This window comes from Puma concolor, chromosome E1, assembly GCF_028749965.1.
Source record: "Puma concolor isolate L17-30 chromosome E1, mPumCon1.1.hap2, whole genome shotgun sequence".
Classification (NCBI taxonomy): Eukaryota; Metazoa; Chordata; class Mammalia; order Carnivora; family Felidae; genus Puma; species Puma concolor.
Window position 1 is genome coordinate 36,741,120 of NC_141680.1, and position 136,623 is coordinate 36,877,742.

Here is a 136,623-nt window from a genome sequence, read left to right on the forward strand (position 1 = left end):
TCAAAATTAGTATTATCGATAGGGGCCTGACCTGGCATTATGTACCTTGAGCTACCCAATATCTGTATGTATTCTTGCCAAAAATATTTCACCTAAACCCAATCATTAGCAAAGAGATACACTCAGAATGTGGGGCATTCTACAAGACAAGCGGCTTTGATTCTGAAAAACCCAGTGTCATAAAAATAAGCAAAAAGGAAGGGGACTTTAAAAAAAAAAAAGGAGAAGAAGAACGAGGAGACATAACAGCGAAAGGAAAGCATAAAACTTTATTGGAGTCTGTGTTCTCGACCCCCCCCCCCCCCCCACCCCCCGGCCTCCAAAGAGAGTTACAACGTTTTGGAGACATTCGGGAACATTTGAAAATGGACCACACAGTATTGCACGAACATACACTTTCTTAGGTTGGTGATATTGCTGTGGCTATATTGGACAATGTTCTTTTTCTTAGGAGATACAAGCTAAAATGTTTGATGTCTACACCCTTCTTTCAAATGGTGCAGCAAAGAAAAAGAAAGAAAGAAAGAAAGAGCTAGCTAGCTATTCAAAGGTAAAGTAAATGTGGCCAAAATGTAGCAATCGCAAACTCTACAGGGTGAGCACAAAGTCTGGAAACATGGCTATTTTATTTTTTTACAGGTTGAAGATGTCCTTGATGACATTATGAATCCTTCCTCTTTCCAGACTGTACAGGCACCCTGCAACGAAGGCTATGTAGTTTACACTGAACTATCCTTTTAACTTTCCTGTAGGTTTGAAATCTTTTAAAATGGAATGTACAGTGGGGGAAGGAATCTCGGCTCTAGACTAAGCCTCGAGCCCCCAAATCAGGATTCTACTCTCCAGGGAAGGAACCTAGAAAAAGGAGCTGACGAAGGTCAAGGCGGGCTCCCTCCCTGGGCTTGTTGGGCTGTTTAAATAAAACCAGGCAATCGTTTGTGCAGGTAAAAGGCCAGGGGAAAATTACCAGGCTCTGGGTCTTTCCTGAATTCTTTTCCCCTCCCCTTTCCCTGCTTAGCTCCCTGCGACCTTCACACCTTCACTCTCGTGAGAGAAGGGGAGGGGAGGGGAGCCGGGGACGCAGGAGGGTCTGTGTGGCTCTGGGACCCCAGACATAACCCGGTTGCCGAAAGAGAAAGGGTAAGGCTTGCTCTGATCTTTCCCACTGTCCTCAGAGTCCAGCAGGTGGCTGTACTGGATATGGGCACGGGTCCAGCCGCACAGGTCGGGCCCTCTAAGTCCTGCCCTATGTTGGAGGGGCTAGAAGCCTGAGAGCTAGATTTCTCAGAATCTTCTGCCAGCCAGGATTTCCTTTGGAGCCCACTAGTGAGAGGCACTTGCAGAAACCATTACTCCTTCTCTGGCAGCGGAAGGCAAACTCAGTGCCAGTTTGCAAACCAGCAATGTCCTCTCACGCGCCTCATGGTAGCCATACCCCCTGGGGATACCAAGGAAGGGCACTGACTGGAGCTGGGATGGCACCTGCCAGTGGAGAGCGTCAGTCCGGCCCCCAGAGCCCACCTGGCACTGTCCTGGGATCACAGAAACATCTGGTCATCCCCCTTGCCCAGGGGAGGGGGCTCTCTGCAGCCAGGCCTCTTGGAGTCGGGGCAGGAGGGTCAGCAACAGAGAGTCTAGTACAGCCAGACCCTCCCAGGAACACCGAAGACCCCTGGAAAACCAAGAAGCCTGGATGTGACTGCCTCAGTTTACCAACTTCAATCTTTACCATCCACCGGTACGAACCCCCCAGCCCCCACAGGCCCCTCCTCATGGGTCTTTTGCGTTTTTCCTGGGGCTGTGGATCTGTACTCAGGGCTCCCGGGGACTCCTGACACCCCCCCCCCCCCAACACACCCGTGATCCAGCAGCAACAGGCCCTGTACCAGCAAGGCCTTCACCTCCGGGCTTGATCCAAACACGTCCCATAGGCTCAGCTGGGATGCAAAACGCTGCCAGTGCTGGGAAACCGGAAGGGTGAGAGGGACAGGGACCGCAGGGTGGGTGGCTGGCTAGTCTGGGCACACGTCTGGGGGTGTGGTGAAGGGCAAGGGAGGGTCCCGTCCGCACAGGGGTCTCTGCAACGGACTCACGCACACCTAGAGCTGGGGTGGGGGTGGGGGTGCCTGCAGCCCTCGTCCAGGGTTCTCACCACTGCCCCACACTGCCCACCGCTTCTGCCCATCAGGGCTCGGCTGGGCCAAGGCCAACCTCCAGCTGCCAGCCCCAGAGGAACAGATGTGCGTATGTGTGTCTATGTGTGAGTACAGAAGAGACAGTGATTCCAAAAGACCCAGGAGAAGGAAGTGATGTGCCACAGCCCCCCAACCCTTACCTGGTGAGTGATCCCCACGTCTGTACGTAGCCCCATGGCCAAAACTTCCTCTAGCCTGGGAGAAAAACCATCAAGGTGTCTTGGAGAGGAGACCTGGCCGCACCCCCATTCTTCAAACCCTATGCTGGGATGTGTGTATGGGGGCTCGTGAGGCCATGCAGGACGGGGAGGGAGGGGGCAAGGCAAGGCAGGAAATTAAGTTGTGCTGGTAGGGATGGCTCTGGGGGTGCAGGCAAAGCCGGGGTGAACAGCCCTGTGCTCTCAGATGCTCACAGCTCCAGCTCGCCCAAGGGAACGCGCTTCCGGGTGCCGTGGCCAAACAGCGTCACCTCTTTCATCCAGTTGTCGGGCTCCAGGGTCTGGATCCGAGCCTCCCGGGTGTTGCCCCCGGCCCCCTGGGGCACAAATCGCCCGTGGGCCCCTGACGACATCAGCAACCTTTAGTGGCAGCTTAATGCTGTGTGTGCTCGCCAGACGTTAACTCGGTGGCTCTCAAAATGCGGTCCCTGGACAATTAGCCTCTAATATGCTGGAAACGTAAATTCTTGGGCCCTACCCCAACCCACCCTGCTCCACCAAACTCTGGATGCGGGGCTCAGCAATCCGAGTTTTAATTCTGATACACACTAACGAGTGAGCACTACAGTGCCACAGCCACGATTTCAAGCATCTCAAAATACATATTCATTAGCTCTACAAAGTATTATTTTTTGCTGCACTTCACATATAAAGAAACAGAGGCTTTGAGAGGTTAATAAGTGGCCCGAGATCACACAGCCGTGACATTCTGCTCCTGAGTCATCCCTTCTATGGTTCTCGGGGGACTCACCGGGCCCAACGCCAAGGTACTGACCGCACTGCCAGTAAGTCCAATTGTGGGTACTAAGCGCCCCCTGTGGGGAAGGAGGGAATAGCCCGCTCAGCGAGAAGAAGGTGGGCCCGCATCTGCTCAGGTAAGGGGCACCTGGCTAGAATGTCCCCTGTCTCAGGCCTCGAGAGCACCCGGCAGCAACCTCCCACCCCACAATTCTCCACTCCCGGCTTAGGCTGCCCATCCCCCAACTTCAGCCAGCAGCCCAAGACTCACATTGCGGGCGAAGTTGGAGACCTCATACTGGCGGAAGCCTGCCTCCCGGAGCAACGCCCGTCCCTCCTGATACATCTCAGCAGCCACCTCGGGGTCAGGGGCGGGAAGGGTGCCCCGCTGCACCTGGGTGAAGAGTGCGGTGCCCCGCTCCAGGGTCAGCTGGTAGAGGGAGATGTGGTCGTCACAGTAGCCCAGCAGTTCCTGCAGCTGCCGGAGCCACGGCCCCGACTTCTGTGCCGGAAGCCCCAACATCAGGTCCACAGATACACGTCCGGGAAAGAGACGTCGGGCCTCTGCCAGTGTCTGAAGCGCATCGCTGGCCGAGTGTGTCCGCCCCAGCAGCTGGAGCTCCTTGTCATCTAGGGACTGAGGAGAGAGGGCCAGGTATAACACGGAGGCCAGCTCAGAGGCAGACGGGAACAGGTGACCGACCTTACTGTGGACAGATACACGGGACACAGCAGGGAGCCGCAAGCCAAGGGTACCACGGGCTCCGCCTCACTATGGTTCGCTATGTGCAAAGCATTTTTAAGTACTATCTAATGCATCCTTCTAATCCTCCAACATTAGCTCCATTCTACAGATAAGAAAACGGAGGTTCAGATGTGTTACATAACTTGCTCAAGGCCATACAATGGCAAAGTCAGACCTGGAATTTAGGACTGTCTGACTCCAAAGGCAAGAGTGTTTTTGTTTATTTATCTATTTATATTATTTTAAAAGTTTTTTTTATAAATGTATTTTATTTTGAAAGAGAGAGATCCAGAGGGTGGGCGGGGGAGGAGCAGAGAGAGAGGCAGAGGGAGAATCCTAAGCGGGCTCCGTGCTGTCAGCGCAGAGCCCCGTGTGGGGTTCAATCTCACGAACCCAACATGACATCATGACCTGAGCCGAAATCAAGAGTTGGGACGCTTAACCGACGGAGCCGCCCAGGTGCCCCCGAGAGTATTTTTAAATTTTACTTTTATTTAATTTTTTAATTTTTTTTTAACGTTTATTTATTTTTGAGACAGAGAGAGACAGAGCATGAACAGGGGAGGCGCAGAGAGAGAGGGAGACACAGAATCTGAAACAGGCTCCAGGCTCCGAGCTGTCAGCACAGAGCCCGACGCGGGGCTCGAACTCACGGACCGTGAGATCATGACCTGAGCCGAAGTCGGACGCTTAACCGACCAAGCCACCCAGGCGCCCCTTAAATTTTACTTTTAAAGATACTTCAAACTTACAGACCGTTTGAAAGCCAAGTACAATAAACACCTTCATTTAGATTCACCGAAAAACATTTCACCACATCTGCTTTGTCTCTAAATATACGTGTATGTGATTACAATGCTGAGCCACTTGACGGTAAGTTATAGACCAGCACCGACCAAAAGAATTTTCTGGGATGACAGAAGTGTTCTCTGTGTGCACTGTCCAATGCTGTAGACACTAACCACATGTGGCTACTTAATTTCAAGTTAGTTACATTTAAATAATCACATTCCAAGTGTTTACTGACATGTGGTCAGTGGCTACTGTATTATTGGTCACTGCAGATATAGAACGTTTTAGGAGAATATGGTAGCCGCTGACCACATGCTAGAGGGCACTTGCGATGTGGTTGCTTAAATGTAATTAACTTAAACGTTATCCCTCAGTATCCCTAAATACTTAAGTGTGCATTTCCTAAGAACAAGGACATTCTCTTACATAACCACAATCCAATTACAGAGTCCAGGAAATGTAACATTGACACAATGCCATTATCTAATACACAGTCAGAGTCAAACTTGTCCCCATAATATCTATTGGAGTAATTTCTTCTCCCCAGCCAAATCCAGGATCCAACTGGGTCACACATTACATTCAGCCCTCGTTGTCTCTTTCGTCTCTTAGGCTAGCTACACCGCCTTTGTCTTTCGGGCCGTGACGTTTCTGATGGATACCGACTGGTTGTTTTTAAAATGTCTCTTAATAAATTCTAGAGACCTGTCGTACGACACTGTGCATATAGTTACCAACACGGATCTGTCCACTAAAAAATATGTTAAGAGGGTAAACGGATCTCAGGGTATCTGTTCTTACCACACACACATTGTTTTTTAAGTTTATTTAGTTATTTCAGTAATCTCTACACTCAAGGTGGGGCCTGAACTCACAACCCCGAGACCAAGAGTTGCACGCTCCACCGACTGAGGCAGCCAGGCACCCCCAAAAAGTCTTTAAAAAAGTTTTTTTTTATGTTTATTCATTTTTGAAAGACAGAGAGAGCGCACAAGCAGGGGTGGGGCAGCGAGAGAAGGGGACACAGAATCTGAAGCAGGCTCCAGGCTCTGAGCTGTCAGCACAGAGCCCAGACACGGGACTCGAAGTCACAAACCGTGAGATCATGACCTGAGCCGAAGTCAGATGCTCAACTGACTGAGCCACCCAGGCGCCCCCCCCCCCCCCCAACCAAAAGTCTTTTAATTTAGATTTTCGTGATGGTTCCTCACAAGTAGATTTAAGATATACATCTGGGGCCAGAATATCTCAGAAATGATGTGTCTCTTTTGGTATATCCCATCGGGACAAAGCCCGAACCCCAAACTGTATGGTTAAGTGGCAGATGTATTAGAAGGATGGACAATACTGGATATGGAAGTACCAGGAGTCAACCGGAAAAGAATATGTTTCTCCCCTACCTAAAAACCTTCAACAAGTCCCTTATCACCACCAGGCAAAACCCCAAACTCCCTTGTGTGATGCTCAAGGCTTTGGGGCCCTATCTTGCAGCCTTGCCTCCAGCCTCTCCAATGGCAAGTGACTCACAGCTCTCCAGAACATACAAGGCTCTCCCATTCCTGTGTCTTTTCCTCTCACACCCTCTCTCCTGTGGAACTCCTCCTCCTCAAAGATCACCTCCTCCAGGAAGGTTTCCAGGATTTCATCAGACTGAGACACCCTTCAGGCTGTACTCTGAAAGCTTTTTGCTGAGACTCCCTTTACTGGCAGCCTTTACCATGGTGCAGTGATCTGATGACCCTTCTGCCTCCTCCTAGGTCTCCAATCATGTAACAAAAAATTTTTCTGAGCGTCTGCTATGTGCCACGCACTATGGTGGGTGCTTGGAATACTGTGATTAAAAAAAAAAAAAAAAAAGGTAGGCATGATCCCTGCCTCATGGAGCTTGTGGTCTAGCACAGCAGCAGACATGTCTCCTGGGCCCTGGCACCCAGAGAAGCCCAGTTAATGAATGTGACCAGAGGAGGGACCGCACGGAGGGTCCGGGTGCCCTGGGATGCGGTGGGTAAGATGGGTTACCTGGAGACCAATGGACAACCTGTTGATCCCTGCTGCCCCAAAAGCTGCCAGCCTAGAGCCTGGGGCCGAAGTGGGGTTGGCCTCCAATGTGACTTCGGAGTCTGCAGGCAGGTGGGCTGCCTGGTCCACCGCCTCCAGGACAGCAGCCACAGTGTTGGGACTGGCCAGACTGGGGGTGCCCCCACCAAAGAACACAGAGTCCACCCTGGGGAGAGAAGATGGAGGAGATGAGACTTGGGGGGAGCCCTCCGGGACGTCTGCACCGGTCCTAGCCGCTCGCCCAATTTCCAAGACCCCGCCTACAGCCCCAGCACCCACCGCCGCACGCCGCTGAGCCCCAGCAGCGTCTGCGCCTCAGTCACCAGACAGCTCCGCATGGCAGCCTCCTCCACGCCGCGGGGGACGTACTTGTTGAAATTGCAGTAGCTGCAGCGCTTCTCGCAGTACGGCCACTGGGGGCAGGGGTGGAAGGGTCGGACGAGGTGTGACCCCAGCGGCTCCAGCCACTTGCAGGGTTCCGTCGCACGCATCCCCACCCCAAGGTCGTCAACAGCGGCTCAGCCATCTAAGCCACACAACTCCCCAAGGAAGGTGGGATGGGGAATATTATGCCCCCTTCGTTAGGAGAAAACGGGCTCAGCGGGAAATCACTCGGTCAAGGTCACCGAACTGGTGAGCGCACCAAGAGACTTCAGGTCTCCGGACCGGGACATTTCCTTGCCAGGGCACCGCGTCCCGTCCCAGGCCTCGCCTGGGGGCGGGGAGGGACAGCAGGTGGCTTCACGGCGTGACCAGCCGCCACGTGGACCCAGCCCCGCCGCCGCCGCGCCCCGCGAGCCCCGCCCCCGCCCCACTCACGTGCACGTAAAGCGCCGCGCGCGAGCTCGGGGGCGCAGGACTCGGGGATCCCTTGGCGCCCTCCGCGTGGCGGCGCCTCTGGGCCATTTTGGTCGCCGCCGCCCAGCCGCGGGCCCGGGCCCCGGGGAGTGCCATGGCGCCCGCTACGGCGGGGAGCGGCCTGGTGCGCGCAGAGATCGGCAGACACGCTCCCGGGACGCACGGGAGTGCGCAGAGCCGCGCCAGCCGGGTCGCCCGGGCCGCCCCGGCAGGAGGAAGAGGGACTGCGTGACCGCGCGCCGCGTCCCCGGACGGGCTGGGAGGGCCCCGGGCCTCGCCTCTGCGGCGCCACCTGCTGGGCCCGGACGCGCTCACCGCGCCCGCCCGTCTGTCCTTTCCCGGAGAGGGTTGTGGGCTGAGTCGCTTCGCCTGCCTTTTGGCCCCCTGTCCGAGGGCGAGTTCCCCGCCCCATGCAGGAGCTCTTGGTCCGTTCAGTCCTTCACATTGTATGTGCCTGACTCAAAGCTGGGGACTGGGGACATCTAGATACATAAGATCAGGTCGCAGTACAGGTGCGACAGGAGAGAGACAAACCAACAAGAGACACAGCAGGCAATAGATACTAACTCAAAACCTGCTGGATATCAGGGCAGTGTCCTCTGTGCTGTGTGGCTGGTCTGTTGCAGGGGCCGTGGAGTCAGTGGGGAAGGAGAGGGCACCTTGGGCTGGATGTTGAAGGAGCAGAGATTCCCAAGGACAATTAGCTTGGCCAGCAGAGTAAGGTGTCATCTCCTGGATCAGGCCCGCCTGGGCACCTGCTGGGAGGAAAGTCAGACGGTGTCCTTGGGAGGGACGGGGTGCAGGTGAAGGGCTGGGAAAGCAGGCATCTGAAGAACTCTTTGATAAAGTGGAAAGATCACGGGCTTTGGAGCCAGATATCTGGGTTCTAATTCCAGCTGTGTGGCCTTGGGTAAGACTCTGAACTTCTCCGAGTTTGTTTCACCGTTTGTGAAATGGGGCAAGTGCCTATTTGGGAGGGTTGGTGGGGAAATTCCAAGAGAAAATACATATGAAAGCACCTAGCCTAGGGCTGGGCACCCAGAGCACGCTAAACTTAAGTTCTTTTTCTGAAAAGTAAAGAGGACACCTCTGCTGCAGGGAGGTAGGTATTCAAAACAGCAGGAAAGTTTCCGCCTCTGTGAACTGGAAAGTGATGTGCCTTTTGGAACACAGCTGTTTTTATTTCTTGGGTCAAGCTACAGCGGCTTGAACTGGCCCAGCCCCTCAAGGAAGCCCCAGCTTCATCTTTTTTTTTTTGAAATCAAAATTGGGTTGGTTTTGGGGGGGGGGGGGCGGGGAACACAGGATGTGGGATGATCCCTAAAGTGTATGGAGTTTCTTTTTAAGGTGATGAAAATGTTTAAAACTGACTTTGGAAAACTCATGTAGCATTTGTGTGTCAACTATATACTTCAATTAAAAAAAATCGACTTCATGGGGCGCCTGGGTGGCTCAGTCGGTTAAGCGTCCGACTTCAGCTCAGGTCACGATCTCGCAGTCCTTGAGTTCGAGCCCCGCGTCAGGCTCTGGGCTGACAGCTCAGAGCCTGGAGCCTGCTTCCGATTCTGTGTCTCCCTCTCTCTCTCTGCCCCTCCCCCATTCATGCTCTGTCTCTCTCTGTCCCCAAAATCAATAAACGTTAAAAAAAATAAAAATAAAAAAATCGACTTCAGGGATGACCGCACGTATCTGTGAATATACTGTAAACCATCGATAGGATACTTTAAGTGGGTGAATTGGATGGTATGTGAAATTAATTATATACTAGTAAATCTGTTATCATTTTAATTTTTTTAAGTATTTTTATTTATTTCAAGGGAGAGAAAGCGCATGCATGCAAGTGGTGAAGGGGCAGAGAGAGGGAGAGAGAGAGAATCCCAAGCAGGCTCTGTACCACCAGTGCAAAGTCTGATATGGGGCTCAAACTCACAAACCGCAAGATCATGACCTGAGCGGAAGTCGGATGTGTAACTGACTGAGCCACCCAGGCGCCCCAAGCTGTTACTGTTTAAAAAAAAAAAAAAAATTTAACATTTATTTTTTGAGGGACAGAGACAGAGCATGAGTGGGAGAGGGGCAGAGAGAGAGAGAGGCAGTCACAGATTCTGAAGCAGGCTCCCGGCTCCACGGTGTTGGCACAGAACCCGACGTAGGGCTTGAACTCACGAACTTCGAGTTCGTGACCTGAGCCAAAGCCGGATGCTTAACCGACTGAGCCACCCAGGCGCCCCAAGCTGTTATTGTTTTAAAAAGGATACTTCTTGCTGGACTAATCTGACAACAAAGTGAAAAAAGCAATGATCTGGGTTCATGTCTCAGAGGGATCAAGTGAGGATTAAATGAAATAGATAATGCACACCAAAGTCGGCACCTTCGTGACAAGGAACTGGAGGGTCTGAAAGTGTCCCTCCCTTCTCCATCCCATAGCAGCTGTCAAGAGAGCACACCAGCAAGAGACCAACCAAAGAAAACAGAAGCTCTTTATGCCAAATCACAAAGACAGACAGGGGAATGTGGGAGGAGGGCAGCAAGGGCCTGGGAGGATCCCCCCCCCCGCCCCGGCTCTTATTCACAGGTTTAGATGTTGTTCCATCTGCTGTCGAAGTTTGAATTTCTGGATCTAGAGGAAAAAGAACAGAGTGAGAGCCAGGCTCAGGGCCTCTGCCAACCATGGTTCCCAACTGGCTTGGTTTGCCTGGGACTGAGGTGTTTCTTAGGGTAAAGTGGGGAAAGTTTGTGGCAAGCCAGACACTTTTGCCCATCACGGAGGGAGGCATAGGTCGAGCCACCTGGCCTTCTGTTCCTAGGACCCCAGGCCACCCTGCCCCTCTCTGGTCTCCTTTACTCACTTTTCCTGAGACAGTGAGGGGGTAGTTTGTGACAAACACGACGTATCGGGGAATCTTGAAGTGGGAGATCTGCAGACCAGAGGGAGATAAAGCGTGAGGATGGCGGGGGAGGGGGGGGGAGGGGGGAGGAGGAGGGGGCAGTGGGCTGCCTGGCTGGCTGGCAGGGAGAGGGGGTTGAAGCACAAAGCAACATCAGCGTGGGGCGGGGTGAGGTTCCCACCTTCCCTTTGCAGAAGGCCTTGATCTCCTCCGCTGTGGTCTTCTCCCCCTTTTTCAGGCGAATGCAGGCACAGATTTCCTCCCCCATCCGGTCGTCCTTCACCCCCACCACCTTGCAGCGCCAGAGACAGATGTCAGACATTGCCATGCCCATTCCTGTTTCCTGCTCCTGGGGGGCTCACCTGGGCTCGCCTGGGCTGGGTGCCTCACCTGCACTTCCTGCACCTGCGGGTGTGTGTGAAAGAAGTCTTCAAGCTCGGCGGGGTAGATGTTCTCACCGCCCCGGATGATCATATCCTTGGAGCGGCCCACGATCTTGCAGAAGCCCTGATTGTCCATCACGGCGATGTCTCTGTGAGGAAAGCCCAGGGATGACCTCTCACCTCTGCCTCTTCTGACCGGCTTAGCCATCAAACATTTATTGAGCACCTATTGTGTGCCTCCGACTGCCCTAGACTCTGGGGGATATGGCATAAATAAGACGTTCTGGATATATGATTTTCGTGGCTAACTTTTTTTTTCTTTTTTTTTTAATCATTCGGGGGTCAGTTTAAACACGCCCACCTTAAAGAGGTTTTCTCTGACCCCCCAATCTAAGAGAAGCTCCTGTCCCCACCACTGCTGCTTTCTTTTCTCTGACCCTGTTTTACTGTCTTCCTGGCGTTTATCCATGTCTGAACAGATCTCTTTTGTATCTGTCTTCCTCCCCAAGACGTGTGGAAATTCAGGGCAGGACCCTGTTCATCTTGCCTTCCCTTGGACCACCAGTGTCCAGAACAGTGCTGGCACATCAGAGGTGCACGATAAGAATTTGTTCACTCGAGGGGCGCCCGGGGGCTCAGTCGGGTCCGATTTCAGCTCAGGTCATGATCTCGCGGGTCAGGAGTTTAAGCCCCACTTCGGGCTCTCCGCTGTCAGCGTGGAGCCCGCTTCGGATCCCCTGTTCCCTTCTCTCTCTGCCCCTCCCCAAGCTTGTGCTCTCTCTCTCTCTCTCTCTCTCAAAAATAAATAAACGCTAAAAGAAGAAAAAAAGCTTTGAGAAAAAATTGTTTTTCTCAATTGACAGATGAGTCTTGGCTCAGGTTTTACAGACACCCGTATAGCGCCCTGTCCTAGGCGCTCTCACCCATGCTGTGTTTGATCTTTTTGGGTGCTCTGTGCAGGGAGCACTATCATCCTCATCTGACACATTTTGGAAATGAAGTCTCCAACATGTGAAGGAGCCCTCTTGACAAACAAGTTCTCTTTGTGTTAGTTTGGTGTTTCCAGCTAAGACTCAGGCCCTACCTCCACCCCCCCCCCACCCCCCCAGCCTCTCCTCGGCCCCCAGCTGCCTCCTCACCCTGTGTGATACCACTTGTCCTGTCCAATCGCTTCCTCGGTCTTCTGGGGCTCGCCCCAGTAGCCCAGCATGACGCAGTACCCTCGGATGCACAGCTCCCCGGACGTGTTCAGCTCGGCCAGCGTCCCCGTCTTCATGTCCACAATCTGGGCCTGGGACCGGGCAACTTCAGTCTGGGGCCTCCTGCCTGCCCTCTAGCCTCAGGAATGGGGGGGGGGGGGCGCCTCGGGATGGGGGGAGGGGGGAGCTTCGCCTTTCCAGCCCCTGGCTCTGCCCAGCCCAATCAGTGAGAGCTGCTCTGGGTCAGCCTTCAAGGTGCAAGGGGCCCTCAAAGGGACAGGCTGCCTGGGAAACTAAGTGTTTATGCCAAGCAAAAAGACGGGCTCTGTAGAAGGCAGGGGCGGGGGGTATGGGAGAGAAAAAAACTGTGTAGGAAAAATCTCTGTGCTCTGGCTCCTCTTTGAGGCCATCCTGGCTGCCCCTGAAACAGACAGTGGGGCTTGGCAAAAACACACCTCAGACAGGAAGGGAGGCTGCGGGAGTTCAGCTGGCGGCTGCTCAAGGCCACTGTTCCAGCTCTTTCCTCTCAGGCCTTAGCCTCAGGCTCAGAAAAAGCCCTAGGCCAGGCCTGGGGAGGACCTTGCTGCTGGGGGCTCGGGGTGCTCTGGGCACCTTGAGTGAGCTGTGTGGCTGTCTGATAGAAAGAAATGGGGGTGCCCGGGTGGCTCAGTCAGTTAAGTGTCCGACTTCAGCTCAGGTCATGATCTCACAGCTCGTGGGTTCGAGCCCCGTGTCAGGCTCTGTGCTGACAGCTCAGAGCCCGGAGCCTGCTTCGGATTCTGTGTCTCCCTCCTTCTCTGCCCCTCCCCTGCTCATGCTCTGTTTCCCTCTCTCAAAAATAAAGATGAGGGGCGCCTGGGTGGCGCAGTCGGTTAAGCGTCCGACTTCAGCCAGGTCACGATCTCGCGGTCCGTGAGTTTGAGCCCCGCGTCAGGCTCTGGGCTGATGGCTCAGAGCCTGGAGCCTGTTTCCGATTCTGTGTCTCCCTCTCTCTCTGCCCCTCCCCCATTCATGCTCTGTCTCTCTCTGTCCCAAAAATAAATAAACGTTGAAAAAAAAATTTTTTTTTAAATAAATAAATAAAGATGAAAAAACATTTAAGAAAAGAAAAGAAAGCAAGCAATAAATGTCCCCAAGGAATGCGCCCCAGTGGAGTGATAGGAGGTGGGGTCCAAAGGTCTCCATCTGGGGCTAACCTCTGTGTGAGGCATAATTCTGCCCACACTTTCTGCCTTCTGTTCCACAGTGTCCTCGGCGAAGTTCATGAAGGTCACGGGGCTGTTCTCTGTTGTTCCGTAAGCCACCTAGAGGGGTGGGGGAAGGCGTTTGGAGGGAGCACTGGAGATGCAGTGTGAAGGGTGAGCTACCCTGGGGGAATGTGAAGGAACCCAGGAGAAAGTGGAGGGCAGTGGGGTGATGGGAAAAGAGGCACCCCGGCAGAGGGGACGAGCTCAACTAGCAGGGGCCCCAGGTCTGAAATAAAATTGAGATCAAGGAACATTCTTTTCTAGCCAGGGCTCTCTGTTTCTTGCTTCCTGGAGCAGCCATGTGCCTGAGCCCATGGTTCCCTGCGTTCCCGACGCCCCAGCCTTCTCTCCTTCCTCCCCAGGCCGTCTCAGCACCCCCTCCCTGATTTCAGGCCGCAACATCCCCTCTCCCTCCCTTCCAAACTGAAGGTCCCATAAACTTGATGAGAAAGCCAGCCTGCCTTGGCCCCGCTGGAAACTGCACAGACACAACCCACCCACCCTCCTGAAACCCCGAGATCAATGCCTGGCCTTGTGGTGGGTGACCCCAAAGCTTTGGAGGGTTTCCTGTAAGTGTATTTCCATCACAATTAAAATATAGCCAGAGCAGGGTTTAAAAGCCAGTCTCACACACACACACACACACACACACACACACACCCACTCCCACCCAACACTTCCAGTGGTTGGAACATCCTGAGCAACAGAAAACCAGAAGCCAACCTTGGAGGAACCTAAATACCATCAGGGAATGTTCTGAGCCAACTATGACCCCCGTCTAAGGCAACGGGTGAAAGGGGCTTAGGAGAGGGGCTAGGTACCCTGTAATCTAGGCTCCTGATCAACACAGACAACAGACCTTTGTCCATCCTCCACCCCACCCCCACCCCACTCCCCACTTCCTCTGTGGTAGCTGGCACACCGCTGGGGCCCCTCCCCTCCCCCTCTCAAACCCAGACAACAGCCTCTACCAGGCAGCCCAGGGCCCCTACCCTGCCTACCTACCCTCCCCTTTCCGCAGGAATCCAGACACCATGGCTGGCAAATGGACACACAGAGACCTGGTCAGCTGGGGGACGGCTGCCCACAGGACCTAAGCTGTCCAGAGCTGATCGCTGGTAGCCAGGACCTGACCCCCCTCCACCCCCCCACCTCACCATAGTCCTGGGGCCACTGCCCAGGTGTGGCCTCTGCCAAGTACACCTTGGCGCCACTCTGGCCGCCACCCTGAGAGACCCCTCAGGGGCAGGTCTTGACCGCTGGTGGTGGGGATGAAGAGATGGAGATATTTTAGGGAAATGAAGGAGGGGGTCGGGGAGAGATGGTGTGATTGTGCTCGTTCAGTTGTCCCCGCTCCGCGTCTGTGGTCTTCAGGTGTGTCTGCGAGTTCTACGGGTCACCACCCCCCCCCCTCCCGCCCCCCACTCCCCGCCCCTGTTCCCACATTTCTGGTTAGCCTTCAGCAGTGGAAAAACGGGATGGGAGTGCAGGGGACAGAAACTCAAGCCCGGGGCTGGGCGAGAGGGGCCTGAGACCACACCCCAAGGGTGGGGAAGGAGGGCCCGTTGCCTTGGGGTTGGCCGGCCGGAAGGGGGAGCCCGACGCCAGCGCGGCTCCCACGCTCGGCCGGCGCCGCACAAGAGTGCTATTAAAGCGCCGCCGGCCGGCCGACCGCGGCGAGACTCGCGTCCGGCTGTCCGGCCCCGCTTCCTCCCTCCCCGGGGCCAGGGCTCCGCGCCGAGCGTGTATTGGGGGGGGGGGGGGTGGGGGGGGCGGCTGTCAGGAACAAACTTGAGCAAACAAATACGTTCGGGAACGCCTCCACTCTCCGGTGTGAACTTGGGGCTCTGGATGCACTCGTATCCCCCAACCCCCCCCAAAGGATGGGGAAAGGAGATGCGGGGCGGGGGGGGGGGGGGGGCGGGAAGGGTCGGGAGAGAGGCAGGGAGAGAGCAGGGAGAAAGGGGCCAGGGGCCAGGACGAGGCTCTGGGGTCACGGTCCCAGCCCCCCCCCACCTCGCACGGTCGCCAGCTGGGGGCAGGGCCCCGCCCCTCCCCGTCGAGGGCGGGGGCGCATCCCTGGGCGGGAGGGAGTTAAGCCCGGTGGCCTGGATGCTCCACGTAGAAGCTGGCTCCGGCTGCAGGCTGCGGTCAGGGCCACCGTATAAATAGGGCGGGAGACCGGAGTGCCCAGGACTTGCCGCTGCCCGCGCCCCGCCGCTGCTGCCCCCCGGCCCCCCGGCCCCCCGGCGTCCGGCCATGGCCCGTCCATTGCTCTTGCTCAGCCTCGGCCTCCTGGCCGGCCTGCTGCCGGCGCTGGCCGCCTGCCCCCAGAACTGCCATTGCCACGGAGACCTGCAGCACGTCATCTGTGACAAGGTGGGGCTGCAGAAGATCCCCAAGGTGTCAGAGAAGACCAAGCTGCTCAACCTACAACGCAACAACTTCCCGGTGCTGGCCGCCAACTCGTTCCGGGCCATGCCCAACCTCGTGTCGCTGCACCTGCAGCACTGCCAGATCCGCGAGGTGGCCGCCGGCGCCTTCCGAGGCCTCAAGCAGCTCATCTACCTGTACCTGTCCCACAACGACATCCGTGTGCTGCGCGCCGGCGCCTTCGACGACCTGACGGAGCTCACCTACCTCTACCTGGACCACAACAAGGTGACCGAGCTGCCCCGGGGGCTGCTCTCCCCGCTGGTCAACCTTTTCATCCTGCAGCTCAACAACAACAAGATCCGCGAGCTGCGCGCTGGCGCCTTCCAGGGCGCCAAGGACCTGCGCTGGCTCTACCTGTCGGAAAATGCGCTCACTTCGCTGCAGCCCGGCGCTCTGGACGACGTGGAGAACCTCGCCAAGTTCTACCTGGACAGGAACCAGCTGTCCGGCTACCCCTCAGCCGCCCTCAGCAAGCTGCGGGTGGTGGAGGAGCTGAAGCTGTCCCACAACCCCCTGAAAAGCATTCCCGACAATGCCTTCCAGTCTTTCGGCAGATACCTGGAGACCCTCTGGCTGGACAACACCAACCTGGAGAAGGTGAGCTGCCAGCTGCGGAGCTCTGCCCGGGCTCCTTTTCTGCCTCGAGGCCCAGGGATCCAGGGCCACAGCCGGGCACCGTCCCTTCTCCCCTAAAATTGCTTCTGTCTCTCTGGCTGTCTCCAAGGTGAGGAGCTTTGCCACCTCCGTCCCTCATCTTGTCACATCCTCACCCCTGTCCCTAGTCTCAGCCACCGCCCTCCTAGGATTCCTACTTACGGACAGAGTTGGGGCTGCCCTGGCCCCTCGGTTGGCCCCTGGGAGGCACATCCAGTGCTCCCCAACCCCCTGCTGTGGGCAGGAGCCACCTCTTCCTGTCGGGCCCTTCCATCCCTCCTCTGCTGTTTTTTTTCCTGTCTCCAGCAGGCCTACCACCCCATAAAGGAAGGTTTGTTTATTGAGAAGGTTTCCAGAGGAGCTGGGCAAATCAGGCCCACAAAGAGACCCTGTTCTTGGTGGGGGGGGCGGGGGGGGGCGGGGGGAGTGCATGTGTGCAAAAGTGGGGTGGGGGGCTGGGGGGGGTGAAGGGAAAGCAAGTAGCTGAGGAAGAAGACCTCCTCCATGCCCCCCAGAGGCCCTGGCGAATGTTCCCCTCCCCACCCCGCCCCACCTCCCAGTTCACACACAGACACACTCCGCTGCGTTCTCAGGTTCATTTCAACGGAGGGGGCCCAGGAACTAGGGGTTTCCCCAGGTCGCAGGGATGGCCCCATGCGCTCTGCCAAGGGACAAAGGCAAGAGCCCCGTGACAGTGTCAGCCTTTGGCACAGGACTCCGGGTGTCTCCGTACAGGGAAGACTGGCTGGGCCGCACTGTCCCCCAGACCGCTGACTGCCCTTTGCCCACCGCAGTCACCAGACCCGTCTCCTGGCTGCATCCTTGCTCAGCCCGTCCTCCCCCGTGATACCCAGGTGGGGTTGCCTTGGGTGGCGGTGGAATCTCTCCGTGGGACTGGAAAATCACTCTGGTACAGGGGCTTCGGCCAGGAGGTTTGGGCGAGGACCAAGGCAAGGTGTAGAAGACCGTCATCAGAACAGTCTGGTTACCAGGGACCTTCGCACCCCTCCCTGAGCCACAGAGATGAGGGCAGAATCATACCTGGATGGCAGCCAACTTTGTCTGGGTGGATGCGGCCCGCCCTTCTTCAGCCCCGGCCCCTGCAGACATGAAGTCGGATTTCCCTGTGGGCCACCGGTGCCAGAGTGGCCTTTTAGTGGGTCGCGGAGCAGGGCAGTAGGGGCTGATCTGGGGCGGGGGCGGGGGGAGGGGGCGGTGCGGCCAGGCAGGACTGTGATGCCTGGGCCAAGATGCGGGCACCAATAGAATGTTTCCTCTGGAGCCGTCCAGCCTGGCCAAAGGCTCCACCAAGGAGGCTCCACAAATAGCATCTGGCAAGCAGTGAGGGAGCAGTGAGGACAGAGCTGGGGGAAGTCCCAGGACCCTGGGGCTGCGGGGAGCCTGGGCCCACTGCCCATCCCACCAAACACTGACCAGCTTCACCGTGTGCCAACGCAGGCCGCTGGAGCCAAACTCTGGCTGCCTCCCCAGGCCCAGTGTTTGTGCAGGGAGTGTGATGCCAGGGGGAAGAGGAGCTGGGTGTGGTCCTGCAGCTACTGTTTACTCTCTAGTGTGACCCTGGGCAAGAGACTTGCCCTCCCCTCCCCCCCAGCACGCCCAAACCCGCCCCTCCACCTGCATTTTGGAAATAACACCACCTATCTCAATCGGTGGCTGTATGGCTTAGGTCATCTGAGACAATTTAGCCTCAGGAGCCACCGCTGTGGGACCTTAGAGCTGGGAGAGGCTGGACACCGGGGCTGGGGTCCTCACTCATGTCCACCTCACTCCCCAGTTCTCGGACGGTGCTTTCCTGGGTGTGACCACGCTGAAACACATCCACCTGGAGAACAACCGCCTGAACCAGCTGCCCTCCAACTTCCCCTTTGACAGCCTAGAGACCCTCACCCTCACCAACAACCCCTGGAAGTGCACCTGCCAGCTCCGGGGTCTTCGGAGGTGAGAACACCCCCATGCTACCCGCTGTGACCTGCCCTCATGGGATGGAGTGGAGGCACACTGGCCCTGCAGTACGACGTCTGGGGCACATGTCCTAGATCTGCTGCCTAACAGGTGTGGGCCCTAGGAGTTTGTAAAATGAAGATGACAGTTCCAGGCTATCCTAGAGATAAGTTGATCTTGGCCCCCTGGCGCATTGTCCCCTCCCCCCGCGCCCCTCCCCCCCCGCCCCCTGCCATCTCTCCCCCAATCCCAGCGACTCTCTGTCTCTCTAGGTGGCTGGAAGCCAAGGCTTCCCGCCCTGATGCCACTTGCGCCTCACCCGCCAAGTTCAAAGGCCAGCATATCCGTGACACCGATGCCTTCCGCGGCTGCAAGTTCCCCACTAAGAGGTCCAAGAAAGCCGGCCGCCATTGAACAGGTGAGGCACGGGTGGGCAGCTCCCCTATTCCCCTCTCCGGAGATTCTAGCAAGTGAGGAGGGGGTCCCAGGGTACTCTGTGCCCACAGAGGGGCATGCATACTCTCCATTTGTGCAGGGAGGGGAGGGGAGGACTGGGGCTCCCCTCGAAGGGGGAAAATGACGCTGCCTGGGACTCCCACCATTCTCTGCAAGCCTTGTCAAGGCTATCGGGCTTCTGACGCTGAACCTTGCCTCACTGCAGGTCCTGACTCAGCCGGTCCTGGTGACCGGCCTCTGCCTCCAGCTGGAGAAACTACTGACCTTCCCATCTCTGACCCCCACCTCTCCCCACAGCCTCTGCTGATGCACAGAGCTGTTCACACCTAGACACGTCCTGGCAGGGGGACTCGGGCACTCCAGCACGAACCCAGCTCCCCCTGACGGTGAGAGCTCCATCACGCCTGGCCCCACCGCCACGGCTCCTCTCAGAGAAGCTATTGCCAAGACCCCAAGTCCTTCAGAACCAGAACCCGAATCCTCCTTCCCTTTGCTCCCCTGGCCTTACCCTTTGGAAACGAATACCAGATCTTTGCCCTTCTCCTTTCGTCCAGAAAGGGTCTTGAGCCCATACTCCAACTCCGCCAGCCCCCTGCCTGCCAGGACACTCTAGCGGGATACTGGTGCTTTGCCGCATTACCCTCCCATGCTGCCCTTCTCTTCCAGATTTCCATAAATATAAATTTATGTATGGGTAATATTTACTCCCCTGTCACCTGTTTCTATGACTCGCCAGCTGCTGATGAGGTCAGACTGCCCTTTCTCACATCTGCTTTCTGGAAGGAGGGCCAACCGAGAGGGTCTTCCTTGGAGATCTGGCCCGAGCTCATCCCTACAGACACCAGTCTGTTCCCACCCCGGGCCTGGCGTGTCCCCTGCCCGCAGCCCCAGCCCAGCTGCCACTCACCACCAGCTCCTTCATGTTTAGCTTGTCGATGATGGCTCGGATCAGCTCTGGGGGTGCGGGGGACCCAGCAATCACACCTGAATCAGAGAGAAGACTGACACAGCCCCCTGCTTCTCCAGGCCCTGTGGACCCCCTTCACCTACGGCTCCTTCTAGAGCAGAACATTCCCCTCTTGCCCTTGACCCTGGACTTGTTCCTACACCTGGCACTTGGCCTTGGGCTGGTGTCCAAGGACGCTGGGGATTTGCCTCCCTCCCACCCGCTTTTCTGCAATGTCTTGTTGCCTCCTAAATAAGAGATTGGGCGCATATCCAGCTCATCAGGTCAATCCTGGCTCGGCTACCCTTGGCCCTACCCCACCTCCACACATGGACGAGATGTCGTAACTGGAGAAGTCTGGCTGGTTCAGAATGTCCACGAACATTGTGGGGGTGCCGTACAGGATGGTGCCTCTGTATAAGGTGGGGGGAGTCTCAGAATCAGGCTTGGAAGTGGAAGGGAGCTCCCTCTTCTTACCCCCCCCCACCCTGAACCCCCCCAGGAAGGGCCAAGGCTGTATATGTGGGAAACAGGAAGGAGAAGCTCTTTGGAGGCAGGAACTCGTCCTCCCCTGGGAGTCCCCCACTACCCCTGTCTCCATTTCTCTGGGCTGAAGCGGGCACACATCTCAGAAAGGGATCAGAGCCCCGGAGTGAGGAATCGGAGGGTCTCATCGGCCCCTGGGGGGCTCCCCACTGATGCCCACCTCTCTTTGCTGATGGCCTCCAGCGCCTTCTTGCCATCAAAGGTCGGACAGGGTAGGATGAGGGTAGCACCATACATTAGGCTCACCATCGTGCCCCCCACAGAACCCAGGCAGTGGTACAGGGGGCTGGGCAGGATGATCCGTAAGTCCTCTGACGTCTGGAAATGGAGGCAGGAAGCTGGTTCTACCCTGGAGCCAGAAGTGCCCCCCCCAACCCCCACCCCCAGCCAGTTTCACTAGCCAGCAGGGGGAGCCCAGCAACCCCCACCCCCTGCAGGGCCTGGGCTAGCCCCCTCACCTTTAGGTGCAGCCTCAGCCGATCCCCTATCATGTTGGAGTTGTTGACAATGTTGTAGTGGGAGAGTGTGGCCCCCTTGGGGCTGCCTGTCGTCCCCTGATAAGACAAGCAGGTGATGCTTGGCCCCTGCTCCCCATGTCCTTCCCACCCTGGGCCACCATATGGGAGAGCGCCGGACCGGGAGTCAGGAGACCGGGACCAGTGTCCCTGATCCATTCATTCATTGAACGTGTGTTCACAAAGGTCTACCATGTGCCCGCACGGTGCCGGGTGTGAGGATCCAGAAATGTGGAAGATAAGGTCTCTGTTCTTAAGCCACTCATCAAGTGGCTCAGAGAACTCTGTGGCCCAGCGGCGGATTCCCTCTCTGGGCCTCAGTTTCCTCATCTACTAAATGAGGAGGCACATCGGTCAGCTCTGGCCTGATGTGGCCCAGTGCACCTGCCTCCGTGCTGAGGAAGAGAGGGCCGGGGGGGGGGGGGGGGCAGGTGACAAGGATGCCAGTTGGCGATGTTTCCCGGGGCCGAGAGGACAGCTAGGGCCGGCCCCAGAAGAGTGTCCGCGCCCTGGGCCTCTTCTGTCATCTCCTCATTCTTGGGCAAGGGTCACAGGGGCGGGCAGGGGTTAGCAGGCCAGCCGGGGCTTGGGGCCTGGAGAGCACTGCCCTACCGAGGTGAACTGGATGTTGATGGGGTCGTGGCAGGACAGGAACTGCTGGGTGTACCGCAGCCGGGCCAGATGCTGCTCTGTGCTTCCAGCTGCCACCACCTCATCAAGGAGCAGGGTCCCCGGCAGAGGGTCGTCCACCGAGATGACTGTGGTCAGGTCTGGGAGCCTGCGGGGAGGGAGGGTAGTGAGAATCTGGGAGCCTGCGGGGAGGGAGGGCTGAGGGGAGGCCCAGGGAGACACCAGCCTCATCCCTGGGGGGTGGGAGGGGATCAGGGGGCCAGGGGGCCACACCACACGCCCCCTTCCCAGTGTGGGAAAGCCCCACCTCTGACTCTTCAAGGCCCCCGGCTGGGCCTTCTCCAACTCTGGGCAGATCTGCTTCAGGATGTTGTAGTATTGCTGGGTCTTGAACTGCTTGGGGAATGTGATGGCTTTGCAGCCTACCTGTGGAGGGGGAGCCCCCCGCCCCCCTGGTCAGCAGGGAGCTCCAGGCGGGGGCTCCGGGCTAGTTCTCACTAACAGTGAGTCTTTCTCACACACACACGCCACCACTCCGACACACGCAGGTGCCACACACACGCCGGCTCACACGCATATTGCCTCCAACACACCTGTGCTGACCCCGGGACTCACACGCCGGCCTTGGGTCCGAATGACCACCCTCTCCTCCCCCCGCTACAGACCTGAGGACGGACAGACTCTGGGTGTTGCACACCTCTCTGACCGCCCCCGCCCCCCCCCCATCATCCCCCTGGCTGGCTGGCCAGCCCCCTCCCCCAGGAGCGGGTTCTACCTTCTTGAGGGCATACTCCAACTCCATAGCCTGGTAGGCTGGGTTCACAGACACCTAGTGGAGACAGCGAGGGTATGTCAGCGAGTGTTTCGGCCAGACCTTGTCCCTCCCGCTGCCTCTCCACTCTCAGGAGGCACAGAAACACCATGCCGTCAGAGGCAGTGCCCTACCCGTCCAGGCCTCCTTGGGGGGCTTCGAAAGAAGGCACTACGCGGTCTGAAACCAGTCAGGCACCGGTTCGGTTTGGGGGCCAAGGAGCTGGGGGACTCCCCCTGAATTCTGCACGCCCTACATACCCAGTTGTTCCCCGCTCACCAGAATGATGCCTGCCTGAGCGGTGGCCAGCTGCATGAGCACCCACGCATAGGAGTTGGGTCCCCACATGCCCAGCCGGTCGCCCTTGCGGAGGCCGATACTCAGGAGCCCAGAAGCAGCTTTGTCCACCTGGTGTAAATAAAGCACAAGGGGTGAGACGTGGGCGAGCCAGAAGGGGCCCTGACTCCCACCTCAGCCCTTGGCCCGGGGGTTGTCACCGGAACCACCTGGGAGCAAGGGACAGGCAGATTCCCAGGCCTCAGTGGGCCTGGATGGGGCCTGGGAATGTGCATTGTGAACAAGCAGCCCAGGAGTGAGTGATGCAGGTGACCTCGGGCCCCTTCTGCCTCAGCCCTGTCCCCTTCTCGCCATCCCTTGGGGTTCTCAGTCAGCCCCTCACCCTGCCCCATAGCCAGGTGCTGCCCTGAGGGCTCCACCCAGCCAGTGCAGCCTGGGGGGCTAGCACCTGCTGACTTCGAGGGTTCAAGATCAGGACCCACCTCCTCCTTGAGCTGGGCAAAGGTCAGCCTGATGTTCTCCTGCGGGACGACCAAGGCCTCCCGGTCGGGGACCCTCTGTGCTATGGCTTCCAGGCACTGTCCCACAGTCTTGTTGATAAGACGCTGTCTTGTGAGGCCCTGGATGTAGCTGAGGCCTCCGACGGGCAGGGGGACGGTGCGATCTGCCCCTGCGGAGCTGTGGGGAGAGAGGCGATGGACTCCGCTGTGCCAGGCCAGGCCACTCTGGCACCAGGGGCTGGCACACCCGGCCGGGAGGTAGGCTGCTCACAGCGTGCACAAGTGCCCGCCCCTGCCCCATCCCCAGGAACCACGACCCGATAGAAAGGCTCAGTTATTCTGCAACTCTAAAGCTGTACTCAAAAAAACTCTGAGTGCCTGGGTGGCTCAGTTGGTTAAATGTGGGGGTGTAACAGGTCTCAGACCCTGTTCCCATCAGAGAGGGTGTGGTGTGGGGTCTGAGGGCCAATGTTGGCCAATTCGGTGCTGCAGCTGCTATGCTAAAAGGACCACGTGTCCCTTTTGTTGATTGACTGCTTGGGTCTTGCAGGGGAGAGTCTGGGGCAAGAACAAGGTATGCAGGATAGAGGGGAGCCACACTGGATTTCCCCACAAATGGGAGAGGAAGTCGCTGCCACCTTGCAGGAGGGTGGGTCACGAAGCAGGCGGACTGGGAAGCTGAGGGGACCCGCCGCAGCTCTGTGGGGAGCAAGGGAGCACTAGGCTGGGATCGGGGGTCTGAGGGCTCCTCCCGAGTATGCTGCTGGCTGGGTGGGCAACCGACACAGTCACCTTTGGTGTCCCATGTCACCTCCACGGAGCATCTCTGCTTTCAGCTACTGGGACAGTTCCTTGGGATCCTGTCTGCTCAGGGACTTCAGTTCTCTCCCGTTCTGCAGCTGGACAGAGCTGGGAGGCATCTGTACCTTCTCAGAGGTCCTGGTGGGTAAAGCCCTTGTTGCCTTGGCTGTGACTTGAATAAAACACTCTATGCCAGCTTCTCTTCCTGCCTCTTTCTCCTGGCCTCCTGCCCCCTAGCATTACAAACAATTGCAGGCCTTGTTCTCAGGGGCATCAGGAAAAGACGCAGGTTTCTCCTCTCTAGGCCTCAGCTTCCCCACCTAGGAGTAGTCTGAGGACTGGATCGGTGGTTATTCTCAAGTGAAAGGGGATACTATGTAAATGACCCAGTTAATCTTCTCAAAGGATTGTGGCCAGCCACGTAAGCCAGGTGGTTCCTGCAGGTGTACTGGGGGCAGAAAACAGCCCAGACAGCAGGGCTGTAAAATCCTATGAGGCCCCACACCCTACTATCCCTAGGTTGACCAACCTAAAATACTGTTGAGCGGGCTCCCAGTGGCCACTATGACACCCCTCAAAAGGGATTACACGCCCCAAATCCCTACGTCACAGGCAAGCAGCGGAGGGCATGCATTTTTGCCCACTGGGAAACAAGTATGCTTTCTTCCTTTGGGTTTGCCAAAAGTGACAGTTGCAAGAACAAGCATGTGGAGAACTTGCTTAAGAAGAAAACGAACACAGGGTTACTAAGTAGGAAGAGAGAGACAGAGACAGGAAGGCACAGTAACAAACTTCATCTTGAGGTTCTGAATCCCTAGGCCCGGCCACAGGTGATGTCTGCCTTCCTCTGGACTTTCCACTGTCAAAGGGCAATAAATTCCCTCTTTAAATTTAAGCCAGTTTCCGGGGCGGGGGGGGGGGGGGTGTGGGGGAGGGAGGGGAACACCAAATTCCATTTGCAACAAGGAGGAAGCTGGAGGACATCATGCTAAGTGAAATAAGCCACACTCAGAAAGACAAACATTGCCCGATCTCACTTATTCGTGGACTCTAATAAATCAGCAAACAAACCAAAATAAACTTAAGCCAGTCTGAGTTGCGTTTCTGTTGCTTATAACGGATACATCCTAATATACCTACAGTTTTCAGGTTCAGTGGATAACCAGTGCCCTTGAAGGCCTGGCAGGCAGCCTCCCACAGCCCAGCATCGGGTTCAGGAGGCAGCCAAGGGAAAATCTCAGGCACTTTAAAGGTTTTGTTGTCAACAAAACATAACAGGTTTCCTCTTATCCTCAAACTTGACCACTGTCCTTGGTTTGGAACCCGGGTTTCTACTCATTCAACCATAGACTTCAGACCAGAGAGTGGCCTCCTGGAAATCCTAGTTGGCAGATCAACAGGTTGGTTTATGTGCAAAAAATTCCCCCCAAAACTAGGGCTCCTGGATGGCTCAGCCAGTTAAGTGGCCGACTTCAGCTCAGGTCATGATCTCACGGTCTGTGAGTTCAAGCCCCGCATCAGACTCAGTGCTGACAGCTCAGAGCTTGGAGCCTGCTTCAGATTCTGTGTCTCCCTCTCTCTCTGCCCCTCCCTCACTTGCACTCTGTCTCTCTCTCTCTCAAAAGTAAATCAACATTAAAAAATTTTAAAAAACCCAAAAAAAACCCAGAAAAACCCATTTCAATTGGCACATATGTTATATCCTTTATCTTCACAGCAGTGCTGATAGGTACAAAGGCCCCCAATAGGTCCTTGTCCTTAAGAAACCACCCTCGGGGAGTTTAGTTGGCCATGGCCATGTGGAATAGAAACCACATTCCCAAGTTTCCCTTGCAGGTGGTCTGGCCCAAAGGTGAAGGTGTGGATTTAAAGAGAGGTACTAGGTGCAACTTCCCTTAAAGGAAAGGGGCATCTTCCCTTTTCCTTTCCCACTGGCTGGAGTGCCATCTGCGACAGGAAGGGAATGGCAGAGACAAAGAGGCTGGAGCCTTGACGGGGGGCGTACTGTGCCGCCGAGCCTCCACAAGGTGGCTGTCACACAGGACGCAGAAAAAGAAACTCCCATCTCCTCAAAGCCACAGTGAGAGTGGGTTTCTCTGACATATGCTAAGCAAATCCTAAAACGTACAGGTGGGAAGCATGAACTGCTATCCTATAGGTAAAGAGAGTGAAATGCACAGAACCCAAGTAGCTGAGTCTGCAGCCGGTAAGCCAGTGAAACCGCGCCCGGAACACACATCGGGGAGGAAGGAGTGGGTGGGCAATTCTGTTCTTTAGGCTTTGCATGTGTCCCCCCACACTGTCTAATCTCCATTTTGGTTTTTTCCACCACTGTTTACTCATTGAACTCAGGAACCTGGGACCGGAGCAGGGCAGAACAGAGGTGGAAACAGGTGCTCCTCCAGAGGACTTAAGAATTCTAGAAACTCGTATGAATGCAGTTTGCTCATAAAGGTAAGAACCACCCATCCTTTCGAAACTCCAAGCGCAAACAATTGATTCTACTCTCCTCCTTCCTCGAACACACCCCAAGGGCCTTGGGCAAAAAGGGGCAGCCACTTCTTTTTTTTTTATTGTTTTTTCTTTAAGTAGGCTCCACACCCCAGCAGAGCCCAACCCAGGGCTTGAATTCACAAACCTGAGATCAAGACCTGAGCTGAGATCAGGAGTAGGACACTTAACTAACTGAACCCCCAGGCACTCCGTCTTTTTCTGTTCTTCTTCTTCTTTTTTTTAATGTTTATTTATTCTTGAGAGAGAGACAGAGCATGAGTGGGGAGGGCAGAGAGAGACAGACAGACAGACAGAATCTGAAGCAGGCTCCAGGCTCTGAGCCATCAGCACAGAGCCTGAAGCAGGGCTCAAACTCAAGAGCCATGAAATCATGACCTGAGCCGAAGTTGGACGCTTAACCGACTGAGCCACCCAGGCCCCCCTTTCTTTTTCTGTTCTTTTTTTTTTTTTAATGTTTATTTATTTCTGAGAGAGAGAGACGGAGCGTGGGCAGGGGAGGGGCAAAGAAAGACCGAGACACAGAATCCAAAGCAGGCTCCAGGCTCTGCACTGTCAGCACAGAGCCCGACGCGGGGCTCGAACCCACAGACTGTGAGATCATGATCTGAGACGAAGTCAGACGCTTAACCAACTGAGCCACCCAGGTGCCTCTGTTATTAATATTTTTAACGTTTGGGTGGGAAGCTTAATGAGTCAGAGGAGGAGAGCCAGCAGTTCCTGTGGCTTCCAACTCAAAGAACTAAAGTCGAATGGTCTCCCCACCATCTGCAGTTACCCATGGCTAAGCAAGGGATCCCCCCTGACATATTGTCAGAAGGTCAGTAGTAGTGTCTCATATTTACATCCTTTTACATCATTTACATCATTTTACCATGTCTCATCATCACAAGAATGGTAAGTACAATACAGGGAGATATTTTGAGAGAGACCATCCACGTAATATTTATTACAGTATATTGTTATAATTGTTTTTATTATTATTGTTGTTAATCTCATACATGCCTAACTTATAAATTAAACCTTACCATAGGTATGTCCCCATAGGAAAAAAACTTTGTATGTATATTATGGTGCTAGCTGTGGTTTTAGGTGTCCACTGCGGGTCTTGGAACATATCCCCCATGGATAAGGAGAAACTACCGTAAATATTTAGTGAGGCCTTCAGCTACTTGGGTTGGGCGTCCTAAAACACATAAATTAGGCAGGTGGGAGCCGTGAAAAACCGGAGACAAAGCCCCACCTAAAGGTGTCCTTGGAGAGTTGCACTTGAGAATTCAGGTGAGAAGTCAGGAAATGAGGATTTTTCTTTTATTCTCTTGACCTTTTATTGTTGGCAACGAATGTGTTCACTGTTTTATCCCCAAGTGCCTCACAGTGCCTGGAATGTAAGAGGTGTTCAACGGAATGACCAAATGAGTGAATTATAAATAATGCTCCTAACAACCCAACGGAAAAAAAAAATGAGTGAAGGACTTGAATGGACGTTTTTCCAAAGAAGATATTTGGCCCACAAGCATGTGAAATGCGAACGAAAAGTGACATACCCTAGGGAGGCGAGACTCAAACAACGCAAAGTAACACGTGATGGCCAGCATGCGGAGACACTGGAGGCCTTGTGCACAGCTGGTGGGAATGTAAAATGGTGCAGCCAAGGTGCAAACCAGCTGGGTGCTTCTCCAAAAAGTTAAACACAGAATTAGCAGATGACCCAGCAATTCCAGTCCTAGGTATCTACCTGGAAGAATTAAAAATGGGGACTCAAACAAACACTTGTACCTAAATGTTCCCAGCAGCACTATTCACAATCGCCAAGGATGCAAACAACCCATTGGTTCCAGCAACGGGATGAATGGATACACGGAACGTGGACTGTCTACACAATGGAATATTATTTGGCCATAAAAAGGAAACGTATTGATATCCGCTACAACGTGGGTGAACGGTGAAAATATTATAGTAAGCAAAAAAGGCCGGATACAGAAAGCCACATATTGTATAAGTCCGTACATATGACGTTGAGGAGGAGGAAAGGCAAATCTACAGAGACAGGAAGTAGATTCAGTGGTTGCTTAGGGCTGAGGGGAAGGAAGGGTCCAGAGTTGATAGCGAAGGGAATGGGGTTTCTCTTTGAGGTGAGGGAAATGTTCTAAAATTGACTGTGGTTGGGGTACACATATTCATGACTCTACTAAAAACTGTGGAACTGTATACTTTAAAAAGCAACGTAGAGGGGCGCCTGGGTGGCTCAGTCGGTTAAGCGTCCGACTTCGGCTCAGGTCATGATCTCACGGTCTGTGAGTTCGAGCCCTGCGTCGGGCTCTGTGCTGACAGCTCAGAGCCTGGAGCCTGCTTCAGATTCTGTGTCTCCCTCTCTCTCTGACCCTCCCCCGTTCATGCTCTGTCTCTCTCTGTCTCAAAAATAAATAAACATTAAAAAAAAAATTTTTTAAATAAAAAGCAACGTAGACACTTCCACTCATAAATACATATTCAGCAGAATTCATGCGTGTGCTCACCAAACGACAGGTCCGAGGATGTTTGCGTTATCTCCAATATGAAAACTACCTAAATACCCACCAGCCGTGGAACAGATACATAAATGGTGATTTCTTATTTGCGATGTTATATAGAAATGACAGCAAATGAACTATTACTATACCCAGTAATGTGGGTGAAACGCATTTTAAAAAGTTAAAGAAGCCAGATAGAAAAAGGTATATACTGTCTGATTCCATTTACCTTTTTTTATATTTTGTAAATATAAATTTTACATTTTATATTTTATATTATATTTTATATTCTTTATATTTATATTATATATATAAATATATAATATTTAATATAGATTTATATGTATTTAATATATTAAATTAAATATATTTAATATATAATATTTATATTGTATTATATTTATATTATATATTTTATATTATATAAATATATTTTATATTTACTTTGTGGGCAGGGAGAGAGAATGAGTGGGGGAGGGGCAGAGAGAGAGGGAGAGAAAGAATCCCACGCAGGCTCTGCACTGGCAGCACGGAGCCCCACTGGGAACTTGAACTCACCAACTGTGAGATTGCGACCTGAGCTGAAATCAAGAGTCGGTGGCTTAACTCACTGAACCACCCACATGCCCTGGATTCCACGTATAGGCACAAAACAGGCAAAGCTAATCTAAGCTGCTGGAAATCAGGAGAGCGGCCAAATGGGTGTTGGTTATATGGGTGTGTAGAGTTCATAGAAAATTCGCTAAAGGGAGCGCTTCAAACATGTGTACTTTTCTGAATCTGTGGTATACTTCAATACAAAGTTTGAAAGAAAGCTCTCCTAGGGCTAAAGCTGGTAGTATTGTTATCCTCGTGCTTCATAAACTAAATTTAGTGGCAGACTATGGCATCTCTTTACCATTTTGTCATAAAAATAAAAGCAGCACGTGCAAAACCCATCCATACATTAACAGAAAATGCTGGGCAAGTCAAGCTGACACATGATCTCTGTTCTAGAAATTACTCCAGCAAAGAGAGAATCTCTGTTTTGAACGCGGCGGGATCTTCCGCCCTGAGAACCCCAGTAGATGGTAAAGCAGTTTAGGTGTCCTCTGTGCCGTTCTTGATACACTGGGGCTCCTGGGCCAACCACCCCGTGACCCACACGGCCGCATGTTCTCCAGGTTCAAGAGCACAGAGCAGCTCGTGACACATTGCTTGCTGTTCAGAAGGTCGCTTACTGGATGCAAAGGCTGTGGAATACTGCTCCAGCGGGAAGCCAGAACCACCGGATAGCTATCTGCTTTACAATGTAATATCCAGGGACGTCTGTAGAGACGTTTAGTGACAAGTCGGGAGTGTGAGGGTCCTGATTCACGGAAGAGGTGGGCGCTGTCTGTGAGGAAGGGCGGAGGTGGGTGAATCTCCTGCAGGGGGGTGACCGGAAGGCAGGAAGAGAACGTTCAGCATCTCCCCTGCAAGGCCGTCATGTGGGTTTTCTCGGGGGGGGGAAATCGTCCCAAGTGCTTTTGTCCCTGTCTTACAAATGGAGAAATCGAGGGAGAAGTTAAGCGACTTGTCCAAATGTTGCAGTAAAAGTTGATGAAAACGGCCTCATCATTTGATCGCAAACCGCTTTCCGCAAAAACAGACCAAGCGGCGGCGACCCACGAAACGCAATGGGCCACAGACTTGGGGAAGAAGTCGACGAGTGGCGGGCGGGCATAGGGAAAGATGTCCGCTATGTTGCCCAAGTCAGGGCAAAACAACCGTGAGGCACTTGTTTCCCAAGAGATCAGCAAAGGTGGGAAATACTGATGTCACAAAGTCTGCGACTTATTTTCAAGTGGTGCCAAGAACTGTGAGGTGTGTGCGTGTGCGTGGGTGTGGTGTGGTGCATGCGTGCGTGATGTGTGTGTGTGTGGTGTGGTGTGGCACATGCATGTATGTGCAAAGAGAGACAGGGCATGTATGGAGGGAGAGACGTACTCCCGACACTTTAGCAGCTGGTATTTCAAATTCGGTCTTTTCGGCCATTCGTCTGGGTTATGGTAGCACCGGACCCAAAAAGCTGTTCTCCCAAAAATCATATATACGTGTATGTATGTATGTATGTATATATGTATGTGTGTATATATGTATGTATATATGTACCTATCTTGAAAGTGATTCAGTCTGTCTGATTCTGTAATAAATGAAAAGTCATTACAGGGGAAAATGTAACAAACCAGTAATCCTCTGCCCAAAGCAAAGAGTGCTGTCTTTCTAGAGGAGTCTAAGTCTAATTTCAAAATTCCCCACAAGGTGTTCTTGCCAAAGAGTCCCCACAGGCAACACTGGAAAGCATTTTCAGCTCAATGAGAGTTCAGGGTACCCCTGGATACCCAGTCTGTGGCATCCTCGGCTTTGTGCAACCAATATGTGAGCTTATCCCGGGACAGGGAGAAGGACTCAGCAGAGAGCCCACGGATTACAACACTGCCCTCAATATTGCCAAAATAAAGCTCCCCAATTAGAGAAGATTAATAACATGGCTATTAATCTCAACATAAAAACAAGAATGACTGATGACACAGACTGTTGGCAAGGATGTGAAGAAATGGGCCTAAGTGTAAATTGGTACAAGATTTTAACAGGGCAGTGAAGACAGCAGCCATGATGCTGCTTATGCGTCAGGACCCCCCCCCCCCCCCCCCCCGCCCCACCTCCCAGAGCCGGAATTTCCTGGAAACTCAAGAGGGAGGCTGATTGCAAATTAAGAAACATTTATATGTTGGCGTGCCCGGGTGGCTCGGTTGGTTAAATGTCTGACTCCTGATTTTGGTTCAGGTCATGATCCCATGGTTGGTGAGATCGAGCCCCATGATGGGCTCTGTGCTGACAGCTCGGAGCCTGCTTGGGATTCTGTCTCCCTCTCCCTCTGCCCCTAACCCCGCCCACCCCCCAATAAATAAATAAACTTAAGAAAAAAAGAAGCATTTGTATGTCAGTATTTCTGGCAAACAGCATAAGAAATCTCACAAGGACCTGAATATTCAAGGCCCCAGAAATTCCTATGTAGCAAATTCTTTTCTTATGTTAATAGTCAATTTGCATTCAATTTGGTTTTTATAAAGGCATCCAAAATTGTATAAACTTCAGGACCCCCAAATCTGAATCCCTTCTGATTTAGTACTATCTGTTAACATTTGAATATGCATGCCCTTCGGCCAGCCTTTCTACTTTTAGGAATATATCCTAAAAAACAAGCAACAACAACAACGACAAACTAGCAAATGCCTAAAAGTATGATTATTTGCTGCTTAGCAAAGAATTGAGAAAAACACTTTATTTCTATAAGTAAGGGATTAGATCAGCACATCATGGGGCATCTGTATAATGGAAACCTATGCCATTAAAAAAAAAAATGAAGACATTCTATATTTAATGATACGGAAAATGTCTACTACATTTTAGGTGAAAAAGCACATTTCAGAATAATGTGAACAGACATTTACTGATGTGTCCTCATGCTGGTTCTCTTCTAAATAGTCCATTATGCTTGATCTCTTATAATCTTCTTAACTGCTCCCAGAGGCAAGATTCATACCTACTTTCACATGGGAATGAAGCCCAAAGAAATGCCAATGAGTAACCAGGCTGGGATTCAAACCCAGGACTTCCAAGGCCTCCATACAATACAAAGTGAATTTATGGCTAAAAGTGGGCTTCCCCATGGGTGTTACATGAACATCAGTCTTGCACCATCTATAACAAGGATTATTCTTTTTTATTAATGAAGAAGAAAGAGGTTGGTTTTCTTAGGGTTCCAAATCCGGTGGGTGGCAACTTTGGATCCCTTTCTATGTGTATTGCTCTTTAAACTGCAGCCTCTCCACAGCCTCCTCTGGGGGCCCCTATGGGGTCTGGAGCAGCAAACCTGAGGCTGACGGGGCCCTAGGAATGCCACCAGCCCATTGAGAAATATCTCCACTCGGCCCCTACCTCCCAGACCTTTAGCACACACTGGTCTTTTTCTGGGATTTACTTGTGGAAACTGATTTACCTTCACTGCCTCTGATCTCATTGTCCCGTTCTCATGTTCTGGCTCACCTCTCCTAGCACCAACCACAGTGGCTTTGCCCCATAACTGCATAGCCAGTTCCCCCATTACACCAAGATGGTAAGCCTTGTGCCCCAGTGCTGGCCCTGCCCGGTCCGGCCTGGCCTTCCAGCAGGACCTAGACTGAAAAGAGGGGGCTGGCTGGTTTGGGGAGGTCCCGTGGCATTCTGGACATTCCAGGGCTGGCGGCTAAAGTCAGGGCTGGAGGCCACCATGGGCGCGAAGCATCCCACAGTCCTGACAGGGGCAGAACTGAGCCTGGAAGGAGTCAAGGGAGGCAGGGACCGTCATGACACCTGAGAAAACAGGTCTGTACTGTCTGCTTGGATTAGAAACTCTTTTGACTCTTGCTACACATTACCTGCTGGGAGGAGACAGGGGCCAGAGGCTTGCAGGTGGATCCTGCCCTTGCTGGGGGTTGAAATTACTTAGGCCAAAGCTCTTCATCCTTTCAGAAGCCACCAGGCAGTGAGGGTGGCTGGATGCGAGGGCCCCCCGGGAACTGCAGGAATACACCCCATGCTGAGGCAGGCCACTGCTCCCCTGGGCAAGGTGCCATGCCAGCCACCAGCAAGAAGGCTTTAGAAACGAAATTGAAAGCAACAGACTGTTTTGGTTCCAAGTCATGGACTGGCCTCTGCCCTTCCCCCGCCACAGGCATTTGATCCCAGGCTGGTTGGTCCCCGGGCCCTAAGAAAAACATAAATCATCAACAAAGCTAAAAGACAAGTAACTGCCTGGGTTTACAAATTTCATTCTACACGTAAGAGACCAAGGATTCGTATTTCGCTTGTATTTAAAACAAACTCACGCATCAATAAGGACAAGGAACCCAACGTAAGAAATGGGCAAAGATTATGAATAGAGATTCACAGAAGACATTTCAAAAGAGTCCGATCTCCCTGCTAATCAGGGAAAGGTCCATTCAGACCACAGTGAGATATGCTTGGGCCCTTTCTGGAGGGGCAAGCATTTCAATGTTCATTAGGCAATACAAAGCATTTGCAAGAATGCGTGCACACGGGACTCGGGGTTTCTTCTGGTGGTCACAGCAGCAAAGCCTCTCCAGGGCTATTTCCAGAAAAGCTGGAAATGCCCACCCTTTAATAGAGCAATTGCACTGCTAGAGGCACAGTCATAAAATGGAAAAAGAATAATCCAAATCTATAGCGCCCGTGTAAATAGATCTTAGAAACCTACTGTTGAGAGAAAAAAAGAATGGCACTCTGGTGCAGCTTGTGCTGAAATTATAAAAGCCTAAGCACTGTTTATGAAAACAAAAAATAGGGAAACTGAAAGCACTGATTACCGGCTTGATACGATTCAAAGTGCTTTCCACGGGATACAATATACTGTTTATGGATTCAGAGACATATTAAAAGCAAAAAACTCACTCCAACACGACATGCATTCGAACTATAGCTCTCAATGATGGACGGGTTGGAGGACGGCTACGAAAGGGACTTGAACTTGATCCATAACGTTTTATTTCTTTCATTTATAAATTTCTTTACCAGGCATAGCTCTATGTTCATCTGGAGTGGTAGGTACACAGGAGTTTCTTTTTTAGCTTGTGATCGTGGTTAATTTTTTTTTTTTCTATATGAAATATTTAAGAAGGAGAATACCAGAGGTTGATAAACTCCCCAGAAGGGAGGGGCACCTAAAACGTTCAAAAGACGGAGCAACTTCCTGGCGTGGAAGGCGTGAGACGCACCGGCCCTGTCACGTGAAGGGCCAGGGCAAGACCACCGTTAATGAAAGAGAAAGAGCCCCAGTCTGTGCATGAAGTTCACGTGCCGTACTCACGGGCAAGCCTCAGTCCTCAGTCAACACACTCACTCTTGTGGGAGGCACAGTTGTAGCTAAAAGTGCCAGCATGCCTCCTAGTTCGTGGCAGAGAAGAGGCAGATTCTCCTCTTCTCCTATCCCGCTTGGATACGACCCCAAGATTCATGCCCCTGGACGACACACTGATCCCACCATGGGGCTGTGTCCCGTCCTCCCCCTAAGTTGTACAAAGACACCAGGCTGCTGGTTGACCTGTGAGTGGCACTCGATACGGGAGTAGAGACAGCAGATGCCTGGGCAGGAGGGGACCACGTGGAGCCTGTAATAGCTGTTTCACCCTGAAATAAAGCTCTAGTTGTCATGTATCTGCGTAGATGGGCGACACGTTTACGACAGCGACAACATACAGCTTTGTTCAAGAAAAGGACGGTGCTGCTGTGACAAAATCCAAACAAGACCACGACTGAATGGTCGTTTTCTTAATTGATAGCACAGAATGACTGATGTGAAAAAAGGGTCTCGGCAAGAAAGAAAAAAAAAGGAATTTTTACTTAAGTCTCTTAGGAAAAAAAAAAAAAAACCTCAGACTAAATCAGTCTTACATGTAAAACATAAAACTTAAAAAACATGGAAGAAGGGGCGCCTGGGTGGCGCAGTCGGTTAAGCGTCCGACTTCAGCCAGGTCACGATCTCGCGGTCCGTGAGTTCGAGCCCCGCGTCGGGCTCTGGGCTGATGGCTCAGAGCCTGGAGCCTGTTTCCGATTCTGTGTCTCCCTCTCTCTCTGCCCCTCCCCCGTTCATGCTCTGTCTCTCTCTGTCCCAAAAAATAAACGTTGAAAAAAAAAAAAATTAAAAAAAAAAACAAAACATGGAAGAAAATCTTCAGGATCTAGGGCTAGGCAAAAAGTTTATAGGCTCGATACCACAAGCATGACCCATCAAATTGATAACTGGGCCCCATCAAAATTAAATTTTGGTTAAGAAGATGGAACGATGAGGGGGCGTCTGGGTGGCTCAAGCATCCGACTCTTGATTTTGGCTCAGGTCATGATCTCACGGTTTGTGCGATCGAGCCCCACGTTAGGCTCTCCGCTGACAGTGCGGAGCCTGCTTGGGATACTCTCTCTCTCCCTCTCTCTCTGCCCCTCTCATGCACCCTCTCATTCTCTCTGTCTCAAAATGAATAAATAAACATAAAAAAAAGAACATAAAAAGATGAGGGGCGCCTGGGTGGCTCAGTCGGTTGAGCGTCCGACTTCGGCTCAGGTCATGATCTCACAGTTCGTGGGTTCGAGCCCCGCATCAGGCTCTGTGTTGACAGCTTGCTCAGAACCTGGAGCCTGCTTCGGATTCTGTGTCTCCTTCTCTCTCTGCCCCTCCCCCGCTCACGCTTTGTCTCACTCTGTTTCTCAAAAATAAACAAATGTAAAAAAAAAAAAAAAAGATAAAAAGATGAGCTCCAGGGTGGGAGAAAATATTCAAGAAACACGTATCTGACAAAGAACAAGTATCTAGAATACATAAGGCATACTGAAAACTCAATGGTTAAAAATAATCCAACTACAAAATGGGCAAAAGACACAGACATTTTGCCAAAGAGGACATACAAATGGCAAATAAAGCACATGGAAAGATATTCGACATCATTGGCCATTAGGGAAATTCATATTAGAGCTGCCATATCATGACACACCTATCAGAATGGCAAAAATAAACAATAGTGACCATAGCAAATGCTGGCGAGGATGCTGATCATTCACACATGGTTGGTGGCATCATTAAATGGTAATGGGCATCCTGGAAAACAGACAGTTTCTTTAAAACCAAACATGCAACTACCATACGAGCCAGCAATTACACATTAGGAGCAATTATCCCAGGTAAAGAATTCTACTCCCAGAGAAACAAAGGTTTATGTTCACCCAAAAATCTGTACACAAATGCTTATAGCAGCCTTATTTGAAAAAACTGGAAACAATCCAAATGTCTTTCAGTGGTGAGTGGGTAAGCCAACTGTAACATTCATATCAAGGAATGTTCTTCTTTTTTAATGTTTTATTGCTTTTTGAAAGAGAGAGAGAGGGGCGCCTGGGTGGCGCAGTCGGTTAAGCGTCCGACTTCAGCCAGGTCACCATCTCGCGGTCCGTGAGTTCGAGCCCCGCGTCGGGCTCTGGGCTGATGGCTCAGAGCCTGGAGCCTGTTTCCGATTCTGTGTCTCCCTCTCTCTCTGCCCCTCCCCCGTTCATGCTCTGTCTCTCTCTGTCCCAAAAATAAATAAGAAACGTTTGGAAAAAAAAAAATTAAAAAAAAAAAAAAAAAAAAAGAAAGAGAGAGCGACCACGCGGGCGTGCAAGTCGGGGGCGGTGCAAAGAGAGAGAGGGACTGAGGATCTCAAGCGGGCTCCGGGCTGAGAGCAGAGAGCCCGATGTGGGGCTCAAACTCACGAACCTGTGCAATCACGATCTGAACCAAAGTCAGATGCTCAACCCACTGAGCCAACCGGGCGCCCCTTAAGGACTACTCTTTAGCAATACAAAGAAAGGAACTATTGGTACGCAAAGAAACCTGGATGAATCTCCAGAGAATTATGTGGAGTGAAAAAATCAGTATCAAAAGGTAGCATATGGTATGACTCTATCTACATAATACCTTGAAATTACACAATCACGTAAATTGAGAACCAATACCAGATTGCTAGAGATTAAGCAGGGGCTGGAAGTGGAAGAGAATTGGGTGTGGCTATGAAAAGATCCTTGTGCAGATGGAAATGTTCTGTATCTTGACTATATCAATGTCAGTATCCTGGCTGTGATACTGTGCTAGCTTTGCAAAAGGTTACAATTAGGGGAAACTGACTAAAGGGTATATGGGATCTGTGTGCACTATTTATTTTTTCTTTTTTTTTTTTTTAATGTTTATTTATTATTGAGAGACAGAGATGGAGACAGAGCATGAGCATGGGAAGGGCAGAGAGAGAGGGAGACACAGAATCCGAAGCAGGCTCCAGGCTCTGAGCTGTCAGCACAGAGCCCGATGCGGGCTCGAACTCACGCACCGCGAGATCATGACCTGAGCCGAAGTCAGACGCTTAACCGACTGAGCCACCCCGGTACCCCCATTTGCACTATTTCTTACAACTGCATGTGAATGTATAATTATCTCAAAATAAAAAGGTTAACTTAGATTACATAATATTGGGGACCACAAGGTATAACCAATTCAGTGGGTCCAGAAGCCACAGTGTCCCCACCACTCCCTGCTGGGACGGCCCCTTGACACATCTGAGGCCCCATTTCTCAGTTTGCCTTTCTGTTGTCACACGCAAGAGGTAAAATATAGGGCAGATGAGATCATGTCTGTTTCCCTAGGGTTATCAAGGAAAGCTAACTATTTAAGCTGTTTAATGCATAATACACACATTTTCAAGATTTTTTGTCAAGGTTAACAGGTCCCTCCTCCCAAAAGCACCCCTTGGTTTTTGAGCAAAAGAAGGCAGACACAGGAGCATATACTCTAAGATTCAAGAATAGGCCAAATTAACCTATGGAGATTAGAAATCAGAACAGTGGTAGCCTCTGGTGAGGGAAGGAGATTGACTGGAAATGAGCAGAGAGAAAGTTCTAGAGCTATGCTGTCTATACGGTAACTGCTAGTCGCATGTGGCTGTGGAACACTTAAAATGTGGCTAGTCTGAATGAAGGTGTTCTGTAAGTGTTAAGTATACATCAGATTGAGGGGCACCTGAGTGGCTCAGGTCATGACCTCACAGTTCATGGGTTTGAGCCCCGCATCGGGCTCTGTGCTGACAGCTCAGAGCCTGGAGCCTGCTTCAGAGTCTGTGTCCCCTCTCTCTCTCTCTGCCGCTCCCCTGCTCGTGCTCTGTCTCTCAAAAAATAAATAAACATTAAAAAAAATGTTTAATATACAACAGATTTGAAAGACTTTCTTTTTAAAAAAAGGTAAAACATTTTATGAGAAAGTTTTAAAAGGTTGGTTACCTGCTGAAATGACATTTTGGCTATACTAAGTTACAGAAAATACACCATTAAAATTATTAAAATTATATTTCTCATTATCTTGTTGATATGGCTACTAGAAAATTTAAAAGTCCACATGGGGCTCATATATCGATTGAAGAGCACTGTTTTACAGTGATAGGCAAGTCCTGTATCTTGGGGGGTTGAGTATATACACACATTTGTTAAAGTGCGTCAAACTGTACAAAGTTTGTGCATTGTAATTATACCACAAAGCTGCCTGATTTTTCCACCACCCAATATAACCTTCCCGAAGGGGTCTACAGCTTACAAAGGACACAGACTACAAAGAACTCCAGAGTGGCAGGGGCGCCTGGGTGGCTCAGTCGGCTGAACGTCCAACTTCGGCTCAGGTCACAATCTCACAGCTCGGGAGTTCGAGCCCCGCGTCGGGCTCTGTGCTGACAGCTCAGAGCCTGGAGCCTGCTTCGGATTCTGTGTCTCCCTCTCTCTGCCCCTTTCCTGCTCGTGCTCTGTCTCTCAAAAAATGAATAAACGTTAAAAAAAAAATTAAAAAAGAAAAAAAAAGAACTCCAGAGTGGTGTGAGCTACAATAAAGATGTGAGCAAGAGGGGCACCTGGGTGGCTCAGTCGGTTGAGCATCCGACTTTGGCTCAGGTCATGATCTCGCGGCTCATGAGTTTGAGCCCCGCGTCGGGCTCTGTGCTGACAGCTCAGAGCCTGGAGCCTGTTTCAGATTCTGTGTCTCCCTCTCTCTGACCCTCCCCCGTTCATGCTCTGTGTCTCTCTGTCTCAAAAATAAATAAACGTTAAAAAAAAAAGATGTGAGCAAGATACCCTGCATTGGTGGAAGCTTCCATTTTTAGTATCTTGACTAAAACCACTGGCACGTGCGTGTTTACACGTATATAGAAACAGGCAGGAAGTTATTATTTGACTCTAGCAAACCCAAGAAGATGTTTCTGAAAGCCTGAAATTCTCGGCTTCATGCTGTAAGTCTGTGAAGCTTACGTACTGTATGTGAGGCATTCGTACTGTAAGTCTTCCCCTGGGTCACTTGTACAGAGCGGGGGCTGATTCAGAACACTTGCTCCTTGATGGGGTCGCCGAGGTACAGACGAGGCGAGCTTACGACCTTAGATATCTAACAAAACCCTCAATGTTTTCTGTTCACTTGGAGGACCAGAGAGAGTCACAGAGTGTCAGGAGGTTAGGAGGAATTCACTAGGGTTCCCACTTCACCCACAGCCCTCTTGAATTAGGGGACTGGGCTCAAAGCCGAGCCTCCTTAGGAATCACGGAATGTCTCCAGAAATGTAGAGTGCTTCTTGTCCAAGTGGCCTATTTTACAAACAAGGTGCAGGGAGATAGAGTGGCTTGTCCAACACGATACTGAGTTGGAAGTGACAGGGCTGGGACCTGCTCTCCTGTCATCGAACTCCCAAACTGAGAAACACACACACGCCAGCAAGGTCCACAAAACCGGATTTGTGAGCTGGAGACACAACTCGTTTATTTATGTAGGGAGAGGCACCTGGCAGAATTATTGGTAGCCGTCATTTATTAGGACACTCCCCTAGCAAGGCCTACTCAAGACATGAAATTACATCCTGTACTGTACTTTGGTTTGCTCAACATATGACACCTCCCCTGCCCCTCCCCCTCACACACACACACACACACACACACACACACACACACAGAAAGTGTGAGCATGGGCCTGTTATATACCCCGAGCAGCCCAGCTTGGTTTAGGCAGTCGCCCTACCAGAACTGTCTCCCTCGTAACTCTTCAGACAGTTACTAAACTGTGGAACTGTGGGCCTTGAGATCATTATAGGAATGCACTAACCCACTGTTACCAAGCACATTACTTGTATAAGAGCTCATCAGTGCAATGGGTTGAAGATGTCTTTAGCATCAGGCTGTGAGTTAAGAATTTTCTCTTCTTTTTTTTTTAAGTTTTTAAATTTATTTTGAGAGAAAGAGAAAGAGAGGGAGGGGGCGGGGGCAGAGGGAGAGAGGGAGAGAGAGAATCCCAAGCAGGCTTCTCACACTCAGCACAGAGCTCAACTCGGGGCTCAAACCCATGGACCTCAAGATCGTGACCTGAGCCGAAATCAAGAGTTGGAGGCTCAGCCAACTGAGCCACCCAGGTGCCCCAAGAATTTTCTTCACGTGACCTTCTTTAACTCTCAGACAACATTATTTACACATGAGAAAGATCAAGTTCAACTTCATCCCAAAGCAACCAGCTAAAATGGTTCATTTGAACCCAGATATGCCTGGCTTCAAAGTTTCTGCCTATAGAAATGTGGGGGGTGTTAGGAGAGCTTCATACCCAGGATTCAAAAGAGTTCAAGCACAGGCAAGATTTCACGTGAGTATATAGGCTTCATGCTTCGAACTACAGCCCTATCGCCGGAGGGATCAATTTCAAACTTCAGCCTCACCAGCAAGGCTTCCTCGGTCCCGTTCCCACCAATCAGATTGTTTCTTGCTTTGATCGGCATCTTCCAGGGAACAGCACCCTTTCTGCCTTGAATCAGGGGGGTCTATGGTCTTCCCCTGTAGATCCCTTTTAGGCAAAAAGAACTCAGTGAAAACAAGTTCATCTCTATACTCTCTCTGTACCTTCCACAGTAGATAGCACCTCCCTCTACTGCATGCCAGGCCCAAAAGGGTAACCAAAGCTGATGTGTACCACTCACTGGTTACAACGTCCAAGTTCGTAGTTTATTTTCTATTGTTACATTTAGAATGGAGGATCCCCAGTGGAATGTGTAGGGAAATCATTACTAGATCACTTCTTAATCATCTTTGGGGAACTATGGGAAGAGTCTAATTTTTTCAACCATTATGGTTTCCAACCAAAACACTTCCTGACTTAATACAACCGCCTCATATAGGGATGGCATTTTATAGTTGCTGTTACTGGTCCCACCTGATAACAGCCATCCCCCTAGAGGGTAGTCCATGAAGCTCACGTACCCCTCTGCCCTACTACCAGCATCAAGTCACTGGGGCCCCGACTCTGAACATCGTTCCCAATTCTGAAAGGCGTAAGTCAATGTTCTTTCCGCTTTTCTCAGCTCCGAGTGCCCCCAGATGCAACCGCCCCACAGGCAGCCCCAGGCCAGCTTTAGAGGTCTGTCTGGAGGAAACCTGCTCATCTCAGGTTCATCAAGGAACCTTCCCTCCAAGGCTCCCTGAAGCCCCAGACTAGCCCATCCATTTTCCTCGGGGTGGGGGGGGGGGAAGGGGATGTGTGGACAAGGGGAGGGAGCTGGTGGTTCAGGAGATCTGGAGAGCAATGGACTGCTTCCTCTTTCCTTCTGGGGAAAAAGGCTCTGAACAACCCCGATTTTGATGGACAGGGAGCGTCTGGCAGATCCAAGGGCTGGACTTGTGGCTGGGCAGAGACTACCATCTTGGCAACTGGCAGAAGGAAGAACCAGGTGCAAGAAAGAGGTCACTGATCCCCCCGACCCTGCCACTTTTAAGTCAGTTGGAATTCCTACCCAGACATCATTGGAAGGTCTCAGGGACCAGACCGGTAGCATTAACGACAAACTCACCAGGCTCAGAGGTTAGGTAATGCACTCAAGGTCACGCAGTGAGTAGGTGAAGGAGCCAGGACTGTAACCCAAGGCAGTCTGGCTTCAAAGTTCTTGCTCTTTCCTGACAGGCAAAGCTGGGGATCTGATAAGTAATAGGCCTGGGTGGGTAGTGGTTGGACAGCAGAAAAGCAGGTTTTATGTGTAACTAGGAAGAGCAGAGAATAGAACTCCAGGAGCTTTCCACATATCATTACACCGGAACACTGAGTAGTGATCACCTGACTTAGCTTTTTCCCCACTAAACTGCACATTCCTGGGAGTCCGGGGTTTTTTTGGCTTCTGTATCCACAGCACCCACCAGGTGCTTGACATGACATGACGTATGTACTCAGCAATATCTATTGAATGCTTGAGACTCCTGAGGGTTTCTTTAGGGGAAAGTGGGAGTGAACTTAGGCCAAATCATCATAGTCAACAGAAAACGAGGCGGGGAAGGGATGGGAAGGACTTAGACCAAATGCTCAGGAAACCTTCTCTCTCTGGACAAAGGGATCTCCTCCAGGTGCAGGGTCAGAATTTCTCTGAGGCCTGGTGCCCCTACCCTGAGATGGTAGGCCTGGACCAGGTAAGGGTCCTGCTTTGTTTATACATAAAAACATCAAAGGTCAGCAATGTTGCCATGTGAGCATAAGTGGCCTGATTTAGCATCATGAAACATGTACACTTTGGGGGGTAACTTTCCATAGGGTCCTCACATCCTAAGAGGGCACCCAGGAGTCCAGAGGTGGGGCTTGGAGGCTAGGGGTGTCGATGACAGAATTTGCCTAGGGAGGCACGGTGAGAAAACCCAGCTGTTTTCCTCACAATCCCATCTACGGAGCAGCCTTGAGCCACCGGGTTTTCCCGGAAAACTAGGCATAGCCATTTAAGAGCATGGCGTGCTTTCTAGTTGTCGGAACCAGCAAGTGCGAGAGGTTTTGATCTTGAAGTTTCAGCCCAAAGAGGAATTTGCCTCTCCTTCCAATCCCCTCCGCCCCCATCCGATTTTTGTGAAGCAAACAGTTCTCTCAGAGGAGAAGTCCCACTGTTCTCTTCCCTCTTCTTCCCCAAACTTAGTTCTTGGCCCTTCTGGGAGGCAGGGCAGGCTCGGTGGCGCCCAGGCCTCCCGCTTCTGGGTGCTGAAGACAACCACCACCGATAACATCAGTTGGAGCCCAGCTCTGCTTAAGCAGCCAACGCGCGCTCAAACTTCGATCTTACGGGAAAATGGCACGAATTCCTACACGGCTTTGGAGGCAGTGGAGCCACTAGGAGTGGGAACCTGCCAGCCCCCATCCCACCTTTGCACGGAGGACATGAGCAGACAGGCCCAGGAGGCGGTAAGGTGCAAAACCGGTGTTTGTCAGCACCGCAGGAGGAGTGGGGACGCGGCTGGGCATAGCGGTCCCAAAGGCCCCCCCCCAAGTTTATCCCTAAAGGGGGTCCAGCTCGGAGACAGCGTTCTGAAGACAGAACCCTGCCCCTGCCCCTCCTTCTCAGGCTAGATCGCCAAAGGCCCACACGCCTGGCCCTCTGTGCTCACGAACCGGAAACAACCTAGAGTCCTGGACCAGAACTCAGAGTCAGTGCAGGGTCGCTGGCAGCCACCAGCCGCAGCCCGGGTCTGCGCGGGCCAGGCCAGCATTTCCTGTTGCCTAGGCGCTGAGCGCGGGCTACCTGCTCCCCAGCGGGTGCCATCCAGAGGTGCGGCAGCCCAGCCGCGGGCCTGCCAGCCGGGGTGGGCTCGGCCCCCCAGAAAAGCTCTGCAGGAACCCCCAATCTCCCTCCCTCCCGGGGGCCCGTGCCGCCCCCTTCTCCTCCAGCCCCCCCTTCCCCCCCTCCCCCCAGGGGCCGAGTACCTGAGGGGGCGGGCGCCCTGCAGTCTCGCTTCCTGCCATGCCCGGGCGAGGACGGCCCGGGTCCCCGGCACCCCCGGGCTCCCGGCGCACAGCCTCCCGAGGCGCAGCCCCCAGGGGTAGATGGCCATGGCTCTCTGCGCCCGCGTCCCGGCCCCAGGAAACTTTTAAAGTGAGCCGAGGCGGGGCGAGCGTGGAGCGGGCGGGGAGGCGGGGAGGGTCGCCTCTGCCTATGGGGCGCGGAGGACTCGGTCCCGCCGGGGCGGGGGGCGGGGCGAGGCGTGGAGGAAGCTGCGGCGCGCGGGGCCACCTTCCCCTCGGACCCGCGGCCCTCCCCGCCCACCTCGAAGACGTGCCCGGGTTTCCCTGCGGATCCCAAGGCCCCGGCCACAGCCCGAGGCCAGGCTCCCCTGCCGACCACCGGGGGCCTAAGTTTGGAGGCTCAAGAGCTTGTTGATTTTGTAGAGGGGGAGCCCGCGGGGCGCGAGTGTGGGCCGGGCGGCGAGGCCCAGACGCGTCCGTGCCCCCACCCCGCCCCAGCCCGGTTTAGAGAGCGGGTCATAGGCTGCCAGCTCCCCTCCGGGGTGCGAGCCAGAGGCGCCTCCGAGAAGCGCCCCGAGGCGTGCCAGCTGGAGCAGAGGGCTCGCGGGGGTGGGTTGCTGGGGGGCGGGGGGGGGAGGGAAGTGGCCCGGACAAAGGGTGCCGTGGGCGATCCCCCTCTCGGTCGACTCCAGGTGGAAGCCAGAAGTCAGCTTCAGAACGGCGGACACCAGTTGGTACCCCCTTCTCCCACGGGCAGCCTCCCACCCTGGGCCTCTGCCTCGACTCCCCCCGCCCCGGGCTCGCAGTGCACCGTGTAAGGTGGCGTCAGGGATTGAAACCTGGGCTTCTCACCACCATCTGCCAACCCCAGCTTGGGCCCAGGGCCCCATTCCGTGCCCTGTCCGATGCGTGAATGGAAAGCAGCAGTGGACAGAGGTTCAGCCCACTGCACCTGTTCCATCTCCGGTCCTGGCTGGGAAAGGCTGCACCGGGCACCCGAGTGGCACAAGTGCCAGGTCCACACTGTCTCGACCCTTTCTCCAGAGGAGGAGGACAGCAATGGGGGAAAGGCCCTGGCAGGGTGACCTCCCCGCTCCTGCCCCAGAGGAAGCAGTGAAAATCTGGGCCAAGCAGAAAGGTTAGTGAGGGGTGGGGCCTGGCCTGAGAAGACCTTTGCCCTTATCTGGGGACTTGGCCTCCGACTGAGGTCCTGAGGAGTCTATGCTGCATCCGTCCTCATGATGGGCGTGGCCTCAGATCCTCCCGAAACCCTGGCTCCTGGGGGACGGTCTCCACACTTCAGAGTGTGTGGGGATGGGGCAGGAAGACAGGCGAGCAGAGAAATTACGACCAGTTGAGCTGGCAAGGACACACCTTTCTAATGACGCTAACTCTTCGACTCCGACAGCCTGGCCCAGGGACGGAGTGCTGATAGCCCAAGTCCAGGGTATCAGCTCTGCCGGTAACTGGCTGTGTGGTCCTGGTAGTTACCTTGCTAGTTTGAGGGTAGCCCTGGGGCAAGAGAAGGATGGGTTCCTCTTCGAACTTTGCTCCAGCCTCAGCTCCCCATCCGCAGGCTTTCCTGACTTCCCGGACACGAGTGCCATGGAATAACAGTCACCGATTTCAGGATACCTTCCTCAAGCCGTACTCTTTTTTTTTTTTTTTTTTTTTTTTTAATTTTTTTTTTCAACATTTATTTATTTTTGTTTTGGGACAGAGAGAGAGACAGAGCATGAATGGGGGAGGGGCAGAGAGAGAGGGAGACACAGAATCGGAAACAGGCTCCAGGCTCTGAGCCATCAGCCCAGAGCCTGACGCGGGGCTCGAACTCACGGACCGCGAGATCGTGACCTGGCTGAAGTCGGACGCTTAACCGACTGCGCCACCCAGGCGCCCCTCAAGCCGTACTCTTAAGAGACATTATCTCCCTTCACAATCACCCCGCAAGGAACAGGCATGCCTTGGAATATGTCTCTGGTGTTATGGATGAAGAAACTGAAAGACGCCTGGCTGGCTCAGTTACTAACGCACGTGACTCTTGATCTTGGGGTTGTAAGTTCGAGCCCCACACTGGGAGCAGAGATTGCTTACAAATAAAATCTTTACAAAAATAGAAGAAAGAGGGGCGCCTGGGTGGCGCAGTCGGTTAAGCGTCCGACTTCAGCCAGGTCACGATCTCGCGGTCCGTGAGTTCGAGCCCCGCGTCGGGCTCTGGGCTGATGGCTCAGAGCCTGGAGCCTGTTTCCGATTCTGTGTCTCCCTCTCTCTCTACCCCTCCCCCATTCATGCTATGTCTCTCTCTGTCCCAAAAATAAATAAACGTTGGAAAAAAAAAATTCAAAAATAGAAGAAAGAAAAAGAAACCGAGCCCCAGGGAGGTTCCGCTACTTGCCCAAGGTCAAGGTGAGCACAGTGAGTGCAGGCCAGGGCTCAGCCTGTACTCACTTGGTGGCTTTGGACAAGTCACAGGGCCTCTCCGGGCCTCAAGTCGTTATGTTTAAAATTGAGGTAATAGGGGCACCTGGGTGGCTCAGTCAGTTAAACGTCTGACTCTTGATTTCGGCTCAGGTCATGATCCCAGGGTGGTGAGGTTGAGCTCTGCGTTGAGCCCCAAGTTGGGCTCCCAGTTGAGTCCCGCATCCGGCTCTGGCTCCACGCTGACAGTGCACAGCCTGCTTGGGATTCTCTCTCTCTCCCTCTCTCTCTGGCCCTCCCCTGCTTGCACTCTTGTGCATGCGCTCTCTTTCAACATAAATAATATAATAAAATGGGGACGGGGCACTTGAGTGGCTTAGTCGGTTAAGCGTCCGACTTTAGCTCAGTGATTCGTGAGTGATTCATGATCTCATGATCTCATGATCTCATGATTCATGAGTTCAAGCCCCATATCGGGCTCTGCACCGTCAGCACGGAGTCTGCCTGGGATTCTCTCTCTCCCTATCTCTGCCCACCCCCCACCCCCGACTTGTTCTCCCTCTCTCTCTTTCTCTCTAAACTTAAAAAAAAAACCTGGAGATAACACCAGCCTCATGCAGAGGGTTGGGGAATAAGGATTGGGTGTGGTGGCACAGACCTAGCACTTGACCCTTTTTCAGTGATTGTTACTTTCTCTCTCTATCCTCTCCTGCCTCCTGTTGTCTACACTCTGAGACTTTCCTCTGTGTTCAGTGTTGCAAACCTTTTTTTAGCAGGAGGAATTGTTTTTCATCTCTGCAAAGCCTTGAAAGATGTGGTAGGCACTGGTTCTATAAAAGGGGAGAACGGTTGGGAGGAAAGAAAATGCTAGTGCCTAATGAGGGAGCCCCTGAGTCTGTTGACCAGAATTCTTGGGTCTCTTTGAGGGAGTGGTGAGCAGGGCATATTGCCATCCAGTCCCTGCAACCAACTCAGTTCCTCACGGCTTCCCAAGGGGCTTTCTGCCCGAGCCCAGCATGCCTGCTGAGTGCTGCACCTGACTTGGATGGTTTATGGTGCCTTGGTTTTGCTCAGGCCCCTGGCGACCCTGAGAAAGCCCTTAGTCCGTCCCCTTTGCCAAAATCCTTCCCTTTGTGCTTCAAAACTGGGCTCAAAATGTAAACGTCACTGGGGCGCCCGGGTGGCTCAGACGGCTGAGCGTCCGACTCTTGATTTCGGCTCAGGTCATGATCTTGCGGTTCGTGAGTTCAAGCCCCACGTGGGGGCTCGGTGCTGACAGCTCGGAGCCTGGAGCCTGCTTCGGATTCTGTGTCTCCTTCTCTCTCTGACCCTCTGTCTTGGTCTCTGTCTCTCTCCCAAAAAATAAACATAAAAAAATAAAGTTGCACAGGCAACCAGTCTGTGTTCGAAAATAACAATACAACTGTATTAGGAGGATTTGGGGAGGAGTCACGGCAGTGAGTACAAATCCTCCCCTGTCAAACAGAAGATCAAGAAATGGCTGTATAAGTATAATATTTCGGGGCAAATAACAGAAGATAAAACGCACGTAGTTAAAATAGTTCAGATCTGAGAAGACATTTCTTTTATTTATTAAAAAATTTTTTTTCACGTTTATTTTTGAGAGACAGAGAGACAGTGTGAGCTGGGGAGGGGCAGAGAGAGAGGGAGACACAAAATCCGAAGCAGACTCCAGGCTCCGAGCTGTCAGCACAGAGCCCGACGCGGGGCTTGAATTCACAGCCCGCGAGATCATGACCTGAGCCGAAGCTGGCCGCTTAACTGGCTGAGCCACCCAGACGCCCCTGAACAGACATTTGTCCAAAGAAGGCATACAATGGCCAATAAGCACATGAAAACGATACTCGGTACAAAAATACAGGCATAAAGGTGGTCAACATCAGTAGTCATTGGGGAAACGCGAATCAAAACCACAAGCTACCACCTCACACCCGTGAGGGTGGCTATGACAAAAAGTAAATAAAATAAAACAGAAAACTCTAAGTGTTGGTGAGGAGGCGGAGAAATTGGAAGCCACGTGTGCTGCAGTGGGAATGTAAAATGGAAAGGAAGCCATTGTATTCCAAAATGGAAGCCATTGTGGAAAACAGCATGGCAGCTCCTCAAAGAGTTAAAAGCAATCACCCCATGATCTAGTGACGCCACTTCCAGGTTTGTGCCCAAAAGAAGTGCAGGTAGGAACCTGGACAGACATTTGTACACACAGGTTCATAGCAACATTCTTCACAATCGTCAAAAGGCAGAAACAACCCAAATGCCCATTGGCGGGTGGTTGAGTGGATAAACAACGTTGTGGTACGTCCATACAACGGAATATTATTCAGGCTTCTAAAGGAGGGAAACTCTCACCCGTGCTGCCTTGAGGACATTGTGCTGAGTAAAAGAAGCCAAACGCAGAAGAACAGACACTGACCTGAGGTACCTAAGGTGGTCAAAGTCCTCAGGAATTAGAACGGTAGTTGCCAGGGGCAGGGGATTGGGGGAGTGAGGAATTAGCGTTCAATGGGTATAGAGTTTTAGTTCGGGAAGATGGAAAAGTTCTGGAGATGGATGGTGGGGATGGTTGCACGACAGCGTGATTGTACCTAATGCCACTGGACCGTCCACTTCAAAATGGTAAACTGGTGTATTTTATTTATGTCGATTTTGCTACTAATAAAACAAAGTTCTCTTTGGAGCATGGGACTAGAAGGAGGGGTGGGACAGAGAACCGATGCTTATTTGCTCAAAAGCCTTTTTCTCATTTTATTTTCCTAAAACATCTTTCTAGGTTTTATTTTCAAGTAATCTCTACGCCCAACGTGGGGCTCGAACTTACAGCCCCGAGATCAACATGCTCTACCAACTGAGCCAGCCAGGCGCCTCCTACATGTTTTCTCTTTAATATATATATATTTTTTACTAGCAGGCCAAGGAAGGCTTCTTGATGAGTGCCATTGATCATGTCCAGGGACTAGCATGTCTGGTGAGGTTTTTCACTGGACAGCAATGAGAGCAAAGGGGTTGCTCCGGCTCGTCGTCAGCGTCAGAGTCAGATCTGGGAAGAAATCCAGCTCTACTGCCTTTCTTCTCAATGACCTTGGACAAAATTTCTTTCCTCTGGGGTAATTTTTCATCGCTCTCTGTTGTAATCGCCTGCTTCCAAGGAGTATATGAAAGACGTCCCCTTTAAAGAATCTTCTTCGCAGCATGTCTGGTTAGGAATGCAGTGCTCATGAAGGAGAGGTGGGAAGTCGAGACGCTGGCGACGCCGGTGGAGAAAAAGGGAGACAAGGGTGAGGAAGAGCGCTCATGAAAGACGAGACGACGGTCCCCTGGGACACCATAATGCTGACACTCTGCCCATCAGACCTGGTAGCCAGCACCGAAGATAAAAGAACAAGGCTGATAACAATGGTTCTAGGAGTGGCTGTGTCTGACATTCAAACTGAGAGTGAAATTTGGGAACTTGTTCCAAACTGCTCTGAAGAGTAAACTTATTTTGGTCACAACTAATAGTTGATAGCGGACACAGGCAGATATGACCTTAAAACATCCCCTGTTTTCTTGCCCACAGCTCAAAATTGGAAAAACCAAACAAGCCGCAATCCTCGCAGCCGCCAAAGGTTGTGAAAGCCTTGCTTTCGTAAAGAGTTTAGGGCGAAAATCTTTTTTGGGTGATGTAATTGTTAACTTTTCCTGGGTCAAAGTCAGGAGGAAGGTCAGCTGGGAAGTCTTGGGTAAAGACCCAGTGTTATTAGATCAAATCAAAGTTATCTTCCTTTACTCACTCATTGGCTCTGCAGACATTCATTGAGTCCTTTTTTGGTCCCAGGCACAGCCTTGGGTCCTCAGGCTGGAGATATGAATGAGGCAGGACATCTGCCTTCAGAGAACTCACTGTCTAGCAAAGAACACTCACCCTGAGACAGACGCTGGCATGCGATGTGGCCAGTGCTGTGGGAGAGGGGGCACAGGGGACAGGCACCTACCCTGGGCATGTCGCAGAAGGTCTCCTAGATATCCGAGCTGAGTCCTCAAAAAACGAGTGTGTGCTTGTTTCCTATTAGTGCTGGAATTAATTACACAAATGTAGTGGCTTCAGAACAACAGAACCATATTCTCTTACATTTCTGGAGGCCAGAAGTCTGAGGTGAGTCTTATGGGACTAAAATCAAGGTAATTGGGGGGCTGGTTCCATGATAGGAAAAGATAGGGTTCAGGAGGCAGAGAGGGAAAGGGGAAAGGTTAGGACCTGAGGTCCCTGTGTTGAGGGAGCCTAGGGACAAGCTGAAGGCAAAGTACAGGCTAACCTCAGTAATAAATGGCATTTTCCTAACACAGCTAGCCCCTCAAGGTCCTGGAAACCTTGCTTCCAAAATTCCCTAGAGACTTGAGCTGGCCCTGAGCCCCTCCCAATCTGAGGGTATATAATCACCCGTCACAACCCCAGTGCAACTCTATCTGTCCACAGGCCCTGTCCCTGTGCTTTAATAAAATCACCTTTTTGCGCCAAGACCTTTCCTAGAATTCTTTCTTGGCTATCGGCTCCAAACCCCACCATCACCCCGAAACCCCATCACCTGGGCTGGGGAAAAACACATATTTTGGAACAATGCCAGGAGTGTCTGACCACAGCAAACCCCCCTCGGGCATAAGGTTCCTCTTAAGGATGTAACACTTGGGGCGCTTGGGTGTAACACTTGTGCGCTCAGTTGGTTAAGCATCTGACTTCAGCTCAGGTCATGATCTCGCAGTTTGTGAGTTCGAGCCCCACGACAGGCTCTGTGCTGATAGCTCGGAGCCTGGAGCCTGCTTTGGATTCTGTGTCTCCCTCTCCCCCTCACATTCTGTCTCTTTCTCTCAAAAATAAATAAACATTAAAAAAAAAAAAAAGAATGTAACAGAAACCACCTACTCCCCTCAGATTTTCCTCGGGAATTTGAAAGAAGACCTAACGATATGGTAGTAGACTGACCATAAAACACAGGACCCACAAGAAATGATATGGCCATAGATCACCCCTCGTACAATGGAATCGAGCCAATCAGGAATGGACAACCCAGCACCCAGAGCTATCAAGCCAGTAAGGGCAGAACCTGAGAAGGAACGAGGGGGAAGGGAAGGGAGGGTGATGATCAGAACCTTATAAAGCAAAGGCTCGTGCCTGGAGACGGGGGCATTCACTTCTGCAGGTCCCCTCTCTGTAAAGAGAGCTTTCATACTATTCTTCCTTTCTAATCTTCTACTCTAAGATTATAGAGTATAATTTTGTGTCTGCCTTTTCATTCTTCGAAGAGGCGAGAGAAGGAATTCTGGGTGTTGAGGTAAAAAAGTCTTGCAACGGTTCTTGCTAGAGGCTCCAGGGGAGAATTGTTCCTTGTCTCTTCCAGCTTCTGGTGGCTCCAGGCCGTCCTTGCTTGTGGCCGTGTCACTCTCATCTCTGCCCCCTCCTCCTGTATGTCCAATCCCTCTCTGCCTCTCTTATAAGGACCCTTGTGATTACATCGAGGACCCACCCGGATGATTCCAGATAATCTCTCCATCTGAAGGTCCTTAACTTGATCACATTTGAAAAGTCCCTCTTGCCATGGAAAGTAACATATTCCCAGGTTCTGGGGATTAGGATGTGGACATCACCTCGGACCATCATGCAGCCACCACAGGCAGGTTGGGAGGAGAAACTGTGGACAGCCAATGGGATGTTCTAGGGGGAATACATATGAAAGGAATAGGGAGGAAATGTATGTGAAGACAGAGAGCATGTGCGCTTTGGAAGTTGCTAGTGGTTTTGTTAGGGGAGCAAAGAGTGCTTTTTTGGGAGGAGTGAGAGATAAGGTAAAGTCTTATGGGAGAGACAGTCAGGGCATATATTACAATGATTTTGGATTTTATTCCCAGGGAGCCCGTAGCTAGAGTGTGGCATGTGATAGGTATTCAATATACTTCTGCTGATTTGGGTCAAATGAATGACTCAGACAAGTAATATTCATAGAATGCCTCCTGTATATTTGTTGGAGGTGGAAATATACAAAGGATCTCCAGGGATACCTGGCTGGTGCAGCCAGTAGAGCATGTGATGCTTGATCTCAAGGCTGGTTGGGAGCTCAAGCCCCACATTGGGCTTACTTCAAAAAAATAAAATAGGGGCGCCTGGGTGGCTCGGTCGGTTAAGCGTCCGACTTCGGCTCAGGTCACGATCTCATGGTCCGTGAGTTCGAGCCCCGCGTCGGGCTCTGGGCTGACGGCTCAGAGCCTGGAGCCTGTTTCCGATTCTGTGTCTCCCTCTCTCTCTGCCCCTCCCCCTTTCATGCTCGGTCTCTCTGTCTCGAAAATAAATAAACGTTAAAAAAAATTTTTTTTTAATTAGAAAAAAAAATCAAATCAAATAAAAAGGATCCCCTTTGGTGGGATTCAAACCCTATGATCAAGAAGTGAGGCCTTTCAGGCCTTCATCGTTGTGTCAGGATGCTTCCAGAGCTGGTACGATGACCCGAGCTAACCCTTCTTGCCACTTTGCTATTTTCGGTGTGCAGGTAGGGTCTTCCCTTACGGTTTCAAGATGGCAGTTCCAGGCATCACACAAGAAAGAACCAGCAAATAGGCATGGCATCCTTTGATGAGCAAGGAAGGCCTCTCCCTAGGGCCACCCACCACGCTCCCCTGGGGTTCCATTGCCATCATCGTTATTCCTATGAACAACGCCAGTGCAAAGCAAGCCACAGTACTGTGGGCACGGGGTAGCCATTGAACATCTGCAGAAACGGCTCACTTTTGGTAATCAGGGGAGTGTTTCTGGAGGAGGTGGCATCTAGATTGGGCCTTGAAGGATGAAAGGATGGTGACCCTTCCAGGAAAGGGCATTCCAAGCAGAATGGTGTGGCACAGAGGAGAAGGTGGGAACACATGAGATATTTCAGCAGATTTACAGGGATCGTTTTTAAAACATTTTTTTAATGTTTATTTTTTTTTTAACATTTATTTTTGAGACAGAGAGAGACAGAGCATGAACGGGGGAGGGGCAGAGAGAGAGAGAGACAGAATTGGAAGCAGCCTCCAGGCTCTGAGCCATCAGCCCAGAGCCCGACGTGGGGCTCGAACTCACGGACCGTGAGATCATGACCTGAGCGGAGTTCGGACGCTTAACCGACTGAGCCACCCAGGCGCCCCAGTTTCTACATTAATATATTACAAAAGTAATACCTGCGCCTTGTGGCAAATACTCAACCCACATTAAAAGGATAGATATTCTTTCAAACCTTTCCTAGGCTCATACAAACATGTAGACATATACATAAGTGTTTCTCCAATGCCCTCCCTTTATATATATTTTTTTCCAAAAAATGAGACCATGTTGGACATTTGATGAAATGTGAATTAAGTCCATGGATTATATAGTAGTATTGATCTGTGTTAATTCGTTGACTTTTATAATTGTCCTGTAGTTATATAAGAGATTTCCTCATATTTGGGAGACAACACACTGATGTGTTTACAAATAAAGAGGCATCATGTCTGCAGCATACTTCTATTTTGCAATTTTATTTTATTTTATTTTTTTATTTTTTGAGAGAGAGTACGAGTCGGGGGAGAGGAGGCAGAGGGAGAGAGAGAATCTAAAGCAGGTTCCACGCCAAGCGCAGAGCCCGATGTGGGGCTTGATCTCGTGAACCACGAGATCATGACCTGAGCTGAAATCGAGAGTCAGATGCTTAACCAACGGAGCCACCCAGGCGCCCCTCCAGCATACTCTTAAATAGATTAGAAATATGCATATGTTTCTGTAGCAAAATGTTGACAGTTGGCAAATCTGGGTAGAAAGTATCCAAGAATTCTTTCTTCTATCCTTGCAACTTTTCTGGAAGTCTGAAATAATGTGAAAGTCAATTTTTTTTTTTTTTTTTTTTTGAGGGGAGAGAAAGAGGCAGAGGGAGAAGGAGAGAGGGAATCTCAAGCAGGCTCCAAGCCTAGAGCAAAGCCTGACACGGGCTCGATCTCATGACCCTGAGATCATGACCTGACCGCGAGATGGTGACCTGAGCTGAAGTCGGACGCTTAACCGACTGAGCCCCCCAGACGCCCCTTGATGGCTTTGACTTTAAATGTGATCTCAGTTATATATTAAGGACCTATATGCATTTGTATTTGTTTCCAGATTCTCTATGCTGTTCCACTGGTACCTGCCCATGACCATGTTATACTCTTTTGAGCTTTACTACGAGGTCTACCGTCTGGTTGGCAGGATCCTTGTGGCTATTTTTTTTTTTTTTTTATTCCACGAAGTGTGCTTGGCAATTCTTGTACGTCCATCCCTCCAGATGAATTTGATCTACAGTGAACATGGCGTACCTCTCTATTTGCGGAAGTGTTTAAAGCAAGTCTATGTAAAGAAATAAACCATAGAGAGAGATCACTTGCATTAAAAAGTACTTTGGGGGCTCCCATCCTCAAGGGCTATTTGAGTCTCTTTTTTTCAAAGAAGAAACTTGTGGGGACAAGCTGCTGTCAAAGTGCTCGCTCTTCCGCCCTGCTTTGCCTGTTTGAACCTGACCCATTCTTCCGAGCCACCTCCTCTGTGGTGCCTTTTCTGCTGTCTTCCCTTCCTCCAGGCTCCTGTCCCCCTCTGTGCTGGGCATGACCCACCTTCCTCCGAATACATTCACTTACTTGCTGTGACTGTCCTTCGATGGCTAAGTAGCTGACTTGTCTGAGCTTCAATTACTGTCTTTGGAAAGCCGAAAGAGTATCTGCCGTTGTGACTTAAAAGAAATAATGTATGAAAATCATGGTCATAGTCACACAGAATGCCCCCAAATACTTTAGTCTGATGTTATCACGCTCTAACACGTACCCGCACAGCTCTGCACCTCTCCACAGATTTTATCCATATGTATTAGGGCCCTTATCCTTTCTACCTTCTAGAATAATTATTTGCGTAGACTGTAGGCTCCTTGGGGATAGGGATGATAGGGTGGAGTGAAAAGAAACAGGATTTGGGATCAAAAGATTCGGGTCTGCCCCTAAGTGACTGAGGACCAGTTGCTTCTCCCCGAGTTTCTTCCTTAAGAAGAGAGAGAGAACAACAAAACGTGCCCTATCATCTCTTCGTGTACTTGATCAGAATGAGATAATGGATGCTCAACGGCTTTAGAGATTGCCGAGTGCTAATGTATTCTTATCCAATTGTCCTGCCTGGCTCCCAGAAGCCCAGCACGGCGCCTTGTTGGGGGTAGGAGGCGTGTGCGCAAGGATTTGCACACGGACTTCACCTGGTCGTCACAGTTGCCCTCTGAGATAAGCTTTAGTATCCCCACTTCCAAGATGAGCAAACAGAGGTGTGAAGCGGGTGAAACGCTTCACTCGTTCATTCATTCATTCAGCCACCTTTGAATGAGCAACTGTGGTGCATCTGACACCCAGACACTGGGGATACAAAGACCATATCCCTCGCTCACGGTCCAGAGTGGAGGACAGACACCTAAAGATAACACAAGGCAGATTATGAATTAAGGCAAATATTTATCAGGTACTCACTGAGTGCCAGTCACTGTGGCAAGCTCTTGGTGTGTTTGGCTCATTCAGTCCTCCCCGCCGCTACCAGTCGGTATCATTATTATGCACATTTCTCATCTATCCATAAATAAGACACGGCGATCGCTTACGGTTTCATGAACAGCAACGGGCAGAGCCAGAGGCCCCACTGTAGCCAAACTCTGCCACTCCTGATAATAAGGCAGCACACAGGACATTGCCAGAGTCCCAAGGAGGGACCCCTAACTCAGTCTGCGGTTCATGGTGGACAGGGAGGTTTCCCGGAGGTCTAGAAATTAGCCAGGCAGAGGTGCGTTGGGAAGCAAGGCCATCCCAGGAGAGGGAAAGGTGTGGAGGCAGCCTAATGGCAGTCTACACAGCACCCCGGGCAGGAAGGGACTGGGGTTTGCGAGGAGACTGCAGAAGCGGGCAAGGACCGGTCTAGAAAAGAGAGGGTCCATATCCTAGAGGTAGCCAAGGTTGGAAGGGTTTTAGGCAGAGGAAAGACTTGGCTAGATTTTTAGCAAGATCTGGGCAGCTGGGTAGCGGTGGAGGGGAGAGAGACTCAAGAGAAATCCAGGCACGAGCTAACGGCGGCCTAGACAAGGACTGGGGCAGGGAAGAGGAGAGAAGAGAGATTCCGAGGCTCGAATTTTCCCAGTGTTAATGATTTGGGGATTAAGTTAAAGAGGGCAGGGAGCAATTTTGAAGGACATGAGGTTTCAGCTCCTAATCCAGGGGAACGGGGGTGACTTGGTGAGGTCAGTTTGGGATGCAACCCAGGTCTTCTGGCACCCAGGCCCGTGCCCTTTCGCCTCCTGGCGTTGCCAGCGACAGTGGCCTACCAAGGGCCCCGGGATGGGGGGTGGGGGGTGGGGGGGGGAAGCGGCGGCTTCCCCCGGCAGCGAACTCAAGGCTTTGAACCCCACCCTTCCGGACGTGGAGGCGACTGCAGTGCGCTCTCCTAAGCGCCAGAGGGCGGTCTCGCGCACACTCGGGCCGCTCTGGCCCCGCCCGTCTCAGTGGCCGCGGAAGGTGACGTGGACACGGAAGTGGTCGTCGTCGCGGCGGCACCGGTGGGAGCGGGGCGCGGGGCTCAGAGTGCAGCGGGCGGTCGGGCGGACGGCGGCGTTTCGCACCTGCGGCGGCGGCGGACGCAGGCGTTGTCGGTTGGGTGCGAGTCCGCTGAACCGACGAGCGGCTTCTCGGCGCCTCTCCTGCCCGTCCGAGCCCCGGAGCCGGCACCGCTCAGCCGGCGTCACCATGACCAAGGCCGGTAGCAAGGGCGGGAACCTCCGCGACAAGCTGGACGGCAACGAGCTGGACCTGAGCCTCAGCGACCTGAATGAGGTCCCCATCAAGGAGCTGGTCAGTACAGTCCCGCGGGGCACAGGTGCCCACCCGAGACCGGCGCTGGCCCCTGCGCGGGTCGCCTCCTTTCCCACGCCTCAGTTTCCAGGTCTTAAAACCAGGTGGGAGGATTGGGACTCGGTCCTCGGGCGTCCACCTCTGCCCCCAGTTTTCTTCCTTGGATGTACACGTGTCACTTTGGCGCAGTTCCAGAAGATGAGAAGGAGCTGCTTGTTCGGCCCTGAGCTTTTTACGGGTCGGGAGTGAATCTCCCCTCGTCTGGGGGCTTTCGCAGCGCTCAGCTCCGTGCTTGACTCAAAGTAGGCGCCCACGGTGTGGTTGCTGGCTGCATTGGGAGAATGAATGAACAAATGAATGAATGACTCGGCCGAGAAGTAGGCCTCTGGGTAGACCTGGGTGTGGCCCAGAACCGTGCATTTATTTCTAGGAAGCCGGCCATCCCAGCCGGCTGTCCCAGCCCTGAGGCGTCCTTCCTTGAATTCTGCGAAGTGTCACTGCGGGGCCGGCGAGGGCTCTTCCCAAATTCCAGCTTAAACTGGCTGGAATCCGGGCGCTGCCGCCCACCCCACCACCCCGCTCCTCCCAGGCTCCCACTCAGGAAACTGAGGCCCGAGGTCCCAGAAGGTTACACGGCTGGATTGTTGCCAGGGTAGAGTTAGATCTTAGTCCCCGCTTTTCCTGCCGGGTTTCCTACCTGCACCCCCCACCCTAGCATTACTTGGGATGACCTACGTTTTCCCCACTGCCTTTAACGAATTGCACTTGGCTCTGTAGTGCGGAAGTTAGAACAGATTTCCAGTTTCATTGCTTAATCTCTTGAGTGCCCTTGGCAAGCTAGTTAATCTTTATGCCTAGACCTTCTCATTTATCAAATGGTGATAATAGTCCCATCTTCTAGGGTTATGAGGATTAAGACTGTAATGTAAAATACTCGCCAGGTAGCAAGTGCTGATGCACGCTGCTCTTACTACGTTATATTTCAGTGCCGATTTTTTTTTTTTTTCAACGTTTATTTATTTTTGGGACAGAGAGAGACAGAGCATGAACGGGGGAGGGGCAGAGAGAGAGGGAGACACAGAATCGGAAACAGGCTCCAGGCTCTGAGCCATCAGCCCAGAGCCCGACGCGGGGCTCGAACTCACGGACCGCGAGATCGTGACCTGGCTGAAGTCGGACGCTTAACCGACTGTGCCACCCAGGCGCCCCTCAGTGCCGATTTTTAAAGGCCTTTCCTAGTTGTGGGAATTTTCTCTGGAAATTGCCTCGTTAGCAGATGTCACTGAATCATTCCATGTGCTGGTCTGACATTTTGTTCTTGTTCCTTTTCCTAGGTTGCCCTCCCAAAGGCCACCATACTGGATCTGTCCTGCAATAAACTGACTAGTCTACCGGTAAGATCGGCAAGCAAGCACAGTTCCTTCTAGAGCCTGATGCTGCTTCTCCTTCTTGTTTGTTGTTTTTTTTTTTTTTTTTTCCATTTCTTTAATGTTTATTTATTTTTGAGAGCGAGAGAGGGAGAGAGACAGTGCAAGTGGGGGAGGGGCAGAGAGAGAGGGAGACACAGAATCCGAAGCAGGCTCCAGGCTCTGAGCTGTCAGCACAGAGCCTGATGCAGGGCTCGAACTCGCGAACCGTGAGATCGTGACCTGAGCCGAAGTCAGATGCTCAACTGACTGAGCCACCCAGGCACCCCTCTCCTTCTTGTTTAGAGCAGTTAGGTCATAAGGCGCAATTTCAGGACAGGCCCTGCAGACAGGCTGTGACTGAATCAGAGCATGCTGGGGGGTGGGTGAGGTGGGGTGGATTGTCTCAGCAAGAAGGGAAGCAAGGCTTCATTCTTCAGAACAGTGGGAAAGTCGGGCCACGAAACACTAAAGGCAGCGGAGTGCTGGCTGAATCACTTATTGGGCTCATCTTTTTTTCTGCCTTATTTTATTCCTTTGAAGAACAGTTTACCTCTCTATTGGGTAGAGGAGATTAGAAGCCATTCCGGAAGTTGCTGTGCAGCGCAGGGAGAAAGCTGTTTATGAACAGCCTCCTTTTGATGGGGAACAGGAAAAAAGTGTGGTTTTGGGGGACTACCATATTATTATTCTCCCAGCCCTTGAATTACTCGAGACACTTTTTTTGTTCAACACAGCCAGTCTGTGGTCAGATCCTTTTGATTTTTCTTGCACAACTTCTCCCAGTTCTCCTCTTTCATATGCTTCGAGATTTCTTCAGTTCGCCATCCTTTATACCCGTCTAGGCCCTGGAGTGGTTCAGCCCTTCAGCCTCTCCGGAGTGATAGCCATTCTCCTCCAGAGCAGTGCTCCTTCCTCGTTGCCTTTTCCATCCATCACTCTGGCCGTGTCACTCCCTGACATACCCCACTGGGCTCCGGCTCAGGGACCGAGTCTCAGAAGTTGGCAGGTTATTCATTGGATCATTAGTCTGTTCCCCTCTTCAGTATTCTCCCGGGCCTCGCTCATTATCTGCAGCGTCTTCCTGCGGCTCATCAGGAACCGTTTTTTCACACTGAAAAAGCAGCTGAGGTCCCGCTGCCCCTAGGAAGTATTCCATGTCTAATGACAGGATGGTGGCTGTTCCATGTAGCCTGATGCTGCTGCACACTTTGTCGGGAGTCACTCAAGCAGCCCCTGGTGCTCTTTTCGGTCTGAACTCAGTTGTTTGTGCCTTCCTCGGCAGTGCAGAATCACTGGCGGTTTCAGGTCCCCGGAGAGCATGAGTAGTGTTTCTTAGCCGAGGCCGGAGCTTGATTTCAGGTGGGTACTGTGCTAGGTGCCGTGAAGAACAAAGAGTGACACTGAGCGCTTAAGGGGCGCATCATCTTTCCAGGAAGGCGGATGGTTCCGTTGTGTTTCGACAGCTCCTGTGAAAGGAGAACACAGGGTGCTGTGGGGGCACAGGAGGGACCCCCCTCATGGCTCCAGTCGCAGCGAGAACAGAGCATGAGGGAACACACTTATTTCGTGCCCACTTTGTGCTACGTCCTTTTCCACGTACTTCTCACTGCTTGGCACCAGAGGGGCTGAGTGTTAGCCGCACTTCATCCAGGGTGGAACAGCCGGTGGCAGGTAGGGTCAGGGTTTACACGTCGGTGCCTCTGGCTCTTGGGCTTCTGCAGTGGCTACACCAGAGTGTGCGCCCGAGGCTTAGGCGCTGTCTTTTTGGGTCCTAGTCGGATTTCTGTGGCCTCACACACCTGGTGAAGCTGGACCTGAGTAAGAACAGACTGCAGCAGCTGCCGGCAGACTTTGGCCGTCTGGTCAACCTCCAGCACCTGGATCTCCTCAACAACAAGCTGGTGACCCTGCCCGTCAGCTTTGCTCAGCTCAAGGTAACGGTTCACGAAGCAGCGTTCCACGGTCGGGTGAGGCACGGGGCTCGGGGGCCGATGGAGCATGGCTGTGAGGAAGGCTGGCGGAAATGCCACCTTGTTGGTGCTGCCTCGCACGGCTTTCCCTGCAGCTGGAACACACAGGGGCTTTCTTCCTGCTCATTTTGCTCACCTTGAGGGACTCTCTTGTGAACTTGGGCTTAGCCAGCCTCTCTGTTCTATCCCTTCAGAGCCTGAAGTGGCTGGACCTGAAGGATAACCCCCTGGATCCTGTCCTGGCCAAAGTGGCAGGGGATTGCTTGGATGAGAAGCAGTGTAAGCAGTGTGCCAACAAGGTAAGCACGAAGCTCCCCCGGGTCGCCTCTGCCATTCCCCGGGGACTAGCCTCTGCCTCCTCTTGTTTTTCCCTCCCAGGGCACCTGTAGCTGTGTGTTGATTCGAGCACTAAGGTCCCAGTGAAATACATCTGCTATGAGCCTGTCAGGCAGAGGGACCTTTGTTTCTATGTTGACTTTACAAGTAGCAGAACAAGACTGTCTTCTCTACTGCAAAACTTCCATTCTTAAGAAACCAGGACCTTGGGTCGCCTGGGTGGCTCAGTCAGTTAAGCATCCGGCTCTTGATTTTGGCTCAGGTTATGATTTCTTGGTTTGTGAGATCGAGCCCCATGTGTCAGCGCAGCGCCTGCTTGGGATTCTCTCAATCCCTCTCTGCTCCTCCCCCACTCGCTCACGCACTTGCTCTCTTGTGCATTCTCTTTCTCTCTCTCTCTCTCTCTCTCTCTCTCTCTGTCTCTCTCAAAATAAATAAACATTTAAGAAACCAGGACCTTGCCTGATCCCACATTACACTATTGACAGTTGTTCAAATGGGACAAGAAGGGTAGGGGCTGTGGCCTTTCTAAGTCACGGCGGTTATAGGAATTTTGATAACGGTGTCAACATTTGGGTGCTGTACCGATAGGCAGACACGTCCTGGGCGGATCTGATTGATTTCAGTCAAGTCATCTGATAGAGGAGCGAGGAACCAAATGCGGCACGGAAGCAGACACAGCCAGCAACCCTGAGGGGGCCTTGTGCTGCTTCTTAAGAACGACACCACGCATCTCTCACACTCCAGCCACAGTCCCTCTTCCCTCCAGCTTTAGAACAGATTGCTGCTGCTTCAGCTGAGCACCAGATGACTTACTTGGCCATGTTGAGGAGGCTTGATGAACAGAATAGACTTTAAACGCTTTAGATTTAAATCCTAGAATTGATGTCAGTGAGATGTGGGCACGAGGTGGGGGGGGCGCGGGTCTCTAGGTGAGGCTCAAGAATAATGGCCTTGTCTTGTCATTAGCTCAGGGCTTCTGAGAGAGTCTCATCATCTCTGTCATCCACTGGCACAGGAGATCCAAGTACAAGGTCAGTGCAGCCAGGTAGCCACGGCAACAGCTTGCCCTTAGCTGAGAACAGTACAAGTGATCGGGGAACTCCTGGCGCTTTAGGAGTGATGTGCGTTCTGAGGAAGAACAATAGCTGTAAGGGATGACTCTCCCTTCGTCCTGCATGCTTTGTATTTCACCTCATGCTCCTCATAACCCCGGGAAGTAGATACGACTTCCGTTTCTCTGACCCGAGACATGCCCAGTACGCACACGTTTCATTTCTCCCTTTATTCATTCAACTAGTAATATGTGAAACCTCATGAAATTGCTGATACTCCACGAGGATAACTTCTGTTGAGCACAGAGGTCTTTAGTGTTAGCACCTACCTTCCAGACATAGCTCCAGGTAGCACACTGCATCGTGACTATGGTAACTAGAGCCACGCTCCCTGGCACTGCTGCCCAGAGCGGTCTCTGGCACACCTTTAGGCGTTGTAGTAGCGTGGCTTGGGCCGGCCAGAACGAGGTCAGTTGTCCCCGGGAGATAGCGTAGATCTCACCAGCCCTGACCTTGTGGCTGCATGGGTCAGCTGTAGTCACTGATAAGCCTGGGGCGTAGTACAGCACCTTTTAAAAATAATTTGTTAGCTGGAAAGCATTCATCAAGTGCTTATCAGAAAACGTGGACTGGGACCGGTGGACAAAATCCACCCTCGGGGCTCACGGTCTGCACCAGAGGAGTCGCTCCTTTTTCTGAACTGGCTGTTTTCAGCTAACTCCTGATGTATTAGGGCCCGGGGAGAAAGGGAGGTCTCTTAAACCTCTCAGCTCTTTATTTAGCCACCTGTACACCCCTTAAAACTGCCTGAATGGTTGGTGCTTACTTAGTATTCGGAATTCGGAGTGAGACAGGGACTTTGAACTTGGGCTGCCTCTCACCATCAGGCTTGACCTTCCTGCAGATCCTGCACTCCTTGTTGAGTGGCCATTTTTTTTTAGTAAGACTGACTCCCTTCTGAGAGGTTGCGGCAGGTTCAAGGCCTGGGTTGCTCAGGACAGGGTTCCTTGTGGCTTCAAAGCAGGCTCTTGCAGGGAGCCTGAGAGGTTGAGTCACTTGCTAAGGTCACAGGGTCCGTAAGTGGTAGCGTTAGGATTGTGCCGGGCTCTAAGCTTTCACTCTGTCCTCTACAGACAAGGGATAGCTTCTAAAAACACAGCCTGAAAAAATAAAGTCTTTTACCTCCTCCCCTAACCATGCCCGTAGTGAGAATCTCTGGGGCTGTTTTTGTCAGGGGCTGTCCACGACTGACTGGACGAGGATTTGAGGGGCTCTGGGAGCCACGGCTTTGAGCGGTGTGTGGGCCAAATGGCTCTTGGCTTCCTGCTAGAGGCTTCCTTAGTTTGTGTGCTGACTTGAGTGGGACAAGCTCTGGCCCAGGAGCTCAGAAGACCAGTCCTCTGAGCTGTGCTACCTTCCAGCCACGCGAGGCGGACAGATCACCCCCCGTCAGCCTTGGCTTTCTTCCTTTTGAGGTGGGGATCCAGTCAGTCATCCATCAAACACATACTGAGTGTCTAGCCCGCAGATGGGATGGTAGTCGCCACCCTTAGGGAAACTAGCGTTACAACTGACGTAGGTAAGAGGCCTCCCGAGGACTGGGAAGAGCGGAACTTTGTAAGGTGGCCCAGGGAGGGAGGTCAGGAAGTCAGAAGGTCTCGGCGGAAGTGCCGTCCTGCCCACCACCAAGAGTTGCCTGGGGCACACGTGAGATCGTGCGTGTGACAGGGACTGTAAAGAGCAGGACTCCTTCCACGCTCCAGTTGGCAGTGGGTTTCACAAACGTGTTTGCTCACAACTTTAGTGGCCTGGGCTCAGCTGGCCCTTCTCCAGCTAAGGCTGGCGTAGTAAGGTAGGAGACAAACACAGGATGGCCTCCGTTAGCTCCGCGCTGCCGCGGGGCTGTGCTCACCTAAAAGGAGCCGTCGTGCTTTTGAGCCTCCTGAGCAGACGTGTGTGCCGTGGAGCCCCCGGCTTGGGCTAGTTCAGATCTCCGCTCCCCCTTTGCAGGTGTTACAGCACATGAAGGCCGTGCAGGCTGACCAGGAGCGAGAGAGGCAGCGGCGGCTGGAAGTAGAACGAGGTAGGTGCCGTCCCTCCGCCAGCCATCTTCCCGTCCTCGCCCGGCCGCTGGCTCCCACGGGTCAGGAGCCGGGGTCCGTGGAAGCATCGTGAGGAGGAGTATGGTGGTGTATGGTGTCATCTGTGTCTAGTCCTGGCTTCTCCGCTGAGCTCCAGAGTCCGGCAGCCGGCTGGGAGGGTTAAGAGGCAGCTCAACTTAAGTGTGGCCGAGACGGTCAGTCCCCTGCGAGCCCTCCCGGGGGTCCCCTGGACTAGACTGTCACCATCCCTGTAGTTATTCAAGCCTGAAACTGGAAAGATGTCCGGACGTCTGTCTTCAGTTCCCCAGTATCCAGTGTGTCAGCAAGGCCCGTGTGTGATGGTTCCTCCACCCCCGGGCCGTACTGTAATTCAGCCTCCGCGCTGTAGACCCCTCCCAGCTCTGTGGCCTGTCTCCACGCTGGTGCCCCTTCCGCACGACAGCCACAGGGATCCCTTTACAACATAAGTCGGTGATGCTGCTATTTGCTTAAGACACTCTAATGGCTCCTGATTGAATTTAGGATGAAATTCAAACTTAGCTCCACAGACGACCGGGCCCGCCATGGCCCCAGGCCTGCTTGCTTCTCCAGCTGTGTCCCGCACCCAGGGGAGAGAACGCTGTTAACTTCAGCCACACGAGCTTCTGCTGTTGCTCGAACACGCTAAGTCCGGTCTTACTGAAGGGGCTGTGCCTGGTTTCTTCTTCGGGTCTTTACGTGGCTGGGTTCATGTCCTTCTTGTCTGCTCAGATGTTGCTGTAGCTTTACCGTAACCCCTTCCGAACCACCCAGACGTGGGTAGCATCCCTCCCGTCACTCCATCACAGTCTCTGTTACTCTCTTTGTGGCGCATGTTGTTGTCTTTTTTCTGTTTGTTCATTCGTTTGTCTCCGTCTCTAGAAGGTCTTAGGTGCTGGAACCCGATTTGTCTTCACTGCTGTATCTCAAGCACTCAGAACAAGGCTTGGCGCACAGCGGGCGCTCTGTTGACTGGCAGATGTCTGAGCCCCCTTACTGGAGGATTCCGTGGTTGGAGGGGGGGAGGACGTGCTTAGTACTGGTCATGGGCAGACCCTGAAAGAGCCTGAGTGACACCGGGCCTTCTCACATGCGTGGCTGCTGTGATGCTGTATTTCCTTGGACCACTGCTGCTTGACTTCCTGCCTCCACATGTTCTCTCCGGGTGGGGTAGAATGTGCTCTTGGCATTGTCGTTGCCCAGCTGGAACTTGGAGCTTGTTTGTACACAGAAAAGCAGTGGAAAGCTCCAGTACTTCGCATACTACAATTCAGCTACATTATGGGTCAGATGGGCTTTTAAGCCCAGAAAGACATTTAACTCCCTAATTTGTGGCATTCTGGCTTTGGAAAAATGTACTTCAGGCTTCCAAATAACTAATCTGGAAGTGCATTTTTAGAACCCAGTAATTTGTAAGCTGGGCATTGGATGTAAACGTACTTGAACCGTGAAGTAAATCAGAATGTGTCACAGATTCCTGAGTGGGAGCCTAGAGGTTCCCTCTGACAAATGATTAGTCTTGCTTTCTCAGGAAAACATTTCCATCGTGTCTAACTGTGAACTTGAGTGCTCACTTTGTCTTCTTACTTGCCCTTCCCATGCTACGTTCCCTTCTGAAGCTTGGGAAGACAGGAATCCCATAGAATCACGGTTTCTTCTCTTGACAGCCAAGTTGTATAATAAGGGTGTCCCTCTGTGCTTTCTCATCACCAGGCTCGTCACCCATGCCTGCCTCATGTACCCTTGTTACATTACCCTAATCTCTCCACTGCACGGGGCTGGGAACCTTTCAATAATCCATCCAGCAAACCCTGAGAGCAGTTTACCGTATTTGAGGGAGGGCTTACTTCCTGGAGAGCAGGAAGATAGCTGCCTCCTTAAGACTGCTTCAGTGACCTGTGGCATAAGGGAAAGGCCAAGCCCGTGCTTTTAGTCACTCAGGAAAGCACTCTTGCAGGTTTGTGGGTGAGAAGTCATCTTGGGGTGGATTTTCCTGCAGAGGCCGAGAAGAAGCGGGAGGCCAAGCAGCGAGCTAAGGAGGCGCAGGAGCGGGAGCTGCGGAAGCGGGAGAAGGCAGAAGAGAAGGAGCGCCGGAGAAAGGAGTACGACGCCCTCAAAGCAGCCAAGCGGGAGCAGGAGAAGAAGCCGAAGAAGGAAGCAAACCAGGCTCCGAGTATGTTTTCGCAGTTGCAGGGTTCCGGCGGGGGTGCCGTGGGGGCACTGAGGGGGCAGTGAGCGAGGCTGCAGACCTGGTCAGATCCAGCATGCTCTCAGTCCTGGGAGTCGCGTGGAGGGTTTGCCTACGGGGGGGCGGGGCTGTCCTGGGGAGCAGGTGCTTACGTGCAGGTGTTTGGTGAGACATGGCTTAGAGCGTTCCCAGAATAGGGAGCTGCCCTTCTTTCTTAGAAGGGTTGGATGGCAAAATCACCATAAAGCGAAGATTGCATGTGGTCACATTGCCCTTAAAAGTCCCTCGCATCATCTGTGAAGTGCACTAGGGCATTCTGAGTGCACGGTACCGTCTCAGAGATGCCAGCACTACCTCTGGTTTTCTCTCCAAGTCGGAACAGAGCGCCCTCTTTTTGCTTGAACACGAGAGGAATCGTTGTGCTGCCTTCAGGGGCCATGCTGTATAAAAAACACAGTGTTTTGCCTGAATACGTCCAGTTGGATTTGTGTAGGGACATTGCTCCACATGTAGGGGAGGATTGTACACCTTCTGGGCCAATGGGGCCCGTGAGGGAGAGGCCCCTGAGCCGGGGAAGGAATTCTGTAGGGAGGGTGAAGGCGTGGGGCCCGGCCGCGGCTCTCCCTCGCTGGCCTGGAGCAGGTTGCCTGGCCACCGTTCTGTTTCCTTGTGTAAAATGAGGATTCCACCTCCTCACAGGGTAGCGACAGCATTAAGCAAGAAAACCTATGTGACAGGATCATGCAGTTAGTTCTTGGCATGTGGGTGCTCAGTCAAGTTTTTAAAAGTTTTGGCTAAAAATCTCAAAACCAGGGGCGCCTGAGTGGCTCAGTCGATTAAGTGGCCGACTTCGGCTCAGGTCACAGTCTCACCTCGTGAGTTCAAGCGCCGCACCGGGCTCTGTGCTGACAGCTCAGAGCCTGGAGCCTGCTTCTGATTCTGTCTCTCTCCCTGCCCCTCCCCCACGCGTGTGCACGTTGTCTCTCTTTTTCAAAGATAAACATTAAAAAAATTTTTTTTTAATCTCAAAACCGGTTTTTATTTTATTGTATTTATTTTTTGAAAGCGTTTCAAACATTTTATTATTTTTTAAAATGTTTATTTTTGAGAGAAACAGAGACAGAGCATGAATGGGGGAGGGGCAGAGAGACAGCAAGACACAGAATCCGAAGCAGGCTCCAGGCTCCGAGCTGTCAGCACAGAGCCCGGTGCGGGGCTTGAACTCAAAAACCATGAGATCGTGACCTGAGCCGAAGTCAGACACTCACCCGACTGAGCTCCTCAAGCACCCCATAAAACCAATTTTTTAAAAAAATTAGAAATGTAATATATATACTCACTCTAGCATTGAAGCAGCATTCTAACTGTGCTTGTTGCCCCCTGAAAAGCCCCTCCCCTGATCCCGAGGGACCCTGGGGACTGAGCTCCGTGAGGCGCCCGGAATGACTCCTCGTTCTGAGTGTGCCCTCTTGAGATCCACTGGAGGAGGACTTCTGTTTCAGGCTCTGCATAAGCAGAGGGTTTCAAGAACTCAGATGGCCTTAAAAAGTCCTCTTGTCAGGGCCTGGGAGTTTGCCTTTGAGGAGGGGGTTCTGGCGGATCTGCCTCAATGGGTAGAGTGTGGGTCGTCTCCCACTGACTGAAAGTTCTTGTCCGCTGTGACTCTGTCCCTCCAGAATCGAAGTCCGGCTCTCGCCCCCGAAAGCCGCCCCCCCGGAAACACACCAGGTCCTGGGCCGTGCTGAAGCTGCTGCTGCTGCTGCTGCTGTGTGTGGCCGGCGGGCTGGTCGCCTGTCGGGTGACAGAGCTGCAGCGGCAGCCCCTGTGCACCAGCGTGAACACCATCTACGACAACGCGGTCCGGGGTCTGCGCAGCCACGACATCCTGCAGTGGGTGCTGCAGGCCGATTCTCAGCAGTGAGCCTGTCCTCCACACCTGCTGCCTCCCAGCCTTGGAGCTTGGATTCCTATGGAATTGGGTTCTGCTGGACACAACCTCTTTTTAGCGTCCGACCTACCTGCCATCATCAAATGGCTGTCGATTGGTACTTGAGATCCCCTCTTTGTAGGACTTCTCCGTTCCTTGGTCAGGGTCCCCTGGCGGAATAAGAAGTGAGACGTGGGGAGAGTTACCTGCATGCCTAAAGGAATAGGCTTGGGGTGGGGAGAGGGAAAAACGGCCTTTTCTAGTTGTTCTACAAAGCTGTGTAAAGGCAAGGCTCGTTTCTACTAAACGGTCAGGTCAGCTGTCACTACATTTATACTTTTGTATGTCACAAACCCTTTCTTTCATTCCTCCCTGGGCAGCCAGGGCAGATCAGGAGGCAGTGTGATTGGGGACTACGGGAACACCATACTCGGCAAATCTAGCCTAAATTGGGAGGGGGGGGGGATACCTATTTTCTTAAGGACCTCAGACATTTTTAATGACCATATAAAACCTCAGGCTGTGAAAGGGACTTCAGGACCACCCAGTCCAATAGAACACTTGCAGACAGGGAAACTGAGGCCTTCTGTGACTTGCCTATGGTCTCCCAGCTAGTTGAGGCAGAACTGAACTCCTGCTCCAGTATCCTCTCTCTCTGTCATTTTGCTTCCATAATAATGTCAGGAGAGAACAGAAGTCACACCAGAACTGAGTGTCTCTCAGCTGGGGTGTAAAATCTTTGACGGTAGGCAGGCTTCATGTCCCACAAATAGAAATCTCATAGCCATGAGGGTCCTGGCAGCTCCTGTAGAGCCCTGCCCCCGGCTCATGTGGCTTTCGCAAAATGGGGACGGCCCAGGCTCCTTGCCTCAATTTTAGAGCATTAACTCCCTGATTGCCAGTAAACAACGAGGTGGACCATTGCAAAGCCATATTGTCTCGGGCAGCTGTTGGTAGTTGGTGCGACAAAGTCAGTCAAAGTCAACCTGAAAACTCCAAAGTTTCATGGAGATGGACGTCTAGAATTGTTTGGGTCTAGACCTAGAACCACCTCTGCAATGAAGGGAAGCGAGTGGCACCACGGAGTTTAAAAGTGGCGCACTTCCTAATGACCAGCACAGACGGGCAGGACTGTCCATCCTCTTGTCTCCCAGATTATGCCTCTGCTTGCTCTGTGGCCTCCTTGGCCTCTCTTTTTCACAAAAGCCGGATGAAGGGAAAAGAAATCGCCATAATGGTGCTCATTCACTGAAAGGTCCCAGTTACGAGCTTCTTGTCTCTCCCTCAGGGGAACAAGAACCTGTCATGGTTCAGAGACAGTGAGGTCCGGGGTTTTTAGCCCTAGTGGCTCATTTGGATAGGATGGCCACTTATGACCGTCCTATTGGAAGAAGTGACTTGTTCCTTTCTCCCTCCCCAGATAGCTCTGCTGCAAAAGCCCATACCTTACTCAGTATCACTACACATTCCTTAGTCTTCCTCCAAGCTCCAGAGCCATTGGTACAAATGCTTTATTGAAACTAAACAGTACGTGACGAGATTAAGAGGATATGGAAGTCCCCACGCAGGGGCTGGTTGAGGCGGCTTCAGTGGGTATAGGAAGGCAGGGCACACCTGGCCCTAGTCAAGTCAACCCGCTGAGGGAAGTTCACTCATGATCTCGAGATTTGATGCTGAGGTTCTTCTGGATTTCTACAATTATTAAATATGTGTCTGAGTGGTCTGTCTTTGTTTCTTTGTGTTTTGAGGGTTGAGGGCTGGCTGGGGGAGGGGGGAGGGGTGATTTGTGCACGGCAGCTGGGTTTTTGCTAGGAGAGGAAAATTAAAGGCTTGTGAAGGTAAACACAAGTATCTCAGCCATCTGTCCCAAGCTGACAGGGAGACTTCTACAGATAAGGGCGCCCAGGGAACAGCCTGTGGTCCGACCCAGGCTTGTGCTTCAAGGAGGCGCGTCCAGTCTCTTCCTGTGGCCAAAGGCGGAGGAGATGCAAACCTCGTTTGTCATCCTTGTCCCCGAGGGCTGGCGTCAGTCTGCACTGTCTAAAGAGAGAGCTGGCTGCAGAGTGGTCATCTGAAGGTAGATCCGCCTGGAGAGCTCTGGTCCAACACGGCGGGAGGTGGAGGTCACACCTTCCCCACGGCGAACCTGTATGTCCGCAAGCAAATTCTGGCGCTCTTGCTCCGAAAAACACCGCCTGTAAGCCTGCAAGTGGCAAATGACCGCTCAATACTGTACCATCCAGTCACCCTTGTGCATCCATAAGGGGGCAGTAAGCTAGGGTGTTGGGGAGGAGAACCTGTCCTCCCCGGGTCAGTGTTAACTGCTTTTTGCAGGCCCACACTGTGGACCACCGGTGTGCCCCAAGGAAGCCGCCTGGGAGTCCACCGAGGCCATGGGGTGCCAGGTGGGGGGGTGACCCCTGCAGCAGCATACCTGGACCAGACGCTGCGGGGAGGGATAGGTGTCCACAATGGCACTGGCCATGTCCAGGCTGACTCTGTTCAGCTGCTGAATCTGTCTCCTCCAGACCAGCGCGAGCCCCCTGCCAGCTCGGTCAACCTTTGCCCCTCCCGCCCAGTCACTCTCCAGGCAGAAAGAGAAACTGGTTTGATCTCGAAGCTTCCTGTGAATAGCAGTTGAAGAGTCATGAGTCAGTCACTCCACCTGTCTCCTCGGCTGGGAACTTAAAAACCCTCCCACCCTCCACTGACCTCCCAAGAGGCAGGCACAGTGTTGTATCTGGCCTATTTGAGTGCTTTGTTCCCAAACACCGCTAGTTGCTGGTTCCCTTAAAAACACCACCTAGTCCTTTCCATTAAGAGAGAAAGCACCAAGAAAGTACCAGAGTGTTTCACATGCTGAAATTGGGTTGTGTTGACCAGAGAGCAGTGTGCACAAGGACAGACAGACACAAGGGACCGGGTGTCAGGCAATTGGGGAACCTGGTCCAGTTCTAACTTGCTAGGAGCTTAGACAAGGCACTCAATCTTAAGGCCTCAGTTCCCTCAGGTATAGAATGAGGAGGGACTTGGCCTGAATGGTCTCTGAGGTCTTTTACTAACTCTAAATTCCGACCACGAACATTCCTAGAACTAAGTAGGCTAAAAGTTTGTTTCATGAGGGCTTATTACACTGTGACCTGCCATGTAATGAAACCTGGCAACTTGGCTTACTGGTGACCCAGGGCAGCCTGCAGGCCACGAACTTCCACGAACATGAGCTAAAGCAGAACATTTCACAGGCGCTAGGCTTGAGGGCTCCTCATGAGAATCCCCAGCATGAGGTCTGCTCCTTCCACCGCCAGCTTGACCGACAATGAGCCGGCAGCAGACCCCGGGGGAAGAGGACATCCGCACAGAACCAGGCCTGGCGGTGGGGCGGAGACTTGCTGGGGGCACTCACTTGAAGGGCGCCTCGGCCACAGCCTTTGTAAATGCGCAGGTGAAGTCGGCCAGCTCTTTCCAGCTCTGCACGATTCGGGCCTGGGCTTCGGTGTATAGCTGCAGATCCACCAATGCCTAAACACCGAAAAGCGCGACAGGCTGGAAGGGCAGAGGGACTCGGCCTCGTCGAAGTTGCCCTCTCACACCCGCCAAAGCTGCACCCCAGCGCCATGGCTCCCTGTTTTAGCCCCTTCTCTCCTACTCGGTGCCAAGGCAGAGAGTCGTGTCCAGCAGGCACTTTGTTCCTTATCCACAGCAAACTGGGTTAGGGGAGAGTGAGAGCCCAGCCCGACTCAGGCAACACCGAGTTCTTACCTCTTCCACGTCTACCCTGGACACCATTTGCCCTGCGCTGGCCTCTGGTTGTCTCCGCTTCTTCTCCTTGGCCTGTTCTCTGTTTGCCACTCCCCGTTTCCTTCTTCTCGGAAGATGGGGAGCGCTGGAATCGGGGGGGGGGGGGAGGTCAAAGAGCAGCAGCTCCAGGCTGAGCTCAGGCAGGAAAGGGGTGAAAAGACCAGACCAGAGGGTCCCACAGGGCTTGCCAGGGAGGACCCAGATATGCGATGAGTAAGTGCACCCCGACGGCCCAAGAGCTGCCCCTTTTCAGGCTGTCTTGAGGACAAATTCAAACCTGAAGCATTTCTCCTGGTCCACAATCACCAGGGACAGAGCCTTCCCAGCTGTCCTCGCTGCGGTGTCAGTTACGAAGCTCCGGAGTGTTTCCTTCCCTTTCTCAGAGTCACCCAGGCTTCCCTGCGCGAAGGCAGACGCTGCGTTAACGTCTGTTCCCTAGAGTCGGCCCTCTGCCCCGTGCCTCGTGGGACACTCGTCTCTGCCCACCTGCTTGAACTTGTAGACCATGGACACAAACGCCTCTGCCAGGAGCAGCAACAGGACCATCGGTTCCTCCACCCAGCCTTCCTCTCCATCCTGCCAAAGGACCCGGGACCCAGCAGAGAGGGGCAGCTCAGCAGGTGCTAAGCACCTGTGAGAGAGACCCAGGCCTTCTGGGTGATGAACTTATTCCCATCAGCCGAGCCCACTTGTGCAGTATTCTTCTGGAATGAAGCCGTGGTGGCCAGAAACGGTAACCCGTGATCCTGTCCCTCCCAGTCCTCCCCTGCTCGACCTTGGCATACTGCATCTCAGAGGCGGTGAGTAAAAGGTGTGGAAATGCTGAGAACTGCCAATGTTTCTGGGCGCTTTGGATAGGGGGGTGGAGGGGAAGGAAACTCTTCCAGAGGGGTTGGTACAAATAAGTAACTTGGCCCTTGAGGGTAGATGTTGACTGGGAGCTGAGTGGCCCTTACACACACACACAGGTTTTGTGTGACAGAGATGAGAGCCACAGGGGAACTTCCGCCTGGGAGAGCACCTTCTCTTCACCAGGGCCAACAATCCAGTGTCGCACAGTGACCGGGAGCAGGGCCAGTGCAGTTTTCTGACTGGGTCCCTGGAAACAAAAGCCAAGGCCTAGAACAGAGCAAAGTGCAGTGGGAGGAGCTGTGGGTTCTAGTTCCCGCTCAGCTGTGCTCCTCTGACCTGCCTCCCCCCGCCTGTGATGTGGGGGTAAGAACTCCCTCTGTGCGGGGTGACTGGGGTGACTGCGACTGACGCACGAGGGAGAATGCGGAAGTGCCTTGAAAGGTTAAGCTGCGACATGGATACAAAGATTTGCTAACAACCCAAATTAAAAAGTATGCAATTAGGGGCGCCTGGGTGGCTCAGTCGGTTAAGCGTCTGAACCTTGATTTCAGCTCAAGTCACAATCTCACGGTTCGTGAGTTTGAGCCCTGGGTCAGCCTCTGTACGGACAGTGCGGAGCCTGCTTGGGATTCTCTCTTTCTCTCTGCCCCTCCTGTGTGTGCTCTCTCTCTCTCAAAAGAAATAAAATCAATTAAGAAAAAAAAAGTATGCAATTGCCCTAAATTATTGAGCAAATGAGAGCCAAACGCGAGGAAAAATATTTTTAAGCAGGCTCCACACCCTAAGTGGGGCTTGAACTCATGACCCCAAGATCAAGAGTCAAGTGCTCTACTGACTGAGCCAGCCAGGTGCCCCAAGAGGAAAAAATCTTAACGTTTTCATCTAGAAACTCTTTTATTTTTTTCAACGTTTTTTTTTTTTTTTTTTTTTTTTTTATTTTTGGGACAGAGAGAGACAGAGCATGAACGGGGGAGGGGCAGAGAGAGAGGGAGACACAGCATCGGAAACAGGCTCCAGGCTCTGAGCCATCAGCCCAGAGCCCGACGCGGGGCTTGAACTCACGGACCGCGAGATCGTGACCTGGCTGAAGTCGGATGCTTAACCGACTGCGCCACCCAGGCGCCCCAATCTAGAAACTCTTAAATGAGGGGTGGAGTATTGTGGATTCACAGACCAGATGAGTGGAAGGCACAGCAGCTGTAGTAACCTGGGAGCCCGGGCCAAGGAAGGAACATTTGCTGTGTGCCTGCTACGGGCCAGTGCTTGGTTATCTTAGTCCCCACGACACGGGGCACCCAAAAGGATGTAACGGTGTCCTCATTTTACACACGAGGCACAAGGAGATGAAATAATTTGCCTAGGCTCATAGCCATAAAGGCCTGGGGCTGAGATTCAAGCACAAGCCCACCCATCCCCAAAGCCCAGCTAGAGAGAAATAGAAATCCTGTGAGAATTACCTTCTCTCTGCCCCCCACGGATCCCCTCTCCCTCCTTCCCCACTCTGCTCCCTGCAGGAGGCCACATCACCAGGCTGTCTGGTGCAAAGGTTGGCGGGAAACCCAGGAGGAGATTGGAGGGAGGGAGGGAGGGAGGGAGGGAGGGAGGGAGGGAGGGAGGGAGGGAGGGATGAAGTCGAGATATTTCCCTGGCTCTCTCGAGATGGGGTCACTTAGGGTTTGCTACCTTCCTCTACGGGAGGTCAAGCCTCTCTCAAGGTGGGTGCTGTCTACATTTCTCTCTCCTGGATTCTGATAACCACTTCTCCCCTTCATCCATTCAGGCCGAGGTATGGTAAGAAACATGTCAGTGGTTCTCAACCAGGGGTGAGTTTTTCCCACAAGGGATGTTTGGCACCATCTAGAGACGTTTTTGATTGTCATGCCCGGGAGTGTGCTAACTGGCATCTGGTGGTTAGAGGCCAGGGATGCCGTTCAACGTTCTACAGTGCACAGGACAACCCCCACAACAGAGAATTATCGGACCTGAAATGCCGACCGTACCTGAGGTGGAGAAATCCTGAGTTAATGGTGTTATCATTACCTTGAGGTACTGTGTCGTCCCTTGTCGTTTCCTTGTAGCCTGCCCACGCTTTACAAAACAGATCCTTTATTAAATCTTCCTCAAATTACCCTAAGTTGAGTGTGCCTTCTGTTTTCCTGCTGGGACCTTGCCTAATATTCTTAACAATAAAAGCACACGTATCGGGTGGCTCGAAGAGGGGAGGAGAGATGTCAGCCAGAAAGCTGCTACCTCAGCTAGCCCGGCCCTTCTCCTCCAGGTGATGCTGCAAGGCACGGCCTGTGCCTCAATCACACAGCGGCACTCCATGGACTGCAGCGCCCCGAGGAGCTGGCCTCCGCCTTCCAGCTGTAAGAGCACTGCAACAGACGACAGGAAAGGCACTATCAGTGGGTGGCCCAGGAGCAGGAAGGGCCCAGCACAGGATGAAGACAGTTGCCAGGAGCACCTGGATCCAGCCCCACAATGATGTGCCTTAAGCATTCCTCGGGCCTCTGCGCTTTCAGCCTATTCACCAGGGCCGCCTTCTTCTGCCTTTCCTGTTGTCTCAGGGTGCTCTCCTTCCGGCTTGCTTGTCCCCGCGGCTGGCATCCCCGTGAGCCTCTCCTCTGGACCTTCTGACTATGCTTGGTTCTCTTCTGAAGTGGGGGGGCTTCAGCATTTGTTTTGGTCGCTGTCAAGCTGTCGCTCTGCACAGGGCAGGTGGCTTGGAAGGCTGGAAGCTGATGGCACAGACGGTCTCCCACAGGGTCCCTGTTACTTGATGAACGTCTCTCTGAGGTGTCACGGAAGGAGGCATCAGGGACCTTTGGAAAGGACTGTTTTTTCCAGCCACATGATGCTCCTTCAGTACTCCGATGACCCCACACAGTTTGAATCGGGGAGCTAGCGTCCTCAGGGCTCAGCTGCTTACGGGTCAGAAACTTACATGTAAGCCTCTGGGCCAGGGGGATTAATTCTTCCTCATCCTCACTTCCACTGCTTAGCACCCTGACTGGCTCCGTTTGTGGGACACGTTCCGCTATGTCTGGGACAGGTGGTGTATCTCTCAACTTTGGTGATGGAGGACGGGAGGCCTCAGAATCCGAGGTGTCAACCACAACAATCTTCTCCCTCTGAGGCTGCCTCCTCTTCGTTGAAGACGCTTCCTGCTTCAGAAAGGCAAACGTTGGCAACTCTTCAGAGTCACTCTCACTGGACTCCAGTGACAGTGATGACTTTGTTAGAGCCATCGATAGGCGCTATCAAATTAATTCCCTAAAAGGAAAAAGAGAGATGAGACACAGACTAGCACTGAATTCAGTCCAGTAGACACGTTCTGTGGCCCAAGTTTACGGAAATACATACGGTATCTACAGAAACAGAAAAGACAGGATGCGGTCCCAACACATTCAACCTGGAACTCAGCTGTCTGTAGCCTTACGGGACGCCTCAAATCCCTTCTAGGTCAAGGCAACCTATAAACAAAGTGGAGATTACCATGAGAAAATTTCAACGCCAAGACTCAACACCACCCCTGGTTGATCTCTGCATTTGACAGGCAGGTTATCAAGGCATCCTTTCTTTAAAGATTGAGGTGTAACACTGCGTAGATAGGCCACACTTTGTTTATCCATTCAGCACTGACGGATATTTGGTTCGTTTCTGGGGTTTGCCCATTATGAACAATGCTGCCGCGAACATCCATCTCCACGTTTTCGTGGGGGCGTGTTTTCAACCCTCTTGCACATAAACCTAGGAGTGCAACTGTTGGGTCGGGTACAAGAATCCGTATCTTTGAATAAACACTCACTAACACTGTAGGTGTGACCCCCGGATGAGCCACCTAACCTTCCCCAGCCTCGCTTTCCAATGTAGCAAGATAGGGATGATAACAATACCTACGTGGTAACATTGTTGAGGAGTAAAATCGTGCGTCTACAGCGTTCGGTACAGCAAGAGGCACACACGCTAAGCACTCAGTAAACACGCTGAATGCCTCCAGAGGGACCTCCTCCCGGTCCCCTCCCTGGGTCTCGCATTCGTCCGGCAAAACGAGGCTGCCTGCCAGACGCGCCCGGCTCGTCCACACCGCGCGGCACAGCCCCCGATGCCCTGGTCACCCAGGCCCTGCAGAGGGGTGCTCAGGAGGCAGGCCCCCGCTCGCCGCCCGCCGCGCCAGCACAGCGACGCTCCCCCGCCACTCCCCGCGCCACTTTTTCAACGGCCGCGAAGACCCCGGAAGTAGATCGCCCGGTAGCGGAAGCAGGTCTCTGAGACCGGAAGCGAATGTACGGCAAATATGGCGTCGGCGGCGCTGGCGCTGAGGACGCGGGCGGCCGGTAACGGGACGCCGCGGCTGTTGCGGGGCGAGGGGTGCCGGCGGAGCGGGGGCCCTGCAGGGAGCCTGGGGGTGGAGGCCGTTCTCTGCGGAGGACACTGGGCGCGGAGTCGGGCGTGTGGGAGGGCCCACGAGCTTCGAGGAGCGGCTGTCACCGGTCACGTGACACGCCTCGGGCGGCCGGCAGTGGGTGGTGGATGGGTGGGGGAGCACGTGTTCTTCCTTTGCCGGGCGCGCCAGTACAGCTTCCCTGGCGCTTGGTGACTTGGGCACCTCGCTTCCACTCCCTGGTGTATTTGGATCCCTTCATCTATAAATACTGTACATTGGTGCCCCCCCCCCCCCCCCCCCCAAATAACCCGCTCGGTCTCTGTGCTAGACTGTGGTTCGGTGTTGGGGATCTCAGCAGAGAAGATGAAGACAGTCTCTGTCCCCCGGACCGGTTCTTTCTAGTGGAGAAGCCAATACATAATAAGCACGTACACAAAATGGTTTTAAATTGTGACACGTGCTGTTAAGGAAAGCAAAAATACGTGTGTGGGGGTGTCTTTTCTGGGCGCGGGGGGTTGGTGATTAGGGAAGGCCTTTCAGGAGGTGACATCTAAGTTAAGACCCAAAGCACGATAGGAGGCCTAGCCCTGTCAGAGAATAAGGGGCCGGAGAGTGACTCACGCCAGTGTTACATTTTGAGAAGAAAACAGCTGCTCTTACGTGAATTTAAAGAGGGTTTTAAGAGTGGAAACGAGGAAACCAGATGGGAAGCTGAAATGGGAGCCTTGATGAGAGAGGATTTCCCCAAGATGCTAGTGTCAGTGAACTTGGAGGGAAATGGTGGGTGGTTTTTAAGATCTGTTTGGGAGATAGAGCCCAGAGTTTGCTGGTGAGCTGGATATGTGAGATGAGCCAAGGGAAGCGATCTGCAAGGTCTTGATTTCTTCCTGAGCAACTGCATAGGTAGTCGCATCATTTACTTTGAGGTGAAGGATGGGGAGTAGGCTGAAAGGCAAAGATTTATGAAAGAGAAAATGTAGGTAAAACAAAAGCCCCATTCTTCAGCTTAATAAGAGGATGAATAAACGAATAGGTTTAAAGGTAGATAGATCCCGGTGCTGGGTATTTAACATGTCTTTTTGAGCATTTATATCTGGTCCTTTGCCCCAGCTACTCTCTGTGCTCATTAAAGCTTCAGAAACCTGGTTTCGGGAACACTGAACTTGTAGGCTCCGGGGACTCACAAGACTTCTCTAAAGACTCTGGCATAGCCCTGGCTGTGTCCGGACATCTGAAAGCAAGGACTGCCAGCCCTGTGCTTGTCATATAGCAAGGGGCTTCTAGCTTGGTTAGTGTGAATTTTAGTTCACTTCCTTTTTCAGAAGTAAATGCCGTTGAGCATTTCGGAATGCGTATGGGGAGGTCAGGTTGTCAAGGGCAGGGTGTCAGTCTTGGCTAGGACCTGTGCTGGATAGGCTTGCCCAAGAGAATCTAGCCTTCTGAAATGGCTGGGAGCCTGTGGGAGCCACCCTCAGAGAAGCTGCCCTTTTTTGTTTACACGTATCTGGTGTGCAGTGGATGGGTGGATGGCTGAGAAAGTGGTGGGTGAGGCCAAAGCAGGACCCTCTGTCTGGGTGTCCTGTTGCTGGGCCCTGTGGTCTGGCCCCTCTGCAGTGCCTGGAGCTTTGACGACATGTGGTGAGTGAGGCTGAAGCCAGCAGCTCTGTGGTGTCCTCTTGATGGCTTATGTTTCTGTGGTGTTTGTCTCTCCTCAACAGGACTGAATGTGTCAGGACCCAGGGCACATGGTGTTTATTTATCTTCCGTGAATATTTCACTACCCACCACCTCCCCTGGCCACACACACTCTTCGCATGAGGCATACACCCAGGACAATACAAGGAACGACTTGTCCCCTGCCGTGGGAGAAGGCCAAGGGCTTGCAGACACTCCCTGAAAACCAACACAGTCAAGTGGCATTTCTGCTCACATATCTTCCTCCCCTCCCCTGCCACTGCCCCCCCCCCCCCCCCCCGTCACCTCTCAGCTTAGCAGATGGCCCATTGAGGCAGAGGAGGAGTGATTGGGAGCCTCTCTGAACAACTTTTCTGTTCTGTCTGCAGTTACAACCCTGCTGGGCCCCCCTCAGACTGCGTCTCTTGCTGTCAGATACGCATCCAAGAAGACAGGCGGCAGCTCCAAAAACCTGGGTGGAAAGTCACCAGGCAAACGCTTTGGCCTCAAGAAAATGGAGGGTGAGGGTGTGCCTTGGCTTCCACTTCCCACCTGCCCCCTCCCGTGCTGTCCCCAGCATTCCTTTGCAGAACAGGAAAACCACGCACACTCCTGGTCCTCTGCTCTGCACTTAGCTCGCCAGAGCACTTGGTTCCAGATTCCAGATGCAGAGAAGACCTGGGGCAGGGAGGGGGTCCTGAGGAAGAGCAGATAGCTGTGAACCTGGGCCACGTGACTGGAGAGAGAAAACTGGCAGAGGGAGACCCGGAGCTGCTGCTGCATGAAGAAATTGACTTTGTCCAGGGTCAGGCTTAGAGGTCGGCGTGCGGCACTTGGTCCAGGAAAGCGAGGGCCGGTGTGTTTTCCCAGCAGTTAGCTGTGCTGCCCCAGCACTGGGGCCCAGCGTCAGTGTGCTTGTGGACTTCTCTTTTAGATCACTACGTTCATGCCGGCAACATCCTTGCGACTCAGCGCCACTTCCGTTGGCACCCGGGTGCCCATGTGAGTTGCTCCATGGCCCTTTCCCCTTTTTCCTTTCCCAGGACCACCTCTCTGTGCTCCTAAGCATGATAGTAAATAACAAAACAGTTGCGTTCATTGGGTACTTATCAAATGCCAATCATCATTTTGCTTCCTGGGCCTGCATTATCTCGTTTCATCCTTAGCCCATCCCTGTGATGCGGTGATGGCACTGTGATGGCACTTCCATTGTCCAGGTAAGATGCCAGAGACTTAGAGAGTGGAGGGGTCCACGTGACAGAGCCGGGGTTCATGCGAGGGATGCCTGACTCCCGGTCACTGTGCCTTGCCTTGTGTAGCAGCAGCCTGGTTCTCTCGGGTCTCCTTTCTAACCCCCACCTGTTAGAGGAGGAGACACTTAGTGATCTGAGATATTTTTTGAATCCGGGGAAGCTAATTCCAGTGTATTCCTTTTTCTTTCTTTCTAATCGCTCTTTTGCACGAAGTTAATAGATGGCTGAAAAAGATAGTTTGGATTTAATAAATACAGCGGACGTGCAAGAAATCAGGTCTACAGCAGGCAGGGATTTCAGCTTCAGCAAGCTGGGATTACTTTCTGACGTAGGAAAGATCTTTGTCAACGCAGATCGGTACGAGACTCTTCACGTTATCTTAAATGTTGGTTTGGTTTCCTTTGGAATCCGTTTCCCCTACCGCCCCTTTTCTGGCAATTTTAGGAGGCACCGAAAGACTGATAGTAGCCAATACTTACGTCAGAAATGCTAATTTGTATGTGAATTGATTGTACTTGCAGGAGCTTTGTCTTTTAGAACTTGAGACATTGGCTGTGTGGCTGTGTTAACTCTTGGGACTTGCCAAAGTAATAACAGCGACAATAACAAAAGCTAACGTGTTGTGAGCTAGGCAGTATTCTGAGCTCTTAATGATGAACTCGTTTAATTCCTCGAGTTGACCCCATAAAGCAGTTAATATTACCCCCGTTTTGCAGATGAGAAAACCCAGACACAGTGAAGTAACACAGCTCGTCCGGGTCACACGATAGTAGGTAGTCGTGCTGGGATTTGAACCAGGCACTCTCGCTCCAGGGCTCATTCCTTTAGTCAGAGAAATACTGAGTACCGTGTTGCCAATCTCAAGCTCTAAAAGAAAAATGCCAAAATACATACAGTTTACAAACCGTGTATGCAACTCGTAGTTTATTTAGTTTATTCTCTGCTCATAGTCTTCGCCCAAAGAACAGCTAGAAATAAACAGCTGCCCCGGCAGGTGAGAGTTAACCGAGTTGATGCACATATCAGCGGATACCATTGGTACTGCTGTTTTGTTGGTGTACGTGTTGCCATACATATGGCCTTGCTCTGTCCTTCCCGTGAAGCCTGAACTTTAGAGATCACTGTTTGGATGAAAATATGGCAAACGTATGTTTACTCTGACAACTCCAGCGCTTTTTCATTTTAAGCGAGGCAAGCTCCCAGGGGCAGTGATGAGGGGCAGTTTCCCCGGGCCTGGGGTTTGGGGATTTGTCTGGTGTGGCTTCTGGCCAGCTGCACAGACACGGGTCCAGATCCCAGCCTTCGGGGACGGAGCAACCCCGTGGATTGGCTGTCGGAGTTTTTGTTTTCCCCCTTCTGTCCCAGGGTCGGTAAAGAAGTAGAAGTCAAGGAAGTGCCAAGCAGTAGGAAAGGGAACCCAGGGTAGAGCTTTCTGATCTCCCGTTTGGGCCCAGGGCCTGAATCCTTACGAGAAGTTTGTTCTGAAGCCCTGGGATGGACCACCTGGCCGTCGGTCCAGCTGACTGGGTCTTTGTGTTGCAGGTGGGGCTGGGGAAGAAGAAGTACCTCTATGCCCTGGAGGAGGGGATAGTCCGCTACACTAAGGAGGTCTATGTGCCCAGTCCCAGGAACGCGGAGGCTGTGGACCTGGTCACCAGGCTGCCCAAGGGTGCTGTGCTCTATAAGACTTTTGTCCATGTGGTTCCTACCAAGCCTGAGGGCACCTTCAAACTGGTGGCTATGCTTTGAACTCCTGGTCGAGGCCGCCGGACAGAGACTGGAGCCCAGGTGACAGGAGAGGATGGCAGCAGCAGAAGTCAAGGGTTGGCACGACAAGGTCTGCTGAGGACGTCTGTTTGGTGGTGATTGCAGAAGACTCTGAAGTGACTGGCTCTTGGGAGACCTGACCTGGGGCCAGAAATAAAGTGTGCTGGAGTCACGAGTCTGTGCTGTGTGGGGATAATTTGGGGTCAGCAAGCAAGAGAGCAGAGCCCAACCCCTTCTGTCCCTATGGCTCTCTCCCCTCTAGTTGTCTCCAGGCCAAGGCACAGAGCTCAATCCTCTGCATCTCAGAGATGCACCTGGTGTAGAGATCCCAGTCCTCTCTGACCACTAGCTCATTCTCACGTGACCTGGCAGCCGGCTCTGATGACCTTTGAGAGTCAGAGAAAGCCTCCTCCTCCTGCCCTGGGGAGGTTGCAGGTCAGATGATTCCTTTTGCTCTCTGTACCTAGGCTCCCATACGGTATCCTGTCCCTGGGGAGCAGCCTGACTGTAGTCACCACCTCTCTCCAGTGAAGGCAGCGCTCTGGGCTTTCCCCTGGGAACTAGGGAGAGGGTGGGCCTCCAGTTGTTTGTAGAGCTGGGATGAGACCACTGTCCTCACCAGCAGCTCCCAGCACTGGGTCCCAGTTAACAATAACCAGGCAGGACGCTGACAACGTTATTAACCTTTTCCATGCTGATGCTCTGGCCCCAAGGGAACCCAGGCTGGGAGTGCAGAGTCCGTAACGCTACCTCCTCCCCGCCCCCAGGGGCACAGGTCAAGGGTCCAGCCTGGACCTGGCACGCACAGGCCCACCTCACCTCCCCACATTGGAATCCTGCTCCAGAAGTTTAGTAGGGTTGAGCTGGCCAGTCTGACATCAGCTTGACAGGCAGGGGAGACTGGGGTGCGGGCAGCTCCCTTTTTGCTGCTGCATCAACCCCCTGCGGGCAAAGATTTATTTAGGAGAGCCATGTAGCTTTATCCTGTCTCTTTCTTCAGTTCGGGGAAGTGATGTGTGGAAGGAGTTTAGAGAGGGACAAACTTGAGGAGAAGGAACTTGTGGCACCCTTAGAAGCTGTGAGTCTGAAGGGAAAGGGGAGGACTCCAAGCCTGAACTCTGACCCCAGTGCCCAGCCCCTTCTCCACTGTGACAGACTGTGGCATCTCAGAACTCGGCAGGGAAGGGACTAGCCATACACAGCATTCTTCCCAAGTGGCTTACCCTAGGTGACCCTATAGATGAAGAGGCTGGGCTTCTGGCCTACGGTGAGGGGTCAAGGGTACATCTGATCCAACCCTGGGACTCACCAGTGGCTACAACTAGGACAAGGAAGGAGGCTATTGCCCATGGTGGTCTCTGCATGCAGAACAGCAGTGGCAGAGGGGTGCCAAGACAGGGCATCGGCCTTGAGCCACCTTGAAGACAGTCGGCAGGGCCACAGGACTGCTGTCACCAGGCCACCCCCAGCCCAGGAACTCTGGCCCAGAGGAGCAACTGCATTCGAGGCAGGGTATCTGTGAGCAGGTCTGCCCCTGCTGGACCTGCCAGTACGGTGCCAGGACCTCCTGTCCCACAGAGGGCGCTCCCCTCTGTGGACCTGGCAGCCACCAAGTCCCCTCTACAACCTTCAGAAGGGGTTTTGGCAGGAATGGGCTCAGCTTCTTCTACACCCCATGGCCAGCCAGGGGAGCTCCAACTGGCCCAGACCTCTGTACTCCTCCGTTCCAGATCACCTCGCAGGAACTCTGGCCCGCCACTTCCCATTGGCCCAGGTAACTGGGCTCTGGATGCCAACTGGCTGTCCTCTGGTCTCCGCTCCTGCCTCTAAGGGAACCGAGGCGTCCACGGTTGCTCTGGAAACCGGGCATGGGCCACAAAACACAAAAGCCTCTCTGCAAGGGATCTCCCCCCTCCTTCCAAAGGAATTATCCCAGCAGCCTAGGGGTCCAGCCTGCCCCAGAAGACCCCCACCCCCACCCCGTCCACATCCCGCCTGCCCTGAATCCTGATCTTGACCCCAGGGGCCCCACCAGGAGAGGATTTCAAAGAAGCCTCAAAAAGCCCAAGCCTCCAGGTTCAGCTCACCCTACAGACAGATGGGGGGGAGGAACAGGGCGGAGAAGCTGCACTCGCTCTTGCCTCACTGGTTTGCACAGCAGAGAGGACAGGAGAGGAGAGCTGCCTTCTGAACCAGCCCAGGTCCTGCGATGCTTCCAGCTCAGGAGGCCAAAGCAGGCCCGCCAGAGCAGTGCGGGTGGAGCTGGCCTGCACATTAGAGTCTCCTGGGGGAGGGGCGACTGCTCAGGTCAGGATCTTCGGGTTCATGGGTTTGAGCCCCGCATTGGTCTCTGCATCGGTCTCTGCTCTGAAGGCGTGGAGCCTGCTTGGGATTCTGTCTCTCCTTCTCTCTGACCTTCCCCCGCCTGTGCGCACAGGCACAGTCTCTCGCGCTCTCTCTCAAAATAAACACAATCTCCTGGGGGAGCTTTGAGCCCATACTTTCCCTGGGTTCCCTCCTCACACCAATGAACTCTGAACCCTCAGTCAGGATGCCAGGCCACTAGGCTAAAAGTGCAAACTCAGAACGCCCACACCCGGGGACAGTCCGGAGTAATAAGTAACAGAGGGCCTGGTGTGATGGGGTGAGTGTGGCAGGGGCCGAGATGGCGCTCACGCCCCACCAAGTTAAAGAGACAAGACTTTGGAAACTGTTGCACTAAGCCCAACAGCAGCACAGCCCGGGTGAAATCTGCCCGCTGGACGGCAAGTCCTCAGCCAGCAGAGTCTCATGTTCTGACCCTTACTGCCTGTGCGTAACAGGCTGGACCCACTTAGCAATTTTTCTTTTTATCGACCTGAGAGTCGATGTGAAAAGAAAAAAAAAAAATTCTAGAGAATCGGAGGGGAGTTTCAGATGTTCACAAAAAAAGCAGCCGGAAAAAAAGTCATCCTAGCCCCTAACCCGAGCACTATTTCCTGGGAGATCCTACTGTGGGCTCCTTCCTGGTTCGCCGCCCTAAGGACAGCAGGGTGTAGTGAGAGTGGTTCGGAGGCAGGAGGCAGGCGTCTGTGAGGCTTGCTGCCACCACCTGATAGCTGTGGGCTCGTCATTCCAGTTTCCTAATGTGCTACATGCTACATGCAGGTAATAAAAGTTCCTGCCTCACAGGTTGGGAGGATGCCACAGGACGCCGCCTGCAGGGTCAGCACGCGGGCTGCAAGCACAACCCCAGGGCTGTTCCTGGCGGGCAGGGGTGCCCTCTCCTGGCAACTAGGAAAACTGGGCGTGAGGCCGTCTAGGCAGGAACTGAGCCCTTTGTCCCCAGGCGTGATGTTAGGACGGTTTTAAAGGTCTGAGAAACCCTCGCTCCTGCATTAGGTAATGTGTAAGGGGCTGATACGGAGCCCTTGCTGACAATGGCGGGAGAGTTGGAGGGAGAAAAGCCTTGGGCAGAGGAGGGAGGCTGGACAGACCTTTCCAGCCTGGCCCTCCCAGGTCTTGGGGCCGTGGCCACGGCCCCAAGCCACCGTGGCTCTTGCCCCTAAAGCTCCAACAGTAACGATCAGGCCGTGGCTGGGGCTGCCTCCATTCTCAAGGATGCTCCATAACTCAGAGCTGGGCAGGAGAGTGAGGAGGGCTTGTGGGATGGGCCTTCATTATGCCAACGGCAAAGAAGCCACATCTGCAGGAAAGCGCTGGGTCAGGACCCATGAGAACTGAACTGGCTTTTGTGCCGGCCTACTGGGTGGCAATGAGCAAGTCTCCAAGCCTCTCTGGGCCTGCTTAGCCCCCAGAAAAAGAGGGAGCTGCTTCAGATGGGTTCTTGTATCCCTTCTGGCTCTTGGATTCTTAAACCGTTCCCACTCTAGGCAAATGGGACCTCCACCTTCTCACGGCTGCCAAGATATACCAGCGAAGACGTTTCCAGGGCCCGACAGTGATGGCTTCCCGACACCCAGGAGGAAAAACACAGAGGCTCGACTTAGAGAGATAGAGATATATTTCTTCTGTTGCATATTTCAGACTTCACACTGAGCTTCAGGCACAATGCTGTTCTAGGTTCTTCTGAGAGCCCTGACAGAGCCTTCTTCCCACACTGCTTGTGAGGGCTCGCCCTCCCGGGCGGGAGCCCAGGCCCTACTTGCAGTTCTGGGTACCTGGGAGACTTTGCATTGGTCTCAGCAGGCCCTGGTGCCCTGTGTTGCCCATCAAGGGGCAGGACATGCTGGAAAGCCCTAGAACCAGCCCCACCCCTTCTTCCACGGTCCCCTGGCTACAAGAGGAGAGGCTGTCCCGCTAGAGTCCAGCTCTGCAGCGCTCCCCCAAATCACCTGTTCTCCGGGCCTCAGAGCCTGGCATGGCACTTGCACCCCTGTAGAGCCTCAGCCATGAGCACCACAGGCCCCGGCTGGGAGACGACGCCCTGGAGAGTGAGGCAGGCCCAGCCTCCTCCAGAACAACAACAGATGGGCTCGTCAGGCCCCTGCTCCCCAGAGCCATGGCCCACTTCCTGGAGCTGCCCTGAGCCCTATTGCACAATTTCGTTTCCAGTTCCTCCCCCTACCACTACCACCCGTTAAAAAAAAACAAAACAAAAACAAAAACACACACAAAAAAACCCAAGAAACCTAGAAGGAAAAGTGAGGAAGAGTGGGGCGTGGAAGCTGGAGCCCTTCTCCCCACACTCCTGCCAACCTCTGGTCCCCAGCAAAACCATTAGCAGGAAGTGTGATGCCCACCTTCGCTGCCGCCCGCGCGGGTTCATGATGGCTGGCGTGGGTGTGCTGCCTGGGCTTCTGGTTCTTGCCTGTAGGGAGGGGACGTCCCTCCGCTGTCTGTAAGGTGCAATTTCCCCCGGGGTCATCCGGAGGTGCTGGCTGGGGCCCTGCTACCTGAGTCGCCCATCTGCTTTGACGGGCCCCAGCTCTGATTTGGGGTCGGGGAAAACAGAACTCCAGCTGGTCAGTCTGCAGAGCTCCAGGGAGGGGCAGGTGGAGGGGCCCATGGCACACAGTCCGGCCACAGACCAGAAGCCACTCAGCTCCCCATCTGTCCAGGCCTCGAGTGCCGGGCCCGTGAGCTCCGCGTGCCGGCGGGCGGCCTCCTCCGCGGGCTCTGGCTGAGGCAGGTTCAGGATGCCGCTGAGGCCCTGGAAACTCTGCTCCATGTACTCGTTGTGAGGTGGCCCGGCGTGCAGCCAGCTGGCGTCATCTGGCGGGGGGGGCGTGGGGGGGACACAGAATAGGTGGTAAGCATGCCCCGCCCAACTGAGGCTTCGAAGGCCAGACTCTTAAGATTCAGGTCTGGGCACCCCCGCTTCTGTCCCAACTCTACCACTGAGTCACGTACGGCTGAGTGACCTATGACCTCGGGCTCATCTGCCGAACCTTCTGTGCCTGTAAAACTGTTAGTTTTATAAAATCACAGCGGTCATCTCTGAATCCCCGACTTGGGGATTAAGTAGAACGGTAGGTTCAAGGCATGACGGATGATAAGGTGACGTTCCTGTAGTGGTCTGGTCTGTGTCCCCTGTGCCCCTTCTCAACCACTTCCAGTGGTTCCCAGAGCCATGAACGGCCCCCCACTCAGGCCCTCAGCTCTGGGGCCCAGCTCGCTTGTCCAGCCTCCCTTCCCACCGCTCCTTATATCCTACTCCTGCGACTCTCTGTTCCCCTTGTGCATCAGACACCTCAGCTTAGGACAGCCCTTCTCTGTCTATGAAATTCCAGTCCATCAAGGCTCAGCTCCAACAGCGGCCTCCATCTGTCCCCATCTCCTGCATCAGGCTGGGAGTCCCAGGAGAGCAGGGGTGCGGCTTGTCTGCTCTGGATCTGCCACAGCGCCCCCCACCCTTCCTTCTCTAGATTACCCCTGCTCTGACCCACTTTCTCTGTGATAAGATGTAGCCGGAGGAAGGGAACCTCTACCTACCCATTGAGCACCTGCTGACCTACTGGATACGGGCTACTTTCACCCACATGCTCATCCCTCACATCTCCCGGGCGGTGGCTGTACTAGGCCCCTCTCGAGGGAACCTGAAGTCTCTGCCTGTGTTCAGAGCCTGCTCGCTTAGCCTCAGCCAAGTGGGGGGTGGGCCACGTGACCCTGCCCACCCAGCCACACAACGGACTGAGGGCCAATCGGATCTGCTGTCCCAAGAATGAGGAGCGGAGGCCCCAAGAGGCCCTGGTTAGTTTCTGCTGCCCTGAGAGGCCACGTATCATGTACTGAGAAGCCAGAGCCTGAGGCTGACACACAGACGGGACAGGATGAGGGACAAGATGGCCCCACAGAGACAGACAAAGCACCTCCGGTTCCCGGTGAAACCCGAGATGTTTCCTGGGTTCTGGGGGACAGCCCTGCATTCTTCCAACAATTTTCCCCTTGTACTTGAGCTAGTTTGAGGGGACTTGTGTTGCACACACCCAGGAGGTCTCCAATAGTTATCACTCCTACCTTACACGTAGTAAGACTGGGGCTCAGGAGGCCAAATAATTTGCCAAGGATAAAGGTCCAAGTAAAGCGTCAGCTACACCCCACAGCCAAGTCTGCCTGACTCCAAAGCTTGCCTCTCTACCCTACCTCAGTGCGGGGACACTAAGGGCCAGACCATCAGGGCCCCAACCCTGCCTCTTTCCCTACTCGAGGGTCAGCTCTGATGGTCAGCTTTTCGGGGTCACCTGCCAGGCAAATCCTATTCTATCTGGCTTCTGGGCCTAGATCCTTACCTTTCCTGAGAGGTAGTTTGCGGTTGAAGGTCAAGGGCAGCACGAGGAAGCGGGTCTCGCCCAGGGGTTCCCAGAATTGAAGCAGTCGAACAGTCCAGGCCCCTGGTCGCAGGGGCCGGCTCAGCGGGGGCTTGTACTGTGTGACCTCGGTGTCCGCGTCTACCGCGATGTCGTAAGATGTGGCCACCACGTAGGTGGGGTCAATCCACACCACGGTGGCCGTGAGGTTGGGGCCCCGGGCCCAGCGCTGCATGGCCACAGGCTCGTCCAGTGGCCCCAGCAACCCCCCAAAGTTCCGGAAAAGACGCTCCTTGGGGTCCCACTCGGTGCCGACCTGTAGGGAGGGAGGCAGCTGGGCAGGAGCCTGGGGAGCAAGTCCTCTCTACTCTGATGCTGCCTCTAACTCTCTGTGTGGCCTCAGGCCAGGCACTGTATCTTTCTGGGCCTCAGTTTCCCCATTTGCAAAACGAAGGGCTTGGACTAGGATTTCCTTAGTATCTTTCTCAGCTCTCAGATTTGTTCTACACTCCTGTCCTGGCTTGCTCTGCAGTGGTGGGGGCGGTAAGGCAGAGATGAAGTTTGAGGTCCTGCCCAGAGACCATCTCCACACAAAGCCAAGGCCTCTAAGAGCAAGAGGACACTCAAACGTCTAACAGAGTATCAAAGTCCCTCCAGAAGAAAATCACTGTAGTTTCTGAAGCCTGGGCTCGTGTCGTAGAGCAGCTACGGTCCCCTCCCTGCTCACTGCACGTCCTCCTCGGTGCACCCCAAGTGGGGAGGTGCTTCTCAGTGTGCGCATGCGGGGGAGACACAGGCATGAGCACAGGGCATCACCAGGGTTCCATCATGGGGAAAGAGCCCATGGACTCAGTCCTGAGAGGCCCAGCCCAGTCCTTCTCCCTCCCTTGAGGTCTGTCCCTCTCTTCCCACTACCCTGAGTCTTGCTGGGGGTCGGGAGAAAGCAAGGGGGAGGACCTGTCCCACCTCCAAACTCTGGAGCCGGCTGGCCTGGTCACTGCGCCCCAACAGCTTCAGCGACCCCTGGGGCATCAGCCACATCTCAAGCGTCTCTGCCGGCCCCTGGGCTGAGGGTTGCACCGGCTGCGTCACCAGGTAGCCCTGGAAATGGTCGTCATAGAAATACAGGTGCACGCTGGACGGCAAGCCCCTGGGCTCAAACCTAAGAAGGTTCCAGCAGGGAGAAAGGGAGATGCCATCAGCACACCCGACTGGCCTGGAGTCCCAGGGAGGGGGCTCTGGGGAGTCCCGTCCCCAGGCACTTCCTTCGCCCCAAATCTCACGCCCCCAGCACCTGCACGCCTGGCTCTTGCCTTTCTCCCTGCCTCAGACTGGGGGCTCCCTGGGGCGGGGGCTGTCGCTTTCTGACTGACCTCCCCACAGGGCACCCTGAGGACCTGAGCTATGTCAAAAGGAGGCCTCACCTGCAGAGGGGGGTGGCCAGCGGGGGTGCAGCGGCGGCAGCATGGCGCAGGCTGAGGCGGACAAAGGCGTTGTAAGCGGTGAGCATCACATCGCTGAGCCCACTGGGGCCGTCGGCCGCGTCGTACGTGTTCTCCCAGTAGGCCTTGAGGGCCGGCGTGCCCGGGGGGTAGCTGCCATACAGGTGGAAGTCCAGGATTTCCAGTACCTCCTGGTTCACAGTCGACTCAAACTTCCGGGCGAAGAAGGTGGGTCTGGAGACTTGCTGCAGCGGGAGAGGTAAGGAGGGTGAAGGGGTCCGGAGGCCCCTTCAGATGGCGTGGCTGGAGTGGGGGCCCTTCCTGCTGCCGCTGGAAGCCCCCTGGAGCCCCAGGCGCTGCTCCAGGGGAGGCCCCCCCAGATGCTCTGGTGGGCTCACCCTGAATCCCTTCCGACCCTGGGAAGCGCACAGAGCGGCTGGGGCAGGGGCCACGGGGAAGCACCTGCAGCCGAAGGAAGTCCTGTGGCTTGAAGTCGTTGGGGGAGCAGCCGCACCAGTCCACGATGTGCTTGTACTGGCACTTGCAGCCCAGCCTGCGGTTCCAGTTGGTGACCCGCAGGTTGTTGTCCACGAGGCTCTGGCAGGCTGGGCTGTTCTCCAGCACCGTGTGGAAGAAGGACTGTTGGGGGGGGGGGGGAGGTGGGCAGGGCAGGATGGAGGGTGAGCCTCGGGCACCCCGTCACACAGCCTCCCTGGCCTCGCCGGGGACCTGGGCCACCCACCTCCGCAGGGAGCAGCGTGTAGGTGTAGAACTGGCGCAACTGGGCCACCAGCGGGTCGTCCGTGTATACCACGTACTCCACAAAGCCGCGCGTCAGCACGAACCAGTCGGAGCCGCCATCCACCACGATGCCCGCCGGGATCTGCCGCTCGCCCAGGCGCCACATGTGCGAGTCACATTCGTGGAAGAGCCGGTCTAGGCCCTGTTTCTTGATGAACCTGCGGGTGGCAGACGAGCTCACTCGGGCACCTTGGGACCAGTGGGCCTCAGTCTGTGGTTGGTTTGCAGGCTTTGCAAACCGGCCGTGTGTGGGAGGGGCTGTGACGAGCCCCCTGGCCGGGCGCCCCCCCCCCCCCTCCGCCCGCCCCAAACCCTCACCTGGAGTTGTCCCGGCCATGTGACTTGAGGAAGTTCTTGTCCCGGTTCTTAGACAGGAAAGCCACCAGCTCCTCGTTCGTCCTAGAGAAGGGAAGGGGCGTGGGCGGTGTGGGTAGGGGGCCTGGCTCAGGCCCGGGGCACAGCCCCCTCAGCACCGTCTGCCTTCCCTCCCCACCCCTCCCTGCCTCATGGAGAGCTGTCCTAGCCACTGGCCCTGCCCCCGGATGATGCTCCGGGGTGGGGGCACCCGCAGCCTCCCTCTGCCCCTTGCCCTCTCAGCTAGCACCCAGGTCCGGGCCTCTACCTGCTCCCTGGTCCCTTGTCACTCTCAGTCCTGACATCACCTTTCACCAGCCCCTCCCTGAACACATGGCTGTGGTCCAGGGACCGGACCCCGGGGGGGGGGGGGGGGGGGCGGGAAGGGAAGGAGTCTATCAGGCCCCTCCCACCCCAAGCACCCCCACGGGCCGCCCTCTGCTCTGCGGGATTCAGAGCACTGCCCCACACCTGGTCGGGTAGTCGGTGGCACTGAGGTTGATGAAGAAGTCCCAGGCCCAGCCGGGCACCTCCAGCAGGTCCCGCATGCTGCGCAGATACATCCTCAGCAGGCTGGCCCCGCCCCAAATGGTGACCATGCGCCAGGGCGTCACCCGCACATTATCGTACCGCCGGGCCAGCTCCACCACCTCGCGGTGCAGGTAGTTGGAACGCTGGGGGCAGGTGGGCGAGACTCAGTAGCCACAGGGGACCCCCGGTATCACAGCCTCCCCACCCCACCCCCGGGGACAAGTGACATGGAATGGAGAGAGCACCGGGCAGGACTCAGCTCCTAACTGGCTATGTCGCCTTGTGCTGGCCATTCCCCATGTTCTAGGCCTGCTCCCCTCTCTCCGGGCCACCTGAGCAGATCAGAGACCCTGTCCACCTGTGACCTTCTGGGTCTTGGTGCCACTCGCTCAGATGCCTGTGTGGTTACCCCCCGCCCCCCCCCCCCAACAGTACCTTGTCTACGTGGATGTAAAAGAAATGCTGCTCGTGGTAGACAGCCTTGAGGAGACGCTTTAGCTGGCGGATGGCACGGCCGTGAACCACCAGCATGTAGGCGATTCGGACCGGGGGGCCGTCCACGGGCTGCTGGGCCCGGACTTCGTCCCACTGGATGCCGGGGCTCATCTTCCCTGAGAGGAGAGACCAGGGGCATCAGTGAGGCCCCTCCCCAGGCCACGGGGCAGGGCTGAGATGGGAAGAGGGACCGCCCGCCCGACGCTCCCTGGTCCCAGCGCTGCCTCTGCCACTCAGCGCAGGTTATCGCCGGCTTAGCCAGGGAGGTGAGCCCCTCTGAGCCTTCTTCCTCTGAGAAATGAGGTGAAGACCCTGCCACCCCTGCGCCCGTGCCTGTCTCGTACTCTTACCAGCCAGCTGGCAGTGCCGGGGCACAGCCTTGGGCATGAGGCTCCCGGCCTGGTGCAGGCACACCACGTTGGCGATCTCCTGCTGGCACTGCTTGGAGCTGGCCCGGGCCAGGGCAGACAGCGCATCCTTGCCCACAATCTCACACTTGGGGGTGAAGCCGTTATCCGTGGGCTGGGAGGCGCCCTCCACGCTCCCCGTGTCTCCGTGTGGCGGGAAGCCAGCTGCCCCGACCAGCGCCTCCCCGGCTGCTGCCCCACTGAGGTTCTGGCGGCCTGGGGCCTCCGGGGGTGGGGCTGGCGGGACCCGGCGGTTGGCTCTGTGCCGGCTGGTTACGGCCCGTACCACCTTGGCCACGGGCATGCCGGGGCTCTCAGCGCGACCCCGCCAGCGCCCATGTCTTCTGCCCGCGCTGCCCCGCCGCCCAGCTGAACTGTCTGTGTCCTTGGAGCCCTCGCTGGGGTCCAGCGGCCGCGGCTTTCTCTGCCTTCCTTTCTGTAAGAGACAGGCAAACACAGGTCACGGGGACGGTCACCCTCCTCCTGCTCCCTTAGCTCCCTGCTGGCCCCTGCCACCCTGCACCCAGTGAGTGCTCCTCACGGGAGGACTCTGCATGAGCAACAACGTCCGCCGAGGGGCTTCTCCGGCCAGCCGGCCGAAGAAGTGCCATCCTACCTCCACGGCACCATTGCACCCCTGTCCCCACATGTCCAGACCACAGGGTACCTGTGCGTCCCCCCGTGCTTGGGAATCAAATACCACCCTCTTTCCCAGCAAATACGATGTCCGCGTATGTCACGAAAGAAGGGTGGCGGGCCCGGCCGAGGACGCCAGGGTTCTACCCAGGCCTGGCTGGGAAGAGACAGGAAGAAAGCATCCCACCAACTACAGCGTTTCCACGTGGGAGTGTGGAGGCCGTGCGAGTGAATGGGCCGTGCCTGGTGGGGGGGGGGGGGGGAGCACCATACTCGTTGGGCTCTCTGGGAGGCAGAGACCAAGAGGGAGTCAGAGTGCGTGACTTTCCCTGGGGGGTAAGACCCGTGGGTGATGCAGGGGCGGGAGCCGGAGCTGGGCCGGCAAAGCCGTCAGACCACCGAGCAGGCCTGACTCCGGTGTTAGGAGGGGGGCAGAAGGAAGGGCTTCAGACAACAGCGCAGCTCGGAGGGAGCCGTGGCCAGCTAATGCGAATGGCGTGGACCACTGCCACATGCTGTCACTGGCCGGAGGGCTGAGGCCGAGCCTCAAGGCGCCCGCAGCTGGAGGCCGGCCCCTCACCGCTCCTCTCGGTGGGTTCTCTCCGGGAGGGAAATCTGTCCCAGCCGCCTCACCCTGCTTCCTGGCTCCCCTGCCTCTTCTCAAACTGGCACTCTCTTCCCAGCTCCCTCTGTCCCCTCCTCCACCCCCCGCCATCCCTGCACCCCATCCCACCTATCCTTCGTGATCCAGCTCCAAGCCCCCTCGTGCGAACACCCCATTTGCCCCCGAGGGTCAGGCTCCTCCGGCAGGCAGAGCTCCCAGGTGAGAGACTGTCACACCAGCCCCACCTCCCAGCGTCTGGTGGAGTAGGACACCTGGCTGCTGTCTGGCGGCTGAGATGTGGGAAGAGCAGGAGGCACTGTGTGACTGTCCCCCTGGCCACCTACCTCCTCTGAGCAGGTCCCTCAGCTCTAAAGGGGGGAGGGAGGTGTGAGCGTAAGTGAGATAGAGCACAAGAGAGTGTGCTGGAAGGAGCCGTCTCCACCGGCCATCCGCTGCTCCCTTGTGACCCCTCTGTGGGTCCCCCCGGCCCCAGCAGTACCGCACAGGCCACAGGCCTTTTCTGGCCTGGCCTTTCAGCAGCATCACCTGCTGGTCCACAGCACCCTCCCCACTCAGCCGCCGGACGCCCTCCCGGGGTTTCCACGGCCTCCCTGGCCGGTGTCCCTGGTCCCCCTGCCCCTACTCTGGTTTCCCGATGGTCTGTTCCCGTCGCAGTAGTAGCCAGTGTTCCTGTTCAAACAAGCCCCGTCTCGCCACCCCCCTGCTCCAAACCACCCCTGGCCTCCCCGCCGAGCGTGAAACCCCAAAGCCCCTCCAGGAGCCCATAGAGGCCACAAGAGCTGCGGTCTGGCTGTCCCTCCCACCAACCTCCCCCTCTGACCTCATCTCCTACTAACCTCCTCCAGACGCCCACTCTCCTCCAGCCACAGTGGCCTTCCCGTTGTCCCTCCACGCCACTGGCCACACACTGTCCCCTGTGCCTGGAATGCCCCCCCCCCCAGATGTCTCCATAGCTCATGCCTTGCCCCCTTCAATTCTTTGCTCAGATGGCATCTTCTCAGCAAGGCCCATCCTGACCGCTGCATTTCAACTCCAGCTCTCCCTCAGCCTCCACTTTACCTTCCCCACAGCACTTACTTCCTTCTCTTATCCTATAATGCATCCATATTGTGTTATCCCGTGTCTCTCCGCTCATAGGAATGCAACCTCCACGAGGACAGGGCTTTTGTTGTTTCTTCAACCAGTGCCTTCCAGCGCCCAGAAGCATGTCTGGCAAAGGCAGACACTCCCAAAATATTTGTCGTAATATAAAGTTCTTGATATAGGCTCAGCATTCAGTACCTCCTGACATCCTTATTATTACCGCTATTACTATCACTGGAGGAGGATTAGGGAAGTCAGGAGAGGCGCAAAGGCGCTCAGACATTTTGGACGCTGTTGGGTTGAGTGAGTGTTCCCTGCCCCTCCCCTCCCTAGGCCCTTTCTCCCCTCCCCTGTCAAAACACGGCAGGCACCTCGCATGGCAGGGTCCGCGCCCGCTCCTCCACCCAGGCGCCTGCACTCTCCGCGCACGGCACCCAGCCGGCCCTCTGATCTCTTGAGAGGTGCCCCACGAGAGCTCCGGGCGTCTGTCCCCGTCTGGGGAGACGCTACAAGAGCGACGGGTAGGGTGGGGAGGGCGTCCTGGCCTGGGCAGCCCCCAGGAAAGGAGAAAGCAGCTCCGTGGCGCTGAGTGTATGTCGACCCGGTGATGGGTGACCTGGCGGCACGGTGAGGTGGACAGAGACGGCAGAGCAGCTGTGGGCTCCCGGGGTGGAAGCCAGCACCAGTGAGGCAGGAAGCTGGTCAAGAGGGCAGGGCACGGGGCACAAGGCCAGGCTGGCTGCGGTGGGGGACGGGATGTGGGAGGAGATGGGCGGGCTGGTGCCCTGCACTGCAGCAGGGAGCTGGCTGACCCTGAGAAGGTCAATCCCAGAGGAAGCTGGGGGCCCTGGGGGCAGCAGTGAGGACCGGGAGGGGGCCCCTGCTGGGCAGCCAGCCCCCACCTCTGCCCCCTCCCACCAGCGTTCATGGGGGCATCAGCGGGGCCCCTACTTGTGCCCCCAAAGGGACGATCCTCAGTAGCCCGGAGGTCAGGGTCCCCTCTGATTACTGAGGGGGAGGGACTCGCCCTCTGACCTCTGGCCTGGATGCATTCTGGCCTCCGAGGTGCCTCCTCCCCACTGAGGAGGCATTCAAAGTCCTCTGCCATTTCCCTGGCCCTGCAGTCCTGCTTGGAATCCTTCTCTGAGCCTGGGAGGCAGACAACGCAGAATGGCTTACCCCACATCCTACCACCTTCAGACTTCTCCGACGGTGTTTAAAGTTAAGTGGTGAGACCATGTCTGTGAAAGCTTTTAAAGCTGTAAAGTGGCTCTTTGGATGGTAATGGTCAGCCTTGGTCTGCATTCTAGCCCCTCCACAGATGGACAGAGTGTGCGTCTGAAAGGCACCGTCTGACCCCAGCGCCGCTGAAACCCCTCCGATACCTTCCCACTTCACTTACAGCAAAACCCGAGCTCTCCCTAAGGGTCTCTAGGATGTGCCCCAGACTAACTCTTGAACCTTCCTCCAGGGAGCAGGCCACACCCTTCTTCCCATTCCTCGAAGGCACCCAGCTAAGCCCATTCTCCTCAGGGCCTCTGCCCAAACTCGGATGATTGGCTTCTTGAGCTCACATACCACTTCCTGCCAAAGCCTTCCCTCACCAAGCTCCACCAACCCCCTCGACACTGAGTTTCCTTTCTGCTGTCAGTCTCTCCCTGCACTCTGTCTGCCCTTCAGGGCCCAGGCCTTGTCTCCTTTCTTTCTTTCTTTTTTTTTTAATTTTTTTAATGTTTTATTTATTTTTGAGAGAGAGAGAGAGAGTGGGGGAAGGGCAGAGGGAAAGGGAGAAACAGAATCTGAAGCAGGCTCTAGGCTCTGAGCTGTCAGCACAGAGCCCGACGCAGGGCTCGAACTCACGAACCGTGAGATCATGACTTGAGCTGAAGTCGGATGCTTAAGCGACTGAGCCACCCAGGTGCCCCTGCTTTGTTTATTTTTGTAGCCCCAGTATTAGCACAGCACCTGCTGCTACTAAGGAGGAGTGAACAAGTGTTTGTTGACTGACTGACTGACTGAATGGCTGGCTAATGAATCCCTATTCCCAGTGTGTAGCACTGAGATAATAGCAAGAGTTACTTCCTGACGGCTTAGCTTGTGCCAGGAACTCCTGCAAATCCTTCCCAGGTATCATTTTCATTTTCAGTCTTCATAATCACCCAATGAGAGGGGGGCTATTATTACCCCCTCCCGAGAGGGAGCACTGATGAGGACACGGAAAGAGGTTAGGTGACTGGCCTGGGGTCTCCCTGCCACTTAGCAGCAAGGCTGGAAACACAGACAGGACGTGGAGGAGCTAGGGCGGTACAACTTCAGCACCCACCTTCCTAAGCTCTATGCTAGGCTGCCTGGAAAGCCTTGAGCTCTAGCGAGGTGGCCGCTGAAGGGGTCCAAGCACCAATGGCTGCCTGGACCGCCCAATGTTTAGGTCATCGAGCATCGTTTCTGTTCCAGTCCAGTCCAGCCCTGTCAGCTTCTACCAGGAACCTGGGAGAAGGAGGTGGGGTGGTGGGACCCCAACTGCTCTACTCCCCAGTTCTCCGCCCTATGGCTATGGGCAGGGCAGCTGGGATTTGAGGCCTGGACAATCTCTTAGCCCATTGGGAGACTCACAGAGCCACGCAGCTCAGGGCCATTTGTTTCTGAGAAGCCACAGCCCTCCCCACAGTGGTCACTGGCGTCTACTCACAGACTCCAGGATCAGAGGGTTCCCTAACTGCCTCAGCAGCCTAGGGCACCTGGGAACATCTCATCTGCCCGGTCTTCTCACACTGACCCCCAAACACTCTTCGTCTTCCTCCTACTTATGGGTCCACACAGAACAAGCTCACTCCCTTTGGGTGTCACAGAGCCAGCCTCCCCCCCCCCCCCGCCCACCCCCCTCTGCTCCTCTTGGAGCTGTGGTCTCACCTGACTCTGTTCCAGCTCCTTCACCCTCCCAGCCTCTTGGTTCTCCCCAGAAAGGCAAGGGCAGCCCTTCTCCCAGTCTCCATACCAGGCCTTCCTGGCCACTGAGATGCCGTAAGGGGAAGTGAACATGGAGCCTCTCTTGGCCTTCTGACTGCCAGGTGGAGAGGCCCAAGAGGAGATGCCAAGCAGAGTGTCTGACTCAGAGCCCTAGAGGCACCAGAACCGACAGGGTGGGGGTAGGGGCAGGGAAGCCTTGTCCTCCGGTCCACAGCTTAGGACCAGGGTTTGGACCCTCTAGCATGGCCTCAGACCCCACTGGATCCTTCCTGAACACCCTGGGAGGGGACGTGTATGGGCCTCCAGCTGAACCCAGCCACGAGTGAGTGACACTCTCAAGGCAGGGACCTGGGTACTGAGCTGGACAGGTTTGTCCCTGCTCCCGGGCCTGAGTCTCTATTGAACCAGCTGATGCCGTCCCCATTCCCTAAGGGCAAGAGGCCCCCCTCACTCCCCCCACCCCCATTCCCTAATGTCCTGAGGCCACTCACCGGCTCACTTCTCCCGACCATCTCCTCCTGAAGACCCACGACTTTTCTTCAGACCCCAGGCTAAGAAAAACACACCTGGGGGACACACTCCCAGTTCTCTTCCTCGGGGTCACTCCCTGTTCCCTCAGTTGCTGTACTGAGTTCCAGCCCAGGGCTCCACCTCCCCATTGGCGGCAGCCCGTCAGGCGCAGCTGGGCGCCGATGCCCGGGGTCCCTCGGCCCCGCTCCTCCGCCTACGACACGCACACCCCCGCCCCCTCCCAACTTCAGAAAGTTTGGCCTGGGGCTCCCCACCTCCGAGCAGGCTCGGGCCCGGCCCCGCCTCCCGGTCCTGCTCCCCGCGCCTGACCTTCATAGCTCCCCGGGACGGAGACCACCCCACCGATACCCGCTCCTCCCGCCCGGGCCCCCTGCCCGCCCGAGGCCCGGGCCTCCGGGTCACGCACCGCCTCCGCGCGCAGTCCCTGGGGCCCTCCTGGGAAAGGGGCACCAGGGGTGCGATGTCCTGCTCCCCGCGGCCGCCCGCGCCAGCACGCACGCGGCCGGTGCCCCACTTCCCTGGCCCGGGCCGCCCGCAGCCCCGCCAGGACCCCGCGCGCCCCCGCGCCCGGCCTGCCCGCCTGCCCGCCCGGCCGTCGGAGCACCTCGCCCGGCTCGTCTTCCTCCAGGCCGCTGAAGCTCCACACCACCAGGCCCTGCAGCAGCAGGATGGCCAGCGCCGTGGCGATCGCCAGCTTGTAGCGCCGCACCAGCTTCTGCACCCGCGCGCTCGCCACCATCTTCCTGCCCGGGACGCGGGGCGCGCGCCCAGCCCTGCAACCCGGCCGCGGGCGCGCGCCTGGGCGCGGACGGAGCCGGTGGGCCCCCCCATAGGAGGCGGGCCTGGCGCGCGCCGGGGCGGGGCGGGGCAGGGGGCGGGGTCCACGGGCCAGAAATGCCGCGCCCCGCAGGCCAGGGGCGGAGCCTGGGGTCGCAGAGCCGCGGGCCCGGCCCGTGCGGGGTCCGCCTCCCTGGTGGTGCCTCCGCGGTCTTCGTCCGTGGCCCGGTCCCCGTGGGCGCACACCTGCTCCAGGATGGCAAACCGGTTTGCGGAGAGGTCTGCGGCCCGACCTCTGTCTTGCTCGCCGCCTGGTGTCGCGGGAGGTGGGGCAACTCAGCCCCCTGCTGATCAGCTCTCCGCCCTGGGCGCGCAGAGAATGCTAAAGCTCCCAGAAATGCCGAGTTGAGAGAGTGTATAAACGCCACAGGCCCCTGCTTAGAAACCCTGGAGGCCGCGCCCACGGGGCAAAGTCTAACCCCCTTGACTGGCACCCGAGGCTTTGCACAGAGCCTCGTTTCCTCTTGCCTCTTCTTTTCATCCTAAGGATCTTAAGGCCTCTACTGGAGCCGGGGATTCTCAAATTTGGAGCCGGGGATTCTCAAATTCTAGGGTTCATCGGATGCTCCTGGAGGACCATGATAGGTTCCCACCCCAAAATTTCTGCTTTGGTAGGTCGGGAGTGGGGCCCCGAGATTTAGAATTTTCAACAAGTTCCCAGGTGATGCTGATGCTTCTAGTCTGGGGTTACACTTGGAGAACCATTAGACCTTTGCATATCTGATCTCTTTGCCAAGTGCTAGCAGCTGTTGCCTGCCTCCTTCCGCCTCCCCATCAGTGACATCCCTCCCACCAAGTGCTTCCCCAACACTGTGCAGTTGAGCACTAACTACATAGCGGGTCGTGATTTCTCTGGGATCCTGCCTAATTCACCTTTGAATTTTTGTCTTGACATTGGACACTTAGCAGTGCTCAAGAAATGTTTCAAAAGAAAGAGGAGGCGAAGCCCAACTTGCTGTTTAACCAGCTGACCCTAACAGTTTTTGAAAGTCTGGCATGTTCAAGCACAGTGTAGACAAGGTCTAAACACCCACAGCCCTCCCCTGAACCTGGCATGTCCACAGAGAGAGGGCCAAGAGGAGGGAAAGCAGTGCCCACCGAAAAGTGCATGCCCAGCCAGTGCCAAACACCGTGGGGACGAAGCAATAAAAAGAGCAAAACCAAATTGGAGGATTGAAAATAAAGACTTTAAGGGGCGCCTGGGTGGCGCAGTCGGTTAAGCGTCCGACTTCAGCCAGGTCACGATATCGCGGTCCGGGAGTTCGAGCCCCGCGTCAGGCTCTGGGCTGATGGCTCAGAGCCTGGAGCCTGTTTCCGATTCTGTGTCTCCCTCTCTCTCTCTGCCCCTCCCCCGTTCATGCTCTGTCTCTCTCTGTCCCCAAAATAAATAAACGTTGAAAAAAAAATTAGAAAAAAAAAAAGAAAAGAAAGACTTTAAGATCCACTACAGAGTGGTCTAGAAAAAGAAATGGTTAATATATATATATATATTTTTTTGAATGTTTATTTATTTTTGAGAGAGAGAGAGAGCAAGAGGGGAAGAAGCAGAGAGAAGGAGACACAGAATCCAAAGCAGGCTCCAGGCTCCGAGCTGTCAGCACAGAGCCCGATGTGGGGCTGGAACTCACCAGCCCTGAGATTATGACCTGAGCCGAAGTCCGATGCTCCACCCACTGAGCCACCCAGGTGCCCCTATATATATTTTTTAAAGCAATGTAAATGTTGCAAGTGGCCAGGAGATAAACCTGGTGAGGGAATTCTAAGCTGTGTTGAGTACAGGAGATCCAGTATTTGATGGCACTTACATTTAAGACCTACTTTAATCATCTCCTGCCCCTTTGGTATTTGTAATCATTCCATTCTTCAGCGTTAGTTAAGTGGGAGAATTGTAAACAATGTTTCAGATGACAGTTTGGCTACTTAAGAGAACCTATACCTCAAGGATTTTGGAAAACATGAGTTGACACGCCAGCAATTGATATGTTAATTAAATATTGATCTTGTGTGCTCATTAAATCAGGTCCCCTAGGGACTTCTACCTGCCAATACTGCCCCCCCCCCACACACACACACACTGTGAAAATAGCTTTATTTTCCACTGATTATTTAAATAATATATACTCATTGTATAACATTTAAAACACAGAAAAAATATAAGCAATAAAGTAAAAGTCACCTGCAATCCCATCCCTCAAGATGATCATCATTAATATTTTGGTGACCCTCTTTTCTGCCATTTCTTTATGTGTACATAATTTTGCACAGATGGGGTCATATTACGTGGTTTTCAAATATTTTCAAGGGTTTTTCTCACTTTCCCACCATGTTAACAGCTTGGTTTACTTCCTTGCTTCTTTCTTTCTTTCCTAATTTCCTTCCTTTCATCTTTCTCCTAATAACACACACACACACACACACACACACACACACACACACACACACACTTTTTTGGTGGGGGGGGAGGAGTGTCATTATATTTAAAAAATTGAATCATATTACACTCACTTCTCTGTATTTTGCTTCTTTCCCTTAACCATAATTACATAGTAGAAAGTCCCCCAAGTCGGATGAGACAGGTGTAAACCATTCTTTTTTTATTTATTTAATTTTTATTTTTACACGTTTTATTTGTTTGTGAGAGAGGGCTAGCGGGGGAGGGGCAGGGAGAGGGGGACCGATGATCTGAAGCAGGCTCTGTGCTGACAGCAGCGAGTCCGATGTGGGGCTCAAACTCACGAATTGCGAGATCATGACCTGAGCTGAAGTCAAGACTCAAACGACTGAGCCATTCAGGTGCCCCAACCCATTATTTTTTTTAAATGACTACATAATATCCCATCCCTTCTTTTTTTTTTTTTTTTTCTTTTTTTAAGGGCCATCTTTTTTTTTTTTTTAAGTTTATTTATTTTTGAGAGAGATGGAGAGAGTGTGAGCGAGGGAGGGGCAGAGAGAGACAGAGAATCCCAAGCAGGCTTCAGGTTCAGTGCAGAGCCCAGCTCAGGGCTGCAAGATCCTGCAAGATCCCTGACTGCAAGATCATGATCTGAACCAAAACCAAGAGGCAGACACTCAACCAACTGAGCCACCAAGGCACCCCTCCATCCGCCCCCCCTTTTTAAAAAATTTTTAATGTTTACTTTTAAGAGAGACAGACACACAGAGTGCACGTGGGGGGAGGGGTAGAGAGAGGGAGACACAGAATTTGAAGCAGGCTCCAGGCTCTGAGCTGTCAGCACAGAGCCCATGAGGGGCTTGAACGCGTGAATGGTGAGATCAGATCTGAGTCAAAGGCGGATGCTTAACCGACTGAGCCACCCAGGCGCCCTTATCTTACCTCCATGGCTTCTTGAATGGGCATTCACTTGGTTTATAGCTTTTACCACTACCAACAAGGCTTTGGTAAACCTGGTTCTATGCATATCCCTATGCACTGACGCTTTTATTTCTAGGGTAGAGTGTCCCAGAAATGGCTTGGGGGGGGGGGGGAAGGAATTTTAAATCTTTTTTTTTTTTTTAATGTTTATTCATTTTCAAGAGAGAGAGAGAGAGAGAGAGCAGGGGAGGGGCAGAGAGAGAGAGAATCTGAAGCAGGCTCCAGGCTCCAAGCTCTCAGCACAGAGCCCAATGGGGGGCTCGAACCCACGAACCACGAGATCGTGACCTGAGCTGAAGTCAGACGCTTAACCAACTGAGCCACCCAGGCACCCCAAGAATTTAAAATCTTAATAGCATTGCCAACTTGCTTTCCCCAAATGCTGTGACAATTCACATTTCCAACAGCACTGTCCAAGAGTGTTAATTTTCCTTTCAGCGGCAGATTTTTATCTTTTTTTTTAATGTTCTTTATTTTTGAGAGGGAGGGGAGGGGCAGAGAGAGAGGGAGACAGAGGATCTGAAGCAGCCTCCATGCTGACAGCAGGGAGTCCCATGCAAGGTTCAAACTCATGGCACCGTGAGATCATGACCTGAGCTGAGTCAGACACTTAACTGACTGAGCCACCCAGGCGCTCTGTTTTTAATTTTTGCTAATCTGATAACTGAGAAGTGACCTCCTTGGTTTTTTTAATTTTCGGTTCTCTGCTGGGGGGTGCGTATTAATTGGTTTCTTGACTGTTTGGATTTGCTCCTCCCAAAACAGCCTCTTCACCGTCTTCCTGAGTTTATCCATTGCAATTGCATTATTTATCTTCTTCTTATCCATTTTAAGGGGTTTTCATCATTTTAAAAATTGAAAGTGTCCCTCAATTCATCACAGCACTTGGACTTTTTCAGACCTTTCTAAAAATATTTAACTTTTTGGAGGGTCAAGTATGTTTCTCTTGTTTTATGGCTTCTCGTTTTCCGTTCTGGTGTAGCAGATGTCTCCTGTCCTTCACGAGGAATTCGGTGTCATACATTTTCTCCTCCGATTTTTATCGTACATTTTTACATTTACGTCTTAACCCACCTGGAATTTGTTTTGTGTTATGGTATGAGGCAGAGGTGCAGAAGTCGTTATTTAGCATTTCTTTTCGGTTACTCTCTCAATACCTGTTTAGATTTTATTAATTTTTCTAAGACACTTGCTACTGAGCTATAACATGCATAGATTGATTTAGATTTGACCATAGAAAATGCGAGGTTCATTGCTCCCCACGGTCTCCTCATTTCTTCCGGCTCCCCTATAACTTCCATCCTTTTATTTTTCCTTTTATTGTAGAGAATTCTTGAAAAGACAAAATGGCTCCTTAAAACTCAGAGCAGGAAAACATTTTTTACGTTTGTTTTTTTAAAACATTTTTTACATTTTAAGGGAACTGCTTGTATGACATAGTCTTTCTTGTGTGAAGGCTTTCTCCTTAGTCTCGGTTTTAGGAGCTATTTATAAGACCTGGATGCTGAATGTTTTCAAATGCATTTTCAACAGCTAGCGTCCAAACTTGGCTCGGGACTAGAGGGTGTGCAGGGCCCTGCAGTGAAGCCTGGAGGCTGTGCCTCCCAGCATCTCCCCAGGCTCTGTCTTCTGACCTTCTTCTGGTTTCCACCTCTCCATCTGGTTCTCTTGGATGGACACTTCACTGGACTGTCGGTTGGGCCCGGTGCTGGCTTCATCCCGCGATGCTACCTTTGGGACACCTTCTGCCAACCCACGGCCAATGCAGCTCTGGGTCCCGGGGCTTCTGCTTGTCAGGAAATAAGTTCCAACATCTATTGAAATGATCCTGTGGGTTTTTCTTAGGCGACCTGTTGAGATAATGGGTTATTTAAAAAACAAAAAACAATTTCCACATATTAAAACATTTTTTTACATCTCTTAGGGTAAATGTAACTTGGTCTTATCAGATTTTTTTTTTTTCAACGTTTATTTATTTTTGGGACAGAGAGAGACAGAGCATGAACGGGGGAGGGGCAGAGAAAGAGGGAGACACAGAATCGGAAACAGGCTCCAGGCTCTGAGCCATCAGCCCAGAGCCTGACCGGGGCTCGAACTCACGGACCGCGAGATCGTGACCTGGCTGAAGTCGGACGCTTAACCGACTGCGCCAGCCAGGCGCCCCTTATCAGATTTTTTTTTAATTGTAGTATAGGTTGAATTGGATTTGCTAGTATTTGATTTTAGAATTTTGGCATCTGGGGGCGCCTGGGTGGCGCAGTCGGTTAGGCGTCCGACTTCAGCCAGGTCACGATCTCGTGGTCCGGGAGTTCGAGCCCCGCGTCGGGCTCTGGGCTGATGGCTCAGAGCCTGGAGCCTGTTTCCGATTCTGTGTCTCCCTCTCTCTCTGCCCCTCCCCCGTTCATGCTCTGTCTCTCTCTGTCCCAAAAATAAATAAAACGTTGGAAAAAAAAAATTTTTTTTTAAATAAAAAAAAAAGAATTTTGGCATCTGTGGTTACAACATAGCCCGACCTACACCGGAGGCTGCAGACTGGTGACTCATGGGACTTGTTTGTTTCAGCAGCCCAGGGCTTTGAATTTCTTTTTTGAGTTTGTTTATTTATTTAAGTCCTTTCTACACGTAATGCGGGGCTCGAACTCACGACCCTGAGATGAAGAGTCATACGCTCTTCTGACTGAGCCAGCCAGGTGCCCCTGAGGTGTCTGGATTTGAATTTCTCTCTAGTTCCAGCACCTCCCACTTTCCCCTGTCATTTCACACCTAAGCAACTTCACCCATTTATACTCCTTTCTGGCTTATAGACACTTGTATTTGAAAACCCTAGTCGATGGTTTTCTTTGTTCTTTTTATTTTTTGGTAAATCTGAGAGTTATATCAGTTTACAACACAAATCGAGGAACATTCTTTCCTTATTCTGTGTTTGAAATAATTTATACAACAATAGACACTGCTGTTCCTTAAATGTTAGAAAAGCCTTGTCAGAAAAAAAAAAAAAAAAAAACCCACCCAAAAAAACCATGTAAACCAAGAGTCTTCAAGGAGGTAATTCTTTGACAACTTCTTTTTTTTTCCCCCTCTTGGTTATTGGTCTGTTCAGAATTTTGTGCTGAAATTTTGGGCCGGTCCTGAAATTCGTGAATCTCTTTTCAGGAGAAGGATTTAAACACTCCACTATGTCTCTTTTGTTTTTCGTTCTCAGTTATTTTGTTTATAGTGTATGTCAACGGTATGAATTGTTCCAAAAATGAAAGGGTCAGATCGCTTATCTTTCTGTTTAACCAGTTGAGGGCCCATATGCAGGATTAGCTTTTTCTTGGTCTTCTGAGTTGTCTAAAAAGCCTGTGCTGGGCACATGCAGTTCACAAAAGGAGTGGGGGGAGGGTGGGCAGCTGGGTTTCCACCCCCAAACAGGAGAGCACTTTGGTTGGAACCTTCTGCTCCTGCAAATCATTTTGCTGCCATGTGGAGGCGGTGTTTGAAGCTGGTCAGTAATTAAAAGGTGCCCAGAAGGGCTTTTCCTAGTTTGACCCACAGCCCTGCCCAGCCGACTAAACCCACACAAAAGCCCATTACTTGTATGTCCACGGTTGTGGTTTCAACACCCAACTCTTTAATCCCCAAACTCTATCTGCCAGCACGTTTTCACTGTGAGAAGCAGAAACTCCATCTCCGAGTGACTTAAACAAAAACGTTAACGGGAGGAACGTTGGAGAGTTCATGCTTTGACGTACTCTCTATGTTCCAAACACATGCAAGAGACAAAAAGGATAAACAGACTAACACAAACAAACCAACAAAAACAAAACAAAACACCAGGATAAACATCTCACTGGAAACCAAGATGGCAAGTAGAGCCAAAGTCAAGGGCCTACGGAGTAGTGGAAGCTAAAATGTTGCACATGAAATAGAGGATAAAGCCAGACTCTCTGGCTAAAGCCAGGGACTGGAGTAAGGCCCCTGGTTTGTGAAAAAGCAGCTGAAAAGCATGGCAACTGGGGCGCCTGGGTGGTTGAGCATCTGAATCTTGATTTCAGCTCAGATCATGACCCTAGGGTCATAGGAAAGAACCCCGAGTCAGGCTCCCCACTGAGAGTGGAGCCTATTTAAGTCTCTCTCTCTCTCTCTCTCTCTCTCTCTCTCTCTCTCCCTCTGCCCCCTCTCCCCGGCTTGTGCACACTCTCTCTCTTTAAAAAAAAAAAAAAAAAATTAAAAAAAAGGATGGCAACTGGGGTGCCTGGGTGGCTCAGTCCATGGAGCGTCCGACTTCGGCTCAGGTCACGATCTCGCAGTCCGTGGGTTTGAGCCCCGCGTCGGGCTCTGTGCTGACAGCTCGGAGCCCGGAGCCTGCTTCTGATTCTGTGTCTCCCTCTCTCTCTGCCCCTCTCCTGCTCACGCTCTGCCTCTCTCTGTCTCAAAATAGATAAACACATTAAAAAAAAAAAAAAGGATGGCAACTGGCCAGCTCTTAGGGGCTTTGGCCGAAACTGCGGGCCTGAGGAAGCAGCATAGCAAAGACAGCTTCACGGCCAATAACTGGGTAAGCCCTCCCCTAAGCCCGTGACTGAGTCTGCAAGACCCCCAAGTCGGTGAAAAGCACAAGTTCACAGCTGCCATCACAAGACCAGTTCTGGAATCATCTTGTGGATGCAGTCACAAAACTAAAACCACCAGACAAGGAAGAAGAGAGAGAGAAAAACATAGCATAAAGTAAAAGCAAAAACTCCCAGCCATAATGAGCCTATAAACTAAAATTCCAAAGCACGTGAAGAAATCAAATGCTAAATAAACCAGCCAACTCAACAACTGAAATATGCGCTCACAGATGAGATTCATTTTCGGACTAATCTGGCAAAGACTTGAAAATAAGGATGCTCAGAGAGATAAATGAGGACATCATTTGACAAACAAGAAATTATGAAACAATGCAGATGAAAATAAACTGAACATATAGAAATGAAATATAAGTGGGGCACCTGGCTAGCTCAGTCGGGAGACTACGTGACTCTTGACCTTGGGGTTGTAAGTTCAAGCCCCATATTGAGTAGAGGTTACCTAAAAAAATCTTTAAAAAAAAAATGAAATGAAATATAAGCAACTATAAGTCTCAGAAATAGGGGCACCTGGGTGGCTCAGTTGGTTGGTTTTGGCTCAGGTCATGATCCCATGGTTAGATTCTCTCTCTCCCTTTGCCCCTCTTGCCTGCTTGCTTTCACTCTCTCTTTCTCTCCAACAACAAAATATGAGGGTTACTGGAGGGGTTGTGGGAGGGGGGACAGGCTAAATGGGTAAGGGGCACTAAGGCATCTACTCCTGAAATCATTGTTGCACTATATGCTAATTTGGATATAAATTTTAAAAAATAAAAAATAGGGGCGCCTGGGTGACGCAGTCGGTTAAGCATCCGACTTCAGCCAGGTCATGATATCGCGGTTCGTGAGTTCGAGCCCCGCGTCGGGCTCTGGGCTGATGGCTCAGAGCCTGGAGCCTGTTTCCGATTCTGTGTCTCCCTCTCTCTCTGCCCCTCCCCCGTTCATGCTCTGTCTCTCTCTGTCCCAAAAATAAATAAACGTTGAAAAAAAAATTAAAAAAATAAATAAATAAAAAATAAACAAAAACAAAAACAAAACCAAAAAACCTCAGAGATAAAATTTAGTCATGAAATTAAAAAAATATCTCAAAAGATGGGATGAATTTCAGACTGGATATAGTTAACAATAAAATTAGTGAATTGGATGATAGTTTGGAAGGATATACATAGAATTCAGCAAGAAGAAATAGAGAAATTCAAAAGAAAAGACTTCAAAGAACAGGAGAATAGATCTAGAGCCTCTAATAGGATTTACAAAGGAAAAGAATGAAGAAAATGGCAGGGAAATAATATTGAAGGTTTGATAGCTGAGATTATTCCAGAGTTGGAGAAAAAACTTGTAACATACAACAGAGGTTTTATTTTTTATCCAATCTCATAAGCCATATCTTCCTAAGTGTGTTTAATCCATTCATATTTATTGCTGTGAGTGATTTATTTGCACTTTCTTCTGTTATTATGCTATATTTTCTCCTCACCTTCCATTTTCTCCACATTTTTTCCCTCCTTTCCTACCTTCTTTTGAATTGAGAAAGTCTATTTTCCTTTTCTCTCCTAGCAGTGCCAGGATTCGTATTGTTTTTGTCAACTTATTTGAGCTTTCTGGGGTTTTTTTTTTTTTTTTCAACGTTTTTTTTTTTTTTTGGGACAGAGAGAGACAGAGCATGAACGGGGGAGGGGCAGAGAGAGAGGGAGACACAGAATCAGAAACAGGCTCCAGGCTCTGAGCCATCAGCCCAGAGCCTGACGCGGGGCTCGAACTCACGAACCGCGAGATCGTGACCTGGCTGAAGTCAGACGCTTAACCGACTGCGCCACCCAGGCGCCCCTCTTCTTGTGTTTTAATTGCCTTCTATGCACCTCTTTGGTGAAGGAGGGATTCCTTCCCTAGGGTCATTGGGATGGCCAAACGCATGATGCCCAGTTCTGGGCAGTTTATTAGTCACATATACTCACTGCCCAGGGGAGGGGAAAACAGTACACTGTGCAGGGTCATAGGAGGTTTGTGTTCAGGAACAGAGTGTACCAACAGGCCGTGCAAGGCAGGCTTTACACTATCAAAGGGGTGTGATAACCCCTGGTTTTCATGGGAGAACATTATTGGCTTGTTTGAATAATTACACTGGCTAGCAGGGAACTGAAACTTGTTCCTCAGGTATAAGCCGCACCTGCTCTTGGTACCCCTGATAAGGAGAGTTCTTTGGCCGGGGGACCTTATTTGAGGAGCAAAGTGGGGAGGGGAACTCGGCGGTCAGGCCATTCAAGGTCCTCCTCATTTCACCACATGCCAAAGCAGCACTTAAAATTGTTGTTAATTTCCTTTCTAGTGCTGTGTAGACTGTTTACTGTAATGCTCAATAATTTAGAAGGAAAAAATTAGAGTTCTTTGTTCATTCTACTTGCGTTTACCTTGAAGGTTTTCAGATGTTGTGGATGTGATATTTAATGATCATAGTCTGTAGGGAACTATGATTTTAACTCCCTGTTGTGGAAAATCAGTTTGCCCCCATTCACTCCCACTTTTTCTTCTTTATTTCTTTTCTTTTTTTTTTTTAAATGTTTGTTTATTTTTGAGAGAGGGAGACAGTATGAGTTGGGGAGGGACAGAGAGAGAGGGAGACACAGAATCCGAAGCAGGCTCCAGGCTCTGAGCTGTCGGCACACAGCCCGATGCGGGGCTTGAACTCATGAACCATGAGTTTGTGACCTGAGCTGAAGTCGGATGCTCAACCAACTGAATTACCCAGGCGCCCCTCTTTTCTTTCTTTTTTTTTTTTTTTTTAAGTTTAAAAAAACTTAGAGAGAGAGGGAGAGGAAATCCCAAGCAGGCTCTGCACTGCCAGCGAGGAGCCAGCCTTGGGGCTGGATCTTACAACCCTGAGATCATGACCTGAGCCAAAATCAAGAGTCAGAGCCTTCATCGACTGAGCCACCCAGGCACCCCTTGTTTATTTGTTTTAATTTCAGTTAGTTAACGTGCAGTATTACATTAGTTTCAGGTGTACAATATAGTGATTTAACATGTACATCCATCACCTGGTGCTCAGGTGCTCATCCCGACAGGTGCCTTCCTTAATCTGCATCACCTAGTTCACCCATCCCCCCCCCCCCTCCCCATCAGTTTGTTCTCAATGCTTAAGAGTCTGTTTCTTGGTTTCTCTCTCTTTTTTCCCCTCTGCTCATTTGTTTTGTTTCTTTTTTTTTTTTTTTCGTTTTTATTTATTTTTGGGACAGAGAGAGACAGAGCATGAACGGGGGAGGGGCAGAGAGAGAGGGAGACACAGAATCAGAAACAGGCTCCAGGCTCTGAGCCATCAGCCCAGAGCCTGACGCGGGGCTCGAACTCACGGAGCGCGAGATCGTGACCTGGCTGAAGTCGGACGCTTAACCGACTGCGCCACCCAGGCGCCCCTGTTTTGTTTCTTACATTCCACATATGAGCGGAATCATATGGTATTTGTCTTTCTCTGAGTCATTTTGCTTAGCATGATACCCTCTGACTCCATTCACTTGGTTGCAAACGGTGAGATTTCTTTTTTTTTTTAATGGCTGAATAATATAGAATTAACCAGCTTTGACAGTTTGTTTTCTTCCCTCCACATTTTTCTCTCTGCTCTCGTGAATACATGCAGATGCAAGCCCTGAATAAGTCCCCCTCTACGTTTCACAGAAATGGGATCACGCAGAAATGATTCAACTCCTTGCTTGTTAACATCATTGTATCCCAGACACTGTTCTAGGTTTATTTCATCACAGACACTCTTCCAGGTTAATGTATACATAGCTAACTTATTACAAACAGCTACGCGATGTACACTACTTTAGTATGGATATACCGTCATTTATTAAACCATGAACTAGCTATTGGACATGTTGATCATTGCTAATTACTTTGCCATTACACACATTGCTCTAAGAACCACCTGAGTTCATATTTCCTCCTATACTGTTGTCTTTACTTTTGTATATAGATTTGCAAGAGTGAAATGAGTGTGTACATTTCAATTTTTGAAAAAGACATTACCAGAAGATTGCAATATCTGAATCCTTCTGAGAATATATGAAAGTGGTCTTTTCCCTAGACCTCTAAGCAAGGGCTTCCAGGTGGATTTTTTTCTCATTCACGAGTTCCTGCATCTGATTTTTTCCTGTAGTTTCCTACCAGGACATTTTCAAGAGGAGTTTTTGATTTATTCAAGGAAAGTACTCGGGAGGGATTATTTTTTAAACAACTTCCGCACCTAAGAAGGTCTTTTTGTTGGCCTTCATTCATGAATGACAGCATGGCTTTTCCTTTAGGTTTTCTACATCAGTGGATTTCAAACCCGGGTCACAACGCACTCAATTTAATACATTGCGGTGGCATTTGAAAAAGCATAGAAGGACAGAGACAAGAATAGAAAATATTGAAGTGCACTGAAGGTAACTTTTGCATCATGAATGTCTGAAGATCTAAGTAAGAGGTACATTTAGAATTGTTGTATCTTTTGTCCATACTTATCTATGGTTTACAAAGCACAATGTATTTCTTTTTTCATATTTTTTTTTTTGAAAAAGAGAGAAAGAGAGAGAGAGAGAGGGAGAGGAGCATGAGTGGGGGAGGGGCAGAGAGAGAGGAAGACACAGAATCCGAAGCAGGCTCCAGGCTCTGAGGCCTACGCAGGCAGGGCTCGAGCTCACAAACCCCGAGGTCATGACCTGAGCCAAAGTTGGACACCTAATCGACTGAGCTACCCAGGCCCCCCAAAAGTAAAAAATGTGTTTCTAGCAAGGAGTTTAGGTAGGAAAAGATATTGACATTTACTTCTCTGGATGACGTGAGAACTTTGAGATCGTTTTAGTTTAGGCTTTTATTTTTTCTTCTCCCCTTTTGTCTGTAAGATCCTAATTTATTGCCCCTCCCCCCATCTAAGCTTATTTTTTTTAATTATAAAAGAAATATATGCATGTGGTGTTTCTTAAGCTTTTTTTAATGTTTATTTTATTTTTGAGAAAGAAAGAGACAGAGTGAGAGTGGGGGAGGGGCAGAGAGAGAGAGGGAGACACAGCATCCAAAGCAGGATCCAGGCTCTGAGCTGTCGGCACAGAGCCTGACGCAGGGCTCGAACTCACAGACCAAGAGATCATGATCTGAGCTGAAGTCAGACGTTTAACTGACGGAACCACCCGGGCATTCCTGCATGTGGTGTTTTTTAAAACACCGCCCGCCCCCCCACACACACGCAACATACCCCAGAACAACGGATTATCAGAAGAAAAGTAAAATCTGTCTTTAATTTCATTCCAAGGGCGGTGTGTGTGTGCCTGTGTTCTGGAAATTTTAACTTTTATTTTTCACTTTGAGAATGCCACCATAGTGTGTCTAAATGTGGCCTTCCTTCTTCTTGTTGTCAACTTTGCTCGGGACTCCGAACGTATGCTCAGCTTCCAACTGAGTTCTTTCTGTATATCGGCAACGTTTTCTCCTGCCAGGTCTTTGATGACTACTTTTGTTGTATCTATTCTTTTCTCTCCAGAATTCCTATTATTCCAGGTTGTATCCCCTGTGCCTGACTGCTTGCCCCTTTCCTTTTCATCTCTTTATCGTCTGACCCTTGACCATGTTAATTGTATTGTCTCCAGTGTCTCATCTATTTACAGCCTCCATCACGGGTTTTAACCCAGCTATTGTGGTTTCTGTCTCCCTGCTTTACTTCCTGCTCTTAGATTTCTGCCTCGTTATTATGATCTTTTCTAGTTTCTAGATCTTTTCCAGAGCCCCCATAATCTTTTTTTATTTTTATTTTTTTAATGTTTATTTATTCTTAAGAGAGAGAGAGAGAGTGCGAGCAGGCGAGGGGCAGAGAGAGAGGGAGACACAGAATCGGAAGCAGGTTCCAGGCTCTGAGCCGTCAGCACAGAGCCCGATGCAGGGCTTGAACTCGCCCACTGGGAGATCACGACCTGAGCCGAAAGTCCGACGCTTAACTGGCTGAGCCACCCAGGTGCCCAGCCCTGGAATCTTATTGAAAATTCAAATCAGATATTCAGATATATTTTTTGATTTTTTATTATTTTTTCTCTTTTCAGATATATATATTTTTAAACCTGTGCCGCAGTAAAAATATTTTCCCCCCAGGGAGGCAGCTTCTACAGAACCCTTCCGGGGATATTTATCTTTTGAGTTGCAGAAACTTCCCGGATCCTATGAGCTTTCTTTTGCCTCATCCTCACAGAGGGAAGTCTGCCCGGTATGGATGTCAGGGTAGAATACTTATTCCCGTTTCATTTTCCACGTGGGGGTGAGATTAGGGGTGGTGACAAGGGGAGGTGTCTGTCCCATTCTTCAGAGGAGTGTCTTCTCTGATTGGTGACTGTGGCTCAGCTCCTTCTCAGTGTTTCCTGGGCTGCTCTGTGCCTGCAATAGCAGGCTTAGCCCTGCAGGGGGCAGTGTCAGGGGCTGCCTGCCAAGTCCGTCCAGGTCAGGTGTCAATGACTAGGGAGCCTATGTGTCTAAGGAGCCAAAGCCACACTCTGTAGTCCCCTTCATCAGTGATAAACCTGGGGTTTTGATCTTCAGTTGTCTAATTCCTGTGACCTTTGTCTCCGATGAGGGGAGGGAAAGAAAGGGATACTTTTTTTTTTTTTTTTTTTTTGGCCTATCCAACAATGACTCAAGTCAAGGAACCAAGCCACATTCAGTGGGAGGCTGGTAAGAGTTCCTGCCTGAATCTCTCTCAGAGGGTCACCAGGTTCAGGCCACAGGAATTGAGGAAAATAGAACACAGGGGGAATGATCATGTCGGACATGGTGCAGCCCAGGAGGTGTGAGAGAAAGGAGGTAAGCGGCCACTTCTGGTTGAGTTTGTGCCACCTCTATGGATGCATTCTCAGAAAAGGGGGGAAAAATGGGGTGGTATTATTTTTAAATTCTCAAGAAGCCATTAACCATTGCAAATGAGTTCATCAAAGGTTTGGGGGAATTCCTGGCAACAGGAAGAAAAGGAACAGAAAAGGAGGCTTTTCTGCCTCGGAGAACTACCAGTAGCTTCTCAGGGCTTCTCTGTGGCTGTGCCCAGGTGCGACCAGCCCAGGCACGCAAAGTACACTCGGGGTGGTCAGAAAGCTGCACGCGTGCAGAGGTAGGAGGGAAGCTTAGGGGTGACCCTCTCCCCCCCACCTCTCGGGCCACCCTGCCTGCTGAGTGAGGGCACTTCCTGGGTGGCCAGCATCCCCTACTTTGTCCTGGACACGTGGCCTCTGTCCAATGGGGTAGCAGCCTGCCTTCTCTCAAGATGCCTTCTATTTGGCCCTGACAGAAAGTTCTGGTTTCCTCTGCGCGGATGGCTAGGTCCCGGGGCCGACGCACATCTTCCCCTTTCTCTGGTGGCCATTTCGCGAGTGTTCTGTCGGGACGGGAGGAGGGAAGGCTGAGAGCGATATCCGGGGAGCAGTGTCCACGCCACCCTCCTGCCAGGAATTCCCGGCCAAGTTTTACTCACTTCCTCACAATTCTTAGGTCTGTTTGAACATTTGAAAACAAGAAACCTCCATGTTTTCTCACTCTTAACATTCGATGCTTCAGGGGTTTGGATCCCTTCCCCCTGACGGTGACGGGATGTTTTCATGAGCACAGGCACTGAGGACAGAGGCCTGGTTGGCCCCTGCACAGCTGGCTGGCTGTGGCCTGGTGAATGCCACGTCATCTTTAAGTGCCGTTTAAAAAAATTTTTTTTATGTTTATTTATTTTTGAGACAGAGAGAGACAGAGCATGAACGGGGGAGGGGCAGAGAGAGGGAGACACAGAATCTAAAACAGGCTCCAGGCTCTGAGCGGTCAGCACAGAGCCCGACGCGGGGCTCGAACCCACGGACCGCGAGATCATGACCTGAGCCGAAGTCGAACGCTCAACCGACAGAGCCACCCAGGCGCCCCTTAAGTGCCGTTTAAAGTCCTCCTTCTGTCCTTCTCTTCCTGGGCCCTCCCCCTTCCCCAAGCAGAAGTGGCCACATGTTCCCCCGCACCCCAAACCCCGTGCACGTATCCCCTCCCATCAGTGTGCGCTCATGCATTTTTGGGGGGCATGTGGTCCACTCCTGGCCTATTCTGATTGTTGTTTTTTTATTTAATTAAAAAAATGTTTCAGTGTTTATTTATTTTGGGGAGATAGAGAGGCAGAGTGCAAGCACGGGAGGGGCAGAGAGAGACAGAATCTAAAGCAGGCTCCAGGCTCTGAGCTGTCAGCAGAGAGCCGAATTCGGGGCTCAAACTCACCAACCCGTAAGATCGTGACCTGAGCCGCTGTCTGACGCTTAACAGACTGAACCACCCAGGCGCCCTCAGGCCTGTTCTGATTTCAAAAGGTTTCCTCCTCCCCTTTGATTTCTGATTGCAAAAGCACTTAAAGGAGTTATCTTCTGAGCTTTTAACATTTTAAATGTTCTCAGGGAGAGGCTGGTACAGCTAAAGCCATTCCCCGTGAACCAAGCCTCCTGGGTATTTGTGCCAGAGGAGATAACGCAAGTGAGGTGCACTTTCGGGACAGGGAGGGCGGTGCTGTGGTGGGTGGCGTGGAAGGCTGCAGGCCTCCCGAAACCTTGCTGGCTGGGCCTGGGGGAAAAAAACCGCCGTCTGCAAATTAGAAGCGGTTGTGGAGGACATTCGAATTCCCCTTGCTCCAAGGCTCGTTCTTATTCTGGGCCAAACACCGGGAGACACGAGTTACCTGGCTGACCCGCAGGTTCCCACTTGTCCCTCCTGGGGAGGACCCTTGAGTCACTGACCACACCGACCCCGAGCACAATGCGAGCGGTCTGCTTCCAAATGTCAATGCGGTGCGTTTGTGCAGAACTGGACCTCGGTTTACAGACTCAGAAGCTTCTCAGAACGGATTTCAATGGTCTGTGTCGCCTGTGTGTGTGTGTGTGTGTGTGTGTGTGTTCATACACTCATGGATCAGGGGCCCTGAGCCTCTGGGGAAACTCACACAGGCCCGACCCTGATGGACTCTGACTTAAAAGAATCTGGCCTGGACCTGGCAGGACTTAATTCCGACCAGACTGCTGGTGTCTCAGACAGTGGTCTTCAACCCTAAGTGACGACCGGGTGCCCCAGTCAGTTAAGCGTCCGACTCTGGCTCAGGTCATGATCTCCCGGTTTGTGTGTTCGAGCCCCGTGTCGGGTTCTGTGCTGACGGCTCAGAGCCTGGAGCCTGCTTCGGATTCTGTGTCTCCCTCTCTCTCGGCCCCTCCCCTGCTCGCACTCTTGTCTGTCTCTCAAAAATAAACATTAAAAGAAATATTTAGAAAGTGTCTCTCTTCTGCTGGCCTCCTCTCCCCTCACACTTGCAGCTGGGTCTTTACAAGGTGGAACCTAGTCTCCTACTATCGCATCAAACTCCCGGGAGCGCCGGGGCCAGTCCTGGGGATGAGGAGGGTCACCCTGACGGGGGCCGGGGATGGGCTGTGACACAGTGGGCAGGGGATGGGTGGCGAAAGCAGAGCCATGGTAGGGGCAGAAGGCTGGAAAAGGCCGGGTGTCCCACAGATGATGGGAGGGGAGCAGGAGCCCAGGCTGCTGAGGCCAGGGCCTGCCAATCACCCTGAGGGCTGGGGATCCTCGCTGAGCCTCGCTGAGCTGCAGGATTGGAGGAACTGGGGGCCCTGTGGGCTCTTCTGTCTGAAATGATACACATGGGGGCATGGGCTCTTGCACTGAAGGAGGAGGCAGGAGGGATTCACTTTATTTTCTTGTTCTTTCTACAGTTTCTTGAGCATCCATTATGCGCTAAGCACTGTTCCGAGCACTGAAAAGCCGATGGTGAAGAACACGGGCAAAAAAAATACCTGCGTTCATGGAGCTTACATTCACGTGTGTGTGTCTGTGTGCGTATGCATATGTGCACGTGTGCACACACACACATGCACAGCGTGTGGAAGGAGATCCAGGAGAGGGAGGAAGTGAGAGTGGAGAAGGGAGGGAACGGAGTGGCCCATGCGTCTTGGCCCAGCCTGCAGAACTGGTTTAGAACCTCCACGGTGACAGGTGCGGGGCCAGAAGCTGAAGGATGTGGGGAGACTGCACATGCCCCTGTCCCTCTGGAGCCCAGGTGACAGGATGCGGTGTGGAGCTGCGGAGGGGCCGTCCTCCCTCTCCCCTTCCCCTTCTAGGTCTCCACGGGCAGGCGGCAGCAGCTTCCCAGCGGGAGGGCTCTGGGTGTCCCAGCAAAGACTAGCAGGCATCAGGAGAGGCCTTGGTCGCTGCAAAGCTCCCGGAGCAGAGACGGTGCTGGAACCGTCTTCGAGGAGACGTGCGGGCAGTGGCTGGCTGGGGAAGAGGCTCAGACAGGGAGGCTTGTCCTAGGGCACAGAGAAGTCCCTCATTCGGAGATGCTGTGGAGGGGGTGGCCGGCCATCTGGGGTGCTGCAGGCCAGAGCAAAGAGCTTTTGTGTTTGGGGCATTAATGATGATGTGTCTGTCCTCACTTGGACCCACAGGCTATTGAGGCCAGGGGCCAGGAGGACTGAGAGACCCAGGTGCCCCTTGAAACCGACATTCCCCAAACACATTAGGGAGAAACAGTGCTCTGTCAATAAAACCTGTATATAAATTCCTCTATGTTAAAAAATGACGGGCCTGAGTGGCGCAGTCGGTTAAGCGTCCGACTTCAGCCAGGTCACGATCTCGCGGTCCGTGAGGTCGAGCCCCGCGTCAGGCTCTGGGCTGATGGCTCGGAGCCTGGAGCCTGTTTCCGATTCTGTGTCTCCCTCTCTCTCTGCCCCCCCTCCCCCGTTCATGCTCTGTCTCTCTCTGTCCCAAAAATAAATAAAAAATGTTGAAAAAAAAAATTAAAAAAAAAAAAATGACGGGGCGCCTGGGTGGCGCAGTCGGTTAAGCGTCCGACTTCAGCCAGGTCACGATCTCGCGGTCCGTGAGTTCAAGCCCCGTGTCGGGCTCTGGGCTGATGGCTCAGAGCCTGGAGCCTGTTTCCGATTCTGTGTCTCCCTCTCTCTCTGCCCCTCCCCCGTTCATGCTCTGTCTCTCTCTGTCCCAAAAATAAATGAACGTTGAAAAAAAAAATTTAAAAAAAAAATGAGGGACTTACTGCATATATTTGTTATATGGTCTCTTTTGAACCATTCAGACAATGTACTGGGAGGCATATTAAACTGTTTAAATACTAGACAATAAAATAAATCTCGCCTTCTGGGTAAGCAGTCTTCCCCTGGTGTGATTTGGTTTCATAATTTCAGCTGACTGCAGCTGCGGTCTTTAGGGAAGTTCCTCAGAGCCGGCTGGCTTAGGGCCCCTGTCATGACCATGGCTGCACCTTGTGATTTCCACGTCGGAGGAAATACTCAACAGAAACTGTTTGGGGGCCGATGAACACTATTTTAAAATTTGCACCACAGGCATTGCCCCCTCTGGCAAGAGTGGGGGTCATTTATATCCTGCCTCTAAGGTACAGAGTCACATGTGGAAACCTGAGTTAGCTGGGACTGCTTTTCTGATTAGGGTCAAGGGTTCTCCTCCCAGCAGGCAGCTGCCATGGTGGCCTTCCTCCTAAACTGGCCCTACCAAGAGACATTGGTTATACTCAGAAATAGTGCCAGTCCTCTTGATTTTGGCTCAAGTCACGATCTCACGGTTTGTGGGTTCGAGCCCCGCATCCGGCCCCGCGCTGACAGTGAGGAACCTGCTTGGGATTCTCGCTCTCTCTGCCTCTTCCCCGCTTGCAGTCTCTCTCTCTCTCTCTCAAAATAAAAAAATAAACGTAAGAAAAAAAAAAGAGAGAAAGAATTAGTACCAGTTTAAGCTAAAGGAAAGAATAACCCTTCAAATTTAAAAGTAAACCCTTATCATTAGACAACCAATCCTTGAGTCTGAGCCTCAGGAATGGTACAGAAAATTTCACCCTATTTTTTGTTGAGCTCAGACCAGCAGACATCTGAAAGCTCCCTCTCTGGTTTGTCCTTATTCTCTCCTCCGCCCCCTACCCCCCCCCCGCACCCCCCCCCACCCCAAACAGCTAGTCCTGGGGCCATTTTATCCCATGTGCTACATTCCAGGCTCTTAGTCAAATGGTTCTTTCTGGGTTTTCTCTCAATGGAAGCAGAGGTGGTTTGTGTTTGAGGGAGAGGGTTTTAGTTCCCTCTGAGTGAAACACTGACCAGTGAAACAATTCTTTCTCTGGCTAAAATGGGTCACTTCTTGCAGGCGACTTCGTGGAGTTTTTCTGCTACCAAAGTACCTTTCACTTCTCTCCATTTTACCCAAATACTTTCTTGTAGGTCCTTGCTCGGCATGGGACCTACAGAGGGGCGGGGGGCGCACCTCCTTGGCGGACAGGAAGAGAAAACCCCAACTGGCCACGTAAGGCAAAACCACAAACGTCCTCAAGAGAAACAGGTTCCCGGGAGAGGTAACGAACGTGCTGTCTGAAAGTGTTCAAGCGGAGGCTGGTTGATTACCTTTTTGGTGAGAGCTTGGACGCGATGATCTCTCCGCTCCGTCCTAGAAGTAAGAATCTAGGCACATTTTTCTTGGCGACTTGTTCCCCAAACAAATCTGTCATGGCAGTAGGCATCTACTGTTTCTGTCCCCCTCTGCCCTTTATCCCTTCTCTCTGGCCCGAGAGGGATTGGCTTCAACCCCAGCCCCCATGCGGGGCTCAGTGATCACATTAGCGAGTGATAGAAAATGTTCACACCTTGGGCCTCCTCCCAGGAGTCTGTCCACACACCTTTCTCCAGACCTCCTTTTTCCTAATCTTCGAATGCTACTCCTAGGTCCCTGACTGACCAGCCAAACTATTTACCACTCCCCTGCAAATGCACGCACATCCCCAGTTCAGGCCATTTCTCTTTGTGCACAAAGCAGATGACCAGATGTAGCGCCTGAAGCTCTGCCCACGGGGGACAGTTTTCTCCTGCCTACAGTTCCAGGACCGCCCCTGAGAAGACTATAGGGCAGCTGTAGTCCTTTGTGGCTTTCCCCCACATGCCCAGCCAACTGATCCGTGAACCAAACGTTGTCTTTTTCTTCTCCCACCAGCTAGCTGGTTGTGAGCCCAATCCCTCCATCCCAAGGTGGCTATAGATGCGGTCAAAGCAGGAGGTGCGGATCCCATGGCAGTGGATGGCAGAGGGTCAGACTGAGGGACTAAATGGGAGAAATGACGAGGTTGTCCTTTAAGGACAGCACTCATCCCTGCCATTGCCCCCGAAGAGACAGGATTATTGGTTGGCTGGGGTGGGAGGCAGTTCCAGAAGCTTCCCCTTCTCCTGCCTCATCCTCGTGGCCCTTACCCCATAGGACGTATGGGGTACCCGTACCCCATAGGATCCAAATCAGCTCCGTTTATCCCAATTATATATGGAGAGGCCAGAAAAATGACTGCTGGGTGGTTCTGTGGACCTGGGGGACCCACTTTTGTAAAGCAGGTCATGAACTTGGACTACGCTTACTACTTGACCTTCATGCTCTCCCTTTGGGAAGGGGCCACGATGACACTTCGGGTGCCTGGGTAATAATGTCCACTTGGACTTTGGGTCCAACAGTTTCCAAAATGTCTGTGTAGTCCCCTTTCCCCAGTGTATGATTCTCAAGTACCCAATTCCTTCCTATGGAAAAGCGTGGGGAAACCTCACCCTATGTGTTTGCCAGGTGATGTAGGGCCTTCTTTATTCAGTAGGTTCTAGGTCTTACCTTAGCCTGGGAGCTGGCAAGGGATCATGACTTTTTATTGGGGTGGCTGATCGTTTTTATTTTTTTTTTAATTTTTTTTAACATTTATTTATTTTTGAGACAGAGAGAGACAGAGCATGAACAGGGGAGGGGCAGAGAGAGAGGGAGACACAGAATCTGAAACAGGCTCCAGGCTCTGAGCTGTCAGCACAGGGCCCGACGCGGGGCTCGAACTCACGGTCCGTGAGATCATGACCTGAGCCGAAGTCGGACGCTTAACCGACCAAGCCACCCAGGCGCCCCTGGCTGATCGTTTTTAAATAAGCAATGTTCTTTTTTCTTTCTTTTGTTTTTTAGAGAGACAGAAAGAGAGAGAGTGCGCGCGCAAGCGGGGGAGGGGCAGAGAGAGGGAGAGAGAATCTCAAGCTTCATGCCCACCGCAGAGCTCAACGCGGAGCTCTTTCCTGTGACCCTGGGAACGTGACCTGAGCCGAAATCAAGAGTCAGAGGCCCAACCAACCGAGCCACCCAGCCGCCCCAAGCAATGCTCTTTCTGTCTGTCTGCGTATCTTGCCTCGAGGAATATCCTGTGCTCTTAACCATTTCCATGGCCCCCTGGGAGTCCGGACCTCCGGCTGCTTCTGTGACCTTGCTGCTCCTATGAGAATTGTGCCCACTTTGCAGCAGTCAAGTGCTACCACGTGGTCTCTGTCATTATAGGTTCTTCTCATCCCCGCTGCTCTCAGGGAGTCTGCTCTGGAACAGCATCTCCCACCCGCAGCCCCGGCCAGTGGAGGAAACAGTCAACAACGAACTTCTTCCAGGTCAGCGTGTCCTGTGGGGTCTCCGGAGAAGAGCCAGCTGGGGGGTCTTCAGGCCTTCTGTAGGATAATCCGGCCTAGCAGGCCCTGTCCAGTAAGCCGTTCGATCCTTCCTTCTATCACCTGCCACCAGAGTTCTGGCTTTTCTGCTTCACTTACTTTGGGCCACTGCTGTGTCCAGGCCCACCCAAGCCATCCTGGCGGAATCCTGTATCACAGCAGCGTGCTCCCATATTATTAAATCTTCTCTAAGCAGGAGTCCCTGGATGGCTCAGTCGGTTAAGGGTCTGACTCTTGATTCCAGCTCAGGGCATGATCTCATGGTTCGTGAAGTTCGAGCCCCACATTGGGGCTCTGCGCTGACAGAGCGGAGCCTGCTTGGGATTCTCTTTCTCCCTTTCTCTCTCTGCCCTTCCCCCACTTGCATTTTCTTTCTCTCTCTCTCTCTCTCTCCCTCAAAATAAATAAATTAAAAAAATACACTTAAAACAAAAATCTTCTCCAATCAGACCTTATGTTCTGCCCCCGGGGCCCTCGTTCTTGGGGCCTAGCCTCAGATCCACTCTCCGGACTCCTGCCGGGACTTGTTGGCAGGACATTCTGGTAGCGCCTCCAGGGTACGGTATGGGCTTCTTCCTCCCCTTCGCAGGCTGGGTTTTGTTGCAACTTGACTCGTGTTCTTTGTCTGGGGGCCGGGCGAGGGCATGCATGCCATGCTGCCTGGCAGGGACCCCGCACCATCTATAAGCTGGGAGGGGGAGGGGGGCTTTAGCCCTTAACAGGGTGGGTGGAGCACTTCCTCAGGGGCAGGGGGTTCAGTGGAACCCGGAGACTCGAGCTGTTTGAGTGCATTGACCCAGATGCTTCCATGCCAAGTCTCTGAGTCCTAATCCTTGTCTACTGGGGCATGACCTTGGCAGGACAGACTTGTCTTCGGTTGAGAATTTGATCCTCTCTGGATCTCCATTCTTCTCTTTCTCTGCTGGGGTCGGTTTTCACACTGCTATTGGGGGCCACAGAGGAGGCCTCCTCCTTGTCGACAGAGATGCTCACAGTTTCTGTAGCCTGTCCAAACTTGGGCCCTGGGGGCCCTGGGGTGGCTGGGCGTGTCGGGTATGTTCCCATCACTTCAGAGGGGCACTGGGTAGTGGTAGGGTGTGGCCTGGTGAATCAGGATGGCGTACTTGGTAGGTACGAGGTGCTGAGCGGGGGGCAGAATTATAGTGAGGCCCCCTGTGGTGAAGGCCCCGGTGTCAGCACTGGCTCCTTGGCCCAGGCATCTCTGAGGAAGGCGACGAGTCCTGAAGGGGTGGGTGAGAAGGGTAACCATCCGCCATCTTGTCTCCCCTGTGGCTGCGCCATTATTCTTATAGTGAATTCCCAGACCTGATTCTTAGCTTTTCCTGCCTCCAGCTGCAGAAGATAAGAGTCTCTCTCTACTTGCTGCCAAGGAGACTTTTACACTTTGCCTTAAATTGATGATTAAGTCCTCAGCCTTTCATTGCCTTTCTTTAAGCATTGATAGCCTCCAGCCATGTGACCCCACAGTCCTTGCATTCCTATTTCCCTCCAACTTCTGAAATGCCTGGGGATTGTCCTCCACCAGTGCCTTCCTTCCAAGGTTTCCCAACCCAGGGCATCCCCAGTGAAAGTTTTAACAATTGCACCAGGTCCAGAGTGCCAGGGCCTCCCGGCTCCTGACCTTCCAGCTCCAAACTGGTTTTAGAAGTCTGCTTCCTGTCCGACTTTGGCTCAGATCATGATCTCCCGGTTTGCGAGTTGGAGCCCTTTGTCTGGCTCTGTGCTGACCGCTCAGAGCCTGGAGCCTGCTTCGGATTCTGTGTCTCCCTCGCTCTCTGCCCCTCCCCCACTTGTGCTCTGTCTCTCTCTCTCTATCAAAAATAAAATGTTAAAACAATTTTTTTTTAATTTTTAATTTTTTTTATTAAAACATTTTTTTTAACATTTATTTATTTTTGAGACAGCATGAACAGGGGAGGGTCAGAGAAAGAGGGAGACACAGAATCTGAAACAGGCTCCAGGCTCTGAGCTGTCAGCATAGAGCCCGACGCGGGGTGCGAACCCACGGACCGCGAGATCATGACCTGAGCCAAAGTCGGACGCTTAACCGACTGAGCCACCCAGGCGCCCCAAAACAAAATTTTTTTAAAAAGAAGTCTGCTTCCTAAAGTCTTTCCTAGCTTCAACTATCACAGGTCTGGTCTGGGTCCCTGGAAACAGATTTACATGCCAGAAATCAGTTGGGGAGTGGTCTCAAAAACTGTAGCGGTCTCAGGAAACAGTAGGAGGGCAAACCAGGAAAGAATGAGCAGAGGAAGAAGGTGAACCGCCAAATGGTTGTAGCAGAGGCCTTAGCAGGTCCCGCAGGGAGCCCTGGGGCTAAGTTGGCCCTTCAGCAGTCTCAAATTTAGGCAAGAGGACTTGCCATTGTACCGCGCATCAGGAGGCCACATAACCTGGGGCGAGGCAGAGGAGTATTTGGATGGGAATATCTGAGCGCTCACTAATATGAAACAATGCCTCAAGCGGTGAGCCATCAACAGTCAAGCCACCTGACCGCTGGGGGCCTGAGAGCCCTGATCCCCAAGTGGAGGGAGAGGAAAGGTTCTCGGATATCACAGGCCTCCCCCCACCCCCCCCACCCCACCCCCCCGCGAGAGAGGCCGGAAGATGCCAGGTTCTTGGCGACATCCTTGAGCTGCTGCGTGAAACCTTGCCAGAAGTCACATTTCCTTCGTACTTTTCAGTTAAACATGCAAATTCTCCTTTACGCTGAGGCCACGTGAGTTGGGCTTTCTGTCCCTTGCGACCCAAAGACCGTCCACGAACGGTGGATCCACGTGCGAGCGCCGACGGCTTATTCCCGTTTTCAAAACCAGAGGCCAAGATTAAATTTGTGAATTGGAATATGCACAAAGGTTTCGGTATAAATTTAATGAGGATTCTTTTTTTGTTTGTTGTTTTTTTGTTTTGACTGTAGGGTTACCTGCACATGGGGTGTGAATTACTTATGGAAATGTTTACAAACTTATACTGTGGTATAATGGGCGCTTGTTTGAGCCCTTCATTAATATTTAATTTCACACCATTTCTTGAACGAATTTATTGGCACATTTTCACATTCCACTGAGAGACTTAACATAAATCACATTAATAATAAATGGCAGGAGAGCTTTTTACATTTCTTTTTCTGAGCTATCATTTTAAACTAATTTTCTATGACAGGGCGTCCTAAACGTACTCTTGAAGATAAGACTTTCTTAATGTGTGCCGCGGCGGCCAACAGGGACCACCATGTGATTTTAATTATATTCACGTCTTGGATTTTGACAGTGCTTTCTCTCATTAACTCTTGCGAAGTGTTCCTCTTCATAAAGGGTCTGCAGCCACCCATGAAAAAAACAGGCTTGCTCCGACAAGTGCTTGAAGCTCAAATAAAACTAAAGAAGCAAGGTCATCAGCTGAAGCAAGAAGTTTTCTTGCGGGAACTGGGGCGAGACATGTTTGTCAGGAAGGCGAGGACCTGAATTCTTCAGGTGGCCGATCTTCCCGTGGACAGGCTGTCACGCTCCGTCTACTTCCTGAGAAACCACCAAGTTAAGCCGTATTTAGTCATAAGTAATTCAAAAGTTTTATGCGGAAGAGATAAGAGAGGATAAACCACCAGAAGCCCATCTTTAAACGCGTGTCAAGAAGGAAGCTGCGGAATTTCAAAACTAACTTTAAAATAGTTTAAAATTCTTAAAAGCATTTTTTAGCCAAGCGGATATGAAAAAGAAGCGCGAAAACTGGTATTCCCCCCCCCAACCCCTGCAATGCTGCTGTGAAAGTATAGATTCTTTTGATGGCAAGTGGTAGAAATCCAGCAGAGAGGGTGATGGGGCCATTAAAGTAACCAAAATGTTTTGTTGCAAAGTAAGAAGGGGAATCCCTCCTCCCCCTCTCCCATAGCCTACTTCCACTTCCAAGGGGATCCCCAAGTCTGGATAACTATTGGTTTTGCGTGCACATCAACCTTCTCCTGCTAACAGCATCCCCTTTATTTTGGAGGAAATACACCTGACGCCCTGCCGGCACCGTGGGGGTGCTGTCAACCACTGGGCCCCTCCCACTCCTGCAAGTAGGGTGGGCTCGTGCCTCCGGCTGCCCCTAACTTAGCCGTACATCTTCCTGGAGACAGTGATTGGGCCAAGAGGTGGACACGTGACAAATACTGGCCAATCAGAAGCTTCTCCTCTGAAGGCCTAAGGGCTGGGTCTCAACGCTGTTCTTGGTAAGTGGAGTTTCCTGAGCAAGGTCAAGGAAAGGGAAGTAGGTAAGAATGTGGTTAGAAGCCCAGAGAGGAGCCAACCCATTCCACAAAAGGAAGGAGAGCACTGAAGGGGGAGGTCCGTGGGAAGAGTCAGGAGTGGCAGGAAAAGTGTCAGCGAGGTAATTGGGGGGGTGGGGGTGGAGAGCGTGGAAGGATGAGGAGGGCGGGGCTCCCAGGGAGGCATCAGGAAGGCTGGGTGATACTGTCTCTGTCCCAAGTTTCTCTCCTTGTGGGACAAGAGCCTCAGAAAGGGCCAAGGGCAAGGTGGGCCCCTGGCACGCCCCTGGTCAGACTGATCAACATGAAGACCCAGCTTTAATAAAGATTAGATAAACAAACAAACAAGCAAGGGCCCGGGAAGCAGGAGGTGAGGGTGCTGAACAATGCCAGGGGCTGCATGGGAAGGGTCAGAAAAGAGCCCCAAGGACCCACTGACCAGGGACTGGGAAGAAGACATGGGCGACAAGGAATCTGAAGAGTTTGCTATCCAAGGAGTGTTGTAAACCCCCACCCTGCTCAGTTTTCTCCATGAAATAGTCAGTAAAATCCACATTGCTGATTCATGCCAGAGCATGCAAGATTGGCATGGGGGAACAACAGAGATTGCTTTCAAGGAGAGCGGATGGCTCTGCAGTGACCTCTAACACTCACAAAATAAGAACAGAAGGCTCCTTTCTAAACATTCTAAATCTCATCCGTTGAAAACCCGCGGGCAAGGCCATATCGAAAGGAGACATTTGCACTGTTATTATTTGATCTGGTTCCGGAGGTCCTTTTCTTTGCCCTGAAGAGGACGACGCAGTGGGTAGGGTTGGAAAGCCTCATGAGCCCCGTGCCTCTCTGGGGAAGGTCTGCGTTTTGTTTCCATGCTTGAACCCACCAGAGAGACCCAGTCAGAAGGTCACTGCTGGCCAAGTTATTCTGGACATCGTTGGGCAAAACTGTCACCGTCACTGATGTCTGGATCTTATTCTTCCCGTGGGGGCTTAGAGGGCGGTATCTGGGTGGGAATCCATAAAGCCTGAAGCTTTGCTAATAAGAAACATTAGATGGAACAGTCTGGTTCAGTCTAGAGGGGATCAAAGTAGAAGGTCCTGGCCACTAAACTCTGCCCCCAAGCATGGACCGGGAGGAAACTGCGAGCCTTCCTCGCTGAGGAAGGCCCCAAAGGCAGGAGGTGATGGCGCGTGGCCGTGTTGGTGGGGACGAACCCTGGAGCAAGGGGCTTCCATTTACCTTGTACAGATGACCCTTGAACAATGTGGGGGTTAGGGGTGTCACCTCCCTCCCATACAAAAATCTGCCTATAACTTTTGACTCCCCCCAAACTTAACTGCTAATAGCCTACTCTTGACCGGAAGCCTAACCGATAGCATAAACAGATGATTAGCACGTATTTTGATTGTTGTATGGGTTGCATACTGTGTTCTCAACAGTAAAGCCAGCTAGAAAGAAGAAAGTGCTCTTAAAATCATATGGAAGATAAAACACATTTCCGGCGCTGGACTATAAAAGCATCCACATGTAAGTGAACCCCCACAGTACATATGGGTGCTGTTTAAGGGTCAGCTGTACGGACCTCCAGAGGAGCGGCCTGGGCAACGTCAGTTATGTGGTGTCCCAGCATGTGGCACAGGACAACGAATGCAGTGACGCTTACGAAACTGAGACCCACGGTCTCTATTACGTGTCCCTGGGCAGGTGCAAAGCCTCGGTGCCACCCAGCCATGCAGAGAAAATAGCCCTGCGCTTCACGAGAACCAGTTTGCCCCAGATGAGCTAACAATGGCCGAGCCAATTGAAGCTTCCATATCAAGAGTCTCCATGTTGGTTGGTGACCGGGCTATCCACTGAAACCCTCTCTCCTTGGGAAGGTTGGAGGTGAGAAGCAGACAAAAAGAGATGCTAGGGAAGGCCCTGAGAGACAGACGCCACCCCGCCCCCCCCGCCCCCACTGCCACAACTCCCAGCAGCCTGAAAGAGTGGGACCCACATGGCCTCTGGTCCCTCAGCCCCTCGCAGAAGAGGCTGAGCTTGGCAGGCCTCGTCTTGGGAGCCTCTCTAGCTCCCAGGGCTCACCAGGCTCATTTCTAAATGCACACCCACCATCTGTTGGCTGATTCACGCCTGGCTGGTTGCAAAGTCGAGGCTCGATTTGGGTCTTGGGACATGAATTCATTCCAAAATCAAAGGTGTCAAGCTTAGTGGCCTTAAAATTCTGGAATCATTTTGGGAAATGAGGACCTTGTGCAATTTCTTGACGTGTCTTCCATTTTCAGAGAAACGTGGAGAAGGTGCCGAGAGGCCCCCTGAGACAGCCGTTTCCCCATCTGGGCTGGGGCCCCTGTGGACCAGGGAGGGGGGCGCCCTTGGGAAGCTCCTGCTCACACCCACCTGCTCCCTTCCTGGATCAGCTTGCTTCCTTCCTGTCCTCCTTCCTCCTTCCTTTGCTTTTATGCCCCGCGCCCCATACCGTTTCAGCGTTCTGTGCAGAAATTTGAGTTAATCACATGCCTAGTTCGTGTGGTTCTGTTATCTCTAGTCCACGCAAGACCCCTCTTTGGTTTATGATAGTTCATTCTCTGTTATCCGCATTCCCCTTTGCCGTTCTGTAGCGCCTCTCCTGCCATAGGCAAATACTCCCGCAAGTGAATCTTTTCTTTGTAGGTGTCCTTGTAAAAAGAGTCTTGCTGCTTTGTATTTTGTGATTTTAGAGACAGAGAGACAGAGTGTGAGCAGGAGAGGGACAGAGAGAGAGGGAGACACAGAATCTGAAGCAGGCTCCAGGCTCTGAGCCGTCAGCACAGAGCCCGATGTGGGGCTGGAACTCACGAACTGTGAGATCACGACCTGAGCTGAAGTCAGACGCTTAAACGACTGGGCCACCCAGGCACTCCCACCCCCACCCCAACCCATTGCTTCTAACCCTGCAAAGCTCTCCGTGGTGTGTGTGCTGGGCACCTGCCACTTACTCCCAGACCCACTTTCCACCTTGCTCAGTGCTCTGGGAAGCGAAACTCTATGAGCTGTAGCTATCGGGTTCTCTTATCTTCCAGCTGCCAGTTGAATTTGGGCTTCAGGAAGCGTCATCAGGAGATGAGACGGTAGGCAGGGGATGAGGCCGGGATGTTTATTTGGTCTGATGGGCTGGGGGAGCAGTGGCTGAATTCCCTTACCCACGGCAACAGGCCACCGCTCATGTCCAGAGGCCTCTTCCTGCCGTCGCTCCTTCAGGCACCCGGGAGGTGACAGCTCCTGGCAGATGCCAATCTGATGATGCTTGGCTGTCGCTTGTTAGTATCTCCGGATGCTGCCCATACCTTGTACACGATTCCATCATCGAAGTCCCCCCGGCTGCCCTGTTGGATCCGCACCCTGCCTGACTCAGCGTGTACTCACCACATTTATTTCTCTTCACTCCATGAGCTGGGGACCCCTACATCGCCCACCAACTCCCGGCCCCCACAAGTATCTCTGGGATAGACATCTTCACTCCCCTCTTGCCCCCCCGTGCCCTGCCTTTCCAATCTCAGTGCATTCCCCTTGCTCTTGGGCCTGGAGCATCTAGATGGTTCTTCTTCTTCTTTGTGGTCAGTTACCACGGGGGTTCTTTTTTTAATAATTTTTTTAAAAAACTTTATTTTGAGAGCGAGAGAGTGGGGGGGAGGGGCAGAGAGAGAGAGAGAGAGAGAGAGAGAATCCCAAGCAGGCTCTGTGCTGTCAGCATGCAGCCCGATGCAGGGCTCAAACTTTCGAACCATAAGATCATGACCCGAGCTGACCTCAAGAGTCCGACACTTAACCGACTGAGCCATCCAGGCGCCCCAACACAGAGGTTCTTAACCGGGGGCAGTTCCATCCCCAGGGGACAGCTGGCAATGTCTGGAGACATTTATGGCGGTCACGATTGGCAGTGGGGGTGGTCAGGTGCTAGGGACACTGTAAAGAAATTTCTTCCAATGACAGGACAGCGCCCCCTTCTCCCCAAAGAGTTATCTGTTCCAAAATGTCAGTAGTGCCGAGATCGAGAAACATGGAGGTCACACAGTAGCATTTTGGATATTAGACTTCCTCTTCTGTTGGGCTTTTATTTGTTCCAGAGAGGTAGCGGGGAGCTTCTCAGATCTTGCTTGGGCTTCTGTGTTAGGTCCTCAAGATTCCTCATTTGTGCTTGAGAGGAGAAAACTTCACTCAGTTGGGTTTAGTCGGAGGAGGAAGAGTGTGGGCTGTGTCTGCCCGGTGTGTGTTTTGGGGGGGGAGGTGAACACAGGGGCACAGGAGCTTGGTGGGGGCCAGCGCCCCTCTTCTCATCACTCTGCTTCTGTCTCCTGTGCTGACAACATTCTCAGGCAGGTAGCTGCCAGGAGCAGCGAGACCTGATATTGTTAAGTTCAAGTCCCGCTGAGAATAGCTGCATCCTGCGCGTTGCCGATTCTCTGGCCTCAGACCTATCTGTCTCCTGGACCAATGATTGAATTCTGGGGAGTGGACCTTGCTGGTCTCGTGCTCCTCCCCTATGGCTGGTGGCGATGCCCACCAGGACCATGAGGGCTGTCCGGGGAGGGGGGATGGGTCCCAAAATGAACACAGGCACTGGGGCTGGAAGAAGAGGGGAATAGATACTAGGAAGCATGTCCACAAGAGTCCCATGGGCCTGCTTCCTATCCTAACCTCCCAATCGCTGGCTGTGTGATCTTGGGCAGGTCACTTAACCTCTCGGGGTTTCCTGTTTCCTTTCCTGTGAAAAGAGAATGATAAGAACACCTGTCTCACAGAGTTGCTATGAGGACTATTTGAAATGACACTTAGAAGAAGACTAGCATAATGTCTTGCTAAATGGTAGATATTACCACCAGAATTGTAGACGTTATGAATCTACCTCTGGATCCTGCTTCCAGGGGTTCTCGGAAGGCGGGCATCCGGGTGACGGAGGGCTGAGAGCAGGTGTTATCGTTGTTGGGCTGAGAGTCCTTCGAGAACACCCAGAGTAACGATGTTGGTGTGAGTTTAATGCCACTTAGGCATGAGGTCCTGATGCCATTGAAAGGATGTTGAGAGAGAGTTCTGGTTGAAGCATGGAGTTAACAGATACTTCGCTTCAGAGTTAGGTGTTCGGCCAAGATACCAACATGGCGGCATGATTCCTAAGGGTAGATATGGAAGGGTTGGAAGCTGGGTGAGAAAGGCATGTTCGAGAAAGCTTTGGTACGCCACGAGTGCCCCTCTCCCCACCCCCGTGAAGGTGGTAGGTAGGGGTGCCTGCCTCTTACCCTAAGCTTAGAGGCCAACTGCTTTGAATTTTCAGTATGTGTCCATTGGCATTCAGAGCCCAGGGCATGGATGGGCTCCTGGATGGAGGACTCCTGGATGGGGGACATAAAGGTTGGGCCTGAGAACAGGTGTGGCTTGCAGGGCCCGTGCTTCTAGGGTTTGCTGGGGGAAAGGAAGGGTCAGTGCTTCCTGTGGATCGGATGAAAGCGCTCGTGAGGGGTCACTGCAGTCCAGTCCAAGAGTGGCAAACACATCTTGGCAGAGAGAAGCTAGAGGTAGAGCCAGAGGCCCAGGGCTGGGGCTTGCGATGCATTTGGCTTGTTGAGGGAGCTAATCGTAACCCAAAACTCTCTCCTCCACACTCAGCCCGGACGCCAAGAAGGGAAAGCATGCCTCATCATCCCCATTAACAGGACATGGCTGGCCACTGCCTTCATTGGCGTTTCTCTGATCTCCTGGGATTGTCTTGCCCAAGCAAATAGTTGATTTGGTAGAGGGGCTTCCAGAAAAACTGACCAGCTCTCCAATGGGAAGCATCAACCTTTGTGGCCTAAGATTCCGTGGCTCAAAATCCTAGCCTGGCCGCCCCCACCAATCCTGGTCTGTTGTATCACGATTCTTACCCAGTCTTAATCTAGTACCCCCCAGGCCTGATTTGTCCCAAGCTTACTATTCTCGGTACCTCCCGACCTTAGCTTTCCTTCTCTGAGACACTACTGGGCTTTGCAAGGCGGTGACCTGCTTATGACGACCAACCACAGTGAGCAGTAAGCTGAGCTTTGTCTCATCAGCAAATACGGGAGATTCTTCTAGATGGGGAGAGGGTAGAGCCTCACCCCTGCAAACCCATGCTAAGTATCAGCCAGGGGATTGTCCTGAGATACATCCCAGTTCCGGAGAGCGCAGAGGCTGGATCAGCATGACGGCAGCTTTGCTCCTTGAGTGCCGGCCCTGGGCCGTCCGAAACTTCTGCCAGCAGAAAGGGAGAAGCTGGAAGGGCTTCTCAGGCTGGCTTCTCTGAAAGCAGACGATGTGGGGGAGTTTGGCCTGCAGGACATTTCTCAGGGCAGTTTATGAGGGAAGGATGCCTGAATAAAGGAAGGGCAGGAGCAGGAGTGCACAGAGGGGCCAGGTGACATGTGACGTCTCCCAGTGGGCCTGTGGCCAGTCACTGGATGTGGGGACGGGCTGCTGGGGAAGCAGCCGCTGAGAGAAATGACGGCGCTCCCAGCCACTGGGCCGGAAGTCCCTGCCCGAAGCCAGCAGAAACTGGTGGCCGGCCTCTGTCCAGTCACAGCTCTCTCTACGTCTGGGCCCCAGCTTGGAGAGCAATCTCCTCAAAAGGAAGATGGATGATTTCCACTATTTTGCGGAATTAGATGTTCAGTGACTAACGTGACACCGATTTGTGACTTGAAGGGGCTGGAGAAAGGACAACCGGGGAGGCGCCTGGGTGGCCCAGTCGGTTGGGTGTCCGACTTCGGCTTAGGGCACGATCGCAGAGTCCGTGGGTTCGAGCCCCGCGTCGGGCTCTGTGCTGACGGCTCAGAGCCTGGAGCCGGCTTCGGATTCTGTGTCTCCCTCTCTCTCTGCTCCTCCCCTGCTCATGCTCTGTCTCAAAAATAAATAAAAACATTAAAAAAAATAAAAACAAATTTTTTTTAAACGTTTATTTATTTTTGAGATAGAGAGAGACAGAGCGACCAGACCAACCAGAAGCGACCACCGGCAGGTGGACGAACGGAATGGAACCCGTCCGGGCGCTTCTGAGCTGGGACTGTGGGCAAGTACGTCCCACTACAACGTTGGGAGACGATCGTGTGACCGTCCCCTCAATTCCTCGGGGGCCTGACGCATGGCCACCCTGCACTCGCATGTCCTGGCCACCTCTTCTGGGGTTGTCAGCACCAACCATTGGGTCCAGCTTTCTGGAATGGAGAGGGGGTGGACGTGAGGAGGGAAGGGACACAATATAACCTCTACTTTCTAGAAGAAAGTGGGAGTGGGGGGAATCACTTAAATCTAAAATCTTCCTTCAAGCAATCTATTGATAATAGGGGCAGCACAGGGGAATTTTAGGGCAGTAAAATTATTCTGTTTGACACCGTGATGGTGGATTGAGGTCACTACGCGTTTGCCAAAACTCACGGGACGTACGATACTCAGAGCGATCTCTAATGTAAATGTGGACTTTAGTTAATAATAATGCATCAGTGTCGGCTCAGCTATGACAAACATACCACAGTAATGCGAGATATTAATAATAGGGGAAACTGGGTGTGGGGGGGAAGGGAGGTATGTGGGAACTCTACACTTGCCGTTGAATATTTCTGTAAACCTAAAACTGTTCTCAAAGAATGAAATCTATCAATGAAAACAAAACAAATCTATTAATACAAGGGCATATCTCTAATCCCTTCCAATGAACGCTCACAGCACATGGCGGTTTTCTGCAAAGAAAACCATTCAACGCACAGAAACAAATGACGTAAGCCCCGGTTTTTATCACCCTTAAAGCCAGCTATCTAGGCACAAGCTTCAGCTGACGCAGACCCCGGGCTCACACGCTCCGATCCTCTCAAAGGTTGCGCAAGCATACATTTTCAGTTTCCATAATTCCATTATTTATCTTTGAAAGATACCAGAGCCTTGGACAAACAAGTCCTCTGCGGAGCTCTGAGAAACGACTCCACCTGTTTCTGGGCGGTCTTTCTCCTTCCCCAAGATGACGTTCTCTGCCGGGTAAGTCTCGGTTCCAGCTTGGAAGTGGGGAAGTTTATAGACACACACAGACGCACACGCTCTTTCTGGAGTCGCACTCTCTTTTGCACTTCTCAGTGAGGGGCCATTTCGACAGGCTTTCTGGAATGGGGAGGGGTGGAGCACCAGAGAGCGGGTCTGGGGTGCTGGCCGCCCTCCCAGGTCTCTCCCTTCAAGCTGCGTCACCCCTCTGTGTTCCCCACTTGCCGCCAGCCCTCACTGCAGGGCCCCCCCTCCTCCAGGCAGGCAGCAGGGGTCCCGCTCCAAGAGGAGGCAGCCCCTCTCTGTTCTCCATCAGCAGCCTTGTGCCTCTCACAGCCTGGATTGGCGCCTTGTCCTGTGTCCCCCTGGGGGGGTGGCCTCCTGCCTCCAGCTGTCGCGCAGCCCAAACCCCACCAGCCTTCCTTGCGGGTAACGTGATGTTCTAACAAGTGCGGTTTCAGTGTTTCCCAGCTCTGTCCATACCTGGCTTAGCCGGCTCCCTGCCAGCCGTTGGGGGCCCACACAGTTCTGCTTCTACCAAAATAATCTTCCAGCTCTGCGATGGGGCAGAGGACTACTGTCTTTTCTTTCTCAAAACAATTTTTAATGTTTATTTATTTCTGAGAGAGAGACAGATCGCGAGCGAGGGAGGGGCAGAGAGAGAGGGAGACACAGAATCCGAAGCAGACGCCAGGCTCTGAGCTGTCAGTGTGGCGTCCGACGTGGGGCTCGAGCCCAGGGACTCCGCGACCATGACCCGTGCCGAAACTTAACCGACCGAGTCACCCAGGCGCCTCGAGGAGGTACTTGTCTTCAAAGAAATGTCTGAATAGCATCCCTACGTCCCCAAGAAGCTCTTCCCTTTTGGAATCGAAGTCCCTCCCCCAGCATCAGGCTCCTACTCCAGGTGCCAAACACTGAGGTCCTGGTCCTCCCTCGTGTGTGCCCAGCCCCAGCCCATGGGCACCTTCCCTCCACAAGGTTCTGGGAGAGCACAGGGCACCCGGGTTCCCCTCATGGGCTCTAGAGCCAGGCAACCTGGGTCCCGATCTTCCTGAATGACCTTGGACAAATCACAGAACCTCTTTGAGCCTCCGGGTCTTATCTGTAAGGTAGGGATAAGGGTCACACCTACTTCCCTAAGGTTTTAGTACGGAAAGCACAAGCCCCGGCTTCTGCCAACAACTGTGAGTCATAAGGTCACCATTCTATTCTGACCGGTCCCCAGCAGGCAGTGCCAGAGACTCCCCTCCCCATGTCGCCTGGGGCTGAGGGCTGGGCAGGCCTGAGCTGCACCTTTATTGACATTCCCACCCCATTAGGTTAAATGCTGCCCCTTGTTTCCAGATGGCTGCGGTTTACAGGTGTTTTTCTGGACACCGGAAGGCAGCCCCTTCTCACGGCCAAGGATGAGACAGCCAGCCAGGAGCCGGGGATGGACAAGGGCTTCCCGCGGACAATTGCTGTGTTGCACTGATCTTTTTGCCCATGATTTTCATCAGGGGTGTGGAGAAGCAGGGTGGGACCGGAGCTGGGTGGTCCTGTCCTCTGTGGAAACCGAGGCCCTGAAGAACATGGCCGTACTTCTTGACCAGTAACACCCTCTCCCTGTCCCATTGGTGGGTTTTGGATGAGACAGCAGGTGATTGCAGTCGCTTTGGGGACCTAATGAAGACCATCTGAGCACAAACCAACTTGGGCTCTTCACAGATATTGTTCTCTGTCTGAAACCTCTCCTAGACGCATTTCTGCCTGTGAACACATGCGCGCACACACACGTGCACACACACTCAGAGCCTGTCCCTAATGGACGACTCCTCAGTCCTTCCTATTCTTACTTTACAAGTCAATGCCCAGCAAATGCTAGGCTGTGATCTGCTTTCCCTGGACATGTCCTGGGGTGTTAACACTTTCCCAGCCCATTAGGGAGGGACTTGGTGGGCACCACAAAGACATGGTGGGCCAAGAACACCGTGCACAGGACATGCTTAACCCCGCCGGTGCGGTCATGAACTTGGTCTGGCCCACCCGACGTAGCTCCCTCTG

At 52.8% G+C, this 136,623-nt stretch overlaps 7 protein-coding genes, 2 long non-coding RNA genes and 1 pseudogene across 16 annotated transcripts; 5 read left to right on the forward strand and 5 right to left on the reverse strand.

The window, feature by feature from the left end:
• Positions 1–309: 309 nt before the first annotated feature.
• Positions 310–8,863, reverse strand: RSAD1 (radical S-adenosyl methionine domain containing 1). 2 transcript variants are annotated; one of them, XM_086687005.1, is made up of 9 exons: positions 7,566–8,863; positions 7,116–7,159; positions 6,708–6,912; positions 3,423–3,788; positions 3,165–3,228; positions 2,609–2,756; positions 2,336–2,390; positions 1,858–1,961; positions 310–1,672 (listed from the first exon to the last, which is right to left on the reverse strand). In XM_086687005.1, exons 1-9 carry the CDS (start codon positions 7,698–7,700, stop codon positions 1,555–1,557), a joined length of 1,239 nt encoding a protein of 412 aa, XP_086543131.1. In that variant the 5' UTR covers positions 7,701–8,863; the 3' UTR covers positions 310–1,554. The 2 variants fall into 2 exon arrangements, with proteins under 2 accessions (XP_086543131.1, XP_086543130.1); XM_086687004.1 differs by having other exon boundaries at positions 7,026–7,159; positions 7,566–8,859.
• Positions 8,864–10,066: 1,203 nt separating this feature from the next.
• On the reverse strand, positions 10,067–44,362 carry ACSF2 (acyl-CoA synthetase family member 2). Of its 2 annotated transcripts, XM_086687002.1 has the most exons (16): positions 44,228–44,362; positions 23,057–23,252; positions 22,557–22,685; positions 22,242–22,295; positions 21,774–21,892; positions 21,449–21,614; positions 20,780–20,875; positions 20,482–20,639; positions 20,097–20,188; positions 19,737–19,813; positions 13,271–13,378; positions 12,015–12,166; positions 10,883–11,024; positions 10,674–10,784; positions 10,454–10,522; positions 10,067–10,224 (listed from the first exon to the last, which is right to left on the reverse strand). In XM_086687002.1, exons 1-16 carry the CDS (start codon positions 44,353–44,355, stop codon positions 10,174–10,176), a joined length of 1,848 nt encoding a protein of 615 aa, XP_086543128.1. In that variant the 5' UTR covers positions 44,356–44,362; the 3' UTR covers positions 10,067–10,173. The 2 variants fall into 2 exon arrangements, with proteins under 2 accessions (XP_086543128.1, XP_086543129.1); XM_086687003.1 differs by lacking the exons at positions 10,067–10,224; positions 10,454–10,522; positions 10,674–10,784; ... (1 more) ...; positions 12,015–12,166; positions 13,271–13,378 and adding exons at positions 16,994–17,330; positions 17,453–17,511.
• On the forward strand, positions 15,520–19,533 carry CHAD (chondroadherin). 2 transcript variants are annotated; one of them, XM_086687007.1, is made up of 4 exons: positions 15,520–16,354; positions 18,207–18,370; positions 18,646–18,791; positions 19,127–19,533. In XM_086687007.1, the coding sequence occupies exons 1-3, from the start codon at positions 15,581–15,583 to the stop codon at positions 18,785–18,787; spliced, it is 1,080 nt and encodes a 359-aa protein (XP_086543133.1). In that variant the 5' UTR covers positions 15,520–15,580; the 3' UTR covers positions 18,788–18,791; positions 19,127–19,533. The 2 variants fall into 2 exon arrangements, with proteins under 2 accessions (XP_086543133.1, XP_086543132.1); XM_086687006.1 differs by having other exon boundaries at positions 15,521–16,354; positions 19,035–19,533.
• LOC147574271 (uncharacterized) lies at positions 43,324–45,921 on the forward strand. Of its 2 annotated transcripts, XR_015244074.1 has the most exons (4): positions 43,324–43,708; positions 43,869–44,396; positions 44,959–45,404; positions 45,843–45,921. It is a non-coding gene; the product is annotated as an uncharacterized LOC147574271 (long non-coding RNA). The 2 variants fall into 2 exon arrangements; XR_015244075.1 differs by lacking the exon at positions 43,869–44,396 and having other exon boundaries at positions 43,379–43,708.
• A 686-nt stretch (positions 45,922–46,607) lies between these two features.
• Positions 46,608–51,200, forward strand: LOC147574272 (uncharacterized). The gene is made up of 2 exons (XR_015244076.1): positions 46,608–46,672; positions 49,476–51,200. It is a non-coding gene; the product is annotated as an uncharacterized LOC147574272 (long non-coding RNA).
• Positions 51,201–57,250: 6,050 nt separating this feature from the next.
• On the forward strand, positions 57,251–70,311 carry LRRC59 (leucine rich repeat containing 59). The gene is made up of 7 exons (XM_025917087.2): positions 57,251–57,583; positions 58,918–58,977; positions 60,768–60,926; positions 61,157–61,261; positions 64,364–64,436; positions 66,473–66,646; positions 68,338–70,311. Exons 1-7 carry the CDS (start codon positions 57,479–57,481, stop codon positions 68,580–68,582), a joined length of 921 nt encoding a protein of 306 aa, XP_025772872.2. The 5' UTR covers positions 57,251–57,478; the 3' UTR covers positions 68,583–70,311.
• Positions 68,573–77,468, reverse strand: EME1 (essential meiotic structure-specific endonuclease 1). 3 transcript variants are annotated; one of them, XM_025917527.2, is made up of 10 exons: positions 77,142–77,467; positions 75,706–76,514; positions 75,489–75,616; positions 72,873–72,962; positions 72,664–72,785; positions 72,348–72,471; positions 71,992–72,107; positions 71,023–71,212; positions 70,582–70,791; positions 68,620–68,758 (listed from the first exon to the last, which is right to left on the reverse strand). In XM_025917527.2, exons 2-9 carry the CDS (start codon positions 76,487–76,489, stop codon positions 70,615–70,617), a joined length of 1,731 nt encoding a protein of 576 aa, XP_025773312.2. In that variant the 5' UTR covers positions 76,490–76,514; positions 77,142–77,467; the 3' UTR covers positions 68,620–68,758; positions 70,582–70,614. The 3 variants fall into 3 exon arrangements, with proteins under 3 accessions (XP_086543136.1, XP_086543137.1, XP_025773312.2); XM_086687010.1 differs by lacking the exon at positions 70,582–70,791 and having other exon boundaries at positions 68,573–68,758; positions 77,142–77,468; XM_086687011.1 differs by lacking the exons at positions 70,582–70,791; positions 72,873–72,962 and having other exon boundaries at positions 68,573–68,758; positions 77,142–77,468.
• Positions 77,469–77,472: 4 nt separating this feature from the next.
• MRPL27 (mitochondrial ribosomal protein L27) lies at positions 77,473–82,497 on the forward strand. 2 transcript variants are annotated; one of them, XM_025917461.2, is made up of 4 exons: positions 77,473–77,578; positions 79,692–79,823; positions 80,237–80,304; positions 82,098–82,497. In XM_025917461.2, exons 1-4 carry the CDS (start codon positions 77,539–77,541, stop codon positions 82,302–82,304), a joined length of 447 nt encoding a protein of 148 aa, XP_025773246.1. In that variant the 5' UTR covers positions 77,473–77,538; the 3' UTR covers positions 82,305–82,497. The 2 variants fall into 2 exon arrangements, with proteins under 2 accessions (XP_025773246.1, XP_086543138.1); XM_086687012.1 differs by lacking the exon at positions 77,473–77,578 and adding an exon at positions 77,646–79,266.
• Positions 82,498–86,307: 3,810 nt separating this feature from the next.
• Positions 86,308–99,747, reverse strand: XYLT2 (xylosyltransferase 2). The gene is made up of 11 exons (XM_086687009.1): positions 99,548–99,747; positions 93,045–93,537; positions 92,635–92,810; positions 92,140–92,342; positions 91,633–91,713; positions 91,256–91,472; positions 90,976–91,152; positions 90,496–90,758; positions 90,038–90,233; positions 89,054–89,387; positions 86,308–87,536 (listed from the first exon to the last, which is right to left on the reverse strand). Exons 1-11 carry the CDS (start codon positions 99,680–99,682, stop codon positions 87,214–87,216), a joined length of 2,598 nt encoding a protein of 865 aa, XP_086543135.1. The 5' UTR covers positions 99,683–99,747; the 3' UTR covers positions 86,308–87,213.
• A 23,533-nt stretch (positions 99,748–123,280) lies between these two features.
• On the reverse strand, positions 123,281–123,593 carry LOC147574273 (NADH dehydrogenase [ubiquinone] 1 alpha subcomplex subunit 3 pseudogene; annotated as a pseudogene).
• Positions 123,594–136,623: the final 13,030 nt, after the last annotated feature.

Bases quoted from the DNA above. Each gene is read 5' to 3' on its own strand.
- RSAD1 (XM_086687004.1), bottom strand. From the start codon at position 7,700: ATGGCACTCCCCGGGGCCCGGGCCCGCGGCTGGGCGGCGGCGACCAAA. The intron at 2,757-3,164 runs GTGAGTCCCCCG...TGATGTCGTCAG, and splicing joins GTACCTTGGCGTTGGGCCCG to GGGCCCACGGGCGATTTGTG. The intron at 1,673-1,857 runs GTGTGTTGGGGG...TTGGTTTTCCAG, and splicing joins CTGTTGCTGCTGGATCACGG to GGGTCTTCGGTGTTCCTGGG.
- CHAD (XM_086687007.1), top strand. From the start codon at position 15,581: ATGGCCCGTCCATTGCTCTTGCTCAGCCTCGGCCTCCTGGCCGGCCTG. The intron at 16,355-18,206 runs GTGAGCTGCCAG...CTCACTCCCCAG, and splicing joins ACAACACCAACCTGGAGAAG to TTCTCGGACGGTGCTTTCCT. The intron at 18,371-18,645 runs GTGAGAACACCC...CTGTCTCTCTAG, and splicing joins CAGCTCCGGGGTCTTCGGAG to GTGGCTGGAAGCCAAGGCTT.
- ACSF2 (XM_086687002.1), bottom strand. From the start codon at position 44,355: ATGGCCATCTACCCCTGGGGGCTGCGCCTCGGGAGGCTGTGCGCCGGG. The intron at 10,785-10,882 runs GTGAGGCACCCA...TGGCGCTGCAAG, and splicing joins CGCAGGTGCAGGAAGTGCAG to GTGGTGGGGGTGAAGGACGA. The intron at 10,523-10,673 runs GTGGGAACCTCA...TCTGGTCTGCAG, and splicing joins AGGCCTTCTGCAAAGGGAAG to ATCTCCCACTTCAAGATTCC.
- LRRC59 (XM_025917087.2), top strand. From the start codon at position 57,479: ATGACCAAGGCCGGTAGCAAGGGCGGGAACCTCCGCGACAAGCTGGAC. The intron at 57,584-58,917 runs GTCAGTACAGTC...TCCTTTTCCTAG, and splicing joins AGGTCCCCATCAAGGAGCTG to GTTGCCCTCCCAAAGGCCAC. The intron at 60,927-61,156 runs GTAACGGTTCAC...CTATCCCTTCAG, and splicing joins TCAGCTTTGCTCAGCTCAAG to AGCCTGAAGTGGCTGGACCT.
- EME1 (XM_086687010.1), bottom strand. From the start codon at position 76,489: ATGGCTCTAACAAAGTCATCACTGTCACTGGAGTCCAGTGAGAGTGAC. The intron at 72,472-72,663 runs GTTTGAATTTGT...CCCCGATTCCAG, and splicing joins GACCAGGAGAAATGCTTCAG to CGCTCCCCATCTTCCGAGAA. The intron at 68,759-71,022 runs GTATGCTGCTGC...TTATTCCGCCAG, and splicing joins CCCCGCAGCGTCTGGTCCAG to GGGACCCTGACCAAGGAACG.
- MRPL27 (XM_086687012.1), top strand. From the start codon at position 79,155: ATGGCTGAGAAAGTGGTGGGTGAGGCCAAAGCAGGACCCTCTGTCTGG. The intron at 79,824-80,236 runs GTGAGGGTGTGC...CTTCTCTTTTAG, and splicing joins TGGCCTCAAGAAAATGGAGG to ATCACTACGTTCATGCCGGC. The intron at 80,305-82,097 runs GTGAGTTGCTCC...TTTGTGTTGCAG, and splicing joins GTTGGCACCCGGGTGCCCAT to GTGGGGCTGGGGAAGAAGAA.
- XYLT2 (XM_086687009.1), bottom strand. From the start codon at position 99,682: ATGGTGGCGAGCGCGCGGGTGCAGAAGCTGGTGCGGCGCTACAAGCTG. The intron at 93,538-99,547 runs GTGCTCCGACGG...TGTCTCTTACAG, and splicing joins AGGAAGACGAGCCGGGCGAG to AAAGGAAGGCAGAGAAAGCC. The intron at 92,343-92,634 runs GTACTGTTGGGG...ACCTGCCCCCAG, and splicing joins TTTACATCCACGTAGACAAG to CGTTCCAACTACCTGCACCG.